At 37.8% G+C, this 142,153-nt stretch overlaps 13 protein-coding genes and 1 pseudogene across 20 annotated transcripts; 8 read left to right on the forward strand and 6 right to left on the reverse strand.

The window, feature by feature from the left end:
* Positions 1-3,859: 3,859 nt before the first annotated feature.
* SYN4 (sister chromatid cohesion 1 protein 4) lies at positions 3,860-15,008 on the forward strand. Of its 3 annotated transcripts, XM_089630264.1 has the most exons (17): positions 3,860-4,735; positions 5,878-6,139; positions 6,240-6,337; positions 7,323-7,372; positions 8,250-8,299; positions 8,501-8,612; positions 8,803-9,243; positions 9,322-9,607; positions 9,765-9,881; positions 10,039-10,440; positions 10,558-10,702; positions 11,091-11,227; positions 11,654-12,543; positions 13,600-13,651; positions 14,041-14,149; positions 14,331-14,460; positions 14,546-15,008. In XM_089630264.1, the coding sequence occupies exons 1-17, from the start codon at positions 4,612-4,614 to the stop codon at positions 14,642-14,644; spliced, it is 3,504 nt and encodes a 1,167-aa protein (XP_089486390.1). In that variant the 5' UTR covers positions 3,860-4,611; the 3' UTR covers positions 14,645-15,008. The 3 variants fall into 3 exon arrangements, with proteins under 3 accessions (XP_089486390.1, XP_089486388.1, XP_089486389.1); XM_089630262.1 differs by having other exon boundaries at positions 8,803-9,607; XM_089630263.1 differs by having other exon boundaries at positions 8,803-9,607; positions 9,765-9,866.
* Positions 15,009-18,269: 3,261 nt separating this feature from the next.
* Positions 18,270-22,554, reverse strand: BGLU42 (beta glucosidase 42). The gene is made up of 13 exons (XM_089630265.1): positions 22,325-22,554; positions 21,773-21,839; positions 21,610-21,668; positions 21,298-21,373; positions 21,063-21,137; positions 20,909-20,996; positions 20,545-20,770; positions 19,810-19,925; positions 19,452-19,666; positions 19,323-19,357; positions 19,097-19,199; positions 18,833-18,941; positions 18,270-18,747 (listed from the first exon to the last, which is right to left on the reverse strand). The coding sequence occupies exons 1-13, from the start codon at positions 22,448-22,450 to the stop codon at positions 18,552-18,554; spliced, it is 1,491 nt and encodes a 496-aa protein (XP_089486391.1). The 5' UTR covers positions 22,451-22,554; the 3' UTR covers positions 18,270-18,551.
* Positions 22,555-33,649: 11,095 nt separating this feature from the next.
* Positions 33,650-41,262, reverse strand: PKDM7D (Transcription factor jumonji (jmj) family protein / zinc finger (C5HC2 type) family protein). 4 transcript variants are annotated; one of them, XR_016302023.1, is made up of 14 exons: positions 40,770-41,262; positions 40,554-40,643; positions 40,048-40,347; positions 39,898-39,963; positions 39,710-39,787; positions 39,079-39,585; positions 38,746-38,973; positions 38,481-38,642; positions 37,841-38,209; positions 35,470-36,673; positions 35,279-35,382; positions 34,970-35,167; positions 34,464-34,881; positions 33,650-34,006 (listed from the first exon to the last, which is right to left on the reverse strand). XR_016302023.1 is itself a non-coding variant. In XM_089630156.1 (14 exons), the coding sequence occupies exons 2-14, from the start codon at positions 40,554-40,556 to the stop codon at positions 34,567-34,569; spliced, it is 3,219 nt and encodes a 1,072-aa protein (XP_089486282.1). In that variant the 5' UTR covers positions 40,557-40,643; positions 40,770-41,262; the 3' UTR covers positions 34,158-34,566. The 4 variants fall into 4 exon arrangements, 3 of the variants coding, with proteins under 3 accessions (XP_089486282.1, XP_089486281.1, XP_089486280.1); XM_089630156.1 differs by lacking the exon at positions 33,650-34,006 and having other exon boundaries at positions 34,158-34,881; positions 35,470-35,982; positions 36,298-36,673; XM_089630155.1 differs by lacking the exon at positions 33,650-34,006 and having other exon boundaries at positions 34,158-34,881; positions 35,470-35,688; positions 35,752-36,673.
* Positions 41,263-46,281: 5,019 nt separating this feature from the next.
* On the reverse strand, positions 46,282-48,727 carry LOC149381154 (tryptophan N-monooxygenase CYP79A68-like). Its single transcript, XM_089602153.1, has 3 exons — positions 48,195-48,727; positions 47,456-47,868; positions 46,282-47,078 (listed from the first exon to the last, which is right to left on the reverse strand). Exons 1-3 carry the CDS (start codon positions 48,724-48,726, stop codon positions 46,452-46,454), a joined length of 1,572 nt encoding a protein of 523 aa, XP_089458279.1. The 5' UTR covers position 48,727; the 3' UTR covers positions 46,282-46,451.
* A 10,152-nt stretch (positions 48,728-58,879) lies between these two features.
* On the forward strand, positions 58,880-62,451 carry LOC149381155 (tryptophan N-monooxygenase CYP79A68-like). The gene is given in 8 exon segments (XM_089601306.1): positions 58,880-58,899; positions 59,083-59,182; positions 59,737-59,772; positions 59,883-59,951; positions 60,006-60,069; positions 60,943-61,358; positions 61,786-62,044; positions 62,047-62,451. Coding segments are annotated over 8 exon segments (1,284 nt in total). The 3' UTR covers positions 62,367-62,451.
* A 1,972-nt stretch (positions 62,452-64,423) lies between these two features.
* LOC149381156 (tryptophan N-monooxygenase CYP79A68-like) lies at positions 64,424-71,075 on the forward strand. Its single transcript, XM_089600808.1, has 3 exons — positions 64,424-65,016; positions 69,249-69,661; positions 70,431-71,075. The coding sequence occupies exons 1-3, from the start codon at positions 64,491-64,493 to the stop codon at positions 71,067-71,069; spliced, it is 1,578 nt and encodes a 525-aa protein (XP_089456934.1). The 5' UTR covers positions 64,424-64,490; the 3' UTR covers positions 71,070-71,075.
* Positions 71,076-79,746: 8,671 nt separating this feature from the next.
* On the forward strand, positions 79,747-83,949 carry LOC149381157 (uncharacterized). The gene is made up of 8 exons (XM_089601307.1): positions 79,747-79,758; positions 80,745-81,593; positions 81,676-81,945; positions 82,030-82,353; positions 82,441-83,031; positions 83,124-83,522; positions 83,589-83,737; positions 83,808-83,949. Exons 1-8 carry the CDS (start codon positions 79,747-79,749, stop codon positions 83,947-83,949), a joined length of 2,736 nt encoding a protein of 911 aa, XP_089457433.1.
* A 467-nt stretch (positions 83,950-84,416) lies between these two features.
* FT (PEBP (phosphatidylethanolamine-binding protein) family protein) lies at positions 84,417-101,318 on the forward strand. 2 transcript variants are annotated; one of them, XM_089601911.1, is made up of 5 exons: positions 84,417-84,430; positions 88,371-88,560; positions 88,720-88,781; positions 100,456-100,496; positions 101,095-101,318. In XM_089601911.1, exons 1-5 carry the CDS (start codon positions 84,417-84,419, stop codon positions 101,316-101,318), a joined length of 531 nt encoding a protein of 176 aa, XP_089458037.1. The 2 variants fall into 2 exon arrangements, with proteins under 2 accessions (XP_089458037.1, XP_089458039.1); XM_089601913.1 differs by lacking the exon at positions 84,417-84,430 and adding an exon at positions 84,555-84,565.
* On the reverse strand, positions 84,972-87,356 carry LOC149381159 (uncharacterized). The gene is made up of 4 exons (XM_089630363.1): positions 87,353-87,356; positions 86,543-86,897; positions 86,118-86,461; positions 84,972-86,038 (listed from the first exon to the last, which is right to left on the reverse strand). The coding sequence occupies exons 1-4, from the start codon at positions 87,354-87,356 to the stop codon at positions 84,972-84,974; spliced, it is 1,770 nt and encodes a 589-aa protein (XP_089486489.1).
* A 1,998-nt stretch (positions 101,319-103,316) lies between the features above and the next one.
* Positions 103,317-104,141, forward strand: LOC149381160 (uncharacterized; annotated as a pseudogene).
* A 10,918-nt stretch (positions 104,142-115,059) lies between these two features.
* LOC149381161 (ubiquitin-like protein ATG12) lies at positions 115,060-116,817 on the forward strand. The gene is made up of 6 exons (XM_089600897.1): positions 115,060-115,205; positions 115,300-115,358; positions 115,718-115,786; positions 115,881-115,943; positions 116,319-116,401; positions 116,499-116,817. The coding sequence occupies exons 1-5, from the start codon at positions 115,169-115,171 to the stop codon at positions 116,376-116,378; spliced, it is 288 nt and encodes a 95-aa protein (XP_089457023.1). The 5' UTR covers positions 115,060-115,168; the 3' UTR covers positions 116,379-116,401; positions 116,499-116,817.
* Positions 116,818-117,198: 381 nt separating this feature from the next.
* Positions 117,199-122,911, reverse strand: ELF9 (RNA binding (RRM/RBD/RNP motifs) family protein). 2 transcript variants are annotated; one of them, XM_089601024.1, is made up of 14 exons: positions 122,662-122,911; positions 122,226-122,345; positions 121,892-122,026; positions 121,570-121,781; positions 120,135-120,371; positions 119,957-120,049; positions 119,827-119,865; positions 119,623-119,712; positions 119,396-119,498; positions 119,188-119,268; positions 118,498-118,574; positions 117,953-118,033; positions 117,639-117,730; positions 117,199-117,524 (listed from the first exon to the last, which is right to left on the reverse strand). In XM_089601024.1, exons 1-14 carry the CDS (start codon positions 122,675-122,677, stop codon positions 117,401-117,403), a joined length of 1,500 nt encoding a protein of 499 aa, XP_089457150.1. In that variant the 5' UTR covers positions 122,678-122,911; the 3' UTR covers positions 117,199-117,400. The 2 variants fall into 2 exon arrangements, with proteins under 2 accessions (XP_089457150.1, XP_089457149.1); XM_089601023.1 differs by having other exon boundaries at positions 122,629-122,871.
* Positions 122,912-133,513: 10,602 nt separating this feature from the next.
* On the forward strand, positions 133,514-134,277 carry LOC149381163 (uncharacterized). The gene has a single exon (XM_089629798.1). The coding sequence runs from the start codon at positions 133,605-133,607 to the stop codon at positions 134,142-134,144; it is 540 nt and encodes a 179-aa protein (XP_089485924.1). The 5' UTR covers positions 133,514-133,604; the 3' UTR covers positions 134,145-134,277.
* A 617-nt stretch (positions 134,278-134,894) lies between these two features.
* On the reverse strand, positions 134,895-137,965 carry LOC149381164 (stearoyl-[acyl-carrier-protein] 9-desaturase, chloroplastic-like). Its single transcript, XM_089629990.1, has 3 exons — positions 137,665-137,965; positions 135,840-136,347; positions 134,895-135,760 (listed from the first exon to the last, which is right to left on the reverse strand). The coding sequence occupies exons 1-3, from the start codon at positions 137,787-137,789 to the stop codon at positions 135,197-135,199; spliced, it is 1,197 nt and encodes a 398-aa protein (XP_089486116.1). The 5' UTR covers positions 137,790-137,965; the 3' UTR covers positions 134,895-135,196.
* Between the last annotated feature and the right edge of the window lie 4,188 nt (positions 137,966-142,153).

The following is a 142,153-nucleotide window of genomic DNA, read 5'->3' on the forward strand; positions in this document are numbered from 1 at the left end:
GGCGATGGCGAGGGGGATGAAAACGACACAACTGAAGATCAAGATGAAGATTGTCAGACTTCTTCGAGTAGTATGGACAAGTTAAGAGATGAGATTGCTGCAAGTTTAGTAGAAACGATAAATTTGTAGTTTACATTTTTGTTTAAAAACTTTATATTAAAAATAAAATAAATTTGTTTCGTCCATATTTTTCTAGTTTGTAATTATAATTCATATATATGCATATAAATAATTATTATTTAATTTATAAGACCATGTCTATTTTAGTCTTTTGACTATAATATATTTATTTTACCAAACGCTAAATCAGCTTTTGTTACCAGCAACAACTGTTTTATAAACAGTTTACCAAACACCTGTCAGTTAAAAAAAAAACAAATTTTTTTTAAAACAGAAACTAAAAGCACTTTTTAAAAAAACAAAACTGTGCCAAACGGTGCCAATATTTGGTCAATAATTCTAGGGTATTTATATATGAGAATATCCAAGGGTAATAATATAATTTCCTTCTAAATGATGTACAAGTGCGCAACACGTGATTGACAAATATTTGACGGAATGACTAATTCTGATACATATGGTAGTTCGATATAAATAGTTGTCAAAAATCAAAATAGCAGACACGTTAAATGTGTCATAATTGAGGGGACAATAGTGTAATTTATCATTATTTTTAAGAACACTCTTGAGTACTCAAAATGTTAGATAAATTAAACTTTCATATTTTTTTCTTTGAGTTTTTTCGGAGAGTGCGTAATTATTTAATTTTTTTTTTTTATAACTTTTAAACTTTTGTTCAAATGTCGATGGAAGTTCACAATTTAAATTAAAACTTCAAATAAAATTAAGACAAAAAAAATATTGAAGGACAAAATTGGGGCAGTTTAAAAAGTTAGGGGTTATAAGAGCAAAACGAGGACAAAAAAAGTGCTATTTTAGATGTAGACGAGTTGGTTTGCCCGCGTCGTTGCCGCGGGTTAGCAAAAAAAAAGTAACTATGCTTTAATATATTTTACAAATTTATAAAGATTACAATGACTAATTATAAGATAATTGATCAATACATAAAATAAGAATTCAATATGTACGATGCATAGACAAACACATAGCTTTGTGGATATATGCATATTTTCATATATATATTTATATATATTATATTCTATTTATATTAAATTACTATACATATATTAAATTCCAACTAATTCTTATTAATTTTTATTTTTAATACTTATAGTCAGTTTTTTTTTCAAATATTTATAGTAAGTTGTATTTATTTTTTTTTATTAAAAACAATGATGTCACCATAACATATTATAAAAAAGAAGATATGTTGTTGAATGAATAAAAAAAACTTCCAATTTAAACAATAACAATATATTATTATAGATATTTTCGTATTGAAACATATAATTAATCATATTTAAAATGTTGTTACAAACATAATAATATTGAGCTATTTAATATATATATAATAAAATAAAACTACTACATTTAATATTTAAATAGGGCTCGTTTTTATTAAAAACATGTTTGTCCGCGTGGATCTTAATATTTTTATCCAAATTTCATCTTATGTGTTTGATAGAATAATTTATTAGTGATTGTATAAAATAAATATACATTGTTATCATTAGTATAATTTTTTTTTTACATTTAATAGAGATCTCCTGTAATCTAACAAAATATTGATTTTTAGGAATTTGGTTACATTTTAATTGCAATATGTTTGTCTCATACATACTGTGTTATATACATGAATATATAGATATATATATATATATATATATAGATAGATAATTAATAAGCTAATTTTTTTTCTTCAGATAATAACAGAGCTTTTTGTTTTTGTAATTGGATTGTTCACAGTTATTCACATAAAGTTCTCAATGGGTAAGAAAAATTCTATCACCAATGTGCGTGTGAGAGGGAAAGACTGCTAATGAAATTAGTGGGGTCTACTAATAAAATAGTGAAAACAAATAATATTACGTCTAACAATTCCAATTCGGAAAATAACAAAAAATGATAGGGTTAAAACAGTCTTTTTGTAGTCTTTAAAATTTTTAAAGTAAAAAAGATAATAATATTGATTCATATATATATATATAATAATAATAATAATAATATAGATATATATATATATATATATATATATAGATAGATAATTAATAAGCTAATTTTTTTTCTTCAGATAATAACAGAGCTTTTTGTTTTTGTAATTGGATTGTTCACAGTTATTCACATAAAGTTCTCAATGGGTAAGAAAAATTCTATCACCAATGTGCGTGTGAGAGGGAAAGACTGCTAATGAAATTAGTGGGGTCTACTAATAAAATAGTGAAAACAAATAATATTATGTCTAACAATTCCAATTCGGAAAATAACAAAAAATGATAGGGTTAAAACAGTCTTTTTGTAGTCTTTAAAATTTTTAAAGTAAAAAAGATAATAATATTGATTCATATATAAATATATAATAATAATAATAATAACTATTATATTTAATTAAATTTTGGTTAATACATCATACATAGATAAACATAGATCCATATATATATATATATATAGAGATATATCACGCGTACGTCTTTCTTTTATTATTATATTTGATTTAAATTTATATCTAATAATTTATATTTTATATTTGTAATGAGTTGTATTTGCCTCGTAATTCATATTACGAATAGTGATTTTATAAAAGAGGTAAGAGATTGATTAAAAATTAATTATCAACTGAAAATATTATAATAGTGAGTTCATCAAATGTATATGATAAAATGCTTTTTATAATTTAGGAAATATATAGATGTATACAAAATATTGAGTAATAGATACATTGTACAATCTTTATGGTTTTTATGTAAAGTTATAACTTTTGATCAGTAATCTATAACATACAAAGAAAATTATAATATATGTGTAGGATCCTCTTTAATTTCATTTCTTTGTAGTCATACCTATTTGCTCATGTCAAAATGTAAATTTATTATACTGAATAAAATTTAGATTAATATCACGTATTCATTTTATATTTATCTAATAAAATTAAAATTTAGATCCATAATGTCTGTGATTTAAAATTATACCATTAAAAAAATAGCTTGAAGAGAAGCTTTTATTAATGACCTTAAAAAAATTATTATAAAAAATTGCATGGAAGTCATTATCAGTGTACATAAGAGAGAGAGAGAGAGAGAGAGAGAGAGAGAGAGAGAGAGTTGTGGGTTGTGGCTGATTCCCGGTAGAAATTTGCAAGGAAATTTGTGAGTGGAACATCAGAAACATTACATCCAATCAAGTGCATCCACAGCTGAGCCATTATTCTAATAAAGAATGAAAAGTTAACGTGGCATTCAATAAATGAAGAACATAACGTGGACTTTTTCTATTGGAGAAGAAAAGTACTGTTACTGCTACAGTATTTCTTCACTTCCTTTTAGTTATATGTATAATGACGAAGAGATGAATATTCTGTATGACTTCTCGTTGAAAAACTGAAATAATTACTTCTTTTTTTACTTATTTATTAGAACTGAAATAATTACTTCAGTTTTTGAACCAAGAGCGCCAATGCACTTGATTTGAGTTCGTAATCAAAATATTTTGTCCAAAATACAAAAACAGGGGGCCAAAAAAGCGGAGGGAAACGAAAAATTAAATAAAATTGAAATGAAATGGAAGGATGTCACGTCACCAGCATCCAAGTCAGCAAAAGTCTTTCGAATATTTATAAATTTTACTATTATCAGAATAAGAATAAAATTTCAAGTCTTAATTAGAAACTAGATCAACCAGTTAGCTCAGCGAGAAAAGACAGAATACCCCCCCTAATATAAGCTATTTTATTTCTCAAGTCCCCTGAGCGTTACGTGAGCTTTGGCTGTCGTTGGAGGGTATTATCGGGTTTATGGGACGACGAAAGTCTCTCTCTCTTACCAATCGCTTCACAAACGCTCTCTCTCTCATCGACGCTGTTCTTACTCGCTCTCCTCTTAAGCTACGAAACAATTAAACTCGGTCCGATCTCTGACTCGGTGCTTGCCCGACTCAGTCACCGCCGATTCCTACTCGGCCACTCTCCTCAACCTCGCTTTCTGGTACGGCTCCGTGCTTAGCTGCGATATCCCGACTGTACGACGTCGCGTTTCCGATTCAGGCTTCTTAGGGTTTTCGCCTTTTCTCCCAAATTCGGCTTCAATTGGTCTTAATTCGAAGGCGTTCAGTTGTAGGAAAGCAGTTTCTTTGCAGTTGCAGAAGTTTTTCCCTTTCCTTGAAAAAAAAATCCAGCTTTGGGTGTATCAAGTAGGCGAAAAATGGGAGATAGTTTCCTTTGGTGGTGGAAGTTAGGGTTTCAGCTGTGTACCATGTAGGATTCTGTACGAATTCGATGATCTCTCGCTTGGTTTTGGTGTTCGTTGAGGTTGTGAAGAAATGTTGTAAAAGTTCAATTTCGGCTAGTTCGTCTTGATCTTTATCTCTTCGACCTTTTTTTTTTTTTTTCAATTTCCTTGTGTGAGTGCTAAAAAAATTCAGGAGCTTTGAGGTGAAAGCGGTTGTTATCTGGAATTTAGGGTTTTGCTTGGAAATTAAGGTGGGGATAGATTTTGGAAGATGTTTTACTCACAATTTATATTGGCTAAGAAAGGTCCACTTGGGACGATATGGATAGCTGCTCATTTAGAAAGGAAGCTTCGGAAGAATCAGGTTGCTGATACGGATATCGGAGTCTCTGTGGGTTAGTCCAAAACTGGTCTCTTTTACTTCGTTACTTAGTATTTTTTTACATAGTTAGTTGCTTCAAATGACTGCATTAAGAATTTTTTTGTCGCTATGCCGTTTTTGAAAGATCGCGACGACTTTCTTTGATTTGGAGCTTTGTTGTGGTTACTGCTCAGTAAAATTTGGAATGAATAATTTAGTTGTTGCATGATATAATTTTTTTTAGAAGAGTTGTTACATGATATTGTTATCAATATTGGATGGGGATTTCGTTCAATACTGCTATGATTCGGTTAAATTTTGAATATTTTTATTAGTTAAGAGCATAGTTTATTTCTATAGTAAGAGTTTGTATCATGGACCGGAATTTTTCGCGCCAAATTCTTACCAAATTTTGACTTGAATATTTTTATTAGTTAAGAGCATAGTTTATTTCTATAGTAAGAGTTTGTATCGTGGACCGAAATTTTTCGCGCCAAATTCTAAACAAATTTTGACTCGAAATATTGTAAGATGCGATGGACACGTGTTATGTGATGTATTTTGGTCCATATTAGCTATGTGATTCTAGTTTAGATGATTTAAACTTACCCGAGTGGTTTGCCACGTCAATGATATTTTAAAATTGGTAACCGTTGAATCATCAAGTAAAGCTTCTCAATTAAAATTAATACTAAAGCATTTCCTTGTAGCTAAAGATTCAACTTGACTTCTTATTAGTGAAATTTTGATCTAATACAATTCTAGAGCACAAGAGAATAAGATATCTGCCATCAAATAGGTATATATTTATGGGAAATAATTCTGAGAATATAGATGAGTTAACCATTGTAACGAGTGTTAAGATTTATTACAAAAAAAAAAGGCCTTTAGATTCTTGTATCATTTCTTGTGTAAGTCCACCTTGCATTATCAAACTAGTCTATAAACTTTTGTGAATACAGTGGTTGCTGCGTTTTCATGAAGTGGTCTGCTTTATGTATGCATGTTACTTTACAACTGCCAAGTTGGCAAGTGTTCTAATGAAAGTGTGCGTTCTCAAGTCTCAACCACTGAAATACATCTATGCCATCCCAAAGAATTTCATTCCAATTTGCCCTTATATATATTACCATATATTAAAGTGGTTAAATCTTCTTGTTTTACCAACTTGAACAGATTCAATATTGTTTCCCGATGTTCCGATTGCATTGCGGTTGTCCAGTCACCTTCTAGTTGGTGTTGTGAGGATCTATTCCAGAAAGGTGAATTACCTTTTTGATGACTGCAGTGAGGCTCTGCTTAAGATTAAGCAAGCTTTTCGCTCAACTGCAGTTGATTTACCTCCAGAAGAATCTACTGCACCATATCATTCCATAACGTTGCCGGAGACTTTTGATCTCGATGATTTTGAGCTTCCTGATAATGAAATGTTTCAAGGGTTAGTAAGACTATCTACTCCGATTTTGTTTTTGTTGTTGTTGTTGCAAGTTATGCGCAAAATTGATAGCCTTATCCATTAACATGTGAAATTCTTGCAGTAACTATGTTGATCATCATATCAGTACAAAAGAACAGATTACCCTCCAAGATACCATGGACGGCGTGGTTTACTCAACATCTCAGTTCGGATTGGATGGTGAGTAATCTCTTTTGTGTTTAAACGGCAGTGTGTTATCGAACATATTGATAATTTAAAAAAATAAGAAAAGGGGAAGACAGGAAAATCATTAGATAGAGACAATCTAGGGAAGGAGATAATTTCTATACCATTCCTATATATGGTTCGAACTGCAAGACAAAGAACATACTGAGTACTGTTCATGTATAAGTTGGAACTTTTCTTTAGCAGACATGCTAGGGACTGGTCTAGTGCTTTGTAATCCCTGTTTTTAAGGGTTCTTGTTTTGGTTTTGACTTGGGGGTTGCGGGATGGCGTGTAGGTTTAGCATTCGGTCCGACCCCTTAGTCGTTTTTGGTTTTTTCCTTGTACTTTTTCTGGCGTCGCTGTGATTTTCTGATAAAAGTCCCGCTGTTTCTTAAATTTTTTTTTTTTTTATAAAAGTTGAAACTCATTTGAAAAAGCAAAATTCACCTAAAGTTGAGACCTTTTTTTTTTCTTCTGCATCAATTCGAAACATAGTTGCTAAGCAAGACATCGCAATGTTCTTTAGTCGGTACGAAAAAAATACAGCAAAATGCAAATAAAATTCAAGATGTGCCTTTTTTAGCATTTAGAGATTTTTTTGGGGTTAGAGGGATGAAGCACATGCCACGAGTTTGTAGAGTGGCTCGGGCTTCTGGGATCTGTTGCTGAAAAGTAAGGCTAGGAGTCGGGTGCCTTGGTCTTATTGTGGGAAGTTTTTGTTGTGTTTTGTTTCTTTTGAGCTAAATGGGTGCCCGGACTCTACTAGCTATTCATTTTAGGTTCAAGTGACTCTGATCCAAAATAAAATAGAAAACAAGATTCAGATCTTACAAATTAACTTGAAATTGTTCCTTCATCACTTGTCAACAATGTACCTTGTATCTCAAAATACATTGATAATTATATGTAACAAAATACTTTGAAAGTTACCAAATTCAACTGAATGTATACCTCACATTTCATGTTATGTTTCCAGAACGTTTTGGTGAAGGCGATGCTTCTCAAATTGGCTTGGACATTGATGGGGTAAGTATTCATCGTTCTTTTTAAAAAGAAGAAACAGAATAAAATTGAAAGAGAAAATATAAAGCTTTATTTAGAAGAGAGCAAAAATAGAGGCTAAAGAACACCAGGCCAAAGCTCAATAACAAACCAAAATAGATTTGAACACCAGTAACGATCAAATGATGACATGTAATATGGCTCGGATGCACACATTGAGAAAGATATGCCCTTGGACATGGGATTGTGTTGTTCTATTTGTTGTATGAATTGATTGTTTCATGTTAAATTTCCATGGTTGCCTCCTCGGGATTGTGGGTCAAGTATATGCCTTAAGGTCTATAATTTGAGGAGTGGTGTGTGTTTTTAACTGGGTACATGAGACACAATTAGGGTAATGTGGTGCGTTGACTCTTATTAAGATGATAATATTAATTGGGGAAGTAAAACGAAATTGAAATGTTCTCTAATTGATAGTTCGATATATGTTACTGTTGCCCATGTCTATGTATTGTCATTTACATAAGCCTGATCAGGGCAGTAAGCACATGAACTAGCTGATTCAACATTCATTTATGAAAGTTAAGTTAAGGCATGACATTCATTCAGTAAGATTTCATCTTTTGAGTGTAAGAAGTAAATGCGGCACTGGCAGTCGATATATATCCAAATAGAAGGAAAATTAATATGTTACCCAACTTGACCACTTTCAGAATTGCCTCAATTGGGAACAGAAAACATACTCATGAACGATTTCTGTTCACTATTTATTTTTCAAAATTTTTAACCGTGCTTAGCTTTATTTTTACTTTTGATCATCTTTGTAACATAAAAATTGTGGCTTATGGATGTATATATGTTGCATTCTGACATTCTCCTTAATGCAAATGTCAAACTTTAGGATCTGTTCATGGACAAAGTTACAACTGAAGAGAATGATGGTATTCCTGGGTAAGATACTCGAAATTCTGTACTCAGCTGTATATTTTAATGTTATTCTATGCTGTCACGGTGTCACTCTGCTGTTGATGTGCTCTACGTACATCACTTTCTATTTGCTTTATCTCCTTTAGGTTGACCCTGTCCTTCTTTCTCATTAGTTTGTATGTAGTAAAAATTTATAAATAGTATTGTTTCTTTTCTTGAAAAAAGCCTCAGTCCACTGGCATCAGCTCAGCCAATGACACCCGGGGGGAAAGATGGATTTTATGAGGGAATACCTGGAACTTCAGAAATGATGCGAGAGAATGGCGGTGATGATCAGGTAACTAACAATCTAGTAGGTTACCGAGATTCGTTGTATTCTCCTACATTTATATGCTCTTTTTTTTCTTCTTGGGCAAGTGGGTCGGAATTGTGTTTACTGCTTTTACAAAGCCCTTTTTTCGATTTATTTATAACAATTATAACGTACTAACTATGTTTAGAGTGCACTCTTATTGCTTCTGAAACAGACTGAGAATCCTGCTGAGAATAGAGAAGCTCCAGAACATCTTCACCCTCCATTTACTCCGGGATTTGAATGTTTCACTCCGTTTAATGATCACGAAACAGACCAAGTGGAGGGAAAAGACCATGATTTTCCAGAATCTGAAGCTGCGGATTATGGACCAAATGGAAATAGAAAATCTGATGCCCAAGAAATGGTTTCTCAACCAGAGGAAATTGGCTATTTTCCCAGTGACATGGAAAAGATGAAACAATCTGATTCTATAGCACATTCAGCAGCTGTTGCAGTTGCTACAGAAAATATGTCGGTAGATCAAGATGTACCAACGCCTTCCTCTGCTATGGCTGAGCAATTAAGAAATATTCCCCAACTTCCAGAATGTTCAAATGGAGATATTGGCATAGAGGATGGTCTAATCAGAGTGGAAGAGGGGCATAACGGTGATGTAATAAACAATGAACAATCTACACACCTCGTAGATCGTACAGACATGCAATGTGCTGAATCTCCTAGTGTCTCCCAGGTCACTACTGAACTGGAGGATCCCGGTCGTAGAACTTGTTCAATTGACGGAGAGATTCATAATAATAGGGGAGAATCGTGCTCAACTAGTAATGTATTGACATCAAATGTTTGTCCGCAAGAATCTCCAGATCGACCTGAGGTTGTTAATGCTGAAGCTCACCAGACATTTCTGGAGCCAAAAGAAACAGAGATTTTGACAGACTCCACTCGTGAACTCAATAACGAATTTCCTGGGCTCCGTGCATGCAACTCTTTTAGACAACCTGATATGCCATTGCCTGGAGGTAAGTGTTCATTAGTTAAAATTCGTGTTTGATTTTTGGATATGGTCTTGGAAGTTCTGCTTAGAGATATAATGTAGCCTCATGTTAGTGGATTGCACCCGAATAGGCAGGCTTGCTCACTCATCTCTCTCTCTCTCTCTCTGGTTCTCAAATTTAGGTGAAGGGAATTTGACAAACTCTACTCATGAGCTGAGTAAAGAATTTCCTGGGCTCAGTGCTTGCACATCTTTCAGACAACCTGATATGTCATCTCCTGGAGGCAAGTTTTCATTAGGTACTTGAAGTTTGTGTTGAGTTTGGACATGTTCATGGAAGTACTACTTAGAGATAGAATGCAACCTCTTGTAACTGGGTTGCACTGTACAAGGCTGGCTTTCTCACTCATATATAATGTTAGCCTAATGGGTAGTTGTTCTCTCTCTTACTTTTAGGTGAAGGTCTCGAGTCAGGACCAATGCTGCACACAGAGACTCCAGATGAAAGCCGGAAGCTGAATGAAGAGACGAATAATGCTGCTTCGTGGGCCAATCGCTTGACCGGTTCTGGTACTGGATCTGCGGCTTCAGATTTACCTGCACCTGAAAAGCTGCTCTCCGTGACAGAGGGGCTAGAACCAAATGATTTGTTACTGATTTCTACTCCCGAGAAAGAGTTTCATGGAAATTCTGCAGAAGAGGTGGATACCGAACTACTTTCAGGAAAGAAACGTAGCTTCACAGAGAGTACTTTGACTGTACATAGTTTGAACTCAGGCGACTCGTTTAGCATGAACAAATCACGTAAAACTGCAGAGTCCATTCCTGGAGACGATGATTTGTTATCTTCCATTTTAGGTACTTCTAATGATGCCTGTTATTTGTTTATCTTTGTTGTGCACGGCTTGGTTGGATCAGCTTATATATACTAGGGTTAGTACCTACTGTGACTGGACTTTAATTCCTGTTTTTCAGTTGGAAGAAAATCCTCGGTCTTAAAACTGAAGCCTACTCTACCTGCATCAGAAATATTCTCCAGAAAACGCCATCGCTCTGCTCCACGCCCTAGTGCGTTGAAGAGAAAAGTGCTTTTGGATGATATGATGGTTTTACACGGCGAGTATGTCTTTGTTTCTTTGATAACCTATTTTACCCTCTGCATGTTGTATTTAGGGTTATCATGCTAGTTTTAAAGTTCAAGTTGATGCGATAAAGGTTTAGACGCTAAATATCAATAGCATTTGCATTTTTAATATTTGAGAACCCAAAGCTCTAAAATTATTTTTCTCATAATATTATGCGAATTACATTTTACCTGACAATGAGAGAGTTGATGCTCAGGAGACTTGATAATAGTGCGCTTGATGTCCAGTTATTAACAATAGAGAATTCTCTCTCTCTCTCTCTCTCTCTCTCTCTCTCTCGTGATGCACCTAACCTTTACCTCTCTTGAGCAAACTAACTTTTGTAATTTGTTTTTTTTTGTTCTTTTTCTTTTCTCTTTTAAGTACAATACGTCAACAGTTGACCAACACTGAGGACATACGTCGTTTACGAAAGAAGGCTCCCTGCACTCGCCCAGAGATAGCAATGATTCAGAGACAGTTCTTGGAAGAAGAGATCTTTAGGGAACCCATCTTCACTGGTGAGTCATAAATTACTGAATCGACGAGCCAAGAGCATCAAGTTGTGTGGACCAAAAATTGGCTGATTGTAATTGATAAAAATAAAGTGACTATTTTTTCTATTCTCATATGGGAGAATCTGAACTTTGGGTATCTGAGCGAATATAATTTGGAATCCACATGAATGCTAAATCAAAATACTATGAAGGCTTTTAGGTAATCGATATATAGAATTATCGGCTAAGTTGTTTTTGACTGCTTTAGGTAGATAAAACTCGTACTCATATCTTCCTTAAAAAAAGAAGATAATAAATTGGTTGGCCCCACTGATTTTTAGTCGTCTCAAAACAAATTTAACATTTCTATAATCCGTTCTAAACTTTGTTTAAGTGCCTTAAAGTAGCATGTCTATAAGATATCTGTCTTGGTTTTCATATGGATTTCAGGTATGGCAGAAGAACTACTGTCTTTGCACCGCGGAGCATTTGATTTGATCAGTATAAAGGTCTCTGAAGTCGGGACAGAAATTACTCCTGTTGAATTGGGAAAAGATGTAGAGTCCTCTGTCGTGAGACATGATGAAGAAACACAACCTGGTGACCTCTGCATTGAGGAACAGAATCTGCACGTTGAAAAATCTGAATTGAGATCTCAGGAAGAAACTCCGGCGGAGGTTGCAGAAATGGAAATCGACGGACAAGATCTTCAGTTTTTTGATACTCTTGGTCCTTCGGTCCATGATCTTGGGCAGTTGCTCCCAAGCAACGCCGTTGCCAACGATTGTGCCCACATACCAGAAAATACCTTGGAAACAGGTGCTGTTGATGGAAGTACTGACATAGATACTTCTATACGGATGGATGGACCGTGCATGTCACCACAGCCATTTGAAACTGTACCTGTTGAAGACTCATTGGCAGCGGATACAAGTAAGGTGGAAGTTGATGCTACTGAAGCAAATGAAAACGACGCCGAAGTCAGAGTAGATTTTGAGAAAGACGAAAGCAATATTAATGATTCGTTGCAGATGGCGTCTGAGAACATGACTAATATAAATGAAAATCAATCTACAAACGTAATTGGAGATATCGATCATAGGATTGTCAATTCTGATATTGACACGATAGACTTGGGATGTGATGAGAAGGTTGTGACTTCAAGCACTCTAGGTGAAGGAACCAACAAGGATTTTGGCTTTTCTGTGGAACCTGATGTGAACGGAGAAATTGATCCCATTGATAAAGAAGAAAATATTGAATTACAAGATCAAGCTGATCTTGGCAGTGCCATGAATGCAGATATTGCAGCCGAGACTTCTGCAATCGAGTTTCGTGAGGTATTACTTCCGTCTTTCTTTTTTCTATATCTTGAACTCTTTTTCCCACTTTTTTTTTGGTGGAAGTTCACTTCCATGTTTCATCCCTATTAGTATTTCTTCTCTTTTTACATGCGTTTGGCGAACATTTTTTTTATTCCATTATAATTGTTTCTTTGATGTACAGAAAGGGTGGGTTTTTCCTACTTCTATTCTTTTCCATTTTCTATTTTAAAAAACAGCATGCTTTTCTAAACATGGTAATGCAATTTTACAAGTCTGGATGAACCCCTTAGAAAAAAGATCGAAATGTCCACAAACATGCCGACCCAAACAAAACCACAAAACCTGATGGCAAACTCTCCTTACATCAAAGGGCAATCCGCCCAATTCCTGTAGAGATCAGCCAATGAAATCATTTGAGAGAAAATATCACAAGTACTTGTGTTTAATTGAAATGCGCGACTTATCCCCTCAATTTTCATAAATATCATACATTTCTCCTCAATTTAATATAAATGACACAAATCTTCCCTAAAAATATGTTATATCGCAAATACTATTCACTTCGTTTATATTTTACAAAAAAATGAACTCCCCAAAATGCCCTTAATGAATCTCTTATTCTATTTCATGTATAGAATATTAAATCATAATTTTTCTTTATAAAAAACTAAGGATTTTTTTTTATATGGAGAGATTTTGATTTTTTAAAATAAATATTTATTTATTACGAGTATTTTGGAGATTTTCAATTTTTTTTTATTTTTTATTTTTTTTTATTTTTGTAAAAAATAAACGAAAGGGTGGTGTTTGGGATATAACATATTTTTAGGGGGAGTATGTGTCATTTATATTGAACTGATGGGAAATGTCTAATATTTCTGGAGACCGAGGGGATAAGTTGCACATTTTGATTAAACTGAGGGGATACCGTTGATATTTTCCCTATATTTTAATTTCACACCATGAAGAGTGAAGACCAAGAGGCTATTTTTCATATTTAATATATTTGTTGCATGATATGATGATATGGCTTTCCTTAGCTATGCGCTAACTTGGTTTTGACTGCTGTAGGATTTTGACGATGTTGTGGTTGGTTACGATGCTATGGCAGTTCATGACACAGGTTTGTAAATTACTCTTATTTTTTTATTTTATGAATTTAGCACAATGTTTTGTTCTGCGAATGTGGTCCTGTTCTACAAGTCAGCTTAAGACTAAACATTGAGCAGCCATGTCGGAGAGAGAAAAATAACTCTTTTTGGTATATAAGATTTACGTGCTTCGTTCTTCCTGAATTTTCTTAATTAGGTTGGTTAAAGTGATTAAATTTTCCGAGATATAGATTTCTAATCATGTCTTTCTGTTGCTGTTATGCTTTTCTTAGCTTCAGTCTTCTAAGTTACTCTCATATGGTATAAATTTCTCGAGAGTTTATTACTCAGACCGAAATAAACGACTTTTTTTTTTTTTTTTTTTTTGCTGACAAGCTGTCTTTCTTCCTTCCTCTTTCAGAGTTTTTGAATGTAGATGACGATGATGTTGATGAAGACAATGAAGATTATACCGAGGGTGCTGAGGAGACCGGTGTTCTGGAGAACAGTGGATGGTCTTCCCGTACAAGGTGAAATACATTTTGTTCCTCTAGTTTCTTCCGTCTTAGCAAAATGAAACCTTTTTTTTTTCTTACTAAAAAGAACAAATCAATCTCATCAAGTGTCTTTAGTTGTCTTTTATCAGTCATTTTGGTAAGTACATAAAAGATTGTTCCTTAAACAAACATCTTGGTGCTGCTTTTCTTATAGGGCTGTTTCCAAATACCTCCAAATTTTATTTGAAAAAGAACCTGTGCAAGGGAAGAGGGTTCTTGCAATGGACAACTTGCTAACGGGGAAAACTCGCAGGGAAGCATCAAGGATGTTCTTTGAAACCTTGGTATGCTCATACTTACCAATTTAGTATTCTTTTAATTCTCTATATTTTGTCTCACATCACGTGGATGGTTTTGGTGTTTTCGCAGGTTCTCAAGACGAAGGATTACGTTCATGTAGAGCAGGCGAACCCCTTCGACAACATTAATGTAAAGCCTCGAGTAAAGCTCATGAAATCAGACTTCTGAAACTTTCTTACATAGGAAAATCAGACACGGTTGAACGTGAAACAACCATAGTGTTAGTTTGCTGATTATGGACAATTATAATTATTGTTATATTATATATTTATTTCTTTCCTTTTATCACATTCATTAGGTTTTTCTTATTGGATAGGAGGATAGGAGACGTGATAGTATTTAAATAACTGGTTGTAATTTGGTAGCGTAAACAGAGGGTTCAAGGACCACTCTGGAGTTGTATCATCTTTTCAATTTCACTCTAGGAACGCGTTGTAACAAACAAGGGATTTATTTATGTGTATATATTTGTATACATACCCCGATTTGCATTCTGCACGAATGCAACTAATTTAGATTTTAAGGCTGAAAATAGTCATGACGTTTGGCTTTTAATGTGTTATACTAATGTTAGTGATAATAAATCATGCAAATGCGAGGCAAAAAACCACTGGTTATCTTTGTCATTTGATCGATTATGTAGGCTTTAATATAAGATAGTAATGGAATTTACTTTCTTGGTTTTTTTTTTTTTTTTTTTTTTTTTTTTTTTTTTTTTTTTTTTTTTTTTTTTTCCTTCAGAACCTCTTAAGTTAATTAATACAAACTTAGCACAACTGGGGAGTTTGAACAGAAATCTTTGAATGTGAGAGTTTGGTTTGTGCTATATATGTCCTCTTGGGCTGATACATTAAAAGTAAGAGGAAATGGCGGCATAAGTGCCCAAAGTTTTCGGGTTTTTACACTTATGTACCCAAACTTTTTTTTTTTCGCGGCATAAGTATCCAATGTCGCTTCTCCGTCACGCTTTTAGTGTTTTGGACGTTAAATGTTGTTTTGGACGTTAAATGTAAACCCCGAGCCACGTGTCTTCATCGCTGGATTTATACATTTTTATCTTTTGTAAAAAAAAAATAGCATTTTACCTCGGATCGTCTCCCTGACCGGCCGCCGCGCATCGCCATGGCCGCGATCAAGCTCGACTTCCCCGTCCCCGCCGGGCCCACCAGAAGGTAACCCCGCTGCCACGCCCTCCCGGCTCTCCGGTACCTCTCCCGGCTCCCCACAAACCTCTGCAGATCCTCCACCACCGCCTCCTTCGCCGCCGCCTCCATCGCCACCGTCTCAAACGTCGCCGCGTGATCGAACGCCACCGAATCCCACCACTCCCTCGCCGCCACCGCCGTTACTCTTCCCCTCCGCCGCCGCCACATCATCATCCTCGCCCTCACGTCCATCATGATCGCGACGACGGTTTCTTTATTCCCGGCGGGATTTATCGTGGCCTTGAACGGCCTCCGGTACGTCTCCGACGAGGGCTTCGTATCTGTCGGAAAGAAAGCGGCCCTCGACAACGCATCTGTGGCCGTCCCCGTCTTAGCGACGCTGCGGTACTTCCCGGAGGCGGCGGCGCGGAAGTATTGCTTCGCGGTGCCGACGGAGGCGGGGCGGCGGTACCTGGTGAGGACGACGTACTTCTACGGCGGGTTCGACGGCGGAGATTCGCCGCCGGTGTTCGATCAGGTGCCGGCGGAGGCGGGGCGGCGGTACCTGGTGAGGACGACGTACTTCGGCGGAGGCGGGACGACGTACTTCGGCGGAGGCGGGACGACGTACCTGGAGATTCGCCGCCGTTGTTTTTTCATTTCAAAATTATTTTATTTAAGCAAATCAGTCACATATATTAACTCAGACATTGTAGGATGAAGACACGTGGTTCGGGGTTTACATTTAACGTCCAAAACAACATTTAACGTCCAAAACACTAAAAGCGTGACGGAGAAGCGACATTGGATACTTATGCCGCGAAAAAAAAAGTTTGGGTACATAAGTGTAAAAACCCGAAAACTTTGGACACTTATGCCGCCATTTCCTCTAAAAGTAAATATAAAATTCAGCCAAACTTTGCTTGTTCGAATTTCCTCATAGATACTGTTATTGGTAAAAATCTGTTGATATTCCAACACATAACTCAACCCACAAGCCCAAAGACGGAAGGGAGAAACCCGAAGACCTCAAAAGGCTTCCCAGCCTTCATGCGAGCACCATCCATAAATGGGCTGGCACCCATGCGCGCCTTCCCACTACGCATGCCCCCAGAGGCACCAAGACACGCGTGGGCTGGCCCCCTTTGCGCAGAGGACAAGCACGCCGGCCACGCATGGACCGCCCCCCGCCATTCATGCGAGGGTGAGCATGCTCTCCGCGGGAACGGGGTCGATAAATGCGTGACCGGTGAGCGTACCCTCGCGCGAAATTGGGGGCCGGTTCATGCGTGGCCGACATGCTCGTCCTTTGCGCAAAGGGGGGCCAGCCCACACGAGTCTGGTGCGGGCACCCTTGCCTATAGAGGGGCCGGGCGGTGCGCGTAGTGAGAAGGCGCGCATGGAGGCCGGCCATGTATGGGCCGGCACGCGCCTCCCGCGCGTTGGTTGCTGGGCTGGCCCATGTGTGGCAGGTGCACACATGGAGGACGGCCCACTTGGCAAGAGGTCGTGTCTCTGTTTCAGAAGTCTTCGACCTTTTGAGGTCCTCGAGTTTCTCCTTTTGGTCTTTGGGCTTGTGGGTCGGCTTTTGTGTCGGAATGTCGCTTTTCCCCTTAACGGTTTCTTAACATAAGATTGAACCCCATTTTTTTTTTTGGTGGTATTTGTAAAATTGTGGAAGAAACTTCAACCATAGTTTACTACGCAGGGGTTCCCATTATTGAATTATCGGACACTTGAGAGCCTCTTTAATGTCTCATTCGGGTTTCTTTACGCCGAGTGTTCTATCCGGAAGACTGACGTGTGGGACAAGCTTTTTATCGTTGCAGTAAGGAGCAATGAGAATTGACCCTCCTGCGGATTGTCGCCCAAGGTTGGGAGGTCAAGTCCCCAACATCTCATGCAATGGAGTGCGCGATGGACAGCACGTTTTGTTGGAAGGCCAGCCCTCCCTTGTGTCAGGTGGCGTGCGGAGGGGACTTTCCTAGGAGTACCTCATTCACGTGGGCAAATTTTTCGGGCCTAAACTCTGCATGTCACTTTTGGTTTTCCTTCTTTTCCTTCTTCTTTTGATTTTTTTTTTAGACTCGCTTTTTTGAATTCCCCTCATTTTCGTATTTCTCTTCATCGTTTTGGTTATTGTCTCCCAATTCCTATTTCATTTATCTTCTTCCATCTACATTTTCTCTCTTCTTTCGTTTTTTGCTTCTTCATTACTTTTAGTATTCATTGTTTTCGTCAATGGGTTCCTCTTCCATCGACCCCGACAATGGTGGGACCCACGACCTCGAAATAAACGGTATTGAGTTCCCACAAGGTGAGGCTTGAGGGAGAAGATAAATTATTTACAAGCATGAGAGAAGAAGACGAGAGGGAGCTTCTCGCGGGTTCCCTTGTTGATGGCGGGACCGGATGGGACTTCGGGCGGAGACTGGCACAACGACGTGGGCTAGGAGGGATCCCAGCGGAGTGGCCCGACCCACACTTGGTGTCCGCACCTCCTGCCATTCTCACGGGCCGGCGCCCTTTGGTGGCGTGGGCAGGCGGAGGACGGCCCATGCACGGGTCCGCGGGCCTTTTATTTACCCTACAAGATTTCCTATCATTTAAAATTTGGTGATAAAATCATAAAATTTTAAGGCTTAGCATTCAAATTCCTGAATTTTTTTTTTTTTTTGCAACACACATGGGTCAAGAGACACGGCATTTTATTCTGGCATGGAGAATTTTCTCACACTGGAGGGTCCAATAAAAAAAGAAAGTAAAAAAGAAATGGTACATTATGTGACTGGGACACACATCATAAGTTAACACATATTGCTGAATAACTTGCTGACTCAAGATAGGATACCATACCACTAGAGCAAGCAAGTACATAAATAAAGTTCTGCCTTTTTATTTCAGCCAAGAACAAGGTTTTGCTTTTGACTTTACTCGTCCTTGCCTTTCTTATCTTCACCTCCTTTTAGGAAGCGCAAGAACCAATAAGCAGAAGATTTTGGGTGGCGAGTTAGGCCGTTTTTGTAGTCCACGTATACCAAACCAAAGCGCTTGGTGTAACCCTGAGCCCACTCAAAATTGTCCAGCAACGACCACGCAAAGTACCCTCTCACATTTACTCCGTCCCTGTGCATTCCCTCAGGTTAGTTTTTGGGTTTGTATATATATATATATATATATATATGGTAGTGAAAGAATAAAGAAAACCTACTTTATTGCTTCAGAGACCGCCGCCAGATATTTCCTGAAGTAAAAAACTCTCAGTTTATCATCTAGCATTTCGTGAAGCGGAGAGGTCTCATTTTCTTCATCATCCATACCTACAATTGCAAAAACATTATCGAGATTTTCGGGGTGGTGGTTACCTTGGTCTACAAGTTATCTATATATCTACTCTAATTGATATGTTTGCTAGCACTCTGGAGTATGTTCATTCGTGCCATGTGTTTCAAAGTGATAATCTTTGAAAGCTTACCGTTTTCAGTGACATAAATAATGGGGTTGTTGTATCGTTGAGCTACATAATTGAGAACCTTACGGATTCCCCAAGGAACAACATAAAGCCACTCCGATGCAGCCTGTCAGATTAAAACTCTCATCACAAACTAAAAACCGAATTGTTTCAGGAATTCGTTCTATTCAATTTGCAAATCGGTTGCGTAAGAGACAATAAAGACTTCCATCAAGAGAGTGTGCATTACCTTCTCACCGATCAGCTCACCGCTTTCCCATTCAACTAATAAAAACAGACAGAATCGCCAAGTCAATTACTGGTTTATTTGGGGAAAGAAATAGAACTCTAGTAACCGTGAGAAGAACCAGAAATTTACCGATCCTCTTCATCTCTTGATCTTTGTCGTAAGCACATCCCTCGGTGCTATCTTCGGCATAGGAGATAAGTCGTGATGTGTAATGATTCAAACCGATGAAGTCTATTGAATTCTTAAGCAACTCTTTCTCTTCTTCTGTAAATTTGGGAAGTCGATCTCCAAGCTTTTCACGCATGGATTTGGGGTAATCTCCGAAATATATTGGGTCTAAAAACCTGAAGGAAAAAAAAAGGCAAATTTATTTTCTGAAGAAAATATTTTCAGTAAGGAACTTCATGCAGGTATGTAATGTGTAAAGAAGTGAAGACAAAGGCTAATATATGATTGAAAACAAATAAAAATGTATTTTAGAAAGTACCATCCAAGTTGAAAGTCGACACGCCTTGATGCTGCTATTTTATCTTCGATTTTATCTGAGTTGGCCTCCGCCCATTCGCAGTCAACAACCAAGCCAACCTGTCCCCCTTGTTTTTCCTGATAAAAGAATATGAAACACAAGCAAGAAAGACAATTGCCTTTACTTAGTTTACACGGCATAAAGGAAAATACTCAAGTTACCACACTGGAGCACAGCTATACAGAAAGACTTCACACTTGTGGGAATAGCAATTTTGAGAATCGAAAATCTATTCCAAGACACAGGCAGAGCACACTTGCCGGGAGCCGATCGAGAGGCATTTAAAAAAAATATCACAAAGAGGATATATCGCGAAGTCGTATTGACAAATGAGTTAATCCATTCCAAATTTCAGCAAGATTTCTAGTTGAGCGATAATTTCTCTTTTGAGTTACTCAGGAACGCAGATGTATTGTTTTCTGATTTTAGACAAAAATCTGGACGAAACAAGGACACATTATATACACCTCCATTCATTTTTTTTAGCACACTTGGTAACAATAATAAAAGGAAAACCGTGAAGATAATGAAAATCATGTTGAAGTGCTTATTTAACCATTTCTGCTTGTTAGCACATGGATGAAATTCGGTTTAAAATTGATTCAGAACTGGATACATTATTTTGCAACAGAATTCATGATTTCAGTAAATGGTTATACCACTAAGATTACAAAACTGACATCTTAAGAATTATACCTTGTACTTGCTTTCGTAGATGGAATAAGCAGTAGCATGAGCCAAAAGTTGATGGTGTGCGACCAAATATGGTTCGGTTTCCGAGCTTTCGTTTCTTCCAGGAGCAAATGTTCCATAGCAATAGCCTTGAATGGAAGTTTGAACGGGTTCATTAAGAGTAGCCCAGTTTTTCACTCTATCCCCAAAGTTTGCAAAGCATGTGTCTGCGTAGATACCAAAGTATTCTCTGCGTGTTTTGAAGCAGAGATTCGACAAATCAAACTCTTGTTCTTTAAACAATAACAAACTGATGGCATATATTGGGAAACGAACAGCATTCCTTTTTCAGTACATTACAGGATTTCTATGGAAACTTGGTACTCACGCAATTTCCTTATTCAACCATCCCAACATTGTCTGATGGAGATGCAAAGGCAGGTCCCAGTGATACAGAGTTATATACGGCTCGATTCCTGCACAAATACAGGACTTTAAATGCGAGGAAATGGAAAAGAACCCAAGATCGTATGATATAGTACCTCTTTCAAGTAGAGCATTAATGAGATTATTATAATAAGCAATCCCTTCTTCATTGACCTTGGTTCCTAACCCATCTGCAAATGACATTAATTGACTCATCCAATTAGAATCATCATTCTTACAATATACATAAACGCAATTTCTTTTTCAATTACAAATGAGATATACAAAAACATGATTTCTCCCTTATAATTTGTAAGAAAATAAATTATAGATGACAACGAGAGCATGTACCAGGAAAGATACGAGACCATGAAATCGAAAAACGATAAGCTTCGAATCCTAACTTTGATATGAGTTCAACATCTTCCTGTAAATAAAGACGGAATTATATTTTAGCAATCAAAGAAGAACCTCTTACAAAGATTAAAAATATAATCGGACCGTGGCCTATAGAAACCTGTATTGCATTTTTCATTTGTCAACTCTGACAATCAATGGCTACGATTAAGAACACAAAAATCTACTACAATCATGCACACCAACCTTCCAAACTACATAATAACAATCTGTTCATAAAACCTCGATAATTTATCGACATCTGACCTTGTATTTATGATACTGGTCCACTGTGGTGTCACCGTTACTTCCATCAAGAATTTTGCCTTGGGAAATAAGAAAGAAAAACACAGGAAAAATAAAACCCAAATAATGTCAAGCAATGAACATATTTTACTTGGCTATTATTGTCAGTAAAAAGAGCAAATACCATCTGTGTGTGAAAAAGCATCCCAAATACTTGGACCTCGACCACCAATATTCCCGGCTCCTTCAACCTATGTAATGAAAATCAAGCAGAGATCACACATAAAATATATATATATATATATATATATATATATAGATCCCAAATATATATAAAATATATATATATATATATATATATATATATATTTCTATTGCATTTTCCAATTCAGAGTACTCATGTAGGTCTAAAAATCACTGATTTTTGTTTTTTTTGTTTTATGTTAAGAGATACTCTTTTGAAATAGAGACGGCGATTTCATTCCGTGTCTGAATCAGGCCCTACTGAGATCTGCCTCATTATATATATATATATATATACACACACACACACACAGACACATTGCATACGCCAGATTCCATATACTTATGGTATGATCATCCTATTCTAAACACAAAAGAAACTGAAATCGCGATTGTGCAACAGTGCAACAAGAAATGATAACCAAATGCAATGAGAGAGAGAGAGAGAGGTAGAGAGAGAGAGAGAGAGAGAGAGAGAGAGAGAGAGAGAGACCTGATAAGCAGAAGTGGCGACACCAAAGAGAAATCCGGGAGGGAAGTCAGGTCTGGTAACATCTCTGTCATTGGATGATGATTCCAACTCGGAATTCGCCTTAAAAAACTCGTCTTTCTTCACCATTGTTGAACTTAAAAGTCTCGAACACAATTAATAAAGTCAAAGCAGAGCGTTTAGCAGAGATTAATGGAAAGAGAATGACGATGGTACTTCACACTCACACACCCAGATTTATAACTCATTACAACACTAATGATATCTTATTATATTAAATTATGATACTCGTGGCGTGGGTCCCACTTAACATAAAAAGCCATTAACAATCAGCCACGTCAGCGCTGATGCGATGTTATTTAGCATCAATATGCATTAAAAAAACAAAAACACAAAGCGGCGTTTCTTGATTGTCGTCGACACTCAATGTAGGCACTAAAAAGAGCGTTTTGTTGAGATGGGTTTGGTTTGGTTGTATATTCATTTCCCTCGAGGTAGGTCACGAGTCTCATTAACCATTATGTTTATCATATAAAGCTATATGTATATACATATATAATAAATAATGTAGGATAGAGATGTTATGAAAGTGATTATGTATTATAGCATTATACATAGTCACGTTAACAATGATTTTTGTTAAAATATTTAATATTTTATTGGCTTTTTATACTGATAAGTGATAACCTTGCCACCCATGTGATGCGATCAGACTAGTAATCACATGTTATGCTATCAGATTCTCGAAAGTGACCATATATTTTCCCTCGTATTCGGGCTAGTACGGTTTTTTAAATGAATATAGTATTATATTATGATCAAAGGGATTGAATCAATAAAACTAGCACTTAAAAAAAGCATAGTTTACCCAAATACATGAAAATTATATATGTAGACAATAAGATAGTCAACTAGCAAGATTATAAGATACTCATTTTGAGTCAAATCTTATGTTAGAATAATTTTAGGACTACTAATGTCATTAAATAAATGTATTGAGTCATTATGAATTAAGTCAAAATTGATGTGGTCTAATTTAGAATAAAATTTGTGACTTAAGGACATATTTGTCATGAAGTTATTAAGTGGCTACCATAAGTGCTAATCTAATTTGATGAAAGGCCAAATTAGAAATAAGCAATAGTTATTAGTAACTGCTTGGCAGTTATTAATAACAGGGTATGTCCCTGATTGCAGAACGTACGATCTTTTCTTGTATCTCCATCAACAAGAATACTTCAAACTCTCAGGCAAACTGAAATCGGAAGACCATCCAACTCTTGGTGTTTGCAATCCATGGATTTAGATACGCTTCCGCTATTAAGATCTTTAGTTTTGGTTCTCTTGAATTGAATTAGGATTAAATTAGGGATTTAAAATCCTAACATCTTATACTTCAAGTCAATGATTCACTCTAACCAGAATTTTTAGAAAATACTGAGTATCCATGAAGCCAAACAGAGGCGGCTTGACTAGAGAGACCAGAAACGCCTTTTTATAACCATATTAAGATTAAGAGTTGTTATAGCGTCATTTTTTCGTATGGGAAAAACGACAATCCAAATGCAAAAACGACGTAAAACCAAAAAATCATTCTCACCAAGGGACCTAAACCCGGAGGACACCTCCGCCAAAATCCCTAAAACCGGAGGATCCCTCTGGTAAAATCCCCAAAACCGGAGAATCCCTCCGGTAGAACCCACAATACCGGAGGATATCTCTCCGGTAAAATCCCTAAAACCGGAGGATCTATCCGCTAGAACCCACAAAACCGGAGGATCCCTCCGGTAAAACCCACAAAACCGAAGGATCCCTCCGGTAAAATCTACAAAACCGGAGAATCCTTCCTTTGCACACTCAAAATCCTATAAATACTCCATCATTTTTCATCAAAAAGGGAGAATTTTTCAAGAGAAAAAAATCTCACAAAAGCTCTCAAAACTCACAAAAGCTCTCAAAGCACTCAAGAGATCGGAAAAGACCAAGAAAAATAAAAAGACAAAGGCGGAGAGAAAAGAAGAAGGAATAAGGACGAAAAGAAGAGAACGAAGAGAAGACGAAGAATCCGACGAGAAGATGAAGAATTCGATGAGGCGTTGAGCCACGAGATAGTGTCCTCGACGGACCATTCGGCGAGGCGACGAGCCACGAGATAGCGTCCCCGACGGACCACTCGGCGAGACAACGAGCCACGATACGGACGAGTCTCCGATGGACTACTCGGCGAGGTGACGAGCAACGAGACGGGCGAGTCGACGAGCCACGAGAAGAGCGGGAGAGACGTACTCGGCGTGGTGACGAGCCACGACGGGGGAGTCTCCGACGGACCGCTCGGCGAGGCCACGAGCCACGAGACGGCGTCTCCAACGTCTCTGACGGGCCGCTCCGCTAGACGGATAAGCCCAACACATAAAATATAAAGATGAGAGACGTACTCGGCGAGGCGACGAGCTACTAGACGGGGGAGTCTCCGACGGACTACTCAGCAAAGCGACGACGAGTCATTGTCCAACTATCCACCTCGAAGCCACGTGCCACAATGAGACAAGGCCGGAGAGCCAGCGCGATCCTAAGACCAGCGAGCCTCTACGCACCCTAGGCCGTTGAGAGTCTGCGAAACATGAGAACGGCGGGTTACCTCGATCCTAAGGCCGGCGAGCCATCATGATACCAAAGCCACCACGATCAAAACTAGGCCAAATTCTCTAGTTATTTTCTCTCACAAAAACACATTTGAGACCAAACAAAGAGAACCAAAACAAGGCTACCAAACGCATACAATATCACACAAAAAAAGAGAAAATGAGAAAACCAAACACAAAAGAGGAATAATCTACTTTCATTCTCTGTAGAATGAGAGAAGAAATATTCTCTCTTTCAAACACATTCTCTAAAAAACTAAGACTAACCAAGCTAAATTAAATATACCTCTCTTAAAGTGTCAAAGAGCTTGATAAATCGATTCTCATGTTCTTCACTTAATAAGAGGAATATTTCACCACCACACTCAAATCCTATTTGAGTTCTCATCCCAAATCACGATTCAAAGATTCCTCTGAAGCCCTCAGACGCTTTGGACCTTGTCCTAACTTCTTTGAGCCATTTGGAATCTCGGAGAGTGATTTTGGGCTCATCCAATATTAGGCACGTGACTATTCCAGGCTCATCACATGTCATCAAATGTTAAATCCAAAAAACGGCTTAACAAGAGTTATTAGCGGCAAAAATACCTAATATTTTGTTTCAAAATCATACTTATATACTTATTTTTTTGGGAGAGTGAGCATACTAGCCCAATCAATCCACCAATATTAGGAGAATAGCCAAAGTTTGAATAAATTAATTGAATAGCCCAATTAATATTTCACTACCTAAATTACCCTCATATATAAGAGCAAAACTCAATTTTCCCAAAACCTAAACCTAAACTCGTTCTCATCTTTGTCCATTTCACGCCACCGATCCACTTCACGCCGCCGATCTTCGTCGATCCATTTCACGTCGCCGCGTCGTCGCCGATCGTCGTCCATCCTCGTTGTTGATCCCTAACATCGTCGGCGAGATCCGCCATAGACGGCGTCGATTCCGTCGAGCTCCGGCGGCGGCGATGCTCGACCTCACCGGAACGAACTAGCTCGACCACGGCGCCGAGGAACAAGACGAAGAAGGGAAGGTGATCTGCTGCTTGGCGACGCATGGAAGGTACGGCGAGGATCGACCGGACTGGTGAGGAGAGAGAGTGGTGAGAGATCGGAGGTGGAGAAGAAGAGGAAACCGTTATTTGTTGATCCCTAACTCGCGGAGAATCGACGGCTCAGATTGACTCGGAAATCGGCGGGGGGAGAGGAATCGGCGGCGGAGAGGAAATCGGCGACGATGGAGGGGATTGAGGAGAGACACTTTGTAAATTCGCGAATCGGTTAATTTAATTAACCTACTGGTGTGAGTTAGGTTAATTAATTAACTGATTCCTGAAGGATTTGAAATTCACAAAAAAATTACAAAATCATAACTTAAGTCAATTGATATTCAAAGCATTCAATTAATTAACCTAATTCCGAACTCAATCATTTAGTAAATTAACTTTACTCACAAAAAAATCAGAACCTAAACTAATATTCAACCAATAAGTTAATTAATTAACCTAACTCACTCCAATAGGTTAATTAAATTAACTTATTCGCGAATTTACCAAGGGCATTATGGTCTTAGCCGAAAATATGAGCTATTTGCTTAATAAAATGAAACTTGGGCTATTCACCCAATAAGAATGACAAACTTGGCTAGTTCCAACAAATTTCACTATTTTTTTCGACGAAAAAAATATATTGTTATATTTTAGTTGCACCATAGGTACGTAGGATGTTAAGTTGGATGGAAAACATGTGGTAGCCTTAAATTGAATGAAAGAAAATTAATACTTTTCTTGAAATTAATTAAATATCAATGATATAATTTTTTAATACAAAACTATTTAAAAAAAAATTTGTCCTCATTATTATAATTATTTTAATATTTTCGTAAAGCTAATTAAATATTAACTACAACATTTTATAATACAAAAAAATTGTAATTTTTCTTAAAAAGAATTAAACATTACTATATCATTTTATAATACAAAATTTTTTTTATCACTAATTTGTCTTAAAATTAATTAAACATTAATCATAAATATTTTTTTTTATCAATGACGAGAGATTTTCTTTCTTATAATGTCTTTTGGGCTATAAAATGATATAATTGGTTTTTATTTACTTTCGAAAAAAATTATTGATTTTTATATACGAACACAAGGATTGAAATACCGTTACAGATACCGTATCGGGACTCAAATTTTACTGGTATCTCGAGATATACCAATGGTTTATCTGGGTATCCAGTGAGAGTATGGCGTAAACTATGCTATAAAGTTACCGTTACCAATGTGGTAAACCGGAAAATACCAAATTTAACGAGGGGTATCCAGTGAACAAATAATTATAATAAAAAAATGTTTTCATACGTATGATAATTAATGATAATATTAAGATAAATTGAAAATATATTAATATTTAATATATTATATTTACATATTATTATCATCTCCTCAAATTAAATGATAAATATGATTTTATTTTTTGCTTGATGACTAATTATCATATTGTTAATTAATTAGATGACAAGTTGAAAATTTTAGAATAGTTAAAATTTTCGTATATTGATTTTATTATTAGTGTTGAAAGATTAGTATTACTAAGAAAATAAAACTTTCAAAAAGTCCCACATGAAAAAGGAGAGATTCAGAATGAGAAGATGTTCTAAATAAAAAGTTAATTCTTAAGCAATCCTAACCACGAAATTGAGCTTAGGACTCACAAATTCAAAGTTTAAACGATTTGGGCCTTCAAAAATGAGACTAATAACACAATTAAAATTGAGTAGAAGTAATCATTTTTTTTTTTTGGGAATTGCACCAAAAACCGGCTGGTTTACCCAGATTATTCCGGAAAAAAAATTGGTTTTATTTGAACCGGTGCTAGTGAGGAGAAAGTTCGTATTTTTCTTTTGAAATTTTTTGTATTATAATATGAAAAAATAATTTTGTATTATTTTTTCTTTCGAAATAATTTTGTATTCACCATAGTTTGTATTTTTTTTCATATTTAATTAGTTTTAAGAAAAAATATTATTTTTATAAGAAATCTGAGTTTGTCACGTCTTTTTTCATCCAATTCAACGGCTTAAGTACATACGGTGCTATTTTGCCGCCGAAAAAAAAGATTAAGAGTGCGTTTGATTGGGGGTAATGGAATGTAATCACATTACTGGGAATATAATTGAGGTAATCACATTCTCAGGAATGTAAAAAGTGTTTGATCGTACAATTTAATCTCTTAAATAAATTTATGGGAATATTACATTATTACATTTAATTTAATAATATAACATAATTTTTAATACCAAAAATAAGCCAAATATATTCTCTTATATTTATAATAAAGAAAAAAAATAAATAAAAAATAAAAATCAAGATGTGAAAAAGAAATTGATGAGGAAAAAAAAATCAATTATTACTAATTATCTGAAACAGACAAATTAAATATGGGAAAAAAAAGCATAAAACTTATCTAAATATGTAATATAAAATATTTATAGTAATTTATGTATCTACGTATATAATAGATTTTTAAATTTTATACATATATAAAATTTATGTAAATAATATCAAATCTAATATAATATATATACACGACATTTGAAAAAACATGTACCTATATATTTATTGTGACGACTCGATTTTTCGGACCGTCTTATTTATATTACTTTTTAAACTTCAGAAAATTCTTTAGAAAATTTGGAGAATATTTTTTTTTTATATATATACAAAAGTAAATAAAAGGTTAATCATTCAAACGAAGCCCTAAAACGTAAAAGAAAAGTGAAGATTGCATTTAAAAAATTTCATGAGAAGTATTGAAACAAATCTAAAAAATATGAAATATCAATTTAAAAACCAAACATAGCGGCAACATAATAAAGCATAATCCATAATACAAATTTCAACGAACTAAGAAACTTTTTGAAATTCCATAATTTTGAAATAAAGGAAAATAAAAACCTTAAATTTATTTCTTAATGACTTATAGCGGAAGACTTATTTCGTGAATGACAACCATAACTCAACTCTCTCGCTATCGACGTCGCTAGTCCACCCTGCTCAGTTCTTTGTATGTTGTTTACCAGCAACACAGATGTAAAGTATTTTTTTTTTGAAGAAATGACCTTACGCTCAGCGATATCAATATAAAGCTTTCAAAATAAAAGAGTAATGCAATGCATAATCGAGTTTTCAAACTATAGGGTGGCTTAAGCTTTCTATTCTACTTCTTTTTAGATCGGAGTATCCATAGGGTAGTCGTACATATTTCAGTGTACAATTTAGAAACGAGCTACGAGGGTGCGACTTCCCATAGTTTCGTTCCATTTTTTAACCTTATAACTTTTGAGAAAAATTCATATTAGGGCATCGGCCCGAGAAATTTCCCCATTTGAGACTCGGCTCGGAAAACATCTCCTTAATACCTCTTGTGGTGGTACGATTCCCTTACTTATCTTTATCATTTTACTTTTTTATATTCGTTTCATGCATTAATGACATATGAAATAAACATACATTATAGCATGACTAGAAATATGAACTTGTTATACATATTCTAAATTATAACATATCATCACATAACATAACATATCATATCATTAACTCAACATATCATAACATATCATTCATAACTTATCATACCATATCATATCATATCATGCCACACATATCCAAACAATCACATAATAAAAATTCAAAAACACGTAATTAACTAATTCAGATCATATACTCATCGTATTTTATTTTGAACTAATCTGTGTTGCAATGAGATTATTCTCAAATTTGATTATGAAATTATGATTGTTGATCGTTGATGGCTCGGGAAGTACTAGACGGCTCGAGAGGTATTAAGGAGAGGCCTTGGGCCATTGCGTTTCTCGCCTCATAATTTAAAAAGAAGATGTATGCATATAATATGCATATGTAATGCAACTTTAAGTTTTGGAGCCTTTATTTGAAGGGGCCTTGGGCCATTGCGTTTCTCGCCTCACCCTTGGACTGGGCATGAAGCCAAGTAGTTATCAAAATTTGTAGTATACATCGAGCCAAATTAGTATACTCTAACTGTAACATCATTGATAAAATATATCATCGCCGAATCTATCGCTTTAAACGCGCTTGTAGACGAAGACTTCCCGTCGACTTGGGCACGTAATTAGTTTGGCCAAAGTTTTCTGGTAGACTTAGGCACAATTCTCCATGCCACCGAGCAATGATGTAATCTTTGGTTTTGGCACATTTAGGCGTGCGAGTTGGTCAAATTTTCGTCGACTCAGACAATTTTTTTTGTCGTTGAGCAAAACTTTCGTCGCCGATTTTATCCCGTTTAATTGTGCATGTGGGTTACCTAAGGCTTTCCATCAACTTGGCGCGTCCTTTGTGCTGCTAGGTCAGATAAGGTTTTCCCGTCGAAATAGGCACAATTTTCCGTGCCCTTGAGAGAGGTTCTCATTGCTGACATTATTTGTTTTTTAAACATGCTAGCCGGCCGGCTGGGGGATTCCTGTTGAATTGGGCGTGTTCTTCATGTTGAAAGGTCAGTTGATGTTTATTCATCAATCGTAGGCATGGTTCTCAAGTCATTGTGTGCGGATGTTGTTGGTGTAAGACTTGCTTCCTCTTAATGAACATAATTTTTGAGCTTTAAAGAAAGATGTCTAACAACCTACAATATGATCAAGTTGGGCTGTCTAAGGTCCAACCCGATCTCTAAGTGTTGGGCTGAACCAAATGGATCTAGCCCAACTCCAAATCATGATCTAGCTCGACCAACTAGAGTCTAGCCCGATCCTCATATCAGTCGAGCTGGTCTATTGGAAGTCTAGCTCGACATCTTGAATGGCGAGCTGGGATGTTCGACATTCAACATGCCTCAAGCAGCGGAGAGCTGAGCATTTCTTGGCTTTGTATATATATATATATATATATATATATATATATATAATTGTCCAAGTAAAATGATGATAATTATTATTAAAGAAGAAATAGTTTTCATCTCTTGCATTGAATATTGAGATAGAAGCATCCAACTACCTCGAGAATTAAGTGGGGGTACCTCAAGCGGTGAGGACTTGCACCTACATAAGGTTGAGTCAGGCCCGGCCTACCTTGTAGGCAACTAAAGCCTTTGCTTTAGGCCTCGTTTTGAAAAAGGCCCACCCAAAAAATTATCCCTCAATTCTGCCTATATGATTCACTAATATTTTAGGGGTCACATATTTTAATGGGCTAAAAATATAACAGCTGTTGTAGTGGTGTACGATAGCAAAACCAAAAAAAAAAAAAAAAAAACTTTGGAGTGCTTATCTTTTCTCCAGCACTGACACCATCATCATCACCATCACACTAAAGGGCATGAAACAAATCTGAAATTTTTTTTCATAGAAATGAAGAAAGTTTTTTTATTTTTTTTTATTTTTTTTATTTTTTTTATTTTTTTTATTTTTTTTTTTATGAAGAAGACAACAAATGAAAAAACTCGGGTTTTATCTATGTAACTTTTTTTTTTCCCTTTATATGTGTTGTTTGTTGCTTTCTATATTTAAATTAGTTGGTGTCCGTGTCTTTTTTTTTTTTTTTTAAAGAATTGTATTGTGTTGTCTATATTTCTTAGTTTTTTTTTTTGTTTAATTATGTCTAGTAAAAAATATCAACCGATATATCATAAAAAAAAAAAAAAAAAAAATTGATTCAATCTAAAAAAGAATAAGAAGTTGAAATGGACAAAAGCGAATTTATTTTGTCATTATCATATGATAAATTTATTTTGTGTGTTTGAAAAAAGGCTTTATTTTATACGTTTGCTTTAGGCCTCTGATTTTGTTAAGCCGGGCCTGGGTTGAGTGACACTTGAGTCACAACTGGGACAAAATCCTGTTAAAAACTTGATGCTTGGGAATAATAATTTTCTGGGCTAAATCCTTTTTAACAAATTGATGCTTGGGAATAATAATTTTTTAGGGCATAGGGATATACGATTCATTGCGTATCCTTAAGAAGATAACTTAATTTTATGCGAAAATGCATTAACTGATTGATATTATTATTAAACTCTGTATTTGATCAAATTACCCTTAAAACTGATAAAATTCTCCTTCCACCTGAGGGAATGCACGACGCCTCAATGTACTCTTTGGAAAAATAAAAGTGACATGAGGTGTTGTGGGGTCATGAATTTTTTATGTAATTATATTTTCAAAGGTGTTTTGATAAAATACACAAAGTTAAAAAATTTATGTCACTTTTGATAATAATAAAAAAAAAATCGAGTTTGACATATTATCACCCATATAAAATGAAATTTCTTCTTTTAAATTTAGAATGATATATTGTCGTAGAATCTGTCCTGCAAAATCTTCAATTTTTATTTCGCATTATTTTGTAGTTAATATTTTCGAAAAAGACCGATTAAATTTTATAAAGAAAGTTCATTGGTATTGGATTAACGAACATTGGTCCTATGAGTCCACCGAAAATGATGTGGTATTTGAATGTGTAAACAAATAGTAATCATAAAAGGAATTTTTGTATGAAATAGCCGATTCAAACTTAGTGTTTAGTAAAGTAGCAAAACTTTCATAAGTTAGTACATTCTAGCTACTTATACTGTAAAAAATAGTAATATACCCTTAATGTTTGAGTGAACATTTTTTTTTTCAAGATTTCAAAATAGTTAATCTAGGTGTCCAAAATTTTAATCCACTCTTCTATACCAAATAGTTTCAATATTAAGTCCATCGTCAAAATTTTAATCGTGCCTTGAAAAAATTTAATTCACTTAGCAGAAAAAAACCTAAATCCGTAACGAGATGGCAACACGTGTCAAAATATTTAATCATGCTTCAAAAAATTTTAATCCCCTGTTTGATAACAAAAGTACTTAAAATCGAAAACGGAAGAAGAAGAAGAAGAAGAAGAAGAAGAAGAAGAAGAAGAAGAAGAAGAAGAAGAAGAAGAAGAAGAAGAAGAAGAAGAAGATGATGATGGCGGTGGTGATGACGATCGATGCCGACTTTCAATCTCCGGCAATAATCGCGTTGGCATCGATGACCGCGACGAAAACTCTTTTAGTGGACTTGCAGCTTCTGGTGAGCGAATCGAAGGAGCTATGGCTCAAACTCGGGCTCGGGGCTGGTTGACTCTTGAGGATGTTGGAATAGCAAGATTTTGGGGCTTTTTGATCCGATCAACCCGAACAGAAAAAATGACCAACCCGATCGCAATAACCACCACCATCACCACCGATCCGATCGAACGGTGCTGCCGAGGAGTAGCTCGTTGACGCAATCGTCGGCCGACTCGGGCTCCAGCTAGTCGGACTAATTTTCTCGCAGATTGATCCGAAGCTTTCTAAGCTCAAGAAGGAGGTTGCCGTCGGTGTTAAGGACACCAGGAAATCGATCCTCGGCGATGCAATCACGCCCTTGAGCTTGTTTGTGATGATCGAATGTTTGTGGCGATCGATTTGTTTGTGCGTTTAGGGTTGGTTTAGCAGAAGAAGAGGGTAGTTTTGGAGTTTTTAAAATTTTAGCTATTTTGCCTCAACTTTAGAAAATTGAGCTATTTTGCCAAACCCAAACATAAAAATGACTAGATATCCGCATCGCCCATCATACATAGACCTTACATTACTAATACCTTTTATTACCAGACAAACGAATTTAACTCTTTTATTCCATACAATTTGTCCCCAAAATGTTTCATTATAGAGCAACTGATATAAATAATGTTATTTACATGTCAACACATTTCAAAGACGAGGCTTGGAGTCTGGAGATCATCAAAGAAAATTATAGGGTTGTGGTTGTATTCTTTTCAGCAAAGGAATTCAAAATGTGATAGATTTAGATTTGTGGTCACCGGCGGAGCCAGGATTTTGGTTTAGGGGAGCATGAACTTGTGTAAAGACATACAAGTCAGAATTGAACAGAGGCCAGAGTGATACGTAATTTTTGGTTCGTGTCCATGTTGGCCTTGGTGCTGCTTTAGCATGACAATCAGGCCGCCGCTGACGGTTTCTGTTCCTGTTCATTTCTGATGTAACAATTCTGGAACATTGCGGGTTCTAAATTAAACATATATGTTTCTTTGAAATAAAGTGTATATTTCTAGCCGAATTCAAATTACTGCCATATTTTAACTACAATCAGATTCATGTGGACGTCTGTAAATATTTAAAGATGGTATGTATATATGGGCGTCAAGAAAGAACAGAATGAATAATTCTTTATGTTAATTTTGTTTAAATCGGGACATACTAAAGTTGCACAGGATTATTGGGCGAGTATTTCCAATTTTAACTAAGATGTAGTGAATAATGAATTGCTTCTCTTCACTTTATAAACAAATGGAAGCGATGTCGTACGATTCAAACCCCCTTCTCCTCAACTACATGACCAATACATGGTCGGGAAAGTCCCAAAAATGGCTCATCAACAAAACCAAAAATTCCAGATTCTTTTTTCTTTTTCTTTAATAGGTTACGAAAGAACGACCAAGTCATACCTCTATTTGTGACTATGTGTGTGGAGTCCGAGTTGGATATTTACATAGGCCGGGACGGACGGGGAATCTCCTATGATGAGACCGATCGAGCGGTAAGTTATAATTAGAAACTTTGTCGGTTGTTAATCTCTTTGTAAAGAAGCCGAGTCACAAAGTCTCGGCCCGCCGTGGATGACTGGTTCTCGTTTAGCGTTCTGTACAGTGAGTTGAGTTCCGCTAAGTTACCCTTCCTGAAAAGACCCCTGAGTATTGTTTCTGCTCCGGGGGCCAAAACATGATTTCCAGGTCCCCCCGGAGCGTTTCCTTGCTCTGAGGTCCTAACTCCTGAATGTTGCGGAATCTGTAATTGAGGCCGAGAATACGGCCGAGAGTCCCAATACTCCGAGCAGACCCGATTTTGATCCAGTGCTTCTATTGCCTGTTTCCCAAAGTATAATTATGAATGGGATTCGATAAAGATTAGTAGCACTGTAATTCAACCAGTTTCTCATAAGTGAGTAGTTTACCTGAACAATAGATGGAGAAGTGAAGCCAAACATTTCGAAGCCATCGAGACTTCCAGGAGGCTGCAAAGGAGGAAGGTTTAATCTTCCCGACTTGTGTTGTCTCGTGATTTCTTGGTTCGCTCTGTCTCTTACCATTTCCCAACATTTATTAGCAGAACCGTGGATGAACATCTCTTGAGGACAATCCTCCAAGGAAACCTACAAGGGGGAAGAGAGAATATAATGTAATAGATTTTTAACACAAGACTTTGTAGTTATACAATCAACTCGGTGAGTGCGGGATAAAAAGATTATATGGCGATTAAATACCATGAAAAGAGGCTCATCCCGTCCTGCATCAATCACTTCAGAGATGTAGTATGATGTGTTCGATGGATCTAAAACACTCATGTACCTAACCCGGCTCCTGAACCCTGCTTCAAGTAGAATGAGTATGAACAATGCCCTTCAATATTTTGTATACTTTAACAGGGTAATAAAAAAGAATAAAAAAGACAAACCTTTCGGAAAAATGGCCTGGCTATTACACCACGACTTTCCAGAAAGAACAACTCCGTATTCCAAAGCCTCTACCGCACAGGTGATCCTCCGCACAACTTTTGCTATACGAGGTCCTTTCTGACGATGAAATCTGTCCAAATTGTTTTGGCTAGATGATGCATTTCCATTCGACGCTCTTGCATGTTCTCCGAAGTATGGTGCCCCGTTTTCAGGTAATCCTACTCCAGAAAGTTGTGGGTTATGGTCACCATTTGCACAAATCGTTAAGGACTCTTGATTACCTTTACCATATCCTAGCCCCAGAGAAGGGGCGTCAAGAGGATTTTTTGGTGGATTAAATCCCACTTGTCCATGATTCCCTTGAAGTTCATCCTGACAGATAACGGGGCTGGATAAAGAATTTTTGGTTCCCCCATTGGGTAATGAGCATCCAACTTCTCTATCCATTTCGGGTGCATCCATGGCAGCTGAAACATCTAATTGCTTCGCAGCCAAAGTTTTTTTTCCTGCAACTGAAGCTGGCTTCTTTGGATCATCACTTTCATCATCGCTAAGAAGTATTACGGTATCGTGTTCCAAAACAGAAGTCTTCTTCACAATTGGTTTTGCTCCAACTAGAGTTTTAGAATTGTTTTCTACTCTCTTCAACGGAGAACGAATACTCGGCATCTCGATTTTAGGCAAAGCGATGCCAGATTTAGATAACTTCGTGTCTTGTGAAGGCAGTGCTACTACCACCACCTTGGTCTCTTTAGATACGTCTATGCCTTGTTCATCTTTTACCGATTTGAAAAACGGGTGTGCATTTGACGCTTCAAGTCCCTTACCTGAATGAGAATTTCCATTGCCCGAGCTGTCTCTGCTAACATAAGAACTCAGGGACAGTCCAAGATCCAGTCTGGACCATCTGTAGATGGCACTCAATTTTCCCTCCAACGCCTCAACCAAGATATTTAATTCACTGATGTCATAACGAAAAAGAAAAAATTTATCGCCCCACGCGCATGGACATAATTGCTTAGTATGATTCAAGCAAGCATATTTATCTGGTGAGCAATGACAACCAGCCGCAGAAAGGTGCAGATCAAAGAAGCATATGCTACATTCCCTCTCACTGACAGCGTCAAAACTGTTCTCCATTTTCATTGCCTGTGAAGAACTGCAAAGGAACTCCCTCCTCATACGCTCTATTTCAACACGCGACTGCATGAAAGAAAGATTTCAAAGTAGAAGCAACCAAGTCATGAAAATGTAAATGCAAACATCGGAACAAGTACATTCCCAGAACAAAGCAAGTTGATAAAACAGAAATGGTTATTTGTAACTGTTCTCATCCCAAAAATTAATCAGAAGAGGTCTGCATCCAGCAATCTAATTTCTTTTTAAGATCCAGTATTAATAGGGGTTACTGTCTGACACGGATCTGAAACTATCATGCCCAAATAGATCAATTAGGTAAGTCGAGCTTTTAGAAGCTCTTGAAAGTCTCTTTCCTTGGTCCAAGAGGTGCTCTATAGTAGATGTGGTTGGAGAGTTCAAGACGGGTAGGTTGTGAGATTTTGAGAAGATGATTGGCTCGTTGTCAGGGTTTTGGCCATAAAATTCCCAGTTTAGCTCATCTTTGCCCACTGGAAAATAATACGATCAATGTCCTAGCTCGTTTTTCAAAGGAGATTTCGGAAAAAGTGGATTGGGACTCTAAATTTCCCAGATGTCTGACTGACAGAGAAGCCATCGACGAGTTGTTGGAAATGCTGTCCCCTATCGCCTCGTGGCAAAGTTTTAAGATCGTCACACCTGGTTCAATGACTCATTCGATGTCAAAATTCGAACCGGGCTCTCCTCCCAAGCTTTTGCTCCTTGTGTAAACGTGTGAGTGAGGATGCTCATCACCTGTTCATCAATTTCCGGTGGGCATCGAGCCTTTGGGAATGATTCTTTGTAAGACTGAGAAGAAGAGTTTAGCCCTCACTGCATCGAGGAGATTTTCTCGACCCAGGTTTTTCACAGGAAAAGTGAGAAGTGGAAGGTTGCTTTCTATTTGAGGAAGTCGTAACAAAAGCGTGTTTAAAGACTTGGACTGGAATTTCCGCGAGACAGTGGAAAGTTTAAAAAAATGTATTTCCCCTTTGGTTGAACGCAAGTTGTAAAGAATTTCAACGGTATTCTTTTTCGGATCTAATTAGGGAGCGGGCAGTGCCCTTTAACAGTCTAGGGATCCCGGGTTCGCCACCGGATTGGCGTGATGGTCTGAGTGCAGCCTTTTTCTCTTTGTAATATTTTGGGGACTCTATATTAAGTTTTTTTTTTTTTTTTTCAAATGAAGCTCTGTCTTTCCTAAAATAATTGTATGTGAATTTTTGTGTTTACCTTTAGTGCTCTTGATAGTATCCCATCCTTTCCGCAAACATCTTTCCATCTTAAATTATCTGAAGAGTTCTTCTTCAGCAAGTTCATTTCCCACTGTGCCTTCACCGCTTCCCTCGCTGCTCCAAGCAGTAATTTATCGTGCGATACAGAAGTCTTTCTTCCCTGTTCAGAATACAGCTCTATTGCGACTTGCCCATGGGGCAACCAGTCGACCGGTGCTACATTAACCGCCTCCGCACAATTGAAACCGCTGTTGAACCCTGAATGATATGCTCGAGGGAATGTTAAAACAAAATCTCCGGGACTCTGAACACATCTGTAGACAGGAACTCCCTCAGATTTCAGTATGGAGGGAGAGAGCTGTGTGACCTGAGTTTGACAATAGAATAATCAGTTCAGGGCATAGAATCGTAAGAAACATAATCAGAATATTCATCACTCAAGTTATTTCTATAAGTTAGGTATAATCAGCATCTGTGTGTGTGTGTGAGTGTATAAATAAAAAGAGAGAGATTTAATCATTAATACACATAAAAGGCCACTTAAGGGACGAACTAATAGAATTGCCACACTCTTGGCTAGTTAATGAGCTTACAGTTCCACAAATTTTTTTAATGAAAAGCCGTCAACTTTTACTCACCAGCTTATGTAGCAAGTCGGGTTGTTCTTCGAAAAGGTCAGGCAAATGCTTCCGCATAGCCAGTTCCAATTTCATAGAATCCTTTCCAGGAACTCCATACCACAACTTTGGAGCACCCCAGTGCATATAGTTTAACGAGTATAAATGGTGATCCTCAACATGCTACGCGAGATATCACAAACAAAAAATGAGAATGTTACCTCGAAAATATTAACCTATAGATAATTCCCATGCATTGTCAATCATTGTAAAAATCAAGTCTTACCCAACAAAAGGAAGAAAAACACATGCCAACATACAACCAAGGAACAAGAACTCCAGATATGTCACTGCTTTCGTAAGAGAGGACAGATCCAGGTAGCCTAGGAAAGTTGTTCAAGTTCCAGCCTGATTTTATGTATCGTTCTATTTCAACCGGAGAAACTACTTTATCGGAAGTCTTGGGAAAGCCACTGCCAAAAGCCCCAGTTTCCAGATCAGCTCCGTACAAGACCTGAGAGGGCATATAACCATACACATTCAGGCCATTTAGCTCATCACGGATATTCAAAAATAGCTAAAAAGATTTAAGTTGAACAAATTATCCATTAAACAATACCTCAATTTCTTCTGTGGGCTTCTCAACCATCCGCCAATATTCACCCTCAATCATTTCCACAGTCGGCTCGACACTCTCTTTAAGAATGGTATCTGCAACACTTTCATTCTTTCGGAAGTATTGGTTCTTAAAATCATCCGCGTACTTTTCAAATTTTTCCAGAGTGAATTCCGGACCAGGCTCGAACCCAAATGTTTCTACCTCCTGCTGATGTACCACGTCACCAAGTCCTCGGCTACCGTTCAAACAATCAGCTCCCATTCTCGAGCATCTCCTCCTCTTCCTCTTCATCTGACTTTGAAGCATGAACATCTTTCTCAATGAATCTCGGTTTTGAAGCTTGTCAATTCTCTGAACCCGTGTAGCAAATTTAGATTTTTCCCAAATGGCTCTCTCTTTAAGGGGTGTAGGAGGTTTCCAAGAAGGAGGAGGAACAATGCGACATATGCCATAGGGTTCGGCTTTCAAGCGTATGCTTGAAATATACCTCAACGTGTCCTTGAACTCCTAAAAAGAAGTATAAAAAACTGGCTCACACTTCTGAATTCTCGAGAACAAACAACTTAAACATATATTGAAACAGAAGGTAGTGAATTTCACTAAAGAAAATTGTTGAGGCAAGTTTTGAGACCTCTTCAGTTGGATAAAAGATCGGCGCATCTTCAAGATCAGGTCTACGAGCCTCCTCCGGGCGCCATTTTGCTGTAACCTGTTCCAGATTGACCAGTTTTTTAATCTAGTGAAGAGAAGCCATCTGACTATGACAAGATTGAGTTAGCGCCTAATTTGGGTCAAGCAAGTAAATACTAAGAGATTAACCTTTTGGCAATTTATACATTCAGGACATCCACGGAGCACGCCCTTAGGAAGCCTCGTGGAAAAATTCTGCATATAAGGATCGGTACATGAGTATAGAAATATATAATGTTCGTGTAGGAAGCAACATCAGAACAAAAACAAATCACCGACTTGATTAGAGCGCTCGGATTCACACTCATCCTCTGCTCCGTCGTGTCTCCCATAGTTTGTCCCCGGTTTCCGCCGGAGCGCCCTCGTACTCTTCGCAACATCATTCACATCAACGCTTGATTCCATCTTCATCGGCTGTTGCTCTGAAGCACATTCAAGGGCTTCTGAACTGTCCTGCTTCTCAACATCATTTACCCTCTTCAGGTTGAAAGACGTGAATGACTCGAAACCTGGTGGAACCGAAGGAAAGTCCTCATTGTCTTCTTTGATGCAAACTCTCATGAGCTCGGTTCCCATTAACTGAAATACATCAAACAACCATCGGCATGGCTCTCAGATTATTATAACTGAAAAGCATAAAACAATCACTGAACCACTGCTGACATGTATCCGATTTTTTAACGAAAAATACACCAACTAAAAGCTTAAAATTACCAACATCGAATAGCATCGAATCTGTCGAGAACCTTTCGATCCTTGTAAGAATCTGAACTAAAGAAACTCACCATGACACGGTGGTGGATTTCGGCGACAGCAAACCTATCCTAGGAGCTTCGAACGGAGGCGGTGAACTTCGTCTTCGATGAATACCCGGCCTATCAAATAATGCAATCCAATAAAATGAATCCGATTGGACTACCAATCTGACTTCACATCAAATGAATCCACAACACACACACACATACAAACAACATGGGAAAGTAAAAAAAAAATGAAATAACCTGGAACGAGAGAAGCGGCTGTGAGTTCTTCTAGCAGGCCGGGGCAGAGAGGAGGAGATTACGAGTGAGATCGTGTGAGAAATTCCAAAGTTGAATTCCAAGTTGAGAAATGGTGGTTGTAGACCCTAACCCTAGGGACTCGCGGGGACGGGAAAAACAGTGTGGCAGAGGAGGGCGTGATCGTCGGAGATGAGGATTTCCGGTCGTTACAGCGGTCTTCGTGGATGAGGATTTGGGGTCCTTGAGGCCGTCGAAGGACCTGGATTTGGGGATTCGGAGTTCAACAATCTTCCAGCCAGATTGGTCCGCTGAGGAAGCTCGATTCGTCCCCGTATACACCAACGAAGAATTCTGAAGGTAGTCTTCGTTTTCCCGTGTGATAATCTCTTTGTTTTTGTTTGGCTGGTGAAGAACTGAAGAATGGGGAAGGGTCGAGGTTCGAATTCGATGGGGGAGGAGGATGGAAGATTTTGGTGGAGAGAGGGGAAAGTAGTGTAGGGGTAAGTTTGTCCAAATTTGTACATAAGTGTGTAATTGTCTAATATATTAGTTTGTGTGTGTAGAAACCAAACTAGATATTGGTTTGTGTATAGTTTTTCAATTTTCTCTTTGGATATGAAATGTGCCTTGTCTGGTTTAGTTTGTTGGTTTCGAATTATTTTTAATATTTTATCAGCTTAGCCAATTGCCCCCTCGGCCCTCTCTCAGCTCTCTATATTTCTCAATCTAAAATTATTATTAAATTTACTAATTTTGAATTACACGTTTTAGTGCAATTCGATGGGCGCCATGACGAAATGGCAAGTTCTTTTCGTGGAAGAAACTCTTGTCTTATTTAATGATTTTTTTGATCCCCATCGATTTTCTACTTTCATTGAGGCACTAAGGCGCTCCGTTTGGAACCCGGAAAGTAGGAAGGAAAGGAAAATGAAAATTCATCTTATTTTACTTAGGTTGTTTGGATTGATAAAAATAAGGTGAAAAAAAAATATGATGGAAAATACGAGAGAAAGTGTATAACTAAAATGAGGATTTTATTTTCCTTCGAAAATCAAATGGAAAATGAGAATCTCTCCAAATTTGTCTATGAGGGGATCACATTTGTGTGTCTCATCCAGGGACTGAGCCAGAAAAGCTCAATAAAGGGGCTTATTTGAAAAAAAAAATATTTAGATGGGCTAATTAAAAAAATTCATGGTAAAATGTATATTTTTTTAAATGAGTCAAAAGTGTAAATTTTTAGGGTAAAAAATGTAAAACTTTTTAAAAATGGGCAAAAGGTGTAAATAAAAAAATTGAGGGGGGCTAATTAAAAAAATTCATGGTAAAAATAAATTTAATTAAAAAAAAATGGGTCAAAAGGGTAAATTTTTTAGGGTAAAAAATGTAAAATTTTATAAAAATGGGCAAAAAATGTAAATAAAAAAAATTGAGGGGGGCTAGAGCCCACCCTGGACCTGAGTAGCTCCGTCCCTGGTCTCATCGTTACTTTCTCGTCAATTTTCTCTCATATTTTCCATGACTTCCAAACACAATTAGAATTTTGATTTTTTTCTATCATTTTCTCTCACATTTTCATTTTCTCTGTTATTTTCACTTTCTCTCTTATTTTCCGATTCCAAACGGAGCGCCTAAAGGCTTAAAAAAAAACCCCTCAAAGATATGGGATACACTAAGCCCAAAGAACTAGAGGTCTTGTTCTTGAGAGACTATTTACTAAACCGGTTTGTCAATTCGTTACAACGTAGAGGAATCCATACCAATTTATTTAAGATTTTGACAAAACATAGAGAAAGAGAATATAATTTTCACAATTTCTCCTTCAGAATCAAGCTTTGATAATCACAATTGATTATTATTTTCTTCAAGTGCGTGTTAATGCCTGGATTAATAGCCATGTCAATTACTTTCAGTTCTACCTTGTCAACTACTCTGACCTTATCATGTTGAAAATGTGGGGCCTAACAGCGTCGAACTGACGAGCTGGAATGCTGAAGACTGAGGTCGATCGCCGAGTTGGGATCGATCACCGAGCAGACCACATCGCGCTGGAGACTAAATGACAGTGTGTATGTCATTTTTAGTCAAGAATTAGGTCAAGGGTATCCAAGGTATTTCATTCCTGTCTGTTGCCCTAAATGTTTCTCTACAAATATGTTCTAGTTGTTACTTTTATATGTGTGGAAAAACAAAAGAGAGAGTCGGTACAGAGAGAAAAAGAGAGAACTGGTGTAAACACCTTTCTCGATTGGGTTTATAGTGAATTTGCAGTGGCAAAAATTGGACGTAGATCTCACGTTGAGATTGAACCACTATAAATTCTTGTGTCTTATTCATTGCATTTGTTTATTTCGTCTTCTTATTAGAGAGGGGTTTCGGCATTGAAATCCCAACATGCCAATCATATTTGGATTTCTAGAGACCGTCATGTCTCATCCTTATAAATAAGTTGCCTCTCGGACTTCACTGTCTTAAAATGCCATATTTGTGTTAAGTTTGATCATATCATAAGCAAAAGGTCGCAAAAATCAACTCATGCACTCGTCTCTTTGTCTGCATCATAGAATCTTTGCGCTTCAGTATTTGGGCCCTCATATTTTTGTCATCACATCAACTCATGATATTGCTAGCGAAGTGTTGTTGCGGCTCCCATGATGTTGGTTAACTAGCTCTTGAAGATTAGATCATTCATTACACGCCATATAGCTTCTAAAGCTAGTCTAGCAAAGATGTGAAACCCGTCCAACGTCTCTTAAGACTACTATAATATGTACCCTCAAATATGAAACGGTAAGCGGAATATGTACCCTTCTTTTTTCTCTAAAATGGCACGTAATAGACATGAGTTGTTTTTTAAAAAATATAGATGTGAGAACTCGCGTCTAAATATTAGAAAAATATAATCAATTTTTTATTTTCTCTTTTTCATCATTGTGGTTTGAATATACACACACACACACACACACATATATATATATATATATATATATATTAGTGTCGCGATGTCATCCTCGCTGCTTGTTCTTGCCGCTGTGTTCTTGCTACCTTAAAGATGGTATCGAAGAGCTAAGACGGTGGCAAGAACATAGAGGCGAGGTGGACATCAGGACACTGATATATATATATATATATATATATATATATATATATATATATAGCTCCTTTTATTTTATTTTCTCTCGCTCGCGGTTAATTTCACTACCCATCTCCTATCGTCTTGCCATCTTGCCGCTACGCCGTCATCATCACCCAGCATCCCACCCATTTACACATCTTTCTTTCCCTCTCTCTATCTCTCTCTCTCTCTCTCTCTCTCTCTCTATATATATATATATATATATATATATATATATATATCTCACCATCACCCACAGTCATGAGCACATCTCTCTCTCTCTCTCTCTCTCTCTCTCGTCATCGCCCACTGCCCCGTCTATCTGCACATATCTCTCTCGCTCTCTCTCTCTCTCGCTCTCTCTCTCCATTGCCCACGGTTGCACCCATCTACATCTCTCTCTCTCTCTCTCTCTCTCTCTCTCTATTACCACCTCTACGGTGCCATCCTTCTTCCCCGAAGAATTCCACCATTGCCACAGTATCATCCCGTCGCCCCCAAACCCCTCACTGCCCCCAAACCCCTCACTGCATGATTCCAAGCCCATTACTACCCCAACCGTGCCATAATCCCCTCACTACCCCGCCAACATCCTAAGCCCCTCACTATCCCAACCCATCTCGAACCCCTTATTGCGCCGATCCCAAGCCTGATCTCGGATCGGAGCGCACTGCACCCGACATTCAAATCCCTCACCGCACTCTAATTTTTGTCATGTTTTTTTTTTCTTATTATTTTTCTATCATTGTCGCACAATGCAGTCATTGATGCACTTATTCCTCCTATATTAGTAAGACGTGTCATCATTCAATTCAATTTTCTTTTTAGTAAATTGAATTGTATAGTAACTTTATGTTGTTTAGTAAAATGAATTTGTTATGGAATTGTTGAATTGATTGTTGAAAATTGTTAAATTATTTTGAACGACCCATAAAGACATTTGTTGTTGTTGTTGTTGATGGTTTAGGATTGTTTGTGGTAGTTAATTATAGGTATGATAGGCTTTTGGTTTGTCGATATTATAGGAGACCAAAGTTTTGGTAGAATATCTTAGACTTTATTAAAAGATATAATCTGTTTAGCAAAATTTCAAATCCGAATAAAGATTGGATCCGTGTGAATGATCATGTGATTTTGGAGTTTAAAGATGTTGTAGCTAAGTGTATGCAACTTGCATGCTAGAAAGTAGGCCATGGAAAAGAAATGTACATGCCAGAGTTTCAACAACATGACTACCACACAATCGATGATGTTGGAACCAATTTGTTCCTCACAAAAGTACAAACAATGGATTTATCACAAGGAGCCACTAATTCCACGGGCCTTATCGAAGACGTCGATATCCTTGAAGAAAATGACATAAGAAGGTTGCACGACGCTTTGTATGACATTATGGATCATAGCGTTGATCACAACTTAGTTGACGATCTGACCATAGAGAAGAGCGCAAAAAAGAGCAACTAGAAGACCTCTTCGGAGAGCTTGAAGCAGAGCTACCCGAGTGCAAAAAGTTTTTATCTTTATCTATTCTCGTACCGTTGATATAAGTCAAAGTAAAAAATCAGCGGGCCAACAAGTCGTTTACTCAACTTCTGCAGCTATTGAGGAAGTCTCACCTAGCCGTGTATAGAATTTTAGAAGGGATCATCAGGAAAAGTTAAGATTTATCAAACGTTGACTATTTAGCAATGTCAAAAATTTAAGTTAGCTATTTTTCTAATTTTCTGAGAAAGCACTACAAGACAAAGGCAAAACTTAAATGTTTTGGCATGGCTAATGATATGATCTAGGTTTCTCGAATGATTGCATCTTTTTTTTTTAGAAAGATAAAATAAAGCCTACTTCTATTTTGTTTGCAACGAAATCAGATGGAAGATTAAATGGCTCAGCAAGAAGATTTCGTGGAAAATATTTTTTTTATTTTTCAAGGATTGAAATCCCACGCGGGACGGGGATTTCCCGCAGCCAAACGGGAATAAGACGTTAAAAGCTTGCAAATTGTTAGAAATCCGCAAATACCGCATAATTTCTTCAAATTCCAAATATGTTCCGCAGATACCTCACACTTTTAAATTAAATCTTCATCAAACACAAATACCGTAAAATTTTAATTTTTTAATCATAATTTTATATTTATATGTACTATATATAAAAATACATTAAATATATAGTTGCGGTATGTTTGAATACCTCGTTATACCCTAAGCGGTGCACGTGTGTTATCAGTAAAATTAGAAGTACGGCGCGGCTGTGGTAAGCTATACTTTAAACGTTGATATTTTCCTTTAAGGATTGGTTGAGACGGCTGTACGTATGTCAGCTCAGGATTATTTCTCTCAATTAAAATTATAGCCCAGTAATTTAAATATTATATATTTCATACCGATGTCTCCATAATCTTCTTATAAAATACTTTATTATTAATAGTGTAGCACACATAGTAAAAACATCAGTATAATAAGACATACATATATAACTCGATATAGTATTTTGCAATAAAAAAATTCACAACAGGCTCACTTATTCTTGAAGGTTGTTGATGGTTTCCCATGGAACTTCAACTATATTTACTTCAGCGCCAAATACACGGATGTCTTCAAGCGAGGTTTAGCACGGGCATGCAAGGGTTTGGCCTTGAACAACGACTCAGCTTCACCCAAATCAATCTCATCCAAGCCATCCGGTATTGTCCATGTAAATCCTTGGAGGAGCCTCCCCAAGAGCATCAAAGTTATCTTGGAACCCAAGCCGACGCCGAAACATCCTCGTCTCCCAGTCGTGAAGCTTATGAACCTGAGGTCTTCCTCCGCCAGGTCCACAGTGGCCTTGGACAAGTGGCGAGCGGGATCAAAGCGCAACGGATCCTCCCAAACTTCGGGGTTGCGACCGAGGCCAAGGCGGCTCAGCAACACAACGCTGCCTTTTGGGATGAAGTAGCCTGCAACGGTGCAGTCGGCGGTGGAAGTGTGTGGGAGGTTGAAGGGCGCCACGGGGTGGAGGCGGAGGGCCTCTCTGGCGCATGCCGTGACGTATGGAAGGAAAGGGATGTCGGCCTCTTGGACAAGTCTGTCTCTTCCGACCACTCTGTCGAGCTCTTCAACTGCCCTTTCCATCATCTCCGGTTGGTTCAACAACTCCGACAACACCCACTCTGCCGCGTTATATGGATTGTCAACCACCGCGACAAACAATTCCTAAAAGAAAATAGATCACATATCATATTAATGAAAAGAGTCATTGTCGCACACTACGAAAGAGAAATCTAACAAGTGTTCCTTGCTCGCCCACGTTGAGAGGAGCCAAGGAGGTTATGAGAGACATGGTTGAAAAAATTAGGACACCATTCTCGTGCGTGGATAAAGACTTAATATTTTGACCATTCTCCAATATTAGATGAAACACAGTTTCGAACCTTAAAACTCTCTCTCTCTCTAAACCTCCATAATCACCGTACGTACATTTGGGTGCTAGTATAACATTTGACAGCTAACGTTAGGCTACATCAAAAGTAGTTCATAATAGAATCATATAAAAGTCTACACATATGTTAAGACCACTGAATTCTCTTTACCGCGAGCTGGGCTCTGATTTCATCATCAGACAAGAGTGGGTCTCCCTTCGAATTTGTGAGAGAAACGAATACGTCGAGAAGGTCGTCAGGCTTCGTCCTCGTTCCATTTCTCCACTGCCGAATCCTATCATTCACGATCGGGTCCTGGTATTTTTTTATAACTTCCATTGAATCACGAACCTTTTTGCAATGGCCATCTAAGTCTAACCATTTCAACATTGGAAGGTAGTCAGAGAGATTGAAGGCATAGACATACAGAAGGAGGGTGAGGATAGCTGTAACATGTTCTTCATCTTCAGAACCGGGACCCCCATTGTTGGTAACCTCGCCAAAGTGTCTCTTTCCGAATACCATTCTTTTCATCACGTTTGCCGAGTAATGTTGCGCAGCGGTTCTAACATTCACCACTTTTCCTACAGTACATAAATATGCATTTAGAACATTTTACGTTTCGGAAAAGACAGCAGTAATGCATGGTTCCATATCGTAGGAATAGTCTTATCATATGATGTAGTCTTACAAGAAATCTGGAATATTCTTGAAATTTTAATGCACATATTTGAACATGCATTGTAAGTGATTATTTACTTAATATTTGTAAATATACAAAATTGGTTATTTATTTAATATTTACTAAACCTTAGCTATTTAGCAATATTCAACGTTTAAATTGGCTATTTTGCTAAATTGCCCTTATAAAAATAGTGACAAGGTTAGCTAAAAAGAACAGTGACTTCACCTTCGGAATAGTTATGAGAGCATTGGTTATAAATGAATGTAACAAGGTTATCAGCTTCCATATTTCTCTTGTGAAGCAACCATTTAATGTTTGAGGCAGTGAAAACCTCGGAGACCATAACTCTCCTCATCTTCTTCCATTGCTCACCCAGGGGCACGACCCCCGTGGTGAGGAACCCGCGGCTCAGGATCCGAGTGGTCACCGTCTGGGGCCGCGAAGAGAACACCGCATCGTGCGTCTTCAGAAACTCCCTCGCCAACTCCGGCGATCTCACCGGGACCACGTGGCAGTTCCCGAGCTGGATGCACGCGATGTCGGTATCGAGCTCGTCCATGACACGGTGGACCCACCTGTAAGCCGGCTTGTTCCGCCACATTGCTGGCACGCATCCCACGATCGGCCACGGAGACGGGCCCGGCGGAAGCGGATGACGAGATTTTCCGGTCCTCCACTTGATGATGGTCCTTTGAATGAGTAATAGTGCCATCGGAACGAGGAAAATAATTAGTAGGGAATTACTTGCTTCCAACATTATGGAGAATATGATACTAAGAATAAGGAGATGAGATCTTGTTGACGATAGTTGGAAATTTGATGTAAGAATCAAGTAAACTGTCACATCAACACTTCCTGACCGACGGAGTATTCCTAACAGAATTTACTGGGACGATTTTGTTTTTGTTTTTTATGTATGACAGTCATATGACCTCTATTTATAAGGAAATATGGATATACGTGGGAAGCCCCGGGCCACAAAATCTTTCCTTTAAAATTTAAGTTATTATTTATAAGAGGCTGGCTGGGTTTGCACGTATCCTTAATGCGTGAGTAATGTCTATAGAAGAATTCTCGCCTTAGATAAGAAAATTACTCACATCGTGCGAATACCAGACGTCCAGACGAATTGATTTATAAGAAAACACTAATGACTAAACATATATTATTTAAAAAAGTAAATATAATAAAAATAATATGTACATGCTAAAATGAATATCCTAATTTTTTTTGGTGATGGATATTCCTTATCCCATATGTACAAATCTAAGGATTGACTCATTGGAATCAAAAGCCATCTTTTCCGATGTTCATTTCTAATATTTAATTGATTCCACTAAATAATTGACATTAAAAACCTTTCAGTTCATATGTTATAATTTTCTACTATATATGCACTACTACTTTATTAAAGTGGATCCATTGAATATCATTCAAAATTTACCTTTCATGAACAACATTAAATATAAGACAATTATAAAATTACCATTTTACTATTTCTCATGTACTCAAATAGAATTCTCATGAATATAATAAACATTCTTTCTACTAAAACAAATAAAAATTTATACAGAATAGTCCCCTTGTATTTCAACATAGTTATTCCTAGATTATGTTTCATTCCAAAAGATTATATTTCAAATTATCATAGAAGTGCTAAAAAAACTTTAAATATCATAAAGGTGCTTCAAATCCAAGAAATGTTATCGAATGAATGCTAAGAATTCTAAATTTGGAAATTGAGCCACAATTACGACTAGCATTCGAAGGACATCAATCTAATTTAAGGAACTTAACTCCAGTATTGACCAATTCGGATAAGAATGAAGATTGATGAGCATTAATTTTCCTATGTAAATTACTTAAAATTGAACTAATTTTATGCACTAAAAAAAACCTAGCTATACAATTAACGACTTGAACAAAAGTTAAAAACTGACTTACGTCAAAAGTTTGCACATAGGTTATTCCTCGTCGTGTAAGGTGGCACGGTGATATTCAAAACTTACGTGTAAGGTACCGTGCACGGTAGCTGATGTTTGTCTCGCAAGCCTTGTAAAACATATGATAATTATCAATAAATTGGAAGATTTTGCCACATAGAACAGTCTATTCGGTGGAGACGTGAAGTTACATGACGGCCTTCCTAGAGTGTCACGCAAGAAGGTTTGCCCGAATATATTTTGACGGTAGTGCAATCGAGCCATAATACACATTTTGTGAATTTATCATATTTCATCACAGAGAAACATTTACTTTTTATTTTTTGAGTACCACTACTACAAACTGTGGATTATATAATGGACCTTCTATAATGTACAAATAAGTATTGTAAAAAGTCCATCTACAACGGTATAACTAAGTGTTGTAAAAATTCCACTTTTTTTACAACGGTTAATTTGTACCGTTGTATAATATTCGACATTTTGCAATGGTATAGTTGTCCCGTCATAAAAAATGACACAGTCTGGACATATATACCGTTGTACAGTCTTATCGCAGCGACTTGTACTCCCCGCTGCGACGAGAAGTTTCTACAATGTTATGGTGTACCGTTGTACTATCTCACCGCAGCGACGTGTACTTCCGACTGCGGTGGGGTTTTCTTCAATAATTTAATACAATCTTTCCGCGGCAACAAAATAACGTCGCTGCGGTGAGATGATTCTACAACGGGACACATCATATTGTAAAAACCTCGTTGCGGCGATGATATTTTCTCGCTGCGATGAGAACCGATAAATTTTAGCGTTTTGGTATAAAAGCCTTTTATTTCGTTTTTTAGTTAATCTGAGACCTAGCCATATCTCTTTTTTTTTTTACCGAGTCTGTTTAATTTCTGAAAATTGGAGTCGCTTAATTTCTGAGCGACTCCAAGCTGGAGTCGCTTTTTTTTTTTTTTTTTTTTTTTTTTTTTTTTTTTCCTGAGCGACTCCAGGTTATAACGCGACACAAATAAAAAGAGCGACGCCCAATTAAAAAAACCCGCCAATCCGACGTGGCGCTTACGTGGAGCGTCGCTCGGTCATAAGCGACGTCCAAACCTTTGGGCATCACTAACATATGCGTCGCTCAAAAAGCGACGCCCAAAATATATAACGCGCGCGTCGCTTTTTGAGCGACTCTAAAAAGGTATTTTGTAGTAGTGCTATGACCATCTTGCCTCCAGGAATTCGTCGCCACTGCCTCTCAGCTTGGAAGCCACCTCATCAGCTCTCGCCACTCTCTCTCTCTCTCTCTCTCTCTCTCTCTCTCTCTCTTTCAGTCGAATTATAGGTGAGATATACTCGAATTATAGGTTATGGTTAAATTTTTTAGGAGAGATTGAAATTAGTGTGATAATATGCTCGAATTATAGGGTTTATTTTTATTGTTTGTAGTTGAGTTTTGTTTATTATATATGTTTTGATAATATGCTTGAGTTTGTGAAATTGTTAGATTTGTGAGTTGTGGGAAATAGACTTGTGAATGTGTTAGAATCATGTGTTAGACTTGTGAAATTCAATAGTTTTTTTTTTAATGTTGAATCGAATTGGTGTTTTGTTGGCTTATTTTTTTACTGCAAATTTATTCGGCAAGATGTCTTGCAACATGTTCCAAGATATGTTGAGACATCTTGGCCGTTGTGCTGATTTCGGTAAGTTTTCTGTTTCGTGAAAATTGTCAACAAAAGACTTTCTACATGTATTTTCTCCGCGAGAATGGGTAGGAAAATCTTATTTCAACTTCCAGAGATATATGATCACTATAAAAGAAAGCTTCTGCCCTAATTCATTAACCCAATTTTATATCTTTTATCATCTCGACAAACACACGAAAATAAATAACCCGGCTTGTCACAAAATATGGTTAACATGTCACAAAATTAACCATATCACAACCAAAATTCTCTCGGCTAACACAAGTCCATATTTATTTCCGCTCGTTATCAAAATCGATAAAATATCGACTCGAACAAAACCGATTTCAAAATCATCACTTAACCATGTCGCTTCATAAATCCCGATCAAACCAACACGAGTTTATACTCGTCAAAGCAGCCATAACGAGAATCAAACCCGAGTAACAACTGAAAAAATGTATCATAACTTTAGCTACACAAAACTAAAATCAACGATTCCAAAACCATAACGGAACTAACATCCGTATCTTTCTAACGAGATATTATAAGCCATGTTTCGATCAGAACTACTATGCCAAAAACAGCCCGTAATTCCCGATTTCCGTTCTGCGAATTTCGAAATTACAGCTTTTGAACACCAACTTCAAAAATTCATAACTGAATCAATACTCAATGGATTTACATGTTCTTGGTCATTTTAGAAAGCCCATAACGTCTACTTTCTAGGAAAAATAATATCAGAGTATATCGGACTGTCCACATCCGTTTACTCTCAGATTCGGCTAAAAAACGTGCAATTCATGAAATCCATGCTCAAACATCAAATCCACACCATACACATCATCGACCGAGAGTCTGATCAGCATTACAAAAGTTTTTGATCATAATTTATTAATTCTGATTTATTACGATGACTTACACAATGACTTCTAATGTCCTAATTTGAATATCATCATAAGTAATCGGAATAAATCGAAATTAATTTAAATTAAGAGCAACATCAATGCTTTTTGTAATCTCTGTTCTTGTCAAAAAGAGTAGCTGCTTTGTCAATTTTCTTTTATTCTGATTATATCCGATGAGATTGAGTTGAAATGGAAAAAAATTATTATTTTTTTTAATTGATTTCACAAATAAATTTAATTGTGCCGACACATTCGTAACTTTATTGAAAATAAAAGCAACGAACAACAATTTCAGTCAGTTTATAAGAGCATTCCAAACTTTTAATTTATGTTTGAAAATTTTTAGACGTACGTAATTGGGTATATATAGTCTATAGAGACTGTATTAGCATGAAGGCCATAATAAACGCCTGGTAAAAGAGTTATATCATCCACAAATAAATCAGAAGTTATAAAATGTCGAAATTATCATTTACAACGATACTTACCCTGCTAGTTCCCATAGGGTTTCTGCTGCATATGATCATCAAGCGGATCCTCGGTCGAAAAATACGTTCTAGAGAGAGAGAGAGAGAGTGTTAGATAGAGAGAGGCGCACAGTTTAGGCGAGGGAAAGAAGACGCTCGGTATTTAAAATACCCTAAACTATTAGGTGCGACATTAGGTGCGACATGTCGCACCCAATATGACTATTAGGTGCGACATGTCGCACCTAATGTGAAATTCAAGAACCAAAAATTTTTGGGGGGAATTTCTGACCGTTTTAAATTTTTTAACCCATTAGGTGCGACACGAGTCGCACCTAATGGTATTAGGTGCGACATATGTCGCACCCAATAGTATCCGATGCGACAATTTCATATCAGGTGCGACAAAGTCGCACCGGATAGCCATAATCATCAGCGAAAATTTTAGGCGCTTGGAAGACTATCTGGTGCGACATGTCGCACCTAATATGTTCTTAGGTGCGACATTTAGGTGCGACATGTCGCACCTAATACCCTTCCGCACCTAATATGCTAATTTGTAGTAGTGTGGTCCTGGTGATATCCTCAGACTTGGCCAGGGAGTTTCTGAAGAAGCACGACGCTGTGTTTGCTTCGCGGCCAGAGACGATGGGGACTCGTATCCTGAGCAGCGGATATCTCACCGCCGGGGTCGGGCCGCGGGGTGACCAATGGAAGAAGATGAGGAGAGTCATGGTTTCTGGTGTCTTCAACCCCTCAAACATTCGATGGTTGCTTCGCAAGAGATCAAATTTCGAAGCTGACAACCTCGTTCGCTTCATTTATTCCCACTGCTCAAACACTTTAAAAGGTGCTCGTTCTCATTTAACTCTTTCTATGCACAAACTTTAAAAACATTCGTGGGAATTCAATCCTCATATGTTGTACACGCACATTTTCTATTTTTGAGGTGTTTAGAGTATTATTAAAAAATTGAGATAATATCCTCTCTCTCTCTCTCTCTCTCTCTCTCAAGACTCTTTTTCCTTGAAACAATTTATGTAACCCTAAGATTTTTTAAACACAAACAGTATGCAATTTGTAAAAGATATTTCAAAGTGTCATTTTTTTAAGCACAAACAGTATGCAATTTGTAAAAGATATTTCAAAGTATCATTTTTTTAAGCACAAACAGTATGCAATTTGTCAAAGATATTCCAAAACTACCTTCTGCATTCAGATTTATTTGATAATGAATAATATATATATTCTTAAACAGAATAAACTTTGTTTCCAAAGTGCAATTTTTGACGTTTTTTTTAATAATAAATTTCTTAGCAATAAAGTCAAACACATTTGTGTCATAGGTTTAGCCAATATTATGAAACTTACAAAAGATATTCATACAGCGTTGTACATTCAAAAGCGTCACACTTATTTGATAGAATTAGATCACTTTTTTTATAATGCAATTCATATTATATGTAGTTTGTTGATAAATGCTAGACCAGGTCATTACGATTAGGTTATAACTCACATGCATCCAGCTATTTTGAAATGATACATAATATAATTCAACTGAATACTAAATGTGATTATTTGGTTGAAGCCAAGAATTTTGTTGAGGGGGGGCTGAGTTTTATGTGTATAGTATTTTTTTACTAAAACATTTTTATTAAGATTACATTAACAAAAAAAATTAGTAAATTGATTGAAAATGAGATAATTTAATATGCGAAGTATAGATGTGGCCAGATAATATTTAGAGTTGAAAGGACATGCTTTGTTAAGACTATAATTGATTTCAACTCTAAAAAAGACAGGAGTTTGGAAGAAAATAATGACCATACAAAATAAAAAGTATCTATACATATATATGCACACATATATATACATATATATGCATATGTATCTGTAGTAGAGAAAAGAATAAAGATTGTATATATGATTGTGAACTACTTAATTTTTGCCTAGTTAAGAAATTTTGTGCCTTCGTCCGTGTGTGTGTGTTTATTTATATATAGAACATATATATACTCACATATATAACTATTACATATACTATCAAGATTGCGAAGGAGAGAGAGAGAGATTGAGAGAGAGAAAGAGGCACAACAGAATTCTGTTATTGATTTCTGACTGAATAATTGACTCTTGGTCAGCGTTTGATATAAATACATGTGAGATATTAATCTCAGCCGTTCACTACTAACAAATCTTGTAACTAACGCTGATCTAACGATGTATACTTTAATACCCCCCTTCAAACTGGACATGGGGTGGACAAGTGCAGTGTTGGAATTGATCTAGGGTTTAAGAAAAAGATTAAACGCTTCGGGAAGCGGCGGAATTTTAAAAAATTTCTTTTCAAGTAAAAACAGTTTTTACTAACCTAGACAAAGAAGCAAGTACATGTAATTAAAAACTAATATGAGCATAGAAGTTTACTAACCTTTCTTGAAGCTTGATCTTTGAGAAGCTCTTAGAAAGTTGCAACGCTCGTCTCCCCTCGCAGCACGTCTCTCTTCCTTTCCTCGGAACCTCGAGCAACCACGAAAGTTTCTATCACTAAATCACTCGAAATAAAGGAATCAGTGAGTGGGCACTTTTAAACACTACGACTTAAGAACAAGTCTTGAAGTCGTAGAGCTAAACACTAGGTCGAGTGAGGACCTAGGTGCCAAGACAAGAAAAAATCGAAAATAAACTAGAGAGAGAGAGAGAGGATTTTCGGCCAAGTTCTAGAGAGAGAGTCTCTCAAATCTCTTAAACTTGGATGAATGAAATGTGAGGAAATGAGGCTCTTATTTATAGGAGAGGTCTCACCTTCAATAAGGTAGTTTCCTCTTCTATAGAATATCACATATTCATGAGCTAATTTCCCTATTTCCTTTATTGAGTCACACGGCCAAACTAGGCTTCAATAAGCCTTGGATTTGTTTCCTATTTTGTTCCATGCCTTTGACTCTCTCTTGCTTGGCCGATTACCCTAGTGTATCTACATGCAAATTTGTTTCCTCTTTTTCTTTTGGCAAGTATCTAAATACATTTATGCACAAAATAAACTCTCTTTCCTTGGGTATTATGGGCGCCTATTCTCATCTAGAAGGAGCTTCTAGAAGCTTCTTCATTTGTTCATGACAACATGAGAAAAGCCCATTAAGAATTTTCAATAAAATTCTTATGAAATGAAATTAATTAACAAGGCCCAATAATCAAGTTATGGCCGAGTGACATTAAGTCATCAAATGAACTTGTCAAAAAAATTTATTGACATTCATTTCATCATATGTCTCAAAAGACAAAAATACCATTTCGACAATTTTCGTTCTTGTTTTGACTTAGCTTCCAGTTTAACAATTCCTATCGATGTGATTCGTGACAGTGACCTCATGGACCCAAATGAACAAAGCTTGAGCTAAACACTTGGACTCAAAAGTTCACAAACCTTTTCCAAGTTTAGCTTAATGCCAACTGACTCCACTAAAGAGCTGACACTGAAAATCTCTCGGTTCAAATGAATTTATTTTCTACTCAAGAATTTGACCTAATTATAATGAGCGGATCCACTGAATATTATCTATGCTACCCTTCATGAATGTCATCAGCTAGTCGGGATTTACTAAATTACCAGTTTACCCTTCTAGCTGTTATTTCCTCCACTCCTTTGTCGCTTGTGAATAAGTTAGAAACAATGTATATGACGAGGAGCTAACAAGTCACATTGTTTCATCCAAAAGAGTCAGGACTCAATTTGGACACTGGCCAGTTCATTTATTCACACTCCAAGGAACAAAGCATGAGGTGACATACATTGCATTTCAGCAATCTTGTACATGAATTCCATATCTATGAGAACTTCACAAAGTTACTCATGACAGACTCACAACTTAGTACTTCACCAATAGGCCTTGTTCGGAATCACATAGTGAGTCCGAACTTTGACTTTCTCAAATGAGAATACTAAGGTGTGAAATGGCATGTCTCATTTCAGGATTAAGGTAAGCATGATGCAATTCATACATAGTGACTTCGAGACATAAGAGGTTAAATGGTTTGTTCTTATATTGTCTCTAGAAGTGCACTGGTCAATTCAGTACCTTCGGAAGATACCTAGAAGAACTATAGAGTCCCCAACTCTCAATGCCTCATAACCAGACATCATAGATTCTTCTAACAATCGTACTGAGGTCAATTAGTCCTTTGACCCTAAGATTGCGAATATATCGTTTTAAGCAAACTACGAAGAGTTTGTTCATGCAAATCTACATTTGTCTCTTCGTAAGTTGTTAAGTTTGTTTATGGACTAAAAGACTAAGGTTTTATCATAAAGCTTCAGACAAGGAAGATTGAATGAATGTTTCAACTTTTTATTAGAGAATAAGCAATTACAAGCAAGAGTCTTCGTAAGACTATATGACATCAAATGTACATAAATAGACACTACTACTCTTCTTGTGGGCACCATTCACAACATGCAGTTTGGAACACAAGAAGCTGAACTGGGGTAGAGGCAGAGGTTTTGTAAAGACATCTGCGACCCGATCTGCACTTGGGACATATCGGACCTCCACAGTCTTGGCCAGGACTTTCTCGCGAATGAAATGAGCGTCAATCTCGATGAGCTTTGTTCTGGCATGGAAGACTGGATTGGACGCGAGTGATGAGGCACCAACATTATCACACCAAATGACCATTGGACCATCAGTCAATTTCACACCAAGTTCTCTGAATAGTGCCTTGAGCCAGATGAGTTCAGCAGTCACAGTCGACAGTGCCCGGTACTCTGACTCAGTGGAGCTTCTCGAGACAACTTCCTGCTTCTTTGACGCCCATGAGATGAGATTATTACCCAAGTACACACATAACCCTGTCGTTGACCGGCGATCGTCGAGATTGTTACCCCAATCTGCGTCAGAGTAGGCTGTTAGCTTCATTGAGGTTGCTGGTGTGAACTTTAGGCCCAGCTCACGCGTGCCAGATAGATATCGAAGCAGTCTTTTGCATGCAGACCAATGGTTGACTGTTGGAGCTTGCAGGTATTGGCTGAGTTTGGTGACTGAAAAAACCACGTCAGGTCTCGTCATGGTGAGATATTGCAGTGATCCTATGGTGCTTCGATACAAGGATGGATGTGCAAAGGGTTCACTGTCTTCTTTCTTGAGCTTTGTGCTCGGACACAGAGGAGTAGAGCATGGTTTGGAGTCAACCATGTTGGTTTTGGCTAACAGGTCTCGCAGATATTTCTTCTGGGTCAGATGAAGTCCAGTTGCATCTCTGTAGGCTTCAAACCCCAGGAAGAAGCTTATAGAACCTAAGCTTTTGAGCTTGAAGGACTTGTCCAGATCACTGATGGCTTTGGAGATGAGGTGCGGGTTATTCCATGTGACAAGTATATCATCTACGTAGACAAGTAGATAGATACACGTGCCATCTTGCTTGAAGATGAACAGGGAGCTGTCTGAAGTCGAGTTTATGAAGCCCCAGCTGAGCAAGGCTGCGTTGAGCTGCTCGTACCAGGCTCTTGGAGCTTGTTTTAAGCCGTATAACGCTTTGTGTAGTCTGCAGATGTGGTTTGGCTTGGTCACGTCTTCAAATCCTTCAGGTTGGTGAGTGTAGACCTCTTCACTGAGAACGCCATTCAGGAAGGCATTGTTGACGTCTACCTGTTGGATATCCCAATTGAACGTGACAGCAAGTGTGAACATGACCTTGATGGTTGACGGCTTAACGACGGGACTGAAGGTCTCGAAGAAATCTACTCCAGGAGTTTGTTCAAAACCACGTGCCACTAGTCGAGCCTTCAGTTTGTTGAGTGACCCATCAGAATTCTGCTTGACTTTGAATATCCACTTGTTGGAGACAATGTTCTTGGTTCCATCATCTGGTACTAGAGACCAAGTCTTATTGTCGTGCAACGCATTGAACTCCACTTCCATGGCAGATTTCCACATTGGGTTAGATAAAGCATCACAAACTGAGTCAGGTTCTTCAAATATATCATATATTGGTGACTTAACATGAAACGCTTTGGGTTTGGTTATTCCTGATTTTGAGCGTGTGACCATGGTGTGTGTGTTGCTAGTGGAAAGTTGTTGATGAGAATTGCTTTGTGGTTCAATGGGCAGGTAAACATGTAGGGGTGATGTGGATCTTGAGCTGAGAGTGGTGAGGGGAAGGTTTGTGGGAATGGTTTCTGTGTGTTGTGAGCTGAGGGATTCAGGTGTAGTCTCAGATGAGGTATTTTGAGTGGGAGTGTGTGCTGTGTCAGGGTGTGGCTGTTGTGGTTGTTGTGTAACTGGGTGAGAAACTGGTGATGTTTGACCACAGATGACATTCTGAGAAGACAACAAGACAGGGAAAACAGTATTTGGAGTGAGTGACATGACTGGCTTTCTTACGGGAGAAGAGATCTGTATATGGGAAATGAGACTCATGAAACAACACAGACCTAGCAATGTAGACACGCCCTTCTGAGTTTAGACACCTGTACCCTTTATGAGATGGACTGTACCCAATGAAAACACACAAAGTTGATTTGAACATGAATTTGTTGGAGTTGTAGGGTCTGAGGTAGGGATAACAAGCTGATCCAAACACTTTTAGGAAATTGTAGTCTGGTTTGTGGTGGAATAGGAGTACAAAGAGTGACTTGAGAGATAGGGTGTGAGAAGGTAGTCTGTTTATTGTGTAAACAGCACTTACACAAGCATCCCACCAAAATTTGTAAGGCATTTTTGCAGTGGATAAGAAGGTGAGGATCATTTCTGTGATGTGCTGATGCTTTCTCTCAGCTTTTCCATGCTACTGGTGTGTATGAGGACAAGGATGTCTGAAGGTGATTCCTAATTTGTTGAGGATAGGAAGGAGAGGTCTGTATTCCCCACCCCAATCTGTCTGTATGGCCTTGATTTTCTTGTTAAATTGTCTTACCACATAGGTGTTAAAATTGAGGAAGATGGATGTGGTTTCTGATTTGGTTCTGAGAGGGTATATCCATGTATATCTGGTAAAATCATCTATGAAGTGGATATAGTATATGAAACCATTGGTGGATTGGCAGGGTGAGGGACCCCATAGGTCAGAATGTATCAAGTCAAAAGGGGCTGTTGTGTGTGTTGGTACAGGTTTGAAATTGAATTGATGCATTTTTCCAATAGCACAGTCAGGACAGAAAAAATCTTTATTCATGGTTTCAGAACATTGTACATGTTTTAGAATACAACTGAGAATATCCTTGGGTACATGTCCTAGACGTCTGTGCCAAGTTTTGACATCAGATTTACTGGAGTTTGAGGTAGTGATACAAACTAAGGACTGAGACTGATTACTACCACTAATTGGCTCTGGTGTAGACTCAGAAGTGACTCTAGCTATGGAAATAGGACAAGTAAAATCACATTCAGACAGGGAAACTACACACATATCACTGACACCACAAGGTCTAGGTACATCAACAAAAGACACATCAGACACATTATTATGACTACAGGACTCAGAACAAATTGCCATCAAGACTTGACACAAGCGCATGCAAGTTTGGCTTGAGAGGTGCGTTTAGCTTGGAAAGATCGAGTTGATACATTCCATCTTTAAGAGCCGCTGCCAGTAGCACCCTCATCGAAGCCAAATCCTTGACAAGACATTTATCCGCATAAAACTCAATCAGAACTTGGTTGTCTTTTGTGAATTATGATATACTAAGAAGATTTTTTGTGATGTTTGGGACATGTAATGTTTCTTAACAACAGGTTTCCATGATTAGCTTTCAGTTTTGAGTCACCAATATGTAATATCAAGATTGTGAAGGAGAGAGAGAGAGATTGAGAGAGAGAGAGGCACAACAGAATTCTGTTATTGATTTCTGACTGAATAATTGACTCTTGGTCAGCGTTTGATATAAATACATGTGAGATATTAATCTCAGCCGTTCACTACTAACAAATCTTGTAACTAACGCTGATCTAACGATGTATACTTTAATATATACAATATAACAGGTGAATCCGTTAATGTTAGAACTACCGCTGAGCACTATTCATGTGGCGTCATGAGAAGAATGATATTTAACATGAGGTATTTTGGGAAAGGAAAAGACAACGGGGGTCCAGGATTCGAAGAAGAAGAGCACGTCGCGGCTCTCTTTACCATTGTTCAAAATATTTATTCATTCAGTGTGTCGGATTACTTTCCGTGGTTAGAATTCTTAGATTTGGATGGCCACAAGAAAATCATTGTAGATGCAATGCGAGTTATCGCAAAATATCATGACCCAATCGTAAACGATAGGATTCTCCGGCGGAGAGACTGTGTAACCAATACAGAACCTGAAGACCTTCTCGACGTTTTCATTTCTCTCACGGATTCGAATGGGAATCCTCTTTTGGCTGCCGAAGAGGTTCGAGCACAAGTCATGGTAATAAATAGTTTTGTCTACCTGAAGTAAAATATGCACAACTCTAACCGAAGCTTTATAAAATACTAATTTTTTTCCCTTGTATATATTTAAATTATACATTAGATTTTAATACATAAATATTTTGATTTTTACCAAAATTTTTCTTACTCGTGGCACCTAATTTGGTCAAGTGATTTTGCATTTTCTCCAAAGTGCAGGTCGTTAGATAAATCCCATCTCGCTTATTAATTCTTTCCCCAGCCTCAAACCTAAAATCTTCGAAAGAGGAAACTATATAATAATCTGATTTTCGTCTTTTTAACTCAGTATATTTTCAACATGTGCAAATAAAAGCAATTACTAGGGTCGTATAAATACCCTACTATATCTTCTAAGGATAACAAATATATATATATATATAAGAAATTGAATGTTAAAATTGCAGGAGCCATTTCTGACGCTTGACACCCCCTTCAATGTGACGGAGTGGGCACTGTCGGAGATGCTAAACAACCCGGAGATAATGGAGAAGGCAGTGGAAGAACTAGACAGAGTGGTCGGAAAAGATAAACTCCTCCAAGAATCTGACATCCCCAACCTTCCTTATTTCACGGCGTGTGCGAAAGAGACTTTCCGCCTCCACCCGGTTGCACCCTTCAACCTCCCGCACACATCCACCGCCAACTGCAATGTCGCTGGCTATTTTATCCTAAAGTATAGGATGATCCGCTACGGTTTGACCCCGGCCGCCACACGACGGAGGGCCATGTGGACCTAGCAGAGGACGAGCTCCGGTTTATATCCTTCTCTACGGGGAGGAGAGGGTGCCCTAGCGTTGGCCTCGGCTCCAACATGATCATGATGCTCTTGGGGAGGATTCTCCAAGGCTTTTCGTGGGAGATTCCAGATGGTCTGGACAAGGTCGACATGAGCGAGGCTGTCACACTTTATAAGGCTCAACCCTTACTTGCCCTGGCAAAACCTCGCTTGAATGCTTCAGTATACCTGTCTCTGTCATCAATGTGATACTAAATAGGAATGTCTATCAAACGTAAATAAGGTTTGTTTACGTATATGTATGTCTGTTATACCTGTGCTTGAGAGCGACATCTTTGCGCTCAATTTTTACTTGTCGCAAAATTAGTAAACTTTTGAAAACGATTTTCAAGCTCATAGTTTTAATTGCATGTCCATGCATATCTTTGACCATAGCTCTGATACCATTTGTTGGAATTGATCTAGGGTTGAGAAAAAATTTAACTCTTCGAGCAAGCGGCGGAATTTAAAAATTTCTTTAAAACAAGTAAAACGATTTTACTAACCTAGACAAAGAGCAAATACATATAAATTAAAACAATTAATAAGCATTATATGTTTACTAACCTTTGAGAAGCTTGAACGTTGAGAAGCCTTTGGAAGGTTGAAACATTCGTCTCCCCTCGTAGCACGTCTCTCTTCTTTCCTCGGGAACTCGAGCAACCACGAAAGTTTCTATCACAATAATTACTCGAGAAAGAAAGGAATTAGTGTGTGGGCACTTTTAAATGCGACGACTCAATAACGAGTCTCAAAGTCGAAGAGCTAAAACACAAGGTCAAATGTGGACCTAGGTTCCAAAACAAAAACGAAAGAAAACTTAGAGAGAGAGAGAGAGAGAGATGATCGGCCAAGTCTAGAGAGAGAAGCTCTCAATCTCTAAAACTTTTGAATGAATGAAATGAGAAGAATGAGGGCTCTATTTATAGGACAGGTTTTACCTTCAATAAAGTAGTTTCCTCTTCTATGGAATATCACATATTCATGAGCAAATATTTCCTCTTTCTCTTTCTCATTTGGACGTCCAAGCTAGTCTTCTAGAAGACCTTGGATTTGTTTCCTCTTTTGTTTGCTGCTTGTTGGCCGCCGAAATACATTCCTCATAGAGGAAATTTGATTCCTCTTTTTCTTTTGGCAAGTATCTACATATATTAATGCACAAAATAAACTCTCTTTCACACTATGGCATGAACGAAATTCAGCCTTCTTTTCCTTGGGTTGGACGTGCAAGGCCTCTAGAAATAGCTTCTAGATTTTTCTTCATTTATTGAAGACAACATAAAAAAAGCCCATTAAGAATTTTCAAATAAAATTCCATTATTATTATTATTATTATTTTGTAAGGATATTTTAGTCATCTTTGTATTTAGGGTTTTTTTTATTGTATGGCTATATAAGCCCTACCAGACTATTGTATTTTTATTCACTTGTTTTATGCAACACTGCACCCACTCTAAATTATCAGGTCAGATCTGTAATAAAATAGTCAAATGTGTATAAATATCTAGACTCTTGTAATGATTCGGTAATGAGAAGAAAATGAAATCAAATGTGATCTGAGAAGCTTTCCTCTTAAGATCTCTTCTCCCAAAACTTATCTCTTTATAACTTTCGGAAGGTACAACTTTGCAAGAGTCAAGGTTTGAACCAATTAAGTGGGGCAACTTAAGTTAGTTTCCAAAAGTTGGGTTTGAAAGGAACTAGTACTAGAATAATATAATAAACGTTAGTTGAAATTGTTTCAGCCAACCATATATAATGGGTGTCATTGATACACGTATACAACACGAAAAACCATTGATATTACTCTCCAGGCCCGGCCAGAGCATTAGGCCACCTAAGCAATCGCTTAGGGCCTCAATTTTTATTAAAAAATAGGCTCAAATTTAGATGGTGATAAGGTCTCATATTTGATTAGGCAGAGGCCCCACTCTAGACTTCCTCCAACGGTGAATCATCAAATATGTCTTCGGTTTACTCAATAATTGTTTTGTTAATTTTTTGTTTTTTCAGTGTAATATTTTTCCTATATTTAATTTTATTTATCTACTCGATATGAGTAGAGTTCTTATTTAAGATAGTAAAAAAAAAAAGTCGATTCTCTTATTGCATAGAAAAAAAAAATCGATTTTTGAATGTTATTAAAATACTTAATTTTTGGCTTGAACTGATTCTTTAACAAGGCCTCAATTCTAATGTTCGCTTAAGGCCCCGGTGAGCATTGGGCCGGCCCTGTTACTCTCATCAGTATAAGAAGAGTATAATAACCCTAGCTTGGTTCCATTCTTTCTCTTCAGAAAAGGCCGGTGAAATATATAATATACGCCTTTCATAATGTTCCAGGAAATTCTGTACCTTGTTCCCATAACAGTACTCCTTCATTTGATGGTGAAACTGATCTTCCGTGGGAAGGCCCATCGTAGAACAAAACGTCCTCCACTTCCGCCGGGACCGTCTCCATGGCCGATCGTCGGAAACATCCCGGAGATGTGGCGGAACAGGCCAGCTTACCGATGGGTCCACCAGATCATGGAGGATCTCAACACTGATATCGCATGCATACGCCTCGGGAACAGCCACGTGGTGTCGGTGAGATCACCGGAGCTGGCAAAGGAGTTCCTGAAGAAGCACGACGCAGTGTTTTGTTCGCGTCCAGAGACAATGGCCACACGGATTCTGAGCCGTGGGTTCATAACCGCCGGGGTCGGACCATGGGGAGAGCAGTGGAGGAAGATGAGAAGAGTCATGGCCTCCCATGTCTTCAATCACTCAAATATTAAATGGATGCTTCACAAGAGAAATCTCGAAGCTGATAACCTTGTTCGCTTCATCTACACCCAATGCACTAACGCTTCCAAAGGTGATAATTTTAACCAACTACTAAAAAAAATGATTATAGCACATTCAATAACAATCTTGTTGAAGTCAAACAAAATTCCAATAATTGATATAAAGGCATGGTAATTAGTATTAAATTTCTGAATAGTCTGCCATGTATTACTTAGTTTTTTTTTTTTGGTATTTGTCCATAACATCTCACAGAAGTTAATGTCATGCATTTTTGGTATATATATATATATATATATATATATATATATATTTTACTATATTGCTATATAAATAAATTATAATATTGATCTGAAAAATGATGGATATTCAGATCATCATTATTTTCATGAAACACAGGAAAAAAAAAAGGCCGGTTTAGCTTAATAGACTGAAAAATGAGCAAGATTTAAGCTTTAACAAATTCGTCAATGTTATAAGTTGCAGAGCTATATAACAGAAGTTTGACTATATATATATATATATATATATATATATAAAATACTTGCACCGTACAAAATTTATTTAGATGGTGATTAATTTTGATTGAATTTTATTTTTATATTTATTTATCATTTTTTTGCACTTAATTAATTTCTAAGATTATGTCGTTTAAGTTCTTTCAATTTCTTTGTCGTTATATATATATATATATATATATATATATATATATATATATATAATTTTTAGAAAATAAGAACTAATCTTTCATATATTTAATTTTCATATTCTTTGTGTTCTATGTATGTTTCAGTTTTCAAACGAAATAAATGATTAACGTATATCTATTTATAAGGAGATAGTCATATTATCGGGAATATGCTCAAATAGAACAGGATGCCTTTTTTAAAAAAAATAATTGCTCACTTTACCGAATTATTGTACAATTCAATTTTAGTTAGGTATTCTACGTTGAAATACGTACGAGCGTCAGTCATTAACTACATATGCACATATAGTCATATATGTATTACAATTATGTATTACAAATTATAATAATTAAATTAAATCACAAAAAAAGAAGGAAGACCTAAAAATGCGAAATCTAAAAACAAACATTTCCGTGACACTTGTAGTAAGTGCTATTTAAACCACTTAAGTTAAAATTTTAGCTGCATCATATTATGGAGATGTTGACATGAGTTGAGTTATTTTTATAATATTGAAAAATTAGACTGTAATTTAATAGATAATTATTTAACTAGTTACAACAGTTTTTTTTTACCGGTTAGGTATCTAGCCAAAATTGATCACCTCTTTTAAAATTCTAGCCCAACTATTACTTAAATTAGGTAACTGACCAAACCCACTATCAAACAATATTATATTCTTATCTTACCCCTCATCAAATACACACCAAAATTTTCGGATCTGACTCCAAATCCTTCAATCTTCCGATATTGCCTCCGAACTCTCTGTCGATTTCGAATCTCTCAATCCTCCGATATTGCGTCCGACCTCCTTTTCTGCCACCAATTTTTGGATTTTGCCACTTCCGAAGCCGACGAAGTATCTCGTTCTCAGACTTGGAAAAAATGATAAGTATATAGTATTTCCAATTCGATTAAACCGTAGAACACCATAATCGAAACCCTCCCCCGCATCTCCGATCAATTCTCTGTTAGATTAACTATAAAATATGCTTTTTCGAATGGTAAATAATATTTACTATCGGATCATCCGATAGTAAATAATATTTACTATCAGACCATCCGATAGTAAATATTATTTACCATTCGAAAAAACAAAATACTTGTCTCCGATTTGACGAACGATTCTATGATTCAAATCTGATGATAAATAACTGGAAAAAATTTGGAATTAACAAACAAATAAGAATGAAGTTGTAAGAAACTAAAGAACCTAAACACCTACATTAGACAAACATAAACTATGAAGGATTAAATGACTGACCTAAACGAATAGATAATATAAGAACATCTACGAAATCGATGATCTTACTATTCCAAATGAGTTGTCGAGTATCCTGGTTGCAAATCGCAAGATAATTTTAATGGTAAATAATATTTACAGTCAGGCCATTCGATATTAAATATTATTTACCATTCGAAAAAACAAAATACATATCTACGATTTGACGAACGATTCCATAATTCAAATCCGATGATGAATAACTTGAAAAAAATCTAGAATTAACAAACAAATAAGAACGAAGTTCTATGAAACCAAAGGCAATTTGGAAGTATGAGAAATATTGGCTATTTCCCTAAATAAATAGATAGTTGAGTTATAAATTAAAAGTCCCCTCTATAAGTAGGCTAGTTGTTTATAAATTTTTTTTCTTTTCTAATTTACACCTGGTTCTTTTTAAATTGGGTTATTAAGTTATATAGCCACACAGATATAGTGGATTGAGATATAGCACACATTTGGTTAATTTCTTGTAAATAGCCAAGTAAACTTATTAACAGATTAATAAAAGACTTATTTAACACAACCAAACATATATTTTAGATAGTTAATAGCTCCTACGTATGCAAGTTGGCTATTTACAAAATATTTACAAAAAATTGGCTAATTTACAATTCTTATAATTTAGGTCCGTAGCCAATTTTTTGTTTTAAATTTGCATGTCATAGTTATTTTGCTAAATCGATATAAACCTTAGCTATATAGTAATCATAGTATGTTTTAAAAGTTATTTAGCCGGAAACCCCTTTCACATATTTTAAAGAAAAAAAATATTAAATATAGTCGAATAGTTATCTTAATATTATAGTATAATTATTAAAATAGTATAAAGATATAGCTCAACTCACGTCAATATCTCACTGTATATACATTGTACATAGCGTATGCGCCTTGTCTTAATTAGAGCTATTATTTTTAAAGTATTATATATAATTAGACATGTAATTTTAGCATAGACTATAAAGTGGTCATATATATATATATATATATATATATATATATATATATATATATATAACTCCCAAGAAAAAAAATCATTATTAAAAAAATACAATAACATTTTACAACTTTTACAGTTTTTTATTTATTTACTTTCTTATAATTTTTATTATTAAATTCTGTTGTTAAACAACTTGAAACTAAGAACCTATTTATAATTTTTAATAATATTGAAGTTCAAAATGTTATTCAAGTATTCATTAAATTTTATGTAATTATTATAATTTAATTAATTTGTTTTTTTTATAAATTTACCAATATCTTATTTACAAATTAAAATGGAATCTTAGCACTACTTAGATTACTATTTTAATCACTAAATAAATTAATATACTAAAATAATACTAGCATAATATTCAAGAAATTAGTAAGATATAACTACAGCTACATTGAAAATATCATTGAATATCTGATAGATTATATCTCTATGGATTTTGGTATCACAATTCCACTTTTTCCCAAATAAATTTCAATGATATTAACAAATCAGAATTGACTACGACCTTACGAAGATTCCGAAGTAGAGGTCGGTATTTCATTCAACAATTAATATCATGAAATAAAAATGAGAAGAAAAAGACAAACAAATAATACAGAGGAAGACATAAAGGATTCAGCCGAGTATGGACGTATTTGTCAAGAATGTACTAGTCAAGAACTCCATTAGGCTCCTTCAACAAAGATCTCTTGCAAATAGAACGAGCAAAATTAGCACTGTCAAAACAGACCAAAGCTCGAATCTTATGCTATCTTGGCACAAATTAAGACCGATCAAGCTCTCAAAAAAACAACATATATATATATATATATAAAAACAACATATATATATATATATATATATATATATATATATATATTTAACACCATATTGGCGAACTAAAAACATAAGCTGAAACACAACTAAAATCCATGCTGCACAAATATCACAAACAATCCAGCACAAATATGACAGAATCACACCCAATCTCACCCTTCCACCCGCGGTCAAGCTCCTCCAACCCTCACTCGACTCTACTCCATGGCAGCGCTGAAACAGCCCCAGCCGGAGAAGAAAGCAGAGCCAACCTCCAATTCTGCAACATCGACGTGAAGGTCACTACCGTCGACGCGCAGGACCGCCTAGAAACGAGACCCACGCCCGGACCGGACCCGAGATCGGCCTAGAAACGAGACCCACGCCCAGGTCGGTGTCGTGCTACCGACGGCGGCTAGAAGGCAACTAGGGTTTTAGACTTTAGAGAGAAAAGTCTTGAGGAGAGAGATAAGCAAACAGATGTTAACCTTATTACTGTTAGATTATTGTAATTCGTGATATAGTTGCTTCCATATATGCAGGCAAAGTCATTAATGTCAGAACAGCTGCCAAACATTATTCGGCGAGTGTGATGAGAAGAATGATGTTTGACAAAAGGCACTTCGGCAAAGGTCGAGACGATGGAGGTCCAGGAATGGAGGAACTCGAGCACGTTGAGGCTCTCGGAACTATGCTTTTGTATGTCTATGCATTTAGTATATCGGACTACCTTCCCTGGTTGGAGTGGTTAGATTTGGACGGCCATCGGAAAAAGGTTCGTCACGCGATGGAAGTTATCAAGAAATACCAAGACCCTATCGTGAACGCCAGGATTCGAGAATGGAAAGATGGGATCAGGTCGGAGCCTCAAGACCTTCTTGACGTTTTCATTTCTCAAAGAGATTCAAAAGGAAATCCTCTTTTATCAGATGAAGAGGTCCGAGCACAAGCCACGGTAAGATTCAACTATTTATTGGTTTTGTGTCTTAGTTGAATATAATTTTGTCTATTTGCTTGAACATTTGAATTTATGAAAAAAAAAAAACTCAATGCACGTATGATTTAAAAAAGAAAAAGAGGAAAAAGGGAAACATACGTACTCGTCGAAATTAGAGTACTAGAACTTTTCAATGCTACCGCCAGTTATCTAGGATTAAATCGCTGAATCTTTGTAGAACTTTAAATTCATACCCTCTCAAATTCGTTGATTTGTCACTTTAGGTTACGAATTTTACTTTATTTTCTTTGTTTTTTTTTCTTTTCAATCCTCTTTAGATTTCAATATATGTTTGAAATTACACTTTAAAAAAAAAAAAAAATTAAATACTTGTATGTCCGAAATTACACTGTTACCTATATATATATTTTTAAAATTAAATACTTGTTGGATATGTCAAAGATGAAAGTGTGATTTAATTTTCAATAGAAAATTTCCGTCATATATCACTATTAATTTTTTTTAACAAGGACTCATTAATAGGTAATTTATGTTATATTTAATGAACTTTTTTTTAAATATATTTTGAGACATTGTTAAACAACTTTTAAGATATATTTATCATCTGTTTAATTTTTAAAATTTATAAGTAAAAAAGCCACCAAAATTTGTAGATTTTCTAAATAGCCAACCATCGTTAATTTTATTTAATTTAATTTTTATACAATTCATCATCAACCATCTTTAATTTGAATTCCTGATTATTCTGCCCATGCTTACATCTTAGGAGGTTTTTCTCACATTGGATAACCCTTACAACGTGGCGGAGTGGACGCTAGCAGAGATGCTGAACAAGCCAGAGCTGATGGAGAAGGCGATGGAAGAAATCGATAGAGTGGTCGGAAAAGACAGACTCATCCAAGAATATGACATCCCAAATCTCCCGTTTCTGAATGCTTGCGCGAAAGAGACCCTGCGCCTCCACCCGGTGACGCCCTTCAACCTCCCACACAAGTCCACAGAAGATTGCAATGTCGCAGGTTATTTCATCCCCAAGGGCAGTATCGTCATTCTCAGCCGGCTAGGCCTCGGCCGCAATCCTAGAGTTTGGGATTCCCCGTTATGTTTTGACCCTTGCCGCCAATTTTTGGAGGGCGAAAGCCGCCACGTGGACCTGGCGGAGGACAATCTCAGGTTCGTTACCTTCTCTACCGGGAGGAGAGGGTGCCCCAACATGGACCTCGGAAGCAACATGATCATGATGCTCTTGGGAAGGATTCTCCAAGGCTTTTCGTGGGAGATTCCGGATGGTGTGGACAAGGTTGACATGACCGAGGCTGTCACACTTTTCAAGGCTCAACCCTTGCTTGCCCTAGCAAAACCTCGCTTGAATGCTTCCGTATACCTGTCTCTGGCATCAGTGTGATAATAAAAAAAAAGCATGCATGTTTCATATTGGTTTGTTTAAGTATATGTACGTTAGTAATACTCGTTCGTGAGAGAGACATGTTTTGCGTTCAGCGTTCCTTTTCTACTATCGTGGAGTTTCTACTATCATGGAGTGACTATAATCTTATGTTTAATATTTACAAGTGGTACAAGCATCTTTTTCATATTTTTTTTCTTTGAGAAAAGATCCAAGTAAAACGTGTGAAGTCATAAAAAAATGTATGTATATAGTATTGATATCCATCAACGGAAATCTAAGGGGAAGGTCTCCAAAAATCAAAATAAATTACATCAAAAGCTGAAGAGGTATGAGCTTGAACATAAGTGAAATTGAATTGATGAAGATCTCCAATATTAGAGTCGTCACGCAAATTTGATTTTGACACATTTTTTTAGTCACGGTCTTGCTTAAACTCCGAGTATGTAGCAGGTTACAGAATTGTATAATGAGTTTTACGGAAAAAAAATTATTAAGGGTTAAAACCGATTAATCACTTAAATTTAAGTCGGCTTAAGATGCACTTAATTTTTTGACCTAGCCTATTGGGTCTAATGGTGACCAAGTACATGAGAAAAGGACTTGTGTTTTTGTTTTATTTAAACATTTGAGGTTGAGATATTTTTAAGAATAAAATGTTATATATGCAAATTTGATTTGGTAGATAATATCAGTTGTTTTTAGATATAGCGATAAATTAGCCAACAAAATTAGATCTAGTTTTTTAATATTTTATTTTATTTTAAGTAGCATAATATTACAATTATGATTCTTCTTGATCGTAAAGAGCTTTAGGCAGCTTGTACACGCTCTTTATCCTTGGTGATGAATCCTTCAGATTGAGTGATGTAAACTATTTCGTCAAGATTGCCATTGAGAAACGCTGATTTGATGTCCAAGTGGTGAATCTCCCACCCGCGATGAGCTGCGAGGGCAAAAATTAATCTAACGGTGTCGATTCTCGCCACCAATGCAAATGCTTCCTCAAATTCAATTCCTTGCTTTTGCACGTACCATTTCGCCACCAATCTTGTTTTGTGCTTGATGATGTTTCTTTCGCTATATTTCTTCAGCTTGAACACCCATTTTAAATCGATGAGCTTTTGACCAGGTGGCAAGTCGGTAAGCTCCCATTTCTTGTGTTAGGAATAATATTGCCCACTTGAAGATAATGAATAAATGATTACTAAATTCGATAATAAGATTACTTTATTAGCATTATATGATTAGTGGGTTGAGTTCTAAACAATTAGAATCAATAACAACTATCTTCCATAGCCTCCGTATTAAACTGAGTCATGTGCTGGGCACCTGAGTTCGGGCGGTGAGCTAAAACGAGGTCGATGACTGATATACGCCTGGAAAGCTATATCTAAAGTCATATATGTGGAACACATAGGTGAAGGCTGATCACTATGTGGGAGCATTCTACACTTGTGGTAAGTGTACGACTTGGACAGGTCTTGGTGTAGATGTGTCGTTTAAGGACCGTTACGACACACTAACTGAGGTCACTATGATGGTCACAATGAGACTTGATCTAAATCCTGAAGTGATCATGGACACTGGGTTATGTTACTGAGCTCTTTGACTCATTCGCTAAAAGGCTATTCATGCTAATCACAACTTATGTCTTGGGAGTTTTATCAGAGCATAATTCGAGTGGGAAGTGATTTACAGATACGGAATCCAGCCTTCCTGAAAGAAGGTTAATGTTCACTCACCTAAGGGTTGATTCCAGAACCGATAGATTGCTAGCACTTTCGAAGTAAGTAAAGTTCGAAAGAATCTTTCGCTGGGGAAGCAAAAATGCTTAGGGCTGATATGTATCAAGAGAAGTATAACGGAAAAATTGACTTCTCTTGACACGGGTTGAACCTGAAGGATCTTGATCACGAACTGACTATATCAGTGGACACTCGTCACGATGAGTAAATATAATTCTACTATAAAGGAGAGTTCAGTCTTGGCTTACATAGTGGAGTATTTGACCAAGATTAGACGAATCGATGGAAAAAGAGAAAGGACTATTTCGTATTTTTCATCGGATTTGTTAAGCTCCTATTACTAGGTCCATAGTCCCCGATTCGGCTCTGATAAAGGCGGATAAGAACTTTCGTATAATAATGTTTATCATTATTAATCTCACTTGCTGTAATTGTGATTGACAGCATTAATTCTGGAAAACGGGTATTCGCATAATTAAATAAATATTTATGGTAGAATTGTTTATTTATTGTTCGATCAAGTAAATAAACAATTATTAATTATTTGTTTATTGTTGGACCAAGTAAATAAATAATTAATTGGGTTTTAAGCAATTGGGCCTTGCACAAAATATGAAAATCGGATTTGAGAATTTTGGCATAGGAGTTGCGCAAATCCCCTTGGCTGTGTGCCTAAAAACCGATTTTTATAATATTGGTATTTACCAATATTTTCTCTTTAGTTGTTTAAATAAAAGAGAGAGAATAATATAATATATTATCATATATTTTCTCCTTATTTAAAGGAAAGTATTTAGGAGAATATATGAGAATATATTTAAAGGGAAATAATATATTCTCCTTTATTCTCTCACTAAATAATATATTCTCTATTTAAATAGAGAATAATATCCCATAGATATTGATCTGATGGATAAGAGAAAAAGTAGGATTCACTTGTTGAGATCTAATGGCCTAGGTTTAATCCATCAATGTGAACACAATAAAATGAAATAAAATATTCTTGAAGATTTCATGAATATCTCCTTTTTTCTACTATAAATAGGGGTTCATGAGAAGGCAAAAATAAGCAATTATTTGAGAAAAATTTCGTGGTCTCTAGCCTCCCTTGGCCGTGCATCTGCCTCTCCCTCCCCTCGGAAATTCGTTTCCATTCTTAGTAAAATAAGAGCGAGATATCAAAACACCTAATTTCGTGATCTAGTGAGATAAAGACTGTGCCCACTCATCTTTCTTATTCGTCTCGGAGATTACGTTTCGGAAGACTAAGTTGTCATCACATCGAGTCCTTGAAGGAGGAGTTCCTTATTTGATCGTGTGGAGGCTTGTACGTTCAAGACAAAGACGGATTGTGAAAGCTTCCAGTTCGTGAATCAAAAACCAATGTAAGTACTCGTTTACTCTTATATCGGTTGCTTGACTTATATGCTCTCGTGAATTGAATTAATTAAACATAACTAGATCTTGTTAATTATAACCATAATTTAATTAGCTTATGATCAGCGTAATTAATTATTTTTCCGCATTAATATGGTTATATGGTGGAATCATCTCAAATGAGTCGCATCAGAGCGATTGTTCGGGTCTGATACGCGCTCGATTCCTCAACATCTTGTTCTTCTCCATGGACTCGATCTCTCTAATCATGGCCTCTTGTCATGCCTTCTCGGTTGCTGCCTCACGATAGTTTGTCGGCTCCTCGGAGGCGACCAACAATAGTTCGTCGAGCTCTATCTCTCTTAGTGGTGCCACTGCATAGAACCTGTCAGTAAAAGAGCTAAATTTTTCAGATTCCATGGACGCTTTGAGGTCGTTCGGGGACTCAATGGCGCGAGTCCCTTTATCTCGGGTCGCTCGGAATTCTTTGAGACATGTTTAGGGTTTTGACGCCGCAATCACCTCTTTTCTCATATTCCATGGACGCTTTGAGGTACGTTTGGGGGCTCGATTTCATGTCCAGTTTATTTTATTTGCCGTTGCGTTTGGTATTTGGCCTAGGCCATGCTTTGAACCTCATTTGCCTTGGTTGTGGATCTCATATCTAGGAGGGCTTGAATCTTTTTAGGATTGGTTTCGATTCCTCGCTGGTTGATGATGAATCCCAAGAATTTTCCCGATTCGACTCCAAATGCGCACTTGTTTGGGTTTAGCTTCACCTTGTACTTTCAGAGGAGAACGAAGGTCTCCTTCAAGTCTTTGACGTGGTCTGATGCCTTAAGGCTCTTGATGAGCATGTCGTCAACGTAAATTCCATCGTATTTTCGATCTGCTTGGCAAATATCTGGTTTACGAAGCGTTGACAAGTGACTCCTACGTTCTTCAAATCGAACGGGATTACTTGGTAGTAAAATAGTCATCGGTCAGTGGTGAACGTGATTTTAAGTTTGTCCGGTCATTCTTATCTAATTGTATCCTGAGAGCTCATGTCTAGTAGTAGAGTCGACCAGCTGGTCGATCCTTCGCAAGGGAAAACAATTATTTGGGCATGCCTTGTTTAGGTCGGTGTAGTTGATGCAGATTCTCCATTTTCCATTCGGTTCTTCACCATGACTACGTTGGAGACATTGGAAATATTGGCTTCGCAAACGAACTTGGAAGTGATCAATTTCTCGACTTCCTCGTTGATCACGAGGTATCTCTCGGGGCGGAACGATCTTCTCTTTTGGATTTTTCCTTTCTCTCCGATGAGCACATTGAGTCGATGAGCGATGACCTCCGGGTCGATTCTCGGCATATCCACGTTTGTCCATGCGAAGACGTCCTTGTGTTCCCAAAGGGTTGATCCGAGTTAACATTTAATACGGCCGGCAAGTGTGCTTCGTTCATGACGAGTTGTTCGGGTTTGGCGTCATCGAGTATTACGGGTGTGAGATCGCTGGATGCTTCCACTTTCTTAGTGTCAGCTTCCTCCCTCGGGTCAGGTCTTCGAAAATTTGCGCCTCGTCGATCTCTCTTGTGAGGTTGTCTCCGATATGATATATGCCCCCACTCTAATCATTTTTCTTATTGTGAGATCCTTGAACGTAACACATTCTTGAGTCGGCCTGGTTTCCTTACATTACCCCAATTCCTGTTGATGTTGGAAACTTCATTAGGAGATGGTATATCGAGGTGACCGCACGAAGCTTGTTGAGAGTCGGTCGTCCTATGATAATGTTATGGGCGGAAGGTTGGTCTACAATCAGGAAGTTTACCAAACGCGTGATTTGGGCCTCACCCTCTTGTCCAAAGGTGACTAGGAGGTTGATGGAGCCTTCTGTGTAAACATGTTTCCATGTGAACCCAAAGAGCGGTGTCTTGACCGGGATCGGGTGGATTTTGCCAGGATTTATCCGGTCGAGGGCTGTCTTGAACAAGATATAGGCCAAACTCCCACTGTCGATGAGAATTCTCTTTACTAGATTGTTCGCCAATTGTGCGTCGTTGTATTGATGCATGACTTGGCGAGCCTCCTATTCTATGAAGTGGATCATCTCGTACAGCATGGTTGGTCATTTGCCCTGGGTAAGCTTGATGTGATGAGAGGGGCCTTCTCCATCCGTCATCCTCGCATAGTTTTTTCAGTCGCGCGCGGTGTCTCCCGCCTCGGGTCCTCCGAAAATAGTTGTCACGACATTGAGCGGAGCGTAGGTCATGTTACCTCGGGCGTCGTTATCATCATCGCCATTCGTGATGACTTCCTTACTACGATCTTGTCATATGTTGTTTTTAGAAGCCTTTCTCCTTGAAGGGGGGTATGGATTGGCGACCATCATCATCATGAAATCCTTTAGCTTGCCTTCTTGGATGATGTCTTCGATATGTCTCTTTAGTTAGATGCACTCAACGGTGATATGGCCGTGATCTTTATGGAACTCATAGTACTTGTTCTTGTTTCGCATTGATGGGTCCTTGAATAGGACTCGAGGCTCGGTAAACATGTTCATGTGTAAGGCTAGGATCCTATCCGGAGTGGTCTTGAGCGGCGTGAAGTCGACGTTTCTCTGAAACTTCTCGACCAATAAGGGCTTCGAGTTTGTCGGGGGAAGGGGGCGGACATTTGAGACCATGATGTGCATGCTCCGGTTTTTCTTCCTTTGTGTTCGTTGTCGGCTTCATCCTCGTCTCTGTGATAGCTTCCCCTCTCACGGATTCTTCGACTCTCGTAATATTCCTCGACCGAAATATGTTGCGTGGCTTGAGAAATCAGCTCTGTTATTGTGGTAGGTCGTTGTTTCACTAACGATGTCAGGAGGTCGCAAGTACGCAAACCATCGATGAATGCATAGATATCGTCAATATCCTCATATTCGTCCACTTTGTTTGATTCTTCAATGAACCGGTTGAGGTAATGTTTGAGTGTCTCACTGCTCCCTTGCCTAATCGTCAAAAGGTAAGATTTCTCCTTCCTTCGTATTCATGAGGCGGAGAAGCGAGTGATGAGTCTCTCTTGGATATCTTCGAACGACTGGACTGATCCTCGTCCAAGTCCTTGGAACCACTCAAACGCGGTGCCAATGTGCGTGAAGCAGAATCTCTGACACATTGTCGATGGTGATTGTCCTGTCATTTTCATATTTGTCTGGTATTGATTGATAGGGTAGAGTGGGTCTGTGCTCCCATCATAGAGTGGTATACTGGGCAGGCAAAAATTTCCTACGGCATCGTCGGTGAGCACGTTCGCGACAAACACGTTAACCATAATTGTGAGCTCTTCATTCTCGGCATGTGTGGCGGCATGAGCAAATCGAGTAGTGTGCCCTCTTTCGTTCGATGCTTGGGTAACATATGGACCGGGATGCGTTGGTGTTGCCGTTGTTGGAGGGGCGATTGTGGCCTTGCTCCTCCGGAGCAAATTGGTGCCTCGAAATCTCCCACTGAGCGTTGAGGTGTCGTCTCAATTCCACGTGTGGCTCCAAGCGTCTTAGAGACCTTGTGCGTCGGGGTGGTGAGAATCTTATCACGTCTCCACTGTCGGCGACTTTCTCCCCTTGCCTTATCTGCTCAAAGGCGGACCTATTTTCATGATTCGGACATCGCTCCTGCTGCGGAGCGAGCGGCTTGAGGGAGGTTCACGCGGGATTACGGGTGTGGGTCCCTTTGCCCCTCGGTTGGATAGGCCCCCGAGCACTGGGGTGCCTAGATCTTCGGGCGTTGACCTTGCTCCTGGACGGTTCTCAATTCCGCGTGGTGGTGGCGGCTGATGTCTCGAATACTTGGGTCAGGCGAGTCATTTTGCCCGACTTCCTTATTGGGTACTTGCACTTGCTCGCGCCTTTGACCCCCTGATTGGGCGTTTTGAGGTCTCATTCTCTCGCTTAGGCGTGTAGTTTCATGACCCTCTCCTCTTGATCTTTAGCGAACTCGCTTGTCAATAGGAAAAGACTGTTCTCGAGGCGCTCCATGCGGCCGTCTCGTGCGACAAAGACAGTGTCGGGGGCGGAATTTCTAACACCGGTGGTTTTGAGTGTGGCGAAGGCAAGGTGCCTGCTGCCTGGACGACGCTTGGTGGTGAGGTATTTGGTGCGACAACCGTCGCACCGGATGACTATTTTTGTCCTAGTGATTTGTGAGTTTTATCAGAGGAATCCTCCGGCTTTGTGGGTTCTACCGGGAGGGATCCTCTGGTTTTAAGGTTCTTGGCGGAGGGGTCCTCTGATTTTGTGTCGTTTTTGCATTTGGATTGTCGCTTTTCCCATACGAAAAATGACGCCATAACATTTACGTCTCTCGAATTATAGTTAAATGTTGTCTAGTTTTCATAAAATGGATCTAAGTCATACCATCTATTATACTTGTATTGTTAACTTAACTACTGTTTTTAAAAATATTTAATCTTACTATCTTAATAAATTTCACTTTTATCGTGTTAATTTATCAAAATTAGCATAATAATAGATATATTACCACAGTTGTTATTTGTTAATTCACGCCGAATTGAGTATAAAAAATTACTAAATAATTATATTGATTCTCTAATCTTGATGAGTTCGGGTCCCAATTTCTAATGCACACAATGGATATAAATCGATTTTTATAACCACCATATATTGATAAAAATAACACGTAAAAAGCCAACCTAATTATTGATTAAGTTATAGATTTATAACATTAATACAGTATGACTCAAATTAACAATAAATTGATATTTGATGGTAAAATTGTGAACGACTTGAAAAATTAATATATGGATGCATCATGTGACTAACTCAATGGATAATTTCCCATAAAATTATAATGTTGCAGTTAGAAAATGATTTAGCGTGTCCATATGATAACATATATATACATATTATATATGAGATTATATCTGTTATATTTTGTTCTAAAATAATATATATATATATATATATATATATATATATATATATATAAGAAAATATATAGAGATATAGAGAGAGATGCTCTCTTGTTGGTACGTCTTTTTTTTTTATCCATAAGTGCTTTATTTATACCAGTGTTTATGTTTTTATAGTGTATCCATGTGTTTTGTTCTCAATTTACTTAATAGTTTGGGTTTTTACAATTAATCTATTTTTTTATTATAAAAGTAAGTTTAAGGGGAGAAATTTCATTTTCTAGACCTAAAAGTGATGGAAATATCTTCATTAGACCCGTTAATTAAAAAATATCCAAAATTGGACTTTTGTACCAATTTTGGACAAAAATACCCTCAATTCAAAATAAACCTCATATCTCTTCTCACTTTTTCTCCTTCATCTTCTCACTTCACTCTCACTTCACTTTTTCTCTCACATTCAAAATAAACCCTCATAAACCCCATATCTCTCTCATTTCTCTTCTGACTTCACTCACTTTCTCTCACTTCACTCACTTTCTCTCACTTCTCTCACCTCCGACGCCCACTTCCGACGCCGACCTCACCACCTCCGACGCCGACGTCATCACCTCCGACGCCCACCACCCGACCCCGACCAATACTCTCCAAAATGGTTAAAAAGGTATGTTTTTTAAAGGTTTTTTCATGGTTGTTTAGTGTAGCATAGATAATAAATAAGATTAGTGTGGTTTTTTCATGGTTTTCATGGTTTTTTCATGGTTTTCATGTTGCTGGAAATTTTTTTTTTTTAAAATGTTGATGGATCCCGTCGGATCCCATCGGAATCGGTCGGGATCCGACCGAATCCGATGGGATCCGACGGGATCCGATGAAAATGGTTAGGGGCTGCTGGATTTTTTTTTTTTTTAAATTTTGATGGATCCCGTCGGATCCCATCAGATTCGGTCGGGATCCGACCGAATCCGATGGGATCCGACGGGATCCGATGAAAATGGTTAGGGTAGCTGGAATTTTTTTTTTTTTTTAAATTTTTGATGGATCCCGTCGGATCCCATCAGATTCGGTCGGGATCCGACCGAATCCGATGGGATCCGACGGGATCCGACCGTCTCCGATGGGATTGGGTCCCGTCGGTTTGAAATGTTTTTTTTTTTTTTTTAAATCTTTAGAGAATGTAGTTAAATTTATTTGTGTTTGTTTTTATTTTTTTCAGATTTTAATTATGTTATTTGTGGTGTTTTGAATCATATTTAATTTTAGTTGTGTTTTGAATCATATCTAATTTTAGTTGTGTTTTGAATGATATTTATTTTCAGATTTTAGTTATGTTTTTTGTTGGATTGTTTTGAATGATATTTAGTTGTATTAGATGTGTTTTGAATGATATTTAATTGTGTTTTTAGTTGTGTTTTGAATCATATCTAATTTTAGTTGTGTTTTGAATGGTATTTGTTTTCAGATTTTAGTTATGTTTTTTGTTGGATTGTTTTGAATGATATTTAGTTGTATTAGTTGTGTTTTGAATGATATTTAATTGTGTTTTTAGTTGTGTTTTGAATCATATTTAATTTTAGTTGTGTTTTGAATGATATTTGTTTTGTTTTTATAATATATTAGTGATTAAACTTGTTATAACTCGTGTTTTAGGAGAATTTGACGTTGCTATGTGAGAGTAATTTTCCGGGTCGAATCACGTATAGTGGTTCGGGAATGTTGAAGCTTGTGAAAGAAAAATTCACAGCTCTGGATCTACTTCCAAGGATAGCAGAGACTCCGTTCGCTCAATTCTTTGAGGCGACGATGTTAAATTTCTCTTCAGTACTCTTACACTCTCTGCTTCTTCGAAAGGTGGAGTCCACGAAAAGGGGTGAGATTCACTTCGGTATCGGAAATAAACGCGTGAGATTCGGTAAACTCGAATACGCGTTGATCACCGGATTCAGTATGGAAGACGGTCCGACGGCGGAGGAGCAGAACGAGCGAAGAAGTAATAGGCTCGTGACCGATCACTTAAACGGCGTGCGAAACGCCAAGTTCGAAGTCTTGACGAACGCGTTCAAGACATGTCAAGATCCGGAGGACGCGTACAAGCTTGGATTGTGCGTGTTTGTCATTGGATATCTCCTCGGAGTAGAACACAACCGAGTCATTAACGACAAGTATCTCTACATGGTTGAGGACTTGCCATTCTTCTATTCTCTGCCGTGGGGGAACATCACGTGGACAGAGACGTTCTCCGCCCTCTCTGTGGACATGAAACGCTACTGTCTAAAACAAAAGGACAAATCCGCCAACGAGAACATTCTTCAGAAGGAGGCAAAGTATTCCTTACCGGGGAATTTGCACGCCGTGCAATATTGGGCGTTCGAGGCTATTCCGGAGATTGGTCAGCAGTTCGGGAATAATATCGGTGTTCGAGTACCGAGGATGCTTTCGTGGTCAAGCGTTCGAGTGGTGACACGCAAGGACGTCGAGAAGGTTTTCCTTAAAAAAACGGTAATTTATAATTTATATCTTTTATACATAATTTATACACTTATCTAGATGTTAAGTACTTACATTTTTTTTCCTCTTGTAGCTCGGTGTTCTTCAGATGTTGAGACCAAGGACCGGTGAGCGCGAGTTCTTTCAGCAACTAGAAACGCAACTCAGTCAATCGCTCTATCCGACTGAAGACGAAAACGTGGTTGAGCCACGTAATATCGAGGAAGAGATTGATTTAGTACAATCAATCGCGAAAGAAGCCGACGGACTCAGAGAATCGGAAAAGGACGAAGAGGAGAACTTGTGGAGTGATGAAGACGATGATGATGATCATGTTTCAGATACACCGCGAGAACCTCGTCAGGTAAATTCTATTTAGTAATTACTAGTTTTAGAGTAGTTATTAGTTTCAATCATGTGAAGTAGTTATTAGTTTCAATCATTTCAGCCCACACTTCGCGCACCTCTCAGTCGTCCCGATCATCCCAGTCGTCCCGATCATCCCGCTCGTCCCGATCGTCCCGCTCGTCCCGATCGTCCCGCTCGTCCCGATCGTCCCGGTCGTCCCGATCGTTCGGCTCGTCCCGATCATCTCCCTATGTGGTCTTTGACGGAGGATATGTGGAATAATATGATCGAGACTCAGAATCAACTTCTAAAATCTAATAATGAACTTCGAAAATCTCAGAGTCAGTTGGTACGATCTCAGGCAACCGTCTTGAGGGCTCTAAGTACAAACGGTCGGAGGCTAGAGAGAATGAGGCGATCTCAGGTTAGTTTTTTTTTATTTTTTAAATAAATTAGTCATTTCTATAAAAATTTAGTTTCTTATTCAGTATTTTGTGTCATCAACTTACAGCTTGACATGTTCGAGAAGATAAACTACATTTTCTCGGACGTGACGGGTTTATGTCCCGGGCCGTTACCAACTACACAAGCATGTAAACCTCGTCCACCTCAACCTAGTCCTCCGGCCCCTCCTAATCCTCCGGCCCCTCCTAGTCCTCCTGCCCCTCCTAGTCCTCGTTCACATGCGGCGTCACAGCCGTCGTCTTCGCATCCCTCGTGTACGACGAGGAAGCCGGTTTCACCTAGTAAAAAACGTCTCCGGCGGAACGATGCATCAGATAAGACGCTCCCGTTGTCCACCCTAGCACAGAAGAAGGCGAAAGAGAAGGTACGAACACCATCTCAAAAGCGTATTCGAAAAGATACTTTCTCCGCCGATTTCACGGATCCGACGCGGCCGAAGTATGGAACAAATAAGCGGGTGTCGCCGTTCAAACCATTGAAGGAGCCAATACTTAAAGATTGGGAAGCCGTCGTGAAGTGGAGTAAAACGCGAAAACTTGATGGTCATTTTATGCCGAGGATTTATGTGAAGATCGCTAGCGTGGAAGAAAATTTTTTCAAGCTCCTTCTCGAGAACGGAAAATGGCTAGACGACACGGTATGTATAACTACTTTACGTTTAATATGTTTTTTCATCTAAAAGTTAATATTATGACTTAAATATATTTGTTAATCCAAATACGTTGACAGCATATTGATGCTATTATACATATGCTACGGAGACGCCAACGACAATATGACGGGTATCGTCAAGACGTCTGCATCATGGATACCCAATGGGTCCAACATGTATATGGGCGTTATACGAAAGAACAAGAGTTCAAGAAGATTGCCGACGAAACAGGCAATGAGGCGGAGATCGTAGACTGGGATCAACGACTCGTGTTTGATCCTATGACTGGATACAGGAACTCTCAAGTCTTGCCGTGGAATTGTGCCGTGGAGATTTTGTTCGTCGTGAACTTCAAACAGATGCATTGGTTCACGTTCCGAGTCGACCTCAAAGAGCTGATCATAACCGTCTTGGACTGCCAAAATGATATTGTGAAGATGAGAGAACATGCCAACAACTTCAGAACGATGATGGATGTTAGTAAACTTTAAAGTTGATAGTAAATCATATATTTATTTTCTTACATTCTCATGTTAACGTAGGATTGGTGTCAAGCGATATCGAAGGTTATGGCAATGTCGAGATTATTCAACGAGCATCCGAAGGCGGAGCGAGAGCTAGATGGCGGGGAAATTCGACTTCCACCGTTCGGATGGGTAGTTGACGATACCATCCCACAATGTGTGACAAGGTATGTAAAAAAAATTATGAAGTTTTATTTAAGAGTTATTGTGTATAACATTTTTGATTTTGTCTTTCAGTGGTGATTGTGGGATGTTCGCAATCAAATACATGGAGCATATCCTTGTCAACGCCAGTTTTGATACACTACGAAGCGAGAACATGAAGACGTTCAGGAAGAAATGGTCTACGGACCTATTTTTCCAATTAGAAGAGCGATGATATTTATTAATTAATAGGATATCTCTATTTTTATTTCATTAAATATTTTTGATATTTCTACTTTGATGACATTAAATATATTGGATATCTTTAGTTTCATTTTATGTTATAGTTTCATTTCATTAAATTTATATTTAATTATTTTAAAGTAATAAATAAAAATATAAACATAAACATAAACATAACCACAAACATGTTCAACTCAAAATTAAACGTCAATTTTTCAACAAAATAAGTTTTAAAAAAAAAGATAATGATCAACTTAATGAAAATAAACAAGTTTTCACTCTCTCCATGTGCATGTCTTCCTATTATGTCCCATACCACCACATTTACCACATTTCCGATGGATAACAACTTTTTCTCCTTGAGATGGGTATCGATTGACTCTTCGCCTTCCTTGTTTACTTTTCTTCGGCCGACCGGCTTGTTTCTTTTCAACTGGTGCCAACACCTTCATGTTTTTTATGTCATCCGGAACGTTCCACTGTTCTTCATTCCCAACAGGATATATAGACTCCTTGTACATCTCAATCCATATCTCTTTCGAATAGAAAGGACTGCACAACGAATAAATGTCCACACTCCTGTGTTGTGCGGATGCGATGGCATGCTCGCACGGGATTCCAAGTAGTTGTGGTAGTCCACAAGTGCATGTGTTATTCATCAAATGCACATCAAAGTCACCTCTCTCGTCTCTAACATTACATTCAAACATCCCGAGTCCGTAGGTATTCACGTATTGTGCTTTGCCGTTCAGATGTTCGAGATTATCTTGAAACTTCGGGGACAGTCTTGTATCACATTTTCTAGCAATTTCTTCTCGATTAAAAAACCATGTTTGAAGTGTGAATCTAATGAACTCAAGCAAAGTGGTGATGGGAAACGTTCTAGCATTCATCGTCTTATTGTTGAAGCTTTCTGCATTATTGCTTGTCATTATATCATACCTATAGAAACAGTTACATATTAGCGACGTTCTGGTTAAAACACTTGTAATGATAAAGGGAAAAGTTTTAGTCTTACCGTTTTCCAGGAAAAAATGCTCTTGCCCACCGATCAAAACCGACTTCCTCGAGATACTTAGCCATCTCGACATCTTTTCTCCTCAACTGCTGAAAATGAGCTTCGAAAGCCCGCTTATTGAAGGCATAAGCGGCATCATACAGTTCAATTCCACAATGATCAGTCTTGAATTTGTGTTGGACATTTAGTTTGAGATGATGGAAGCATGCTCCATGAGGGATACCGGGAAACACCACTTCGACGCCATGTATGATGCTAACATGTCGATCGGATATGAACACCAACTCTTCAACGTCTTCACCGATAGCTTCTCTCAACTTTCTCAAAAACCAAATCCACGAAGCGTGACACTCGCTATCTACTACCCCGAATGCAAGTGGATACAACTGAGAATTAGCATCCATCGCAATTGCGCATAGCAACTGTCCACCGTATTTTGTCTTCAAAAATGCACCGTCTAATGATATGACGGGTCGACAAGACTTGAACCCTCTACGACACGCCCCAATAGAAAAGAACGCGTATTTGAATCTATCGCCATCTTTCACAAACGCCGTAAGAGTCCCTGGATTCTTCTGCTCCAACATGTATAACCAAGATGGTAACTTCTGATAAGATTCTTCTGGCGTACCTCTTACGTAAGAAATTGCTTTCTCCCTTGTTCTCCACGCTTTCAAGTACGATATGCCAACACCCCATCTTGTCTTGACTTCCTCTCTTACGTTATGCGCTGAATATTCAGCCATAGAGCTAATGTTGTACTTATCTTTGAAGACGTGCCCAATAACCCAAGGTGCAGCTCCTCTATGACCTTCTGTTCGAACCACACGCGCGCAAGAATGTCTACTCTCATACGACGTTATCTGCCACATGTCAGACCACTGCACAACACCCCTCAGCTTCCAAGTGCACATCTCATTTTTGCATATGACATACCATCTCTTTTTCGAAGACGATTTCACTCTAAACTCAAAATTATTTTTTAGAGCAAAAACATGAATCTGTTGCTTCATCTGTTTCTTTGACTCAAACTCTTTCCCAAGGTATATATCTTCTGTGCTACCTATTGCATGTAATCAATGGTTATAAAATATATAACATAACATTTTCCATATATAAGTAGATATCATTGTTTTTATTACCTGTGGAAGAATGTGACAATAGAGTTGGACCTTCATTACGTTCTTCTTTGACAACATCAGCCGCTGTGAAGTCAGGGGCTTCCCATGAATAACGCACGAAATCCGTTTGTGAAACATCTTTACGAGGGTCACGTGACGGTTCACCTTGTTTTGATTGTTCCCCGTGTCCTGATGGTACTGCAAAATGTTTAACAAAATCTTTATATTCTTCATGATTTACAAACTCTTCGAATTCTGTTTCTTTGTCACTGTTGAGTCCATCTTCTCCCTTGTCACTTTTATCTTCGTCAACTTTGTTATTTTGTTCTTCATCATCTTCTTCCTCGTTGTTGTGATAATTATGTCTATCATGCACGTATACTTAATCATCTCGATCGGTGATTATCAAATTCTTTCGTCTCTTGTTGAGTTCAACACGAGGCAACTCTTCATTGATCACATTTTTTCCTTTATCTACTTTGTTTGCACTGAACGCTGTGATTTCTTTCGATATCAAAGTTACACAAAGTGCATATTTTCTACGACTTTTGCACTTCGTGTAGTACTTAACATCAATATCGTCCTTCAACAAAGCAGGCTCAATCGGCATATTACCCGCTTCATATGGAACTTCTAACTTTAAGTCATACTTTGATCTGTCTATATCGACTCTATTGTACACCTTGTCGACTAACCCCGTGTATGTCGTCTCTTTCGAAACTTCAAGCGGAAATGTTCTTGCATTTTTGAACACGTATAAGTGTCCATTTCTCTCCCATGTGCCGTTAACCATCAACAAAACTGCAACAAATATAACATAAAATACATTAAATAAAAAAAACAAAAGTTTTTTTTTATTTTTTCTACATACACTATCGGATCCGGCCAGATCCGGTCGGATCCGGCCAGATCCGGTCGGATCCTGCCAGATCCGGTCGGATTCTGGCAGTTTGCCAGATCCGGTCGGATCCTGCCAGATCCGGTCGGATCCGGTCGGATCCTGCCAGATCCGGTCGGATCCTGACCATGCCAGATCTGGTCGGATCTTGCCAGATCCGGTCGGATCTTGCCAGATCCGGTCCGAATTTTATCTTAAATTTCATCGGAAATCGTACTTAAATTTCATCCTAAATTATCGGATTTCATCGGAAATAACGTTGAATTCCCGGATATTTGACCTAAATCTACTAACTTCTTTTTTTCTACACAAACTATATAAACATAACTATAAAAGATGAATGAATGAGCATACTAACCCATTTCGACGAGATTGATTGAAGTGGATACTCAAAAATGATGAAACGAGAGGAAATGAGAGAGGATGAGAGATGAAAAGAAGTATAGAATGAAGTGAAGATGGTTATATTACCTTGAAAGGGTATTTTTGTCCGAAATTGGTACAAAAGTCTAATTTTAGATATTTATGAACTAGTGAGTCTAACTGAGATATTTTCATAACTTCGAGGTCTAGAAAATGAAATTTCTCTTTAAGGGGGGCTACAGCCTCTCCTGCACAATGCACCTCACTTCAAAGCCAGTGACGAGGTTAGACTCTAATTTTAAAGAGGTTAATATGAATATAAAATATCATGGAAGGGCTGATTTGCAATTTTAAAGGTAAAAGAAATGGGAAAACAACCTTAACGAATTATAATAAGAATTTTAGAAAAAAAAAATAATTATGGGGGCTATATCATATATTGGGTCGGTATATATAGGGCGAGCCCTGCCTATATGGCTATGGTATTCCCGTCACTGCCGGCAGAATCTCCAAATATCACCCTCAAACCCTATTCCAAAACATCACCTACTCATCAGCTCCTATAGCCAGTTTTTTTTTTTTTTTTTTTTTTTTTTTTTTTTTTATATTCAATAGTGTGTTTTACAAGTGTATGGTTTCATATATCCGTTATAGTTTTTAAGAGAATTTCAAATGCCCACTTTGACCCCAACTTGTTTTAGGTAAAACCGATTAGTATTTCAGAGGAATAGATAAAAGGGTTGCAAGGAAATTTATCAGTGAGAATCAACAATAATGAAGTAAAGTGGAGTCTGCTGATGGGGACATAGAGAAAAGGCATACAGAAGTTATTATAAATAGCCATTGGCTCTCTTGAACTTGAGCCACAAAAGCTCGAAGCATTTATTGGATTTCCTTAACTAGTAATAGCGGTTTTGGTGTCATTACTACCCATTTACTATTCATATTATTGCTTAGCTTTTAGTTCCTACTATTTTTCCATTCCATTTCTCTGTAAATATCGTTATGCCTAGAGATAGAGACCCTCTTGTGGTTGGGAGGGTCATAGGAGATGTTTTGGATCCTTTCACAAGGTCTATAAATCTTAGAGTCACTTACAGCCAAAAAGAAGTCAACAATGGTGTTGAACTGAAACCTTCCCAAGTTGTAAGTCAACCTAGAGTTGACGTTGGTGGCAATGACCTCAGGACCTTCTACACTCTGGTACTCTCTCTCTCTCTCTCTCTCTCTCTCTCTCTCTCTCTCTCTCGCTCTCATATACAAACACACAATTATATGCATTATAGTTTTGTTTTAGCTTGGTCTTACAATTTTGGTACTATATATCTTATTGACTAAACATACTATTACTTTCGTATGAAGGTTATGGTTGACCCTGATGCTCCAAGTCCAAGCAATCCGAGTCTTAGAGAGTACTTGCATTGGTATCACACCTGCTTCATCTCTCTACATAACTGATTATTTTTCTTTTGGTTTAAGAAGCCACCAATGAACTACAGTTGTATTTGCAAAAAGGAAAAACGAGAATTGTGCATTAGTTAGGTTTAGATTACTTAAGTATACAATGAATCAGACTAGTTATTTAAATGAACTTATTAAGATACGATAATTTCAAGTAGAATAGCTAAATTATAAGTTTTAAGTAAAATAATCAATGTTTGACAAGGGTGTTCTAGCTAAGTATCCAACTAAACTACTAAAGTTACAAAACAGCCAACGTTTATCTAAAAGCAGCAAAATAGCCGAAGTTTAAAAAAAATCCTAGATACCCAATAAATTATCTGACTATAAATATGTATAAATTTATATACTGATAATATATTATTAACATTGGGAAAAAAAAGGCTATTTCCCTATAAAATAATTATAAAAAAAAAAAAAGCATACAACTTTAACTATAGTTTGCTACAAACTTACATATTATCTATATTACAAATCAATTATTTTTTCTAAAATGACTTTCTTCTCATATAAAACATTGATATTGTAGATCATTATCATGTATATAAATTGTATACATGGATATACTAAATATTTATCAATGCATATATTATATATATATATATATATATATGGATAAATATTTTATTAGTACTTGGAATTTTTTTATTTTATCAAATTTTAGTTATTCTATTAGTCTAGATAAAATTTGACTGTTTTACAATCCTATTAAATTCTAGTGAGTATTTAGCCAGAACGAATTAGTTATATACCCCGGGATATTCTATTAAAACCTTGTATCGTCTTGTTATTTCCATTAAGAAGTGGACTTGTGCTCAAATTAGCAATAATGTCAAATATTTTTACAAAATTTAAAACTACTTATTTATACATGTGGTTCCTAAATTTCATACAATGTGACAAAATGAAATATTGATATCATAAGTTCATATCAATACCAATGCATCTATTTGTGCTATATGTGTCAAATGAAATTGAAGAAACTGATAGTCTAACGATATTATAGTCAAGATATCTAAATATTAAAAATATAGTTTACTTTATGCATAGCTCTCTCCTATAATATAGCGTATCATTGTTTTTTACACTATTTTTTAATCATGAGATAACTACGTTTGAATTTTGAAGTAGAAAGTTTAAATAAATTATTATATGTCTAACAGTCCCATAGCAATTTGAGATAAAGAAAATAAAAACCGCGAACATGGACGCTTTGAAAATGGGAATGATATATATGAGGGTTGTACTGTTATGAACAAATTGCAAGAAGGAATCATTTTATCTTCTGATTGTGCATCTCAATAAACTATATCTGCTGACACCAAAAGCTCTAAAAAAATGTGTGTTTGTATCTCTGTGTATTTTTTTGGTACCATTTCCCATATGACGAATATTGACCACTCTTACAAAAATAAAAATTGACCAGAAATTCATCACGAGTATCTCATATTATTTTATCACACTGTTTCGAGCAACTTGCATGTATAAGTGAGTCTCAAAATATATAATATATATCAATTTGTGTGTGTTTGATCTTGTTATCCAATAGACTGTTTGTTGTTATGATTAACACTAGAACAAATAGAGACATATCCGTGGCGACAATCGTCACACCTAATGCCCTAAAAGTCGCACCTAATAGTTTATTAAGTGCGACTTTTGGTGCGACAATGTCGCACCTAAAAATCTGTCCCTAAAAGTATTAGGTGCGACATGTCGCACCTAAAGGTGTCCATATTATGTACGACACTATCCGGTGCGATATGTCGCACCTAATGTCCAATATATTTTGCTGCCAAAATTCTTGAAATTGACGGGTGATTTCATATCGGGTGCGACAAGTCGCACCGATTAATCTTCCCGTCATTATATTCGGTGCGACATGTCGCACCGAATATGTTATTTTAATTAAAAAAATTACAAATTTATATATTAGAAAATTAAATCAAAATTGATCTATACTTAAATAAAAATTAATTAACAAAATTATAAATTAGAAATAATATTCTGAAAATAGAATTCTGAATTAAACATGCACATCCAGTCTAATAAAAACGAAAAAGTCAATTCATAATTTCTTTCCTATACAACTTATAGATGGTAGAATTTTCTCTACCAAATAAGTTGGCAGAACTTCGAGAACAGCTTCCTCGTCCTCGTCCGTCGTTGCCTGACGTCTTGCCGCTCGTTCCGACGCTTCCGTAAGGATGGTCCCGCGAGAAATCCATAGAACCAGGTGTAGAACCCGGCGTAGAACCTGGCGTCTGCTGATCTGTGTCACCTGGTTGCGGTGCAGACGAAGGTTAGGGAATCGTGGGAGGCTGGTTATGCATCTGGGACTGGGTGGGGAAGGCGATCTGTTGCCGCATCTCCTGTAGCTCGACTTGTTGGGCGGCCATATGAGCTCGCATCTCGCTAACCAATGGATCGGTCTGAGATGACGAACTTGACGAGCCTCTATCTAGCGCTTGGGCTACACCCAGCGATGACCTTGGGATCGACGGCCCTATATCGACTTCCCAGTCTCTGCGTACCCCCAAAACTTCGCGCATCGCTTACTCTTCTTCATCTTCTTGGGAGATCACGGTGTTTTGCTCCTCCACTTGTCGCAAAATATCTATCGTCAAAGCAATGACTTGATCATTAACAAAAACTACAAAAACTTATCAGATAAGAATAATTTAAGTAATTAAATATAGTAAATAAAACAAATAACTTAAAAATTGTGACTTCACGAAGTCCGTCGTCCACGATCTCTTAGCGTCATGGCGTTTTACTGACAATATCGCTAAAGCCGAGCCCGTACTCTCATCTTCCTTTCGCTGTAATTTTTCAACGTTAAAATTAGAATCACATATATATTGCATCTTAATATTAAGTGACTTACGTTCTTCGAGCAATGACCAAAAAAAACTAAGCGACTTTGTCTCGCCTTCATCTTCTTCTTCTTCGAATTTTCCCGGTTATGGAGAGACTTTGTCTGCGAGACATAAATTCATTAAATTCAATATTATGAAATTCAATTAACCCTAGGAAGTTCAAGTCATACTGTCACGATCCGCGAGCTTCAGCTCGCCCACGAGCCGCGACCGATCAACTCCAATATCATACATATTAAACAATAGATCATAATACTTTTATACATATTAAAATAGTTTGCGAAAATACGGAGAAATTTTTCGCTTTTATAACTTAGAGTCTTATAGCGACTCCTATACAAATACATTCCGGAATGTTTTAACAAAAGATACTAACCCCCGCTTAAGAAACCCCATAGCCCATAGGTCAAGGCAATACGCGCTCGGTCTCGGTCTTTGATCTCGTTTTCCGCTTACAAGCTTTTCCCTTATCTACATTACCAAGGGTCATAAAGCTATGAGTCGATTGACTCAGTAAGCGGGAGTCTAACCTATGAAAGAAAACATCTAATGCAGAGCCATGTGACGTGCAAACAAACACATAAGAATGCAGGATGCCAATATTACCGCTAATTCTATAGCATGCATAGTGTGTGATCACATCCTAGCTAACACTTGTCACTCCGCAAGGTCATACATTTCTTTGTTCTAACCTCCGGAATGGCAAGAGACCAACTTCAGGCTTCGAGCAGCCGCCTTCCGCTGGCCTAGAGTTTTCGTTTTGTCTGGGATCCACTAGTGGTACCATTTCCTTCTCATTAGGACGTCCGCGCCTACTGGGCTCTTGACGGCAATGAGCTCGCGAATCGCGACCTTCACCCATTCCGCCGTACGGTGCCTGCATCAGCTACCGTCGAGTCTCCAGTCCCACAATGAGCTCGCGAATCGCGACCTTCACCCATTGCGTAAAGAGTACTCAGCGCACGGATTTCTAAATCCGCTTCATACAAGTCAGTGACTTGTAGGTACCACCGACAACGTTTTTAATCTTTGGGTACTCTAGCGTATAGAGTACACAACTAAGCATATACAGGAGAGCGTCTCGGGTTAAATCCCGAAAGAATTATTGTTTCCCTTTCATGCTCGTTAAGTGTTTTAGGTTGAAGACTCAGGACGTGACTCCTGGTACTTCTACCCTCGGCTCGAATCCGAGAGTCCAACTTGCTCTCCTGTCACCTCAGATCTAGCCAAAGCCTATGGTTAGCAGAGGGATCTAACTACAACAAAGTAGCAACGTGGTTGGTTCAAGATAGCGTTTGAACCTATGGGTAAAAACCCGACTAAAATTTTCCATAAAGAGTGGTCGAAGCCTTAATCTTCAGTGTTTGTGTCTTTTAAGGCTTTTCCTACTCTTTATTATTATTAACACGTAAATGCACGTAAACAGGATTATTCCCTTGGTAAGTAGTTGACTTAGTCTCCACGCTTACCTGGAACAGCTCGACAGAAAGTTCGACAACTTCCAGCGATGTCTTGCTTTTCACGTTCTCCGGAATACTTGACACTTGTCGAAACGTCAAAGGAAGAGTTAATCGAGTTTTAACATCGATAACACTTCCCTCAAAACTTCAAATTCCTGCTTCGTTGCCTTTGACTCTGTTGGTTCCCGCTCGTCCATCTAATTCTGTAATCCCTTTCGCGGAATCCGATAACTAGTAAATTTCATGATTCCAAGCTCACATAAATTTCCGAAATCAAGACCCAAAAAACCAAACAAATCAAGCAACCCAACACGAATCTCAAATCCAAACATAACTTGTCACAAATTCAAACATGTCAATAAAAACGAGCCAACATGCCCATAAACCCATCTCGGCCAACAAAATCATTTCTGTATTCAAGCCGAGCTAACAAAAACAAGTCGATTCTCAAATCAAACAAACCAAACATGACGCAACAATATTTCCAGAATCGACACTTGGCAAAGAACATGTCATAACTTCCGCTACACAACTCTAAAACCAGCGATTCCAATTTCAGAACGTAACTAACTTCCGTACTTTTCTAACGATATATTATAAGCCTACATATGACCAGAATAGCTATCTCAAAAACAGCCCGTAATATTGGGTCGCTGTTCTGGAATTCAGCAGTTCACAGCTTTGAATACCAGATTTCAAAAATTCATAACTCTTTCAATACTCCACGGATTATTACATTCTTGGTCATTTTAGAAAGCTCATAACGTCTACTATCCAGGAAAAATATCAACAAAAATAATCTCAGAACACATTGGACTGTCCACGTCCGTTTCTACAGGCTGTGCAAAGCAGTAAAAACCAACAATCCCAAACCAACTCCAAAAATCAAACCAATCCAAGAAATTCATTTTCAATCACCAAATTCATCTCATAGTCATCACCAATCAAGCTTAATGAACAACCAAAACGAACCAAAATCTCAGATTTCATCTCGGATCAAAAACCCCCAAATCAATTTATCAAAAACCCTAACTTTGAAATTGATTTCAGAGGAGAAAATTTCTCACCCCGCGTGCTACTCCCCTGCGCACTCACTCTGGATTCTCGGCGTCCTTCCTCTGTCGGTGGCCCTAGGTGAGCTCGCGGCGACCGTTCTTCTCGCCGGAGCGCGCGCGCGCGGTCACTCTGAGACGAACGGGAGACAAGGCGACGACGGCGGGGAAGAAGAAGAGAGGAAGAAGAAGATGGCGAAGAGAGATGATGATGGCCGAGAGAAATGGCTTGGGTGGTGGTTGTTGCCGATTTTTTTTTCTTTGTTACTCTTTGCAGGTGGCTCGCGCGAGTGAAGAAGAAGGAGAAGAGAAGATATAGACGAGAAGAAGATAAGGAATCCTTGATGATGTGGCAACCTAATCCTTATCCTCTTATCTACAAATTAACCCCTTTTCTTTGTTTTCTTTCAAATGGGTCCCTTAAAAATTGTTACAACCACGTCTTTTTCATATAATTATTTAATTAAATCCATAACCGAATGGATTATAATTATATGATTCGAACCGAGAATTTCCTTGTTCGTTCTAAATTAATTAAAATATAATTAAGGTTTCTCGGAATTAATTCTCGTTCTTGAGAATTTATTTCTTAAATTAATTTCCGGAATATTTCCTCGGAAATAATTTATTAGTCGAGATATACTCGATAATTCCTTTATTTATTCTGAGATTTTTCCTTACCTTAATATATTTTAAATTAATTCAACATGTTGACCGAAACACAATTTCGTTCACGATTCTAATTGTAACAAAGGAAGCTCTTTTATTTCATCCGAATCTACAAAGAGACCGATGTAAAAGTCCATACTTTACACACCGATGTAAAAGTCCATACTTTACACATACCTTATGCTCCGGCGAGTTGAACGTCTCTATTGCCTTCAAATGGGCTTCCTGATTATAGCCTTCGGGAGTTTCGTTTCAAGTGAGATCCTTACTCCCGCAAAACGTCTTGAAGAAGAGTTGCGACAATCCCGACTTCTGGCCACGGTGCATCTTCTTCACATCTCGAACGATAGCCATAAAAATCTCGTTGTGAATAGGATCTGCTGACACAAGCTCGCCCGTGTTAGGATGAGCGTACACGAAGCGGTACTCGTTATGAATCAAGCTCATAAGAGCCGACACACTCTGAGCATGCACGTGATTCCAGTCAGGGAGGTCTACGGAAATGGTACTCTTGATCAGATTTCCTATGCGGTTTTGGAACGTCCCGATCAATGGGTTTTGCTCCCTGACGTCTTGGTAGAACGCCTACTGTGTCTGATCGTAATGAATTATGTTCGCTCCAAGAGTCCCAACACCAGCTCTCGCGGAAACGAGGCCTGCCGTTGGTCTCCGCTTCTTCATCGGCATCTGCGGGGGATCACGATCTCCTCCTGATAGGTCCTGACCTGAAGTCGACATCCTGCAAAATGAATTGTGGTTAGTATTTATTATTTAATTAGTATTCGACGGTTAGTCATTCATCGTTGTCACTCGATGTAATGTTTGTATCAACATCAACATCATCTCCGTCAAAAACCACTCATGCCTCATCTCTTCATCCACTTCTTCATCATCGTCAACAACAGTAACAAGCTCGGCCGTAGCCGTTTCATGTCAATGATTAAGACGATCGATAGGAATCGATGCTGATGTGATCAGGTCAACTTCATGAATGTCCTATATCTCTCGATGATTGCATTCCTGAACGATTTCTCATTCGCGACCCTTAACGAGATCTTGGATGCAAAACACTTCATTCGCCTGAGTCGCGAGTATATACGGCTCTTCTGTAAATCACTCTTTGGCGGTATACAAACTCGTTGCTCCGGTGGTCTTATCAACGTGCACTATACGCCCTGCATTGTACTTGTCACCTACCATATGCATTTGAACAGTACGACACGACAGTTATGTCTATAGTTCAGCACGATGACGTCTTCCATTCGACCGTAAAAATTGTACTCGTTCACGGGCACACAAACACCGCTATTTTGGATGATTCATTGGTTATCACGACGACGAGTGATGAACTTCACGCTATTCACAAAGCAGCTCGGATACTGATGAGCAATTTGCAAGGATCCAGCAGACAATGCGTAAAGCTCTTCGGACACGTCGAAACCACTAACTTTCATGTCATAAATCTGGATACGAAACAAAGTAAATGAAGATGTCATTAGCATTTTTAGTATGCTTTCAGAAACTGATGGAATCATGACCGCCACACAACACTTCATCTAGTAGATGAATTGTCACGTGACCCATGATCGTGAATAAAGCTGGCGGAAATATCATCTCAAGCTTACACAATATTTCAATGATGGAATCTTGCGTTTTTTCGAGATCTTCCACTCTCAGGGTTCTAGAACGTATCAACTTGAAAAAGTTGCAAAACTCGGAGATCGTCTCCTGTATTTTTTTGGGACAAAAGGACGAATACCATCAGCCAACAACCTCTGCAAGATCACGTGACAATCATGCGACTTCAAACCTATGAGCTTCCCATCAGCAGTCACATTTTTCTTCAAATTTTCAGCGAGCCCGTCTGGGAATTTGACAGATTGGAGGAACTCGGTAAACTGATATCTCTGCTCAATGGTTAACTTGTACGCTGCTGGTGGTTTGTACCACACATTCCTTTGTTGTCTCAAGTGTAGAGAAGAATTGATTTTAAAGTCCATCAAGTCAAATCTTGACTTCTCCGTATCATAGTTCTTCTTTTCCAAGCTGAGCATCGTCCTGAGAAGATTCTAGCACACGTTTTTCTCTATATGCATAACGTCCATGTTGTGCTTCAAATCCAACTTTGATCAGTAAGACAACTCATAGAAGATGCTCTTTTTGGTCCAATTCAATTCGCACTCAGCACGTTTTTGTTTACCGGCATGTTTTCCAGTTGTCGTGCAAGAAACACTAGCCAATTAATCGAGTATGTCTTGCGCAGTCAACTTGACAGGTTTACGGCATTTCTCGTGACGATCTACGTACTGATCAATGCTTTTCCTCAATCGGTGAACGTAGGCAAGAATCGACGATGGTCACAGTAGACGATCCTGTTTTTGACTTTCATAGATGGCGTCTCAAGGTTGCACGTGGGGCACACAAGATACCCTTGGTCACTCCATCCCGAAAAATATGATCGAGCCGGAAAGTTGTTTATCGTCCATAGAAGCGCGGCACGTAACCGAAACACTTCATCGTTTTCCCCATCTCACACTTGGAACCCAGTATCCCACAATTCTTTCAGCTCTTCAACAACTAGTTGTAAGAACACGTCCATGTCTTTTCTAAGTGAGCTCGGTCCAGGTATCAAAAGCATTAGCATCAGGTACTCATTTTTCATGCACAACCAAGGCGGCAAGTTAAAAGCAGTTAGTACCACGGGCCACATACTGTACGCTAGACTCATTTCCCCAAAATGGTTGAACCCATCAGAAGCTAGTCCCAGCCGTACGTTGCGGGGCTCTGCAGCAAAATCTGGATATATCTCATCTAGATTCTTCCACGTCGAACCATTTGCAGGATGTCGCAAAACACCTACTTCATTGACGCAATCTCGTTCGTGCCACTGCGTCTCAAGCGACGTGTGTCGAGAAGCGTACAATCGCTTCAATCAATCTTTGAAGGGAAAGTATCGCAATATCTTTTGTGATACATTCTTACCGGTAGGCTTCCATCAGCCCTCATTACAAATTGGGCATACTTCAGCTTTCTCGAGATCTTTTCGAAATAACACACAATTGTTGATGCATGCGTCGATCATATCGTATCCCGTGCCGAAACGCTTCAGCTTCGCCTTGGCCTCGGTGTTTTTCCGGAATTCGGTTACCAATTGGATGAGACTTCTTCAAGAGCTGCAACAATTCTGTAAACGACTTGTTCGTCCAATGGTTTGTGACTTTGATGTGCATCAACAAAACCAGGAATGACAAAGACGAAAATTCTTTGCATCCAGGGTACAACTCCGCTTCCAACTCGATGAATAAATCTTCCACTTTCTCTTTTGCACGCACTTCACTTGAAGTCGGATCCGCAAAGTCGTCGAAGTGCTCGTGATCCATTATATCATGGAGAGCATCGTGCAATCTACCGACTCCTCTCTGGTTAGTTTCGCTGGCATCTCTACTTGGGTAAGCTCATGACGTTCGCCGTGATCATACCATTTGGTGTATCCCGGGGTAAACTCCTTATTCAAAATGTGATTTTTTACGACCCCGATGTCCTGCCATCTCACATTATTGCAAGATTTACAAGGACAACGATATTGACCATTGGCGGATAAACTCGTTAACCCCTATTTTATACTGCAAACTCAACCGATTGTTCTCAGTAATCCAATCTTTACTTGGATTTGACATTCCGCTGAATGAGAGGAAAAATTGAGAGATAAAAATGAATCGTTAGAATTCATTTTGTAAGAGTGAATTGTTAGGAAATTGAGAGGTAAAAATGAATAGTTAGGATCTGTTTCGTAAGGAATTTGAGATGAAAAAATGAATCGTTAATATTTGAAAGAGTCGAGAGCGAATTTGTAAGAGTGAAAGTGAAATTGTGAAAGACATGTATTAATTTTGAAAAATTGTTAGAACTCATTATTATATACAAATTCACTACTGATTTCATTAACGAGTTAACCAATTTCAAAAAATTAGTTAATTCGTTAAAATATATTATCGAAATAGTTAATTTTTTGACAAATATGTTTTATTCTTCCAAAAAATTCGACAGAGCTTCCCCAATAATATTGACTAATCAAAATCTGCAATTTTAAAAAAACACATATATAACCAACCAGGACTATCCTATCAACATACTAAATACTAAACCGAGCCTCTGTGGCTCGGCCGCAATAAATTTTTAATAATTTTACACGTAAAATTATAATTAACTTAAACTAATTAATCATATTCTAATCATATTTTCAATTAAGTGAAATTAAAATACTACATTTGCAATTTATAATTATTATACTAGCTAGATTATAATAAACTTATTACTAATTCTTATACTAGATTACAATAAACAAAAACAAAAACAAAATAACTTACCTCACACGGGCGGGCGGGCGGCGCTGGTCGAGGGCAGGGGGGCTGGTCGCGGCCGGGGGCGAGGGGCGGCGCATTGGAGCGTCGGGTTGGTCGAGGGAGGGGGGGTCGTGGGAACGAGGCGTAGGATGGTGCGCGGGCTGGGGGCGAGGGTCGGAGGGGGGTTGGGACATACTTGTCGCCGGAGACGGGCCGAGGGGACGCGCTGGTCGGAGAGAGAGAGAGAGAGAGAGAGATGTGTACCAGAGGAGGACGGCGAGGTTCACGGCGGAGGGGGGACTGGTCGCGGGCGGGGGGCGGAGAAGACGCGCTGGTCGACGGAGACGGGCCGAGGGGACGTGTTGGTCAGAGAGAGAGACAGAGAGAGAGAGAGAGTGAGATTGAGAGAGAGGGTGAGATAGAGAGAGAGAGAGAGAGAGAGAGAGAGATGGGCGTACCGGAGGAGGACAGCAAGGTTCACAGCGAAGGACGGTTGCATGCGGGGCTGGGCCAAGGTCGAGCTCGCCGGAGTTGCAGAGAGAGACGTGGGGCAGATAGTTAGAGAGAGAGAATGCTCGAGCGAGGAAGAAGAAGGCCCAGGTTTTTATAATACCCTAAAACTATTGAGTGCGATGCCGTCGCACCTAATAATCATATTTGGTGCGATATGTTGCATCGAATATGAAATCACACAGTCAAAAAATTCCGGGGGGAATTTCCTGACCGTTTTAAATTTTAAAACCTTTAGGTATGACAATAGTCGCACCTAAAGATATTATGTGCGACGAGATATTATCCGGTGCGACACTGTGAATTTAGTCACCTGGATGGGTATCAGGTGCGACATGTCGCACCTAATATGTGTAAAAGTGCGACAATTTAAGTGCGACATGTCGCAACTAATACATTTTCGCATCAGAAATTTGAATTTGTAGTAATGGTTGTGCTCCTTGATTAACTTTTTAAACTGGCATATGGATGGGATGTCAACAAGTGAGAAATTTAATATTGGAAAACCTAATAATAGCCCATTTTCTAGTAAATTTGGTATGCACGGATGTTTAGTACCTAAATGAAATTAAAGGTGTTTCGTGTATGAATACAAATAATTAAAGGCATGAGTTTTCTTCTTGTTTATTTGTGACGAACATAATTTACATATATACATATATATATATATATATATATATATATATATATATCTCACGAATGAGTTGTTTCTGGATTTTTGTAGGTTAGTGACTGATATTCCAGAAACTACAGGGGCTACCTTTGGTAAGCACTTCTAACTTAAGTATAACCTTGTCACTTTACTAAATATTAGTCCTCAGAAGATTCACAACTAAAACTCAGGCGTTTTGCATATTATTATGAATGCTTTGGCTCGTAGTTCAGATGATACAAATTACTCTCGATTGACCTTGCTTCAAATGGTTGGTGAGAAACAATATGTAGTGCGTATACGTAAAGCTAACATTCCCAATTCACTTCCTGATATTTAGTACATATGATACTTATATATAAATTCGTCCCAGCACCTTTAAGAGCTCACTTTTGCATGCCCACGTACTATTATATTCATGCTAACACTTTTGTATGCCCACTATTATATTCATGTTAACTTGTTACAATACCGATGAAGAATATATGCATACAATTTAAGCAAATATTCTAGGTAAAAAAGTACTCGCTTTTGGTTGATATTCTCATCGTTTATTTGCGGTCCAAGCTCTCCTTGACTGGTAGAAATGAGTACGTAGTGTTTCAGAATTTTATCATTTAGATATGACGTCCGTTATTAAAGTTTCCTGTACATTTTACGATAACAATGAATAATTCTTTCAGACGATTCTCTTGTTTTATTCTACGATAGGAAAAGAGATATTATGCTATGAGAGTCCACGGCCGACAGCCGGGATTCACCGGTTTGTCCTTACGCTGTTCCGCCAATTGGGAAGGAAAACGGTGGATGCGCCAGGTTGGCGCCAAAATTTCAACACCAAGGACTTCGCCGAGCTTTACAATCTCGGATTACCGATCGCTGCCGTTTATTTCAACTGCCAGAGGGAACATGGCTCCGGCGGAAGGAGAGTCTGAATCTTAATATTTTCATCATAAAAAACAAACATGCATTATAGTATCACAATAGAAAACATGCATATATATATATATATATATATATATATATATATATATACTAGTTTGAATTATATATAGTTTGAATCTTTATTTAGTTTTCAGGCTAACTAACTAAAGAATAATTGGAAGCAAAAAAATATACTAAAGAATAATTTATAAGATTTGGTCTAGTTATATGTTTCGGTTATTGTGTCGTGTGGTCTATCCATAAGACAAATTATGTGTGTTTTATGATGTAAGTATGTGATATTGTAATTTCTTGTATTGCTTTGATAATGATGTCTATGACACGTTAATACAAAACTTATATTGTGTGTACATGTTGAAATTTGGACTTTATCATGACTATATTTATCGGCCGGTCAGACTTTAGAAGAAGCTTCAAATGGCGTCGAAGTTCAAAAAGCCACTGTTTAGTCTATCATGTCTTTTAACCTCTGTGCCACACAGCCAAAAATAATTGCTTAATTTGTCACTAATTTCATAACATTTTTCAATTTTCTACCAAAATGTTAATTTTTCCCAAAATGCCTCCATTGTTGACATAGAGGTGGCATTTTGAGAAAAATTAGCTTTTTGGTGGAAAGTGAAAAAATGTTATGAAATTGGTGACAAATTAGACAATTTCTGGCCAAAAGTTGAATCTTTCTCCTGATTCAGAAAGATCTAACGGTCACTTAAACGGACTATCATCTTTATTGTCGAGACAAAAGTAAAATATCTCAGTGTTTTTGTTGATAACTTGATTAGTTATATGTGTTGTTTGGTAAAATTGTTCCTAGATATTCTACATTATATTTTTAACATTTTGGAAAAATATGTTGATCGTTTGGACAAATAGCGACAAATAAAATTTTGTGAGTATTTTGCGCAAATCTATTCTAATGTGTGATCTGTAATCATATTGAGGCGATCTATTAAAAGAGTCCTAGCAAAGCATCGTTGCTAAAGTTTGAATCCTAAAAAGAGACATTCTACATGCATATATATAAGAGTTTAATTAACGCATTCTAAGTTTTTTAACTTATTTATATGTGAGTGCGATTTTATCATGTCTAGATTCATCTCCGCTTATCTTTTTCGAGTGACAGAGCTTGTGTTTTCGGGATATTGTAAAGATCACATGTTGTTATAAATATGATCAAACACTTTGTGAGTGGTTTGAGTGGAAGTGAAGGGATCTCAGATTTAGAGAAGCTTGAGCTAAATTCACGAGTAGTTTTAGGAAATTGACAGCAAATACCATTTTGTCATGAGTCTACTATTGACTTATAAATTCCCTTTCCACCCAGGAGTATCATCCCTCCAGACGTTAATATCATTAGCAAAGTTGGGTTACCAATCGCTTGTGCCTTTACTTTCATGATTTTACTTTTTGCGCATCAAACTGGTATAATCTATTTTGTCACGTAACTTGTCTATGACACCTTAAGTGACATCACGAAACAGTAAACATATAATTTCAATTATCAGAGCAGGAACCTATCGTTATTAAGTATGAACTTTGTTATCTAATTTGTTCTTATTGTAGAATTATACTCGTTGATTTATGTGTAATTCCAGTAATTAATTCTTGTATTACTCACGTATTACTCACGTGTAAGATAAGGAATATAGTCTGGTAGTTTAGATCCTAAGAATAAGCTATATTTAGGGAATCAGTTTATTTATTATTCTGTTCCTAGTTTAGTGGAATAAAACTGCTGTATATATACTGATAACGTTGAATGAGAATAGAGTAGATCAGAGGAACAATTATCTCTAAATATCTGTTTCTTTATGGTATCAGAGCAATAAAAGAAACACAAACCGATCATGACAAAATTCGGCAATTCCCATGCCCTCACATCAGCCTCAGAAACACAAAATTCCTCAAATCACTCTGAGCAAATCTCCCATCCCGTAACCAGTCACAAACTCAATGACCAAAATTATCTTCAATGGTCACAATCAGTTATGATGTTCATATGTGGGAAGAGCAAAGACGAATACATTACCGGTGAAGCAAAGCGTCCAAAGAGCGATGATCCGAAGTACAAAGTGTGGAAGGCTGAGAATAACATGGTTATGTCATGGCTCGTAAATTCCATGACCCCGGAGATCGGAGAGAATTTCTTGCTATATTCCACAGCAGCAGAAATCTGGGACGCAGCACGAGTTACCTTCTCTAACTCTGAGAATACATCAGAGCTGTTCGAGATTGAAAATGCTCTCCATGACACACGACAAGGTGAATCCACTGTAACCCAGTATTTCAGTACACTCACACAATTGTGGCAGAAAATCGACCTCTACGATCAACACCGGTGGAACTGCCCAGAAGACTCGATCTTGTACAACAAGATTGTATAGACAAAAAGGGTGTTCAAGCTGCTGTCAGGCCTCAACAAAGAACTAGATGAAGTCCGAGGAAGGATATTAAGCACAAAGCCAATTCCATCCCTCCGAGAAGCCTTCTCAAACGTCAGGCATGAAGAAAGTAGAAGAAGATTGATGAATGGCAGCTCGTCCTCAACCTCTACACCAAATTCACTTGATGCTTCAGCACTAGTCTCATATGAAGATTCAGCTTTCGCTGCAAAGGCCACACACGACCACAAATCAAGGAAAACACGACCCTACTGTGATCATTGCAAGCGCCCAGGTCACACCAGAGAAACGTGTTGGATAATTCATGGGAAGCCGCAAGATTGGAAGCCATTAAAGAATAAAGAATCAAGTTCACATGCCAAAGCTACCACCTCAGCTCCGTTCAGCGCCGAACAGATGGAAGTGCTTTAATCACTGATCAAAAAGGCACAGCAGAGCAGTGACACAAGCCCATCAGGTCTCACGGCACAAAGAGATATCACAATTCAAGCATTACAAGCTTTACAAGCCTTTCATGCAAAAACAGATCTCAGGTCTGTGTGGATAATGGATTCGGGTTCTTCGGACCACATGTCAAGTAACCAGAACCTATTCACCAACTATGCCCCTTGCAGCAAGAGCCTCTTTGTCACAATTGCCAATGGCTCTGAAGCTCCAGTGGTTGGTATAGGAACTGTCGTGATATCAAAGTTCCTAACACTAAACTCAGTGTTTTATGTACCATCACTGCATTGCAACCTAATTTCAGTTCGCAAACTCAATAAAGATTCACAGTGCCTAACTATCTTTGATGATGTTTCATGTTGTGTTCAGGAAAAGAGCTCGGGGATGACGATTGGCAGTGCTGAGATGTGTGGGGGACTCTACCTCATAAAACCAAACCCTCAAACCTACAAGCTAGCCACAACAACAATCATTCACAAGCCTCATTCCTCCCAACAGGACAAAGAAATAATGATGCAACACTTCCGATTAGGTCATCCTAATTTTTTGTATCTCAAACGTTTGTTTCCTAAGCTTTTTTCTAATAAAGATGCAAGTTCATTCCAATGTGATGTGTGCCAATTCTCTAAGCAAACCCGCAGCTCATATTTACCAAAATCATATAACCCTACTCATCGTTTTTCCATAATACACAATGATATATGGGGTCCTTCTAGGGTTAAAAATGTTAACGGAGCTCGGTGGTTTCTATCAATCATTGATGACCACACTAGAATTAGCTGGGTGTACTTGATGAAAGAAAAATCAGAAGCTAGTGAACTTGTGATCCAATTCCACAAAATGATCAAAACCCAATTCAAAACTGATATTCAAATTGTTCACACAGATAATGCAAAGGATTACTTCAATTCTAACCTTAGTCAATACTTTCAAAACCATGGCATTATCCACACAAGCTCCTGTGTTCAAACACCTCAACAAAACGGCATAGCCGAAAGAAAAAACCGCCACCTTATTGAAGTAGCTAGGTCACTCATGTTCACATCTCAAGTTCCTAAACAGTTTTGGGGGGAAGCAGTACTTACCGCAACATACCTCATCAATAGAATGCCGTCTAGGGTTCTAAAATTCAAAACTCCATGTGAAGTATTGCTTGAATCATTTCCTACCACCAGGCTCATCTCTACCATATCACCCAAAGTGTTTGGCTGCTCTGTGTTTGTCCATACGTATGATCGTAGTAAACTTGATCCCCGGTCAATTAAATGCATATTTGTTGGCTATTCTTCAACCCAAAAAGGTTACAAATGTTACTCTCCCACTCATCGTCGGTTCTATACCTCTTTCGACGTAACCTTCCATTAAACAGACCCATATTACTCCAATTCCGAGTTTCAGGGAGAGACACAACATCATGAACCTCAAAATTGGATGAATATCATAGCCGAGCCTGAATACCCTAGTCCACCAAACACCACTCCTCCCACCGACCAAACACAAGAAACGCCAAGTCCAATACACCACAACGACAACCCCACGCATTCTCACAGTCATGAGGCATCTACAGCTCCTACTACTGACACTACTGAAAAAGGTACCTCATCTAACACTGAGCTGAATTTACCTATTGCATTGAGGAAACCATCAAGGGCATGTGGACCGTATCAAATACAAGACTTTATCTATTATGGAAACTTGTCCACGAGCTACAAAGCTTTTATCTCCAAAATAGATCAAGTCAAGGTCCCAAGCTCGGTCCATGAAGCATTTCAGACACCTCAATGGAAGGCAGCCACACTTGATGAGATTAAAGCACTTGAGAAGAACAAGACATGGAGCATCACTGAACTACCACCAGGAAAACGAGCAGTAGGTTGTCGATGGTTATTCACGGTCAAGTACAAACCAGATGGTTCAGTGGAGAGGTTGAAAGCGAGGTTGGTTGCCAAGGGATATACACAAGCTTATGGGATAGACTATCAAGAAACGTTTGCACCGGTAGCTAAATTAAATACTATCAGAGTATTGATGTCTCTCGCGGCAAACTGTGAATGGCCTCTATTCCAACTCGATGTCAAGAATGCATTCCTCAACGGAGAGCTAGAGGAAGATGTGTATATGGAATTACCACCCGGATTTGATGAAGGACAGTCCAACAGCAAAGTGTGCAGACTTCACAAGTCATTATACGGCCTTAAACAGTCTCCGAGAGCATGGTTTGGCAGATTTACACAAGTCCTCAAAAGGTGTAAATATGAGCAAAGTCATGCCGATCACACCCTGTTTATCAAGCAGTCAGCCAGTGGAAAACTCGCGATCTTGAGCGTATATGTTGACGACATAGTCATCACCGGAGATGACTCAGACGAGATCATCAAGTTGAAGAAGGTGTTAGCATCAGAATTTGAAGTTAAAGACCTAGGAAAATTGAAATATTTTCTAGGAATGGAAGTTGCTCGCTCGAAAGATGGAATCACTGTTTCACAGCGAAAATACACTCTCGACCTGCTCACAGAGACCGGAATGTTGGGATGCAAACCAGCCGAGGTTCCAATGGATCCAGGTCTCAAACTTTTTGAAAGAAAAACTGAGAAAGCTGCTGATAAGAGTCAATATCAGCGACTGGTGGGAAAGCTGATTTACCTCTCCCATACCCGACCAAACATAAGTTTCTCGGTGAGCATGGTAAGTCGGTTTATGAGCAATCCATCAGAACTTCACATGGAAGCAGTCATGAGAATCCCTCGTTATCTGAAAGCTTCACCAGGAACTGGTCTCTTATTCAAGAAAGCGAATAATAGAGGGGTTGAAGTATATACAGACGCTGATTGGGGCGGCTCAGCTACTGATCGTCGATCTACCTCGGGAATGTGTACATTTGTTTGGTGAAACTTAGTGACATGGCGAAGTAAGAAGCAATCGGTGGTATCACGAAGCAGTGCAGAATCCGAACTTAGATCATTGGCTCATGGAATCTGCGAAGGAATTTGGCTCAAGAGACTACTTGAAGATCTGAAAGTCGATGTTAATGGTCCCATAAAGATGCTGTGCGATAATCAGGCGTCATTAAGCATGTCAAAAGATCCAGTTCAACACGATAGGACGAAGCACATCGAAATCGATCGACACTTCATCAGCGAGAAGATAGAAGCCAAGGTCATCTCCATGAAGTATGTACCCTCACGAGAGCAAGCAGCAGATATCCTTACTAAGCCTCTTCCACGACCAAACTTCAACGAGAATTGCAGCAAGGTTAATTTGTTCAACATATACCATTAAACTTGAGGGGGAGTGTAGAATTATACTTGTTGATTTATGTGTAATTCCAGTAATTAATTCTTGTATTACTCACGTATTACTCACGCGTAAGATAAGGATTATAGTCTGGTAGTTTAGATCCTAAGAATAAGCTATATTTAGGGAATCAGTTTATTTGTTATTCTGTTCCTAGTTTAGTGGAATAAAACTGTTGTATATATACTGATAACGTTGAATGAGAATAGAGTAGATCAGAGGAACAATTATCTCTAAATATCTGTTTCTTTACTTATGAAGAGATACCCATGTTTTATTTTTCATGAACTATGGAGAACAAGATATCTCTAGTATATTTGAACCTATCATAGTTGTTATGTCTCAAGTATCTCTAGTTTTTATTTTCACCCGAGTGATTATGAATTAACTGACGATGTTCTTGATTCTTATAATATTTTTGTATTTGAAATGGGTTGAAAAGTCTCATATATTTGAAAACGGAATAAGAGAATTGAAGCTCTCCTGACGGGGAAACCTAATCTGATATGTATCATCACATATTTAAAGATACATGTTTCTCAACTCACCACTGAAATTGATTCCATTATTAAGTTTGGTCGTAGTTAAATTCAGGTGCACTTAATCCGAAAGATATCCCGATTTTTGGCAAATCCCCAGCCAATCACAAAGTTCTTTTGGTCAAAGTTCCCACTTCAAAGACTATGATTGTTCATGTTCAGTCTCAAAAGTCCAAGATGGAAAAAGATGATGTCTTCACCATTCGATCCAACATCTCAAGAATTTCATAACAGAAGACAAGAAGACAGATGTCTCAAGTCAGATGGAGATATGTCATTACTATTACTATGGCAAAAAAGGTCATATATTCGCCCCAACTACTACAATCTATATATATGGTAGACACGTAGAGCAAAAACCTTAGTTCCGGAAACATATGTACATCGAAAGGTTGTTCACAATAAGAATACCATCAATAATCCTCTCACGGTGGATTATAGGGAATTAAAGATGATCATCAAAGTGGTACCTAGGATAGCCTAGTGGTAATTCCACACCACCTCCTGTGTGGAGGTCGTGGGTTCAATCCCCACTGCAGCGAAGCTGCCTTCAAAAAAAAAAAAAAAAAGAAGATCATCAAATCATCAAGCTCATGTTGCCTACACCTCTCTGAAAGTTATTGTCATGGATTATTTGGTACTTTGACAACGGATATTCTCGTCATATGACTTGCAAAATGTATTTCTTGACTAATATCAAGTCATGTGCCAAGAGCTACCTTTGGTGATGAGGCTAAAGGCAAAGCCGTTGGAAAGGATTGATTCTTGAAGTTTGTTGGACTCCCTGCTCTTGAAAATTTATTTTCTTGTTGAGAGTTTTGCAACCAATTTGATCAGCATCAGTTAGTTGTGCGATCAAGACATGACTATCAGCTTCACCAGAACTTAATGCATTTGTAGCTAACATAATTTCACACCTATAATGAAATGTACTTGATCTTTTGATAATTGTTATCCATGCAATACCTTAATTATAGTTCTTTCTCACTAGAACTTAATGCATTGTACAGAATTTCACACCTATAATGAAATGTACTTGATATTTTGATAATTGTTACCTATGCAGTGCCTTAATTATTGCTCTTCTTATTTAGTGAATAGAGAACATGTCACACAGAATTAGCCACCTAAATCTCATAAGCATCGCCAAAATTATTTCCAAAACTAATTTAATCTGTCAAAATATGAAGAAAAAAATTGTTGTAAAACTATTAGCTTATTTAACCAAATAGCCAATTTAATCATGCATTATTTCAATATTCATATTAAGCTCCTAGCCAAACATGCTACCAAACGATTATCAAATCCCTTCTCGTTTCCTCCATTTTTCAATACCAAACTCCAAACAAACACTGACTTCGCTTTTGAGGACTTCCTTCTCCACCAACGAGCTCTTCCACAGAGGCTTGGTCAGGCACCTGGAAGCATTTGTGCGTGGACGGTCGCCGATGCCGTATCTGCATCCGACGCGGTATGGATGGAGGGCGGAGAGGTCGCTGTCGCCGACGCCGGATCTGTCTCCGACGCGGTAGGGATGGAAGGCGGCAAGGTCGCTATCGGCGCCGGATCTGAGAAGAGTATCACGCTCTTCGTCGAAGAACTAGAGGCTGAGGGACTTCCTGTTATTCCAGAGCGCGTCTAGGGAACACGTCACCGTTAATCTGATTAATTGCCACAGTTAATCAGATTAATCGTCACAGTTAATAAGATTAATTATCACATGTAATAGGCAAAACTTGACTTGCAGAAGCGAGCAAGTCAAGAAAGTCGACTCTGGTAGACTCACTGGCGGGGCGGATCAAGCGGCAGAGTCTCGGAGGCACGGTAGCTCTCAACATAGCCTCGGAGGCACGGTGAGGGATCGACCTAGGGTTTACGATTGGCAGGGCTATATGGATAATGGAGATCATCGTGCTCGCGAGGAGATTTGGATTGAAGGTTCATGCAGTCATGGTGTTTCACCAGAGGACCGGCGTGAAGGTTCATGCACTCTTCGGCTTTAAATTTTTGCGTTCGTAAATCAAGTTGACTCGTCTTTTTCGACGATGAATTGGAGAACTGGACTGGCATGACTAGATCAGATTCTGAAACTGAGATTGGACTCACAGTCGGAGGTGACGAACATTGCGGCGGCTATTTCAGACGCGGTTCGGTTGGTGATTCGCTGATGGAGACTCGGAGCAGAGCTAGGGTTTTTTTTTAATCGGAAGCAGAGCTGGGGTTTAGGTTTTGGGTCGGAGAAAATGAAGGTGTGAATAGCGATTGATGTTTGACCAGGAGGGTAATTTTGGAACCCAAATTTTTTTTTTAGGCTATTTTTTTTTTTTTTAAATGATACTTTGGCTAGTATTTTAACTGCTCCTATGTTTTGTTTTTCAAAAATCGATTGGAAATGGTATTTAAAATAGATGTTAAAACCTTAGCTATATATGTAAAATAAGCAAAGCTTTGGCTATTGTTTTAAGGGATGTGTAGCGAAATAGCCAAAATGAAACTATGAAATTTGTTTTTAGCTTATGTTTCGCAATTTTTAGGGAAATAGCTAACAGACTTATGTGGCAATAATTAAAGTCTGATTTACCCTTATTTATTAATAAATTCGTCACTTTCTCTCTCTAACTTTTTCCTACATTTTTTTTACATAAAAACTTCAAAAAACCATATCTATCTCATATGAACTCGAAATTGAGTGATTCAAAATCCTACGGATTCGTGACGCCGAGATCTTCAAAAATAGATCCATTGTGTTTGATGAAAAATCATGTTTAATACCATAGATGTAGAAAAATCACGTTACTACATTAAATATGGAAATAAATGAAAATTTTTGAAATTATCAAAAAAAATGGAAACGTAACTATGATGCATTAAACATAATTTTTCATACAACACAATGGGTCTATTTTTGAAGATCTCGACGCCACGAATTTGTAGGATCTGAAATCACTCAATTTCGAGTTCGTATGAGAAAGATACGAATTTTTGAAGTTTTGATGTAAAAAAATTATTTGAAAAAAAATTGGAAAAAGAAAGTGACGAATTTGTTAATAAATAAGGGCAAATCAGACCTTAATTATTGCCACATAAGCCACTTGGCTATATCCCTAAAAATGCTAGATCCAAAATCACACGTTTAAAGTGGCCTAGTTACTTACAAATCTCTTGTTTTAACTGTTCCCTTTAAAAACTGGCTAATCGCTTAAGAATCTCAAATATATTTATATCTTGTTTTAAAAAAATACATATTGAAAAATATTTATCAATTAGCATATTTATACTGTTTTAAATTAGTTAATGAACAAAATTTTAGGTTTTAATTTACTAAAAATTTGTAGGAAAACCATTGCTTAGATTTATAGATAAAAAAAAATAATCAGAAAAATACACCCATTGTATTACAAATAAATTAAGAAAATTCTCTATTTGAATTTGAAATAAATATATATAATTAGGAAAACTTGTCAACATTTAGATAAATATATTATATCCAAAAAAAAAAACATAGGGAATATTAGTCATTCTAAAGATGATACTAGTTATTCTATTATATAATAACTAATTATAGTTAAAACTTAAGAAGGGTTCAAACCAAGGCAAGACATGCACCATGTTACGAGAGATGTGGACATGAGTTGAGGTATATTTTAAATATTTGAATCTACATTTTAATTGATAATAGTCATTTGACTATTTTACATAGTTGCTTCTTGTATTAAATTTATTAACTCATGGACCGTGTACACGAAAATTCTTGAATTCAAGGCGAAAATGATGATGAGGCTTGATCGTTTAATAATCGACCTCTTGCCCAATTCTTGTACTCCGTCAAAATATGATCGACTCCTGACATCGAGCGTCGACTTCTACATTACTCCTCCAAGACTATCCCCTCCCTTTTAATGGTATTCTACTCCTCCGGGATCAACCATGACTGCTCGGAGATCTATTGTGGCTCCTCTGGGATCCCTTGTGCCTCCTCGGGGATCCACCATGCGTCCTCCGAGGCACGGTTTGTTAGACCAATGCCAACAACATCAGATCATAAAAAAGGTACATCACTTTAGGTCAGCAAAGAGATACTTCATGCTAAAAAAACCGCATCTAATGTGGGATATGTACACAATGTTGAGATTTGAATCTACGTCTAAGGTGTACAACCCTTTGGCGAACCCCAATGGATGGCGGCTTCAAACATTCCTGAAGTGGACAAGAAAACAGAACGGCAAATATGAAGACTTGTCAACTAATGGTCAACATATTTTATGAAGGAGAGATTGTGATTACTATAATTTTTGGGAAACTTGATATTCCAAAGTTGTTGGGATACAACATAGAAAAATCAAAGTTCCTATTGTACACTTTAGAAAAACTAAGGTTTTGGGCATGAAAAAGGTCAAAAATGCCTTTAATTTCAAATGGAACAATCTAATCACTTGAACCAGACACCTCCAACCACCTAATTTATCGAGGAACATTTCTTCATGGTTGTTATTTTTCACCCATAGAGATCTCTTTAAAATATTAGGATATGAAGTTTTGTTGAAGATCTTCAAGTTTTCAACAATATTGGTAAGTTTTGATCACGTATCTAACAAAGTTTATCTTTTTGTGTTTTTATAATATCTTGTAGTTAATTTCTCAGAGAAATTTTTTTTGTGTTCGTCCAAAAAAAAACCCAGATAAAACTTCGAAATGGTGCTTGTATTTCGAAATTTAAAACATGTTCTCATATGTATTTTGAAATTTATGACTAAAGAATAACCCAGGTGAAAACTTCAAAATACTGTTGCTATTTTGGAATTTTTAACGGGTTCTCAATTTTATTTCAAAATTTAGAAGGGTCCGTTTCGGAAATTCTGTTTTAGAATTTGTTTGTATTTTTCGTTTTATTTTGAAATTTTTAATCTGGATTCCAAGTTTAAGGCAATTGTATTATTTCTAAGTTTTGCTCCATTAGAAGCTTTTTTAATTTAAGGATATTTTAGACCTTTCAAGTATCTAAAATCTTGGTTTTCCTAAATTGTATAAAATAGTGTAATCTTGGTTTCCTTAATTTTGTTATCCCCTCTTTTTCGATTGTGGTTGACTTTTATTTGTAAATAATAAATTAAAAGGGATAATAAAACATAGATATCATGTGTTTTAGTGAAATATCGAATTTAACCTTTGATTTTCAAAAACTACAAATTCATATCCTCTGTTTAACTAAAATGATGAAATTATACCCTGAAATGGATAACAGTGTCACATATCTCTCTTTTATTGATATTAACTCTTATATAAGAAAAACCGAATCAAATCCAAACCAATACCCTAACTTCCAAATTTCCAATTTTGAAATAAAAATAACCTTATATTGAAATTAAATCATAAAATTCATATCTCCCAAGAGATTACTTCATTCTGTATTCAAATTGAAACTCTGAATCTTAGATTCTGTATTCGAATCTGTGATTTTAATTAGGATAAATATCACGTTTGCCCCCTGTAGTTTGCCACCTTTTTCAAGTTAATCTTCGAACTCTCAAAACGATTTTTTTAATGCTCTAACTTTGTTTTTTAACTGTTTTAGTCCTTCCGTCAAAATTTCCGTCAAAAATTATGTTAAATGAGGGTAAATTTGTAATCATATAAAAAAAGGCAATTAATATTTATAAAGAATGAATTAAAAATAAACATAAATTGTTAAAAATAATAAAAACAAAAAAAAATCTCAAAAATCGCTTGTGATTCGAACCAAGAGCTCGCATGGAAGATCGCCATGGCTTTGAACACCTCAGGAGTCAAACCTCTCGAAGAGACCAAATCAATCCTCTCGGAGCTCAACAATGGCGTCACGAACATCGTGCTCTCGAACCCTAAGATTCCGATCCTCCGCCGCCTGGAATTCTTCAACTTCGTCGGATCGCCGTGGATTCCATGTGCCAGATCGGAGAGACCTGTGTGCGCTCAAAGACGAGCTGGACCCGCGTGTGCGCTCTGGCCGGCAAGTTCCTGGGGCGGCCCATCTCGTCCCTGGGCCCGCCCCCACTCCCCAGCTCCACCCTCGAGCTCGGCGTCGGCGGCAACGGCTTCGGAGCGAGATTGGGTTAGAGATGGAGAGAGAGTGGGAATGTGACGAAGAAGAAGAAGAGATTTTTTTTGTTTTTATTATTTTTAATTTATTTTTAATTCATTCTTTATAAATATTAATTACTTTTTTTTATATGATTACAAATTTACCCTCATTTAACAGAATTTTTGACGGAAGGACTAAAACAGTTAAAAAACAAAGTTAGAGCATTAAAAAAAATCGTTTTGAGAGTTCGAAGATTAACTTGAAAAATGTGGCAAACTACAGGGGGCAAAAATGATATTTTTCCTTTTAATTAATATCAACTCTGACCTCTTTTTGTATTTTTCATGATTAAGAGACTGTTGTTTATTTTTTTAGTTTTTGAATAAATTACATATATGACATGAATGAATAAAGATAATTGATATTTACATGTATATATTATAGTCAATGTCAATGAAAAGTCAATAAAAATTCAATAAAAAGAATATTTGTGACACTGATCTTGTTTATTTTAGAGTATAATTTCGTCATTTTAGTTAAATAAATGATATGAACTCTATTTATGCAATCCAAAAGTTAACTCGACATTACGCTAAAACAAAGTACTAAGACACAATATATGTGTCATTTTTCCAATAAAAAAGAGGTAATGTGTACTAAAATTGATTTTTGTATTCCCTCAGGGGGCGATTTTTGTATCCCCTCGAGGGGCAATGATTATTTTCTGTATATTTAAACAGAAATTAGAGAGCAGGTCGGCACAAGGTTTTTTTATTTAAAAAAAAAAAAAAAAAAAAAAAAAAAAAAAAAAAAAAAGTCCGAGACTTTTCTAGCTCATGAAAAAAATACTGAAGCATCGCATAATAGAAAAATCATGGATGATTATAGATACAAAGAAAGATCAAAAGAAAAATACACTAAATAAGAAAGTTGAGGACCAGTAGAGCCACTAATCTAAAATATATGCTCTACAAAAACGACAAAATTCAAAACGACAAAAACTACTTCAAACGACACTGTATTTAGGGGAGAGCTATGCGTCGTTATAGCTTCATCTCTCTCATACCTCGAAATTCGATCAATCACAGAAGAAATTAGAAACAATGAGTGGGACCGAGTCACCGACCGCTGTTCAAAAAGGTTGGCTAAACTAGCATTCAGATCTTCGTATATGCATGTATTTATATATTTCTTTGTGTATATATAGATTGCCAATAACGAATTTGGGTTTCAGTTGTTGTTCATTTGAGAGCCACAGGCGATGCTCCTATACTCAAGCAAGCGAAGTTCAAGGTACTATTTTCATCACAAACATAAACTTTCTTGGCTTTTGAATTACCCTGTTGTCTAAACCCTTGATTTTCTTTCTGGGTTTTATTGTTGTTTTAATTGGTATCTCAAACTTGGTCACATTTTTATTAAATTGGGTTCAGGTAATGAGCTGCTCAATTGTTTAATCACGGTAGTGTTGGGATTATTGCGGTTTTCACTTCCTGCTTAAGCCAATAAAACATCGAGGGTTTGAGGCTTTTTTTATTTATAGAAGTTTCTCTTATGTTCGAGGTTTATTGAACTGGTATTTTGGATCGTTATCTTTCAAGTCACTCAAGTGTAATGGTCGTGTTAAGACCCATTTCGTGGTGTTTGGGCAGATTCCCGGGACCGACAAGTTTGCAAAGGTCATCGACTTCCTAAGACGCCAGCTTCACCGAGATACCTTGGTAAGTAAGACAAGCTGACAATACTCCTTTGACGTGTTGATCGTGTAATAATTTATTCTATGCTCGCTGACACTTCTGTTTTTTTTTGCGGTAGTTTGTGTATGTCAATAGCGCATTCTCGCCGAATCCCGATGAATCTGTCATTGATCTCTATAATGTAAGTTTCTCTACTGACACTCTTGCCTTCTCAGCTCTTGGGTTGCTATGTGTTACTACTGTTGACATTACTTTGTTTGAAGTGGAAATTAATATGCTTTCGAAGAATGCCATTCCTTTCGCATCACCTTTTTGGGTCATGGACTCGTCTCAATGCCCAAAATTTACAGCACCATTGTTAGCGTCTAGCTTTTTTAGATTGTAATATGGCAAGTAATTCGCATCATTGTTAGCATCTACGAATTTCACATCACCTTTTTTCTAGATTGTTATATGGCGAGTATTTCCGTTCTAGCTTGCAAACTTCTATCAATATTATTGTGGTATAAATGATCCACGTTATTTCTAACTCTTTTGACGACACTTTGATGTGCAGAATTTTGGGTTCGACGGCAAATTGGTTGTGAATTATGCTTGTTCCATGGCTTGGGGCTAATATCTTTGCTGATTGGTTTGTAGGTACAAAGTTATTCCAACACTATCAATAGGCATTCGCATCTGTTATTTTGTTACACTTTTGCTAGTAAAATTGTTCATTTGTGGCATTTATCTTCAGAATCGTGGGCGTATCATCTCGGATACCGGTGGATTGTAGATACTCAGTCTCCTTTATACATTGACTTTTGTTCATATAATTTGGGAAATAAAACGGTGAATTCTACAATCCTTGGCTACGACTCTTGAATCCTAATCATCGCGTAAAGCTCCAATGCCTCATTGGCTTGCTGTTGAAACACTATTCTTTTTTTCTTTTTGGACCTCATTAAGAGTTAAGACTGGTCATAGATTTTGTGTCTCGTCGTAATGTGAAGGCCAGAGAGTTTCTCTTTAGAAAAGGCCTTGAAACTTACTCGTACGAGTCATTTTAACCACAACTAGTTTACACAATTTATAAAATTGTTGGTTTTAGACCCAAAAAAAGGCACTCGCATCTAGACCAGTTAAATTAAAATTAACACGTCGGTCAATTTACTGGTTAAATTAATCAAATGGTTAATTTAATTAGGATTTTTTGGTTAACTTGATGAATGTGTATATATATAAAACTAAAGGTTAACTGTTCAAAACGGTCAACTGGTTAGAATGCTAGCGTTGTATTGCATTACCTCTTAAAGAACATACAATGCTGTCTCAGCTCTGTTCAAAGAAAATTTTAACTTTTCTAATAGCAATTCTTTATAAATGCTGGTTAAAAAGATATTTTACCAAACAATAATAACTGCATCTTAGTAGTGCACCAACATAACCAAACTGGAACAGAAGAAACTTGTTTTCATTTCCCTACCAAAAAGAGTTCAACCTACGAGTATCTGATTCCCTATAGTTCCAATTCATCAAAATTGCTCGACAATTCCTTTACAAATAGTCTCCCAGTTCTCAACACTATAAGACGAATGAACAAAAGTCACAGGTCACCATAAAAATAAATATAAAAATATAAAAGGAAACTGTATCAACTCAGTCGGTTTCGAGCTCGGCACCGAACTGTTCGAGCCGTGCCGCGTCTTCTTCAAGATCACGGACCAAAGCGTGGTTGACAGACCCATCATCCTCGCTCGCTTCAACTTCTTTTCCAGCAAACCTTACGACATTAAGTGTGATTGAAAATTAGAATCCAATTCAGATTATCCACAGAGAGAGAGAGAGAGAGAGAGAGAGAGAGAGCAAAATTTGATTGAACGATCAGAGGACTCACCATCTTCCATTCATAAGCTCAATGCACTTTTGAGCGTCCCTCCTATCCTTGTACCTTACCAACACAACCCCCTGTGGGTGATTTTCACACACCTACAACAAAATTCCAAGAAATAAATAAGACATGATATACACAATAAAAGGAAACAAAAAGGAAACACCTTGAGAATAAAAAAAAAATGATTGAAATTTCTGTCATTTGATGGCAAGATAAGTAAACAAAAGTTAATTATTTCATTATTCTAAGTATTTTTCTTCCAATTTCTAGTGGTAGCTTTTAATATCTTATTTAAACTCTCGATGGGTAAGACTTACCTTAACTGAGTCCACGGGACCAAGCTTTGAACATTCCTCCTTAATATCTGCCTCAAGTTCTTCATGCAAATTTTCATCCTCCTGCGGAAGTTAGAAAGAACACAATATAGATGATACAAGAAACTGTGAACCGTTCGTTTCTAGAATCATTTAGCTTAACATCATTTTCAAATAAAAATAATAATGTGAAGGACATAAAGGTAGCATCTACTTTTGGCTCCACTACATAATTGAGAAACAAAATTAAAGCCAACACAATGATGAAAACGAATGTGTATCATATACCATCCCCATATTCAACCTCACATGAGCAAATTTGCTTGAATTTTCATTTTCCACCATTTTTTGCTTGATTTTAGTTTTAAGTTTGTTTCCGACTTATTTTCCTCAATACAAACATAAGGAAAATGAAATAGATTCTCTTTTTTTTACCCTCAGATTTTCCAGGATGCAGACAAACCCTCGGTGGAAGGACAAGCGACTTGGGTAAAGTATGGTTATGAAAAATGAAAGAGTTTAGAATCGAGATAATTAAATAGAAGTACCCTCATTTCTTTAAGAGTGAACATGTTGCGGAGAACGACAGTGGCTGGAACAGAAACCTTTGCGTCATCACGACCACCTGTTTCGGTATAGATTCGAAAAATAGGCGTTAAAGCTGACAATTGACGAAGACACACATCATTGTGTACATAATTTTGAATTTTTTTTTATTCTTTCTTACCCTACTGAAAATTTGTCATTGTTCTAACATTAATAACCCGACTAAGATACGTCATAAAAAACAAACTTAAAAATTATGTATCCGATCACTCATTCACTTGCCATTTTTATTCGATGTTCTAAATAATTTTGAATTTTTTAACACAAAGAAAATTGAAACTCGGACAGCCTCTAATTCTACACCAAAATCAGTAATATATATATTATTTAGAACATCGAATAAAAATGATATATATATTCGGTAAACATCAGATTAGGGGAAAATATTTCTATAAAATCCGGAGGCGTTTACATATCACCACCATCTTGAGAATATTATCAAATTGGGAAAATTGCAAAAACACACAAATATATATAATATATAAATATAAACCAATTGTTATCTAAAAACTAGCATAATACGAAAAAATCAAAGGGAACAAAGGGGAAAAAAGAAACATGATAATAATTATGGATCAAACTGCTAAACTAGAAATGAATAGAAGACTTATCATGGTAGAGTTATAACTTACCCCAGCCAAGAATCCTATCTTCCACCTTTTTAAGCTTTTTCTTCTTTTTGTTGTCTACTTTCTTGGAAACAAACTTCTCACCTGATTACAACAAAGTTTCCCACATAAAAAAAACACAATGTAGAAACCAATGGCCATAATCCTTATCAGACGACAAAGTAAAATCAACCGCCACACAATTCAGCGCCGTGACCACAATTCTTGTTACCTTTCTGCTCAAATTTGGCTTGCGTGACCGTCATCAAAACGTTATCCCCGGGACGCAAAGGAGACCCATCCAAAATTTGCAAAGCCAAAGGTACTGACGGTTCCTAAGGTATGGCCATACATACAATATACTTGTGAGTTGTGATGTAACCCAATGCAAAGAGATGTCCAAAGAAAAGAGAAGATAAGTACATCATAAGCAAGAAAAGGTGTAATGTACGTAATTACCTTCAGATACGTGACCAGCGCATCTCCTTTCTTTCTTCCAGTCGCTTTGTCAACATAAAGCTTTATGCGAGGCTTCTTTGTTTCCGGGTCCTAAAGAGTTTATTCGTGTGCATATTTTAATAGGAAGATTTGACAACTTGATATACTAAAAGAATATCAATAAAAGTTTACTAAGTAGTATTATACTAGGGCAAGCAATTGTACCTCCTTTATTATCCCACACTTGGAGAATACTTCGACCACCTGCAACGAATTCTGGTTAGCGTCTTTTCCAAACCTAATAATACGCTAAACTATAATTCCAAAAAAGGAAGATTATAGTACTAAATCTTACTTCCTCCACGGTGACATCCTCAGGCAAACCCGTCACGTAGACATGCGTATTGATTTTTAACTCGAACCAACTATCAGGAGGCGGATTGGGTTCCTAAAAAAATCACAAGCAACATAGCAAAAACACAGTGAAGTAAGATATTGAAGGTTTGAATGAAACTCTGATAGTAGAAGCAAACCTTCTTAGGAGCTTCCTTGTCTGCCAATTTTCTCTTGCCATTTTGCTTCTCTTTTGCTGTCTCGTTGACAATATCTCCAGCTTCTTCTTTTTTAGAGGGATCGGGTAGATTTAAAGGCGCGGTAACTTCTCCACTAGCAGAAATACCGGCAGAATCGACAGTTGGAAATACCTCTTCTTCTTCCAAGAAAGTCATTTCCTCTAACTTGTAGCCGTCGTCTTTGCTATTTATATCATCCTGTCACAAACGAAGCCAGATGAGAATGCATGAGAAGAAAACAATTTTCGGCGGAGAGAAACTTTTGAACAACATTTTCAGACCCTACAGTACCAAATGTCAAATACAATTTATGTAGACAACAAGGGATGAAAACATATATGACAAGAATAATCAACATGCTCAAAGAACTACCAGCACAATCACACATCACCAATGCAAAGAAATTGTGCCTGAGTGGCACTTAACCATAAACATAGGAGAATATTTCCAGGAGGAAAGTTGTGGAAATTTCATGATTCCCCAAATGGTTTAGATATTAGCAAATAGACAAATTGCCATGGTGACTGTTCGCCGCACCAAAGACCAAACAAATAAATAATTTAGATATTAGCAAAAAGAAATATTAAGATTGGATAAAATAAAGCAAAAGGACCAATAAAATAAAATAGAAACTAAGCACGATTGGTGGTGATCTGATGTGTAGGTGTAATATATCGAAGATCTGTTGTTGCGATAAGGATCGTAGCTACCTGAGATTTAAATCCAAGGAACCGGCACTTTCGTAAACACATGATATGTATCTTAATCAAAAGCATAAAATCAACAAAGATGGGAAACTCAATCATTCAAGGATCTAAATCAGTAGAGGAGAGCTAGACAAACATAAAAAAATATAAATCAATAATTAAATAAAATCTCCTAAACTTGCTTGAATTCAACACGATAACCTGAACTAAACATATCTTAACACCGTTATTTGGCAATTTGTAAAGTCCGCAAAATGCACAAAGAAGTTGAATCTAAATTTATTATGTGCACCCAAAAAAAGTTAGTATCACCGGGGATGATAAAGATATATTAATCTTATCACTGATAACTGAACTGATGATTATCCACACCAAATCGGCCTACAATTCAAGAGGTATGCATGTTACTACAATAACAAAACTAATTAGATCACTTAATTCTCTCATAGACCCTGATGACCTATTTAAACTGAAATCAAACAAAATAATAGAATTACTCAATTTTCATAAGTGGAGTCTAACTGAAGTCTCGATAGCAAATCATAAATGAGAAGGCATAACTACTTCACAAGCTCAACATGCGAAAATTCCTTCCATGAAAAACTGCCAAACCAATTTCTTATCAGGTAAAGCAAAGGGAAAGATAAGCTGGGATCGGAAATCGAAATAATTAGAGTTCGAGCACCGACCTGTGGTACCCAAGCCCTAATACCTCTGTCCCACTTATAGGTAGTCCCATCATCATCAGTGAACTCTTCTTCACCCTCGGGCGGTGTTGAAGGTCTGTCAATATCTCCTTCGCCAAAGACTCCACCAACAGTTCCCAGAACCGGCTCATTTTCTGCTTCCGTCTCTTGAATCTCCTTCTGCCACTTGTCAAACTTGTCATCGTTGGACGGCACTGAACATTGCGTTCCAAGTATGTTCAGAATAAAATTCATTGAGTCGCTACCACCAGCGTAGAAAAGATGCAGAAAATATAGTATGGAGAAAGGATTCCAAAAGCTCGACCTGTGTCGGGATGACTGTTTTCTTTCCGATATATAAATGCTGTCAGCTCAGAGACAGACGATATTGGCTGCCATTCAGTCCTCCCTTCCGACCACACGAGTGTACTCTCGGTGAGATAGCCATTCAAGAAATGTTCTGTCCAGAGAAAAAATAAGAAAAGGAAAGGAGAATTGTGAAACATGAATCCATGATTCAGATTGAAAATTTTGTTCGTTAACTGATTAATGGAGGAACTGAAATTCAAACAACATGCAATTAAACTTTCGATGTATATGCAGAGACAGAAATCAAGCTATAGTCACACCAGTTTCCAATATACATACACGAAACTTACCATGCAACTCTGAGGATACATAGGGACCAACTTGTTCTTGGTTTTCACCAAGAATATACCATCCCACTGCAGTGCTGGGTTCATTGTTCTCATCAACTTTGCTCTGGGCACCTATAGAGCCTAAAATACCAGAGAAAAACCGTGTTAACTAATCACTTATACCCTTTGCACACCAGTTATATGACCAGGTTAAGCTAAAGAAACTAAGTGTCAACAAGCGCAACCATAAAGATGCTAATAACCCAGGAACCTACTCTAAACCCTGACATTGGTATTTTCCTCTAACTCAAAAGGTAAAATCTTTTTCACTAAAGGCAATAACCCAGCAAGAAACTTCGATTTGTGCAGTTTAATTACTGTGAAATGGGATCATACGAGAAGTGCAAAGGAAATCGACACAGACCAGCTAGTTCTTGCTCGTCGTACTTCTCCATACCTTCCGGAAACGACATCGTTTTGAGCCCGAGGTCGTGTGGATGGTTCTTTCGGGAATTTTCTTCTTCGTTCAGCGTTCGGTGGACAGAATTTTGTAAAGTGGCATAGCAGAGCCAAGAGCGAGAGAGAGTTGGGGGCGAAATGGAAAGCGACGGAACCTTGAGCGCCTGTTTGGTGACGTGGAATGCTACATTCGGTCTCCAGTTTTCCTAGGAAAATTTCACTTTAGCCCTTGTGGTCAGCTTTGGTTCGGTAGTTCAAATTAACAAAATTAAATTTGTATACATATTTGAATAAATCTCATTTTTAGCCCCTGGACTCGTACCTCGATTACATTTCACCCCTGGACTCGGAAATGTTGCAGAACACAACTCAAAACTTAGACACGTGTTACAACTAGCCACTTCCATCAGTATTTGGACGTTAAATTATAACGTTTTGATGATGTGACATGATTTTAAAAGTTTTATTGGTGAAATTATGATTTTACCTCTGACTTAGTTTATTTGAAGTGAAAAATTGAAAACTAAAATCTAAATGAAATAAGCTTGAATAATAAATAGAAGAAAGAACTTTAATCGAAAATCCCAAATCAAAACTCAATCGCGATTTGGTCTGAACCCTAGATCGCAAAAAAAAAAAAAAAAAAAAAAAAAAAAAAAAAAAAAAAAAACCTTCTTCCCAAAACAAAACCCTAATCCAATCCGCTGTTCGTCAATGGCGTCGTCTTCCACGAGTAATTTCTCTGACGGAGTCGACGATGACCATTCCGATGACAAGCAGAGGCCGCGATGTTGATGCAAGATGGCATGTGTTCTGCGGACGGCGTGGAAAGGTGATCATCCTGGTCGGCGTTTTTATGGGTGTTTAAGATACAAGGTAATTGGTATTTTCCCTACTCTCGTCTTCGATGTTGCTTTGGATTACTGATTTCGTGTCCTTGTTTTTATAGCAGAGTCCCGACGATAGAGTTTGTGGTATATTGATTTGGGTTGATCCTGAGATGTGTGAAAGGTCAGTTCAAATAATTCATGGTTTACTTAAAAGGATTAACAATCTTGAAACTGCTTTGAAACAAGTTGAAGTGTCAAAGAATCATGGTTATGGCGGAGACGAAGACGAGCTGAATAGACTGATGGAGAAGATAACTACAGAATCACAAAAGATCAAGTTTTATATGGTTCGTGTGCTTGCTCTTGTTTATGTCATCTGTTTCAAATAAGTATATGTTTTGAATTGATTGTGGTTGTTTATTAAGTCTGTTAAGTGAGACAGATGTAATTGTCAAGTTATGTTGTAATGTTTTGGGGATTATGATAGTTGAAGTTTGGTCTAAAGTTTGTAGTTGGTATTTTGTAATGTAAATTGGTATTTTGTAATGGAATGTGGTATTTTCTAGCTTGATCTGAAGTTTGGTTTTAGTTTGGCATTGACAAAAAATTTGATACCTTAGTAATGAATAAAAAGCCATAAAAATTGTCAAAGCCACAAATCTGATACATTGCCAATAAAAAGTCATAACAACTTGTCAATAAAAACCACAAATCTGATACATTGTCAATACAAAAAGAACCAGTTTTGATACACATAATTCATAGATTTTCCATTGAGTTTTGTGAACTTGCACCCAAAAAATGTACTCAGTTTTGTGAACTTCTCACACAAAAAAAAAAAATCAGTACATGATCCAAAAAAAAAACATTTCATTGTCTTTACATCCAATCTCCAAATAAAGTTCTTGGTAGAAGGCAGAAACGCTTGGTTGGGGCCCGGTTCATTCGAGGACTCCGCTGCAATAAGAAAGGTTATGAGTAATGACCACATACAAATAACAGAATTGGGTTTAAGAGTTGTTGAGTTTACCCTTATCGGTGCTTGTTGTGCCGGTTGTTGAGTTGATTGGCTCGTACTAGCTGCTTGTTGTGTGGGTCGTTGAGTTGATTGGCTTGATCCTCCACCACGTCCACGTCCCCTTCCACGGCCACGTCCCTTTCCACGTCCTTCATCTTGAGCATCTCTAGCATGTTGATGTGCATCTCTAGCTTGACATTGTTCTTGTCTCTGCAATATCAAGAAATGTAACCACATTTATAGACATTGCAATGATTTTCTAAAGCAAGAAATCTGCCAATAGAGTTAACAAAATGTGTACAATCTTACCAAATTTTCTTGTTTTCTTCTAAAGCATGTAGTAAGGTTGTGGCCATACTTTCCACAACCAGAACATTTGACTGTGACATGTTTCCTGGTCATTCTAGTCCCACGTGGTGGCACAACCTCATCGTGCTCGAGTCGTCTTAGTTTTTTTGGCCTTCCTGGTCCTACTATGTTGGGAGGCATTCCCATAGGTGTCTTTCCTGACTCGGGCCACTGCTCCATGGGATTAATTGCACAGATTTTGTGCTTGTAGATATTCATGTATGTTGACTTCTTGTAGCATTCACTAATGTAGTTCTCTGGTTGCTCGTCTCTTTGCCAAATGCACTGAATGACATGAGCACAAGGAATACCTGACAAATTCAAGGATTAATAACATGAATAATATCAGTGCAATGAATACAAGTTCAAGGTCATGACAATTATCTGACAACTGAAAGCGACCACAAGAGCATGTCTTTAATACCAAGTCAACTCTATACATGCGACCATACAGATTTGTAACTTGATACAATGAATCCCCACACCATTCTGCAATGTTTTCACCACTCAAGGACTTGTTCTTCTCTGTGATTTTGAAGATTCTAGGTCTTATGTCCCCATGCCATTTCTCCACAGCGAGGCGTTGTTTGGTCATCCTATTCATTAAATACATCCTAATCCTCTCTAGTATAGACAATATGGGTCTCTGTCTAGCTAGTAAAATAGTCCTATTACCATTGAAACATTCACAGAGGTTGTTAAGGAGTATATCACATCTTGGAGTAGTTCTGAAGTTGGCTCTTGCCCAATGCACTGGATTCTTCTCACACAACCAGTTGTAGGCTTCCTCATCCTTGATTAAGTTCATCTCTTGGTGAAACTTCTCCACAGAATACTGCTAGGCTGCGGCCATGACCTTGTGTTTCAAGAATTGTCTCTTAAACTAACCAAATTTTACAAACAAACAAGAAACTGTTAACTTCTTATGCAAGCTACTGAAATCATATTTGAAAATTCAAAATAGAAAGTGTTTGAAGTTACTTTACCCGAGTAAAATTGCTTTGCAAGTGACGAGCACAATGCATATGCTCAGTTTGCACAGAATCCTCCTTCCACATACCATTGAGTGCCTCTATCAAACCCTTCTATTTGTCTGTTATGAAAGTCCAATGGTATCCATTGTAGATGTTGATATCATCTGTCAAATAATTTAGAAACCATGCCCAAGACTCTTTACACTCTGACTCCACAACAGCAAAGGTAACAGGGAACACGCCATTGTTAGGATCAATTCATATGGTTGTGAGAAGTTGCCCAGTTTGGTGTCCCTTGATGTGGCAACCATCTAACCCGATCACTGCCCTACAACCAACTTTGAACCCTGCCTTACAACCACCATAGCAAATGTAAACTCTCTTAAATATTGGATTACCTTCCTCATCTGCCTCTGTTAAGAACTCGATTGTTGTTCCTGGATTGGTCTTCTTCAAATCGGCTTCATAGTCCCACAACCTGGCATATTGGTGTGCATAAGAGCCTTCAATGATGTCCAAGGTTTTTTTCTTAGTCCTCCAAGCCTTAGTCCTCGAACAATTAAGTATCAAGTCCTTCTGGATTTTATTCATGAACTTGATAGATGACCAGCTCTCATTGTCCTTGAACTCCTCCAAGTACTTGTTGGACATCCAAGAAGCAGTACAAAATCTGTTCTTGTTTGTTCGAGCACATGTATGCTCTGGTACATAGGTCCTGATCTGGAATGTTGTGGTATCTTTCATTTCAGACGCATAGCACACCCACTTGCATGACTCGTCCTTGCAAACTGCTCGAACTCGGTTTTGATCATTCACTTTGAACTTCAGCTCTTTGCCTGCCTTGATAAAATACTCCCTTATGGCATTTTTTAAGACTGCCCCACTTGAAAATACCATGCCCAACTTAAACTTGGGGTCTGCCATGTCAGTGTCTTCACGAAATTCTTGAAATTTTGGGAGAATTTTCCTGGACAATTTAGTAGGCTTAGGCTCAGGCTCATCTTTACTAGACGACTCATCTTCCAACACAATGTTTTCATCCTCATTATAGTCACTGTTTTCGTCAGAACCGACTTCATCATCAGTGAGAGGTAGCTTTCCTTTGCCCTTTAATCCTAGACCACGGTCCACAGCAACGCCATTGACTTCAACTTCGTCTTCACTATTCTCAAACCCACTGTCTTGCTAAAGGTCATCAAGATGGTCTTGACACTCATCAAACTCTTGATTACGGCCCAAGTCATGTGCTTGACTCTGGCCCAACTCATGTGCTTCACCCTGGCCCAAGTCATCTGCTTGACTCTGGCCCAACTCCTCTGCTTCACTCTGGCCCAAGTCATCTGCTTGACTCCGGCCCAAGTCATCTTGTTCACTCCCTGCTTCAGGCTGGCCCAAATCCACTTAAGTCTGGCCTAACTCATCTTTATTTTGGCCCAACTCAGTTTGAGTCTAGTTCAGGGTAAGTCAGGTCTTCATTGTGAATATGGTCTTCAGGTTGAGTCTGACTCAATTCAGTTTGAGCTTCAGTCAGGTCTTCGATAAGAACTTCAACGTCTTCATCATGCTCAGGGTCTTCAACTTGACTCTGTGCCTCATCCACGACTTGACTCTGTCTAGGCTCTCCCTCTTCAACTTCTTCAGGCTCTTCCACTTCAAAGTCTTGAACTTGTTCTTCCTCTTCAGCTTCAAACTCTTCAACTGCAGGCACTGGGGGCAATAGTCCAGGCTCTTCTACAACAGATGCATCTTGTACGGGGGTGATCAACATACAAATTCAGTTCTTCAGACTCCTCATACAGCTTTGACACTGCTAGTAACAGGCTCAGATCACAGTCCAGGGCAAATAACTCCCCATAAGGTTCCGGATAGTACATGAGAATCGTTGAGTATCCAAGATTTTTCTCTACAATCTTGTCTAACTCCAACAAGGACAGTCTGTCCACGTCTATGTGGTCTACGTAGTCAAGCCGACCACCAACGTAGATCAAACGCTCATTCACCACTTCCACTCTACCCCCACGATGAACTTTGAACGTGAACATACCAGACCCTTTAATTGAAACAATAATCAAACAATTTTTTATTAAAATCAACCAAAGTAGTATTAAAATACAACTACTAAACAAATTCAAAAGGACACAAAACCAATAACAGACAACCACCACCACTGGTCCCCCCATTATTTTGTATTTAAAGTTTCTAACGCTCAAAACTAAGAAAACAAGAAAACAATGATGGTCCCTACTCAGATTCTTTACGAAATCGAAACATAACTCCAACCAAAACCAGACAATGTGGTCCCTACACTTTTCAAACCCTAAAAACAGATCCAAACATACATAAAAAAATGTTTCTCACCATATACTGGTCTATTATTGACCGACGCGCTCTCTTATGAATTTGTCTCTCGACCAGCTCTTCTTTTCATCGGAGACTTGGGTTTTTTTCTCCGAGCCTAGGATTTTTTTCTTCGAGTACGCCGTCGGAGACTTCGCTGGCACGGTTTTTTTCTTTTTCTACGTCGGAGACTTCATTCTGAAACCTCCTCCAGTGTTGCTAGGGTTCGATTTCGCCGGAGATTTGGATGTCGAAGGTTTCACCATTTTCGCGATGATAGAATAAACCCCCCTAGATTTGTGTGTACGCGGGATTTGTTCTTTCATTTTTTTAAAAAGTATTTACATCTTTGAAACAATTGTAATATTTAATAATTATTCTAATAATTAATATATCTTATAATATTTAAACATTAAAAGTATTCATTATATGCAAAAATACGCTTATACCATTTCAGAACAGTACACGTGATAAACACGTGACCACTTAACGTCCAAATACTGACGGAAGTGGCTAGTTGTAACACGTGTTTAAGTTCTGAGTTGTGTTCTGCAACATTTCAGAGTCCAGGGAGTGAAATGTAACTGAGGTACGAGTCCAGGGGCAAAAATGAGATTTATTCTACATATTTTAGACATAAATAAAGAGAAATTTCATTAATTGGGCTTAATAATTGAACTAATATCAAGATTAGACCTTAACTTAGAAAAATATCCAAAAATGAAAACTTTTGTACCATAATCAGACAAAAATACCCCTCTGATTCTCTATACCTCATCCACTCATAAAAATTCATTCATTTTAACACTTCAATCTTCTCTCCCTCTCTCAAATCCTCTCTACTTAAGTGGATTTCAAGGAATCATAGGTAAGATTACTAACTTACTCATTTTAAATAACTTTTGATGTATATGATAGAATGTAGTGATAAAAATCGATCAGATCTGAAAAACATAGTAAAAAAATCTGGGTTTTAACTTTTTTGTACAATGTTATACGATATGGTAGGATGAGATTTAACTTTTTTTACGATGAAATTTGGAAAAAAAAAATTATGGTCTGTACGATTCTGTTCGATGTTGTACGATTCTATATTATGTTGTACGATGCAATGATGTACGATGATGTATGATGTTGTGCGATGATGTACGATGTTGTACGATGGATAAGCTAATTTTGCATAGTTTAGCTGTTTTTTGTAGTTTTTATCATGGTTAACGGCACTTGGAGAAGGAAGGACACCTATGAAGGTTCACCAATGCAGATACGCGTGCATTCGCTGTTCCAAAAGAGATAACGTACTTGGAGTTAGTGGATATTATATACGAGAAGCTCGAGTTAGACAGATTCGCGTTCGACTTAAAACTCGAAGTCCCATGCACAATGGGTACAATTCCGATGGCTCCTATTGTTTTGAAGGACAATGGTGACGTTTCGCATTTTATGAAGCACAGATATCGTATTAGATTTCCATTTTGTGTATGTTTGGTACCGAAACAGATCATTGCACCTATTGTGTATCAAGGAGTATGTAAAGGGAAAGATGTGAAGTTGGAAAGGTGTCTCGCAATGAACCGAAGAAGAGACGGAATACTCTTGTTATCGAGAATCGACAAAATGATCTTATAATTGAAAACGAAGACGGTGTCTATGACGATGACTTGTTTAATCGAGTACAAGGGTGCCGAAAACGGAACGGTGACGAAGTATATAGGCGTGATGGAGATTGTAATCACAACAGTGATGAATATGATGGACACAATAGTGACAAATGTGATGAATACGAAGGTGGCGAAGGTGATGAATAAGAAGGTGGCAAAGGTGGTGAAGAGAATAGTAGCGAAAATGATGAAGATAACAATGGTAGAGGTGGAGAATTTGAAGAATTCGCCAATCCGGAAGTATATGAAGAGTTTGTGGAAAATTTTACAGTACCAACGGATCATTGTCAGTGTGAGCCTCTGATGATCGGATCACATATCGTTCCTTATTCATGGAAAGCACCCGAGTTCACCGCCGATGATGTTGTGAAGGAAGAACCGAGTCATTATCCAAGTCATTCTTCCACAGGTAATTTAGATCTCAAGTGGATTTAAATTTTCAAGTAAAATTTGTTAAGTTATTGTTTAACTAACCTTTGAAAGTAATAGGTAGCTCAGAAGAAATATATATTGAGCAGCAGTTTGAAAACAAACTTGAATTGAAGAAATATATCCACCTGTACGCGTTGAAAAATAATTTCGAATTTAGAGTGAAGTCTTCTTCGAAAAAAGAGATGGTATGTTCTATGCAAAGATGAGAAATGCACGTGAAGGTTGAGGGGTGTCGTGCAGTGGTCTGATATGTGGGAGATTACGTCGTACGAGGGTAAACACTCATGTGCACGTGTTGTTCGAACATAGGGCCATCGAGGAGCTGCACCATGGGTCATCGATCACGTATTTAAAGACAAGTACTCAATTAGCTCTATGGCGGAGTATTGCGTCAGGGAAGAAGTGAATACAAGATGGGGTGTGATCTAACTTAAAACTTAAATTAAATTTTAAAATCTAACTTAAAACTTAAATAAATTTACACCTAACTTAAAACGTAAATTAAATATTAAAATCTAACTTAAATTTAATTTTATATCTGGTCCCGCCTGATTCGCTCGATTCTACGCCCGTTCGTGTTCAGAGCGTGTAAGACCATCCCCTGCGATTGACGTAGTTCTTCCCACATTTTTCGCGTTATTACAAACAGCTCGGGAACTTTGGGCCGAGGAGCCGCTACGGGCCGAGGGGCCGCTTCGGGAGCGGGATACTCGGCGAAATCGACACGAGGAAAAGGCGAAGGGCAAGCATCCGGACTGGCACGACAAACACGTGGAATGTCTGACACGTGTTCATCGTCGGAGTCTTCGACGAGGACATCGGTCTCCTCCGCGGCAGTCGCAACTCGATCTATTTCTTCATCGATATTGCGCGGCTATATCGCAATATTTTTTAATTTCGGTATCGTCCCAGTACTGTTCATCAATAACTTTTATTTTTTAATTTTTCGGGAAAGTAGGCCACATTTTAGGTTTCAAATTTTTTCATTAGGTGAAGAATAGTGGAAATACACGGAATGGAGTGCTACGTTCCGACTTGGTCGGAATTTCAGAAATATTCGGAACGCGGAATAGAACTTTCCGGCCAATTAAGGACCGAAATTATGGTTTCGTTAGAAAGGAATTTTCGTTCCAAGAACACTCCCCTTTATCTGTTACTCTATATATTTATTTTTAAGAGTTCTAATCCGATGATTTACGATGGAATCCAATGACTTGGGATGAAGTCTGTTGAGTTTCGATGAATACACTGAAATTTATAGAAATTCATATGGTTACTTAAAACTAAATATAAGAGTATTTTTCGTCTAAAAATTTGTCAAAAATTAAATTTTATAATTTTATAGCTACCGATGCTAATTAAATAATTTGTTTAACTCTAAGGTCTAAAAACCTATAAAACGAAATTTCCCTTTCTTATTTCAGGATATTTTTTAAATTCATAAAAACTTGATTATTGAAACCAATTAATTAGTAAAATGGTCCAATTTTCAACTTACAAGTCAAATAGCTAATAATTAATGAAACCATAAGAGTAATATAGCTCTAGATCAGGCTAACAATTTACCTCCTAAAATACGCATTTTTTATTCTTCAAATTCAAAATTGAGTTTCTCTGATTTTGTGTACTGCCGATTTTGACATTCTTTGCCGACAATTTCGAATAAGCTTGAATTGAGTGCGTCGTTATAAAAAATTATGTACATGGGATCCATTTTAATTTGTACTTCTTTTGTACGATTTTGTTTTTAATGTTTTCATATTTTTGTCTCATCCATTTTCGAATCAGCTTGCATTGTATAATTGGGATTTTCATCCAAAACTTAGAACAAAACAATTTTTTGTTAATTCACTGTGGAAAGCGATTTTTTGTTTTCTCTTCACTCTATTAATTGGTTTACAATTGATGAAAACTCGAGTTGAATTCATTTTCATTGCAATCTGTGTTAAAGTTAGGTCGGAAGTAATTATGATAATAATTTTTTCAGGTTTTTGGTATTCATGTTCATGGAATTTTTTTTTCAGGTAGTCTAATATTCTAAAACCATATTTTCTAATTATTGTAGTTGAGTTGTTTGAAGCTTCATTAGTAATTTCTTCGTCGAATCTAATTTGGATTTAAGACAAGACCTTGTAAATATAATTGACTCCGACAAATAGGGTTGGAGTCAATTTCTTTTAAACTTTAATTTTTAAGATAAGAACAATATTTTTAAAATAAGAGCTTAATAACAATGTTTTTGAAATCCAAATTTGTTTGGGGCAAGTGACAATACCACTTCTTCTTCTACGAGTAGGACGTATGATCGAAACTCGATGGACGCCTTGCCCACATTTATTTAATTATGAGATGTGTTTGTGTGATAGCATAATAGATTCTCATATTTGTCTAACCTCATATCTGTATTTATCTGTTCTTATATCATTGGTTAATATTGTCCTCCATAAAAAAAATAAAAAAAAAAAAAAAAAAAAAAAAACCAATGATTTTTTAAAAATAAGAGCTTAATACAATGATGGGTAAGATGTTTACTTTTTATTTATTATTTAATTATAAGCTAGAGAGACCGAATTGTCAATAAAGTGAATAAACTACCACAAAATAGTAAAAAGATTTTGTTTACAAGTAATAGCCACATAAAAAGATTAAATACCAAGTTTAAGGACGGTTTAAATTAGGAAATTACGAGATCGAAGATCATTATAGCAATTAAGCCTATATAACATTAACCACGACTAAGATTATCCATGTTAAGCATAAAAAATATCCAGGCCATTATTTTAATATTTTAAATTGGTGCATTTGAATTGAATATATATTTTTAGTGAATGATTTGTTAATGTTTTTAGGAAGCTGTTTATTACTTTGATAACATTAATACCCAATAATTTATAGGACAAACAAGATTTAAAAATTAATGAAATGTTTAAATTTTAAAAATGTGCAGATATCATGATAAATACATATTTCTTTTCCGCTTGTTTTTCCCCTCCCTTTTCCGCTTGTTTTCTTGTTTTTAACGGAAGATGAAAGAACAATCGACGGTCCAGATCAGCTTACTACATCAAGCTCTACGTACGGTAACATGTGTCCCACATTTACTCCAACAAACAAACAAACAAAAAAGGCAAAAGTAGCCGTTGCGTCGCAATCACCAAGAAGGGTGTGTTGTGGGTAACGGTCCGATCAGAAATATAGCCGTTAAGCCCCCTCCTGAGTCTGAGGCAGTCGCCCGCCCCTTATATGTATGATGTATCTCTCCCTCACAAAACCTCACACACCACTCTCTAATCTCTCTCTCTTATCTCTTATATCTCTCGATAAGTAATCAGAAATCAAGAATGGAGTCGCAGAGGCAGTACAGGACGCAGAAGGCGCTGATGCTGTGCAACTACGTGCTGCTGGGGGCGGCGTCGAGCTGCATATTCCTGACGCTGTCGCTGAGGCTGGTGCCGTCGGCGTGCGGGGCGGCGGTGATCCTGCTGCACGCGGCCACCATCGCGGCGGCGGTGTCGGGGTGCGCGGGGGGGCGCTGGCACGGGGCCCACATGGTGGGGACGGTGCTGGCGGCCATATTCCAGGGCTCCGTGGCCGTGCTGGTGTTCTCGCGCACCGCCTCCTTCCTGGGGAGCCTCAAGTCGTACGTCAGGGAGGAGGACGGCGAGGTCATCCTCAAGCTCGCCGGCAGCCTCGGTGTCCTCATCTTCTGCCTCGAGTGGGCCGTCCTCACCCTCGCCTTCTTCCTCAAGTACTACGCGGATCGGGAGGAACAGATTCAGCTCGGAGCCAAGCCCGGGGCCGGCTACTCTGTGCGCAGGTCCGCCAAGGTCGGCCAGGACGACCAGGACCTCAAGGACTGGCCCTGGCCATTCCAAGTTTAATTCACTTCACTATCTTCCGTATTTCCTCTTTTATTGCGGTAATCGCTGTATTGCTCTGTTCTTTATTTTACTACTTTATTACTGCTATTATGTGTAGAGCTCAACATAATGGAATTTATTTTACTTTCTTCAATTCAAGTCTTTGTTTTTTTTTTAAATTTACTGGAGCCAAGACTCTCGTACAAAAGCACAAGCAGCAGAGACAAAAAAAGCCACCGACAATCACACGTCTCAGGCATAACAATCACTCGTAGAAATGACGCCATCTGGAATAAAATCCCTTGGACATCAGAATTCAGAACACTTGTTAACTTGCTCAGAATCGAATAAATGCATCTCTCAGGGCTTTTTCCTCTGATGCGACACCTGTTAACACAGTTTTTTCTTTTTTTTTTTTTATATTGGCGTGAAGTTTCGGAGTTGAATTTCGCAAATATCGTAGCCATAGAGACCGATCTCGCTGGAAGGCTTGATTTCACACAGCTTGCTTTCTCAACAAAACGTTACATATGAATAAATAAATCACACACAAAATCTGTAGAAATTTTTAACTGTTTAAGCCCTTCCTTTCCGAATTGTTTCATAAAGTGATACCGAACCCAACTTTATATTATTGGCATAATTTTCGTAATATCGGAGCAGAGAGATCGATATGGCTGGGCGGCCAATGTTCTTGATAATATTTACATGTCACGTACACAGCTTGTTTTCCAAATAACATATGAATGAATAATATAACCACACAAAATCTGTAGAAATTTTAAGTTTTATTATCACTGCCAACAACAAACTGTTTACGAGGCCCCTTCACGGTAGAGCCTACTACTACTGATAGATAATAGGGATACAATAAAAACACTTGACAAAAAACCCAACCGACAAAAAAAAAAAAGAAAGAAAAAAAACAAACTGGAGTTCTCTCTTTCACTTGTCCTAATTACAAGCCATTTCCAACGAAAAATGCCCATCTCTCCCCTACTTCTGCTGTTTAGGTAACTAAGCTATGATGATGGATGATGCCAAGAGAGAGAGAGAGAGAAAGAGAGAGGCTTTCAGACCTGGACCTCTCTCCCGAAGATCCAACTGAAGGGAAGCAGAGAAGAGGACTGCTTGGCTCTCCCCTGGGCCCTCTCCTCGAGCCTCCTGATCCTCTGCGGCAAGCCACACACAAAGTCCTGGGCCTTGGCGGCGTCGCCGGAGAGGCCGGCGAGGTCGGCCACCTTCCACCTGGCGACGAGGAACTCGAGGATGTCGGCGTAGTCGCGCGCGGTGTAGACGCCGAGGCGCTGCGCCACGGCCGAGAAGTGGTCGAAGAGGTGGTCGTCGGCGCCGTCGTACATCAGGTGCGCCGGCATCGAGATCTTCTTCTTCATCATGTCCGCAAACGCCTCCACCGTCCCGTCCGGGTCGATCTCGAACAGCTTCTCCACGATCTTCGTGTACGCCGTCTCGTGCCTCTTCTCGTCCGCCGCTATCGTCCCGCATATCTGCGCCAGCTTCACGTCCCCGTGCTCCTTCGCCTGCCGCGCCGTGTTCCCGTGCGACACAAACGTCGCCCTCTCCTGAAACGACGTGTAGATGAAACCCAAGTACGGGTTGTTCTCCGTCTTCGGGTCCTACACAGACACACACACACACGCGCACAGTCAGAAACTTCTCTCTCTACATAGAAGAAAAGTCGAGGTCCGGTCTGACCATTCCGGAGCCGATGAGGTACTGAATGGTCTTCTCGATCTGCCTCATGTCGACGCGGCCGGAGAGGTAGAGATACTTGTTGAGCAAGTCGCCGTGGCGGTTCTCCTCGGCGGTCCAGGCGCGGGTCCACCGGGCCCAAGCGGTGGGGCTGGCACCGGTCTCGTCGCGGACTCCGTCGAGGGTGTTGAGCATCGTCTGGTACGTCGGGAGCGCTTCTTCCGTGATCATGTCCCCGACCAACACCACAAAGTAGTCGTCGGGGAGCTCTCTCGCCCTTTCTCTCAGCTCCTTGACTTGCTCGTAGAACCCGTCCGACTCCGGGTCCGGCAGAAAGTCCTGAGGCTGCCAGCTCTTCTCCACCGGCTTCAACAGAACCATGATGTTCTCCTCCGCCCACCCGTCCAGCGACTTGAACAGCTCAACCTTCTGCGGCGGCAACGAGTGAGTCACTTGACTGTGTACCTCCCTCGGCGGAACCAGCGTCTTCTTTACGCTGTTTTCAGTCTCGCTGTCATACATATCATATTTCATTACAATTCTCATCGTGTTTCATCCAAAATCAAAGTGTGATCACCACCGAAGAAAGTTGACCAACCACCAAAAAAACTTAAGGAACACACAAACACACAAAAGTCAAGGACAGAGCAACCATATGAGCAATAAACTCTCGTTAAGTCAGTGTGATGCTTGGACTCGGTAACAATCTAGTTATACTTTATTAAATCAGAAATATGAATTAATGACCATACGTACAAAAAGAATTTGTTAACTAATTGGAGAAATGAAACATTAGGTTGAAGGAAATCGGATTTTAAAAAAAAAAAAAAAAAAAAAAAGAAGAAGAAAAAAGAACATCAAACGTCTCGAAAGATCTTAAAGAAAATGAGAAAAAAAAATGCAAAATTAGGAAAGAGAATGGACATTGTGTCGATACTCTCTAGGAATTCTAATGAAAACAAAATAGGCACAACCAACAAAAAGACCATCTTCATGCCTGAAAAAAGAATCTTTGTTTCATAAATATGTTAGAATATTAACTAAACCAGTCAGCCAAAAAAAAGACCATGCCATGCCATGGTAGAAGAAAAACCCCAAAAAGAAAATATAAAAAAATAAAAATAAAGCGGACCTGGTTCTCTGCCTCTGAAACGTATGAAACAGTGACTCAGCGCAACAGATTAAAATACAGACAAATTCGAGATTCCACGTGCATATCCCAAATCACACCCAGAAGCAAAACCCATTATGACCATCTCATCATCAGGTCAAACGATAATGAAAAAACAAACTAAAATCAACATATTATAGCATGCCATGCCATCATCTGAGGGGGAAAAGAAAATGTCTTTCTTCACTCTTTCAAAAATGTTTCCAGGCCGACATTTAACAGGAAACTTAACACATGCAATGAAAAAACAAGACAGCACGAAATATATAGATTGAGAAGTGGGTATCGAATCCGAGTCAAGAAAATGACAAAAAGGATATTTTTTAAACTTGCATGCATGACATGCAAAACTCATCAGAAACAATTCGCCGCAATGTAATTTCAAAACAACATGCACAGAGTTAAATGAATGAAAACAGGATTAAATTATTTGAATATGCATAGTTTTCGTCCCCAAAACGCAACAGAGTCGAGATGTGAAATCAATTCCATGTACTGCCAAGATTGAACCCAAGAAAACTCCTCTTGATTAGATCCAAACACATAAACAATGACCAGGATCAATTAAACAGCAAATTTTAATGTACTAACTTGAGAAATGCACATGAGAAAACAGGCAATTATAAGGCTTATGCACAAAAGAAAACGAATACTTACTTGGAAACGGAGTGGAGAGTGGAGGCCATGGAAACCCTGGGGGATCTGAGATTGAGGGGTTTAGAAGGAGAAGCTCGTTGGGACGACGATGGGAAAGTAATGACGGAGCTGAGCCTCAAAGCCATTTCTCTTGAGCTGATTTAGGTCTTCTTGTTTATCGCCTGCGTTTTTGGGTATTCGAATGAATATTTGATGGCCCAGCAAACGATCTCAGGTTCGGCGAGAGAGAGAGAGAGAGAGACAAACAATCGACGGAGAGGGAGAGGGAGAGGGAGAGAGAGAGGGAGAGAATGCGATGTCTTTCCACAGTAGAGAGAGAGATGGTGCGAGGCGGAGAAATCCTTCTTAAAGAAACTTGCTTTAAACAAATGCCACTGCTTTAGCGCGTTAATTACGTGACTGCCATTACGGTATTCAGTCAGTGGCTAATTTGGCATTTTTAGCTGTATTTTACGAATTTCAATATCAAATTTGCTGTTAGTGTTACGACAAAAAAGCTTACTTAATACACGCAAAAGCTGTGGTGGTGAGCGTACTCATTCATCACCACCACCAGTGGTGAACAAAAGCTCTTCTCTTATTGGATAACGCATTTATGCAAAAATTACACGTACGTTCCTCGCCTGATCATTTTTTTATTTTCAGTTTCCGAGCTTTATTTACTTTCCAAATAAATAATTTTTTATAGGAAAAAAAAAAAATATATATATATATATATATATCTAAATAAATATAAATAAGAGTTCTCAAGCACAATTTATTTGTGACTACAATCTCTCAACTATATCTGCCATTACTTAAAAAGTCTCATCAGCTATGCCCTTACTTAAAAAGTCTCTTCAATTCAAGCCCTTTTTTTGTTTAATACTAAAATATTATTATATTTATAAGATTTTTTGAAAATGTATTGTCATTATTAATAATGAAACTGAAAGTCTAAATTCTTTTTTAAAATACCGAAAAATATGTACTTTATGTAAATGCAAGTGATATGCTTTCATACTTTACCTCAGAAGAACAAACTTTACTGCCATTCGTTCAAAAAAAAAAAAAACAAACAAACTTTGACTGCCATAAATAATATATAAATTAGAAAATATGCATCAGTGATGGTGATTAAAGAAACGTTGCCATTATTAGCTAGTGATGCATTACGTGCCATGATATACTTACTATAGAGTGTCACCTCTCTTCTTCTCATGTGACATTTTTCTCAACTATATCACACTCATCATCGTTAAGTCCGCAAAATTGAATTCTTCTATATTTAATCTTTGAAGTTATAAATTTAAAATTTTGACAATTTTGTCTGAACCCTGACATTGCTTCAGCTCTGTTCAACTATGCTGAAATATTTGTACGGTCTTCAAATATTATAATATGATTATCAAACTATGATACACAAATATTATAATAGAGAAATTGTTTATCATATTCATTAGAGTTATTGCAAAAAAAAAAAAAAATTCAATATTTTTATTTAATACTGTTTAATCCGTACTATCTCATCGTCAAATTAGATGAAAAAAGTAACATATATAAACATCTGATAATTATAAAAATATTAAAAATAAACAAGTTGATTTTGTTATGTATATATATATATATAAACGAAATTAAAACCTCCCCTTCTCTCTTTCTCTCTCTCATAACATAATTGTTTGATGTAATTATATGTCTATTTCATATCTTTTTTTTATTCATCAAATATGGTTTCACCGCATCTACTTTACTCTAAAGGCTTCTATCTATGTAGTGTCGTGAAGAAGGAAAAGCCAAGTGTGAGTGTGGCACATATGGCAATCGTAGGTTGAGGTCAATAAGCCACGTCATCTCCCATGCAAGGTCACTCTCCAAAACCCCTCCACGTACTCAACCCATTCTCTTATATACACACACCTCTCTCAAAAGCAAAGCCCCCACAAAGAGATCCACACCACAGAAACAGACAGAAAAAAAAAACGCACACATACACACACGATGGCATCAACAAAAACTACCACTCCCACTCCAAAACACGAGCCCCGAACGGCCTCGAGCGAAGGAGCTCACTCGCCGATGTCGGCGAACGGCGGACCAATCCCGCCGGGAAAGTCGATGTCGACAAGGCATCACGTGATGGACGAGGGGGCTCACGTGATGCAGTCTCTGAAGCCGGTGAAGCACATAAGCCAGCACGCGTGTTCCTTCGCTCTCTACTCGCACGACTTGTCGGGGCAGATTGAGACCCACCATTACTTGGCTCGTCGGAACCAGGATTTCCTACAGTGCGCCATCTACGACTCCGACCGCCGCGACGCGCACCTCATCGGCGTCGAGTATATAGTGGGAAAAACTCTTATTGTACGTACGTATATATTTTTGAAATTCCAAAGCAGTATCTGTGGTAGAAGTATATAATTCATTTAACTTTTCAGGAATATCATTTGAAATAAGTAATATTTTTCCATCAGAACAACAAAATGTTAGGCTGGAGACGGTCGACATGGTTGCTTCGTATAATATACTTTTAATACGTGTCTTGCATGCTAGCCACCTCATACTTGATGAACAACAAAGTCTTACTCGGAACTAATCAAATTAAAACAACAAAAAGCCACAAAATCATAAAGCTAAAGTTTTAACACTAAAGTTTTAACAACAAAGAGAAGTAAAACAACAAAAAAGCAACAAAACCATAAAGCTGAGACGTCCGACATGCTTGCTTCACCGCCTCACCTGATCTATATCAACTGTCAAGTATAATATTAACCAAGAGCTGATAATGTTGACATGAACCTTAACAACACAGAAATACAACACCTCAGGTTCACTCGCTTTTCTTAACAAATATGCTTGCTGCCACCTCCTATTTGATGAACAAAAAAGTCTTTTCATGAACGAATCAAATTAAAACAATATAAAAGGTAAAAAAACAGTAGATAAGTACGAGTCTCATGCACCATCAGTATTAATATCAGTATTAATAGAGAAATTGCTCAAAGTACCACCTTCTCACTAACTTTTTCCAATAATCCACCAAAACATAATTTTGGCCAAAAATACAAGTTGGCCCCTTGTAAAAAAACCAATTTTACCCTTCACTTAAAATTTTCTTTCAATCTCACATATACCCTCTCCAAACTAAATAATAACCTCATTTAATACCATTTTATTATATATATAATTAATAACCTCATTTAATATAACTTGTTCATCTATCATCTCTCTCTCGTCATTCTCTCTTTCTACCTCAAAACCAAAATAGAACCAAAACTCTAGATTTGAGCTCACCCAATCCTTGTCAAAGTTGAGCTGATTCAAACCCTTGGATTTGAGCTTCGACACGCTCAAGGAAGCACGACCAAAGCTCAGAAATCCGATCACGATGAAGAACGTAGCTCCGACCAAGCACGTAACTCCGATCCTCGCCCAAGGTTAGTTTTTTTTTTTCAAACTTTTCCTTTGTTTTTTGGTATGTTTATTCTGGGTATGTTTTAGATTGGCCAAAAAACGAGACTCTTTTTTTTCTGGGCAATTTTTTATTGTTTTTAGGCGAAGTTCATCAGTTGTTGACATCAGATGTCAACAGTTGACGCAACTGTTGACATCTGATGTCAACAACTGATGAACTTCGTTGATAGTAATGTCATCGAAGTTCATCAGTTGTTGACGTCAACTGTTGACATTGGAAGACAATTGTTGACATTAGCGTCAACAATTGACATATACTGTTGACATCAACTGTTGACATCTGAAGTCAACAATTACTAACTTTACCTTTGTTTATTTGTACGCAGTGAAGGCAGAAATTATTTATTATTCAAGCACAATGGTACTTGGGTTGAACCTGGTCGGTATCATGAGAAAGGATCTTTCGGAATCATGAGAAAGAATACCGTATTTATATGCTAAACAAGTTGTCTAATCCCAATTTTTTTTAAAAACAGTGGTGAATGTGGCATGTTTGTCATGAAGGCCATGGAGTTTATGATTCACGGCTTAGATCTGCATGATCAAACAAGAGGAGACGAACATGCACCGGCAAAAGTTCACGATCGACTTATACCGGCACGGGATAGTGAAGTTAGCGATCCATGTTGGATCGGACATAGAGATAGATGACAATTAGGAAACAATGTCAACAATAGATAGCAATGTTGTTCACGTACTACTCTTATCTTAATCTTTTGGTATGCTTTTCATAGCAATGTCAACAACAGATGACAATTAGGAAACTTCTCAAACTTTTCATTTCTCTTTATTTTATGATATCATGTTTAATGAATATCAACAATATATCAATTATCAATCTGTAGTTGTTTTTTAACGTCAATTGATGACATTGATGTCAACAGTTGACGTCAATTGTTAACATCAATGTCAACAGTAGACATCAATTGTTGAAATCACAGATGTCAACAATTGACGTCAATTGTTGACATCTGTGATTTATGAGCTCTTTGTTTGTTGACATTGATGTCAACAATTGATGTCAACTGTTGACATC

Source organism: Urtica dioica, chromosome 11 (assembly GCF_054948205.1).
Source record: "Urtica dioica subsp. dioica isolate 48M chromosome 11, U.dioica_male_clone48M_v1_H2, whole genome shotgun sequence".
NCBI classification, from domain to species: domain Eukaryota; kingdom Viridiplantae; phylum Streptophyta; class Magnoliopsida; order Rosales; family Urticaceae; genus Urtica; species Urtica dioica.

What these genes read in the sequence shown, in the direction of transcription:
- LOC149381159 (XM_089630363.1), bottom strand. An exon ending in AAAAATGTGATCAATGAAGA is followed by an intron (nt 86,462 to 86,542) that starts GTTGCCTCGTGT and finishes CGTGCATGATAG; the next exon opens with ACATAATTATCACAACAACG. An exon ending in ATTGTCACATTCTTCCACAG is followed by an intron (nt 86,039 to 86,117) that starts GTAATAAAAACA and finishes TACATGCAATAG; the next exon opens with GTAGCACAGAAGATATATAC.
- SYN4 (XM_089630262.1), top strand. Translation starts at nt 4,612, where the DNA reads ATGTTTTACTCACAATTTATATTGGCTAAGAAAGGTCCACTTGGGACG. An exon ending in GATAATGAAATGTTTCAAGG is followed by an intron (nt 6,140 to 6,239) that starts GTTAGTAAGACT and finishes AAATTCTTGCAG; the next exon opens with TAACTATGTTGATCATCATA. An exon ending in AGAATGGCGGTGATGATCAG is followed by an intron (nt 8,613 to 8,802) that starts GTAACTAACAAT and finishes CTTCTGAAACAG; the next exon opens with ACTGAGAATCCTGCTGAGAA.
- LOC149381164 (XM_089629990.1), bottom strand. Translation starts at nt 137,789, where the DNA reads ATGGCTTTGAGGCTCAGCTCCGTCATTACTTTCCCATCGTCGTCCCAA. An exon ending in ACTCTCCACTCCGTTTCCAA is followed by an intron (nt 136,348 to 137,664) that starts GTAAGTATTCGT and finishes TATGTATGACAG; the next exon opens with CGAGACTGAAAACAGCGTAA. An exon ending in ACCTCATCGGCTCCGGAATG is followed by an intron (nt 135,761 to 135,839) that starts GTCAGACCGGAC and finishes GTGTCTGTGTAG; the next exon opens with GACCCGAAGACGGAGAACAA.
- FT (XM_089601911.1), top strand. An exon ending in TCAGGACCTTCTACACTCTG is followed by an intron (nt 88,561 to 88,719) that starts GTACTCTCTCTC and finishes TTTCGTATGAAG; the next exon opens with GTTATGGTTGACCCTGATGC. An exon ending in AACTACAGGGGCTACCTTTG is followed by an intron (nt 100,497 to 101,094) that starts GTAAGCACTTCT and finishes ATTCTACGATAG; the next exon opens with GAAAAGAGATATTATGCTAT.
- BGLU42 (XM_089630265.1), bottom strand. Translation starts at nt 22,450, where the DNA reads ATGGTGAAGAAAGACGAGTTTTTTAAGGCGAATTCCGAGTTGGAATCA. An exon ending in TAATGCTCTACTTGAAAGAG is followed by an intron (nt 20,997 to 21,062) that starts GTACTATATCAT and finishes GTATTTGTGCAG; the next exon opens with GAATCGAGCCGTATATAACT. An exon ending in GTCGACTTTCAACTTGGATG is followed by an intron (nt 19,667 to 19,809) that starts GTACTTTCTAAA and finishes TTTTTCCTTCAG; the next exon opens with GTTTTTAGACCCAATATATT.
- ELF9 (XM_089601023.1), bottom strand. Translation starts at nt 122,677, where the DNA reads ATGTCGTTTCCGGAAGGTATGGAGAAGTACGACGAGCAAGAACTAGCT. An exon ending in TTAGGGCTTGGGTACCACAG is followed by an intron (nt 120,372 to 121,569) that starts GTCGGTGCTCGA and finishes CGTTTGTGACAG; the next exon opens with GATGATATAAATAGCAAAGA. An exon ending in AGGATGTCACCGTGGAGGAA is followed by an intron (nt 119,866 to 119,956) that starts GTAAGATTTAGT and finishes AATTCGTTGCAG; the next exon opens with GTGGTCGAAGTATTCTCCAA.
- LOC149381154 (XM_089602153.1), bottom strand. Translation starts at nt 48,726, where the DNA reads ATGTTGGAAGCAAGTAATTCCCTACTAATTATTTTCCTCGTTCCGATG. An exon ending in CTCTCATAACTATTCCGAAG is followed by an intron (nt 47,869 to 48,194) that starts GTGAAGTCACTG and finishes TATGTACTGTAG; the next exon opens with GAAAAGTGGTGAATGTTAGA. An exon ending in AAATCAGAGCCCAGCTCGCG is followed by an intron (nt 47,079 to 47,455) that starts GTAAAGAGAATT and finishes ATTTTCTTTTAG; the next exon opens with GAATTGTTTGTCGCGGTGGT.
- LOC149381157 (XM_089601307.1), top strand. An exon ending in AGAGAATGAGGCGATCTCAG is followed by an intron (nt 82,354 to 82,440) that starts GTTAGTTTTTTT and finishes ATCAACTTACAG; the next exon opens with CTTGACATGTTCGAGAAGAT. An exon ending in ATCCCACAATGTGTGACAAG is followed by an intron (nt 83,738 to 83,807) that starts GTATGTAAAAAA and finishes TTTGTCTTTCAG; the next exon opens with TGGTGATTGTGGGATGTTCG.
- LOC149381163 (XM_089629798.1), top strand. Translation starts at nt 133,605, where the DNA reads ATGGAGTCGCAGAGGCAGTACAGGACGCAGAAGGCGCTGATGCTGTGC.
- LOC149381156 (XM_089600808.1), top strand. Translation starts at nt 64,491, where the DNA reads ATGTTCCAGGAAATTCTGTACCTTGTTCCCATAACAGTACTCCTTCAT. An exon ending in ATGCACTAACGCTTCCAAAG is followed by an intron (nt 65,017 to 69,248) that starts GTGATAATTTTA and finishes CCATATATGCAG; the next exon opens with GCAAAGTCATTAATGTCAGA. An exon ending in AGGTCCGAGCACAAGCCACG is followed by an intron (nt 69,662 to 70,430) that starts GTAAGATTCAAC and finishes CTTACATCTTAG; the next exon opens with GAGGTTTTTCTCACATTGGA.
- LOC149381161 (XM_089600897.1), top strand. Translation starts at nt 115,169, where the DNA reads ATGAGTGGGACCGAGTCACCGACCGCTGTTCAAAAAG. An exon ending in TCAAGCAAGCGAAGTTCAAG is followed by an intron (nt 115,359 to 115,717) that starts GTACTATTTTCA and finishes GTGTTTGGGCAG; the next exon opens with ATTCCCGGGACCGACAAGTT. An exon ending in CTGTCATTGATCTCTATAAT is followed by an intron (nt 115,944 to 116,318) that starts GTAAGTTTCTCT and finishes TTTGATGTGCAG; the next exon opens with AATTTTGGGTTCGACGGCAA.
- PKDM7D (XM_089630154.1), bottom strand. An exon ending in GTTTTTCTTCCTTTTGTTGG is followed by an intron (nt 38,643 to 38,745) that starts GTAAGACTTGAT and finishes TATCTCGCGTAG; the next exon opens with CATGTTGAGGATCACCATTT. An exon ending in TACTATCAAGAGCACTAAAG is followed by an intron (nt 36,674 to 37,840) that starts GTAAACACAAAA and finishes TCTTTCATGCAG; the next exon opens with TCGCGTGTTGAAATAGAGCG.